Genomic DNA, 144,179 nt, shown 5'->3' with positions numbered 1-144,179 from the left:
CAGCCTATAATACCTTCTTTTGGCTCTATCCAAACCTTAAGGATACTCACCAGTTTGTAATAAATGGGCCATATCTTGCACCCAACTTGTAGAAGAAAGAGGCACAACAGTTTGTTCTTCATCCTAGAGTACTAGGACAACTTCTTCTTCATCATCTTGACTGCTATTTGTGCTCCCAACAATATATTCACACAAGCCTTTGCCTCTAACCAACTTAGTGACCTTAATTTCTACATCATACTCCATTACCTTGGTCACCCAACTAGCTCTCTTATCACTTAAATCCTTGCTCAATAGAATCTCTTTCACACTTGGTTGAGCAACCATCAACATAATCTTGTTATTAGAAAGCATGTGCCTAAATTTTTCAAACTTCTTATAATAGCAAGAACATGTTTTTCTATAAAAGTATACCTAAGCTCATAGTCTTCGAGTCCTTGACTAAAAAAAGCCAAAGGTTGCTCCAACCCTTCATCATTCTGTTGTACCAACATTGCTGAGATGGAACCAATGTTTCCATAAGCATATATAATGAAGGCCTTTGAAAAATATGGGTTTAATAGTGTAGGTGTTGCTGCTAAAGCCTCTTTAATAAGTTCAAAACTCCTTTTCCCATCTTTGGTCCAGCTGAAAGGCACATTTTTCGTCAACATGGGTGTTAGTGAACTTAATAAATCAGCTATATCAGGTATAAAACTCCTAACAAAGTTGATTCTACCAATGAAACTTTGTTAAGCTTTCTTAAGTGTTGGCAAAGGAAGAGCCAAAATGACACTTACTCTTTCAGGATCAATAATAACACCATGCTTTGACACTACATAACCCAACAATTTACCCTCATGAACAACAAACACACATTTTTTGGGGTTAAGAGATATCTCCAACTCTCTACATCTTACAAAAATTGCTTCAAATGAGTAAGATGTTCTTTAGCATCTTTAGAAAAATTAACAATGATATCATCTAAATATAGTAGCACTATTTTATACATCAAACCTTGAAATGCCATATACATGTCTCTTTGAAAAGTAGCCCCATCATTGGATAAACCAAATGCCATCTTCTTGCAGGCCATGGTACCCCATTTCGTTGTAAAGGCGGTTTTAAATTGGTCCTCCTCTTTTACCAAAATCTTATTATAACTAGAATATCCTTCAAGCAAGGAAAACCTCTTTGAACGTGAAACCACTTGGATGATTTATTCTATAGAGGGAAGTGGGTAATGGTATTTTAGGGAGGCTTGATTAAGGTCTCTAAAGTCCACACAAAGTCTGATTTATCCATTCTTTTTCCTTAATGGTACTAAGTTGGACACCCAAGAAGTATTTTTAATAGGAAATATAATATTGCTTTCAATGAGTTTATTCAATTCTTTGACCATAAAGGGGCTCAAGTTTAGGATTGAGGGGCCTTTCTTTTTGTCTTACAGGCTTCACATTAGGCTCCAGTCAAATAGTATGTTGGGCAAGTTGGGTATCAAACCCTTTTAGATCACTATACTCCCATGCAAAGATATCATTAAAATCTTGACAAAGCTGAATTAAAGCACTCTTTTCTTCATTTGAATATACCATACCCAATTTGAGCAATTTACCCTTGAAAACCTCCACCTCTTCATAATGATCTTACTAAATTTGCATGCTGGCTTTTGGCCTTTTGGCTTGGTCATCAGAGTTAAAAATAGACTCTAAATTAACCAAACCTTTTGGCACTTTGTTAGTTTTTAGTTGAATAACTTTCTCACCATACTGCTGTTGAAATTTCTCTTGGTTTGCATGTGAAAACTTAGCCTCTTCCCTCAAAAAATTTACCATCTATTGATCACTATCAAACACTTGCTAATGAATGTTATTATTAGGGACTACAAACCTAACAACAACCTTAACATACAATTGTTTTCTATTCTTGCTAATTTCATTAGGTATATCATATTGAGCACCTACTGCAGCTAATCTATCAACATGTTTATTTTCACTTCTAGGTATGGACAACAAATTAAAGGCTTCAAAATCCTCTATGAGGTCCCATACTCTATGCTTATATGACTTTAAAATATTATTCTTTGTGGTATACATACCTCTTACCTGATTGACAATGAGTTCGTTGTCTCTGAACACTTGCAAATAGCTAATACCTTTCTTTATTGTCCATTCGAAACCATGGATTGGAACCTCATACTCTAATGTATTGTTTGTGTAGCTGAAAGTGAACCCAAATGAATAGTAATACTGGTCAGCCTTGGGAGATATAAGCATACATCCTCCACCAGCACCATTCTTGCTCTTTGATCCATCAAAGAACATCTTCCATACTTCATTTTCATGTTGTTTGCATTGTTGTTCATCACTCTTTTCAAGGTTAGGTACAAAAGAATCAGGTTCATGCATGAAATAAACTCCCAAGCTTACCTCCTCTTGTTGTTCATTTGTGATACTTTGAGAATTCTCAGATGCCCACTCATCTATAAGTATATCAGGTGTGTGCTCAACATGAGTACCCAATTCCTTGGCTACAAAATTGTCTTCTAGATTTGAAATGGTACAATTTGCATTTATAGTAGCAGTGACATATTGCTCAAGATGGTCTTTAGCAAATGGTTCTAAATTTATGGTGACTTTGGTACCATATCTAGTCCTAAAGAGAATGTGTGACCAATCAAAGGACAAGTATCCACCAATTTTAGCAGTGAAATCCCTAGATAAGCATATGGCAAAGAATGCAGGTAACTCTATTAAATAGATATCTTAGGTAATGGAGAAGTTTGGACATGCATGCAATGTAAGGCTTAATTTTTTTGACTCCCACTGCATTAACAACTGTACCATCCAACTGTACTACCCCTTTTTCTAGTGGTTCATACTCAATTCCTAGCTTATCAATAATTTGTTTAGGCATAACTAAACTATTAGCCTCAGAGTCTATCATACAATTATGAACTAGATGGTCACCTATGATCAAGGAAACATAAAATGGTGGGGGTTTAACTTTTGAAACTTGTTGTTTCTTATTATTTTCAGTAGTATTTGTCAACACAATCTTGGACTAATCTATATTAGATTCACTAGATATGCTCAAATTTGATAAGGCTAATTGGAGAAGGTCCTTTTGGCTAGGAATACTCAAGGAGTCCCACATATACATAGACACATTTTATTTCCTCATATGCTCTAGAATATTAAAAGGAGACACACTAACCTTTGTTTGCCCCCTTAGAGCAACAATTTCAACTTGCATGGAAGTTGGTTGCAATATATTTGTGGGTTGTTCCTTACTTGCCACAAACTGATCTCTTTGCACTATGTGAATATTGTTGGATATTGTTGAGAAGTTTGTTGGAATGATGTGTTGTCATTGATGTCAAAATATTTCTCTATGTTGTTTAGTGTTGCAGTTAGATTAAATGAGTTGGTTCGGCCAATACGTTGCAGATGAGTTGTGAATTAAAGGGTTTTGAGATAAGTATCTCTAGTTGATTTAGCTAAAGTTTCAATGGTCTACATGGTAATTTGATTGAGTTATAAGATCCAGTATTGCGGTTGGTTTCTTAGTTGTTCGATGTTGATCAGTGTTCTAGATTTTTCTCCGCATTGCTCTACATTGAAATATCTTGATTTACGGGTTTGGCAGAGTGTTTGGGATGTTCATATGTGTCCTCAATTCAGATGGTTCATGATTTGGAGGTCTGCAAGTGAATCTTTCAGTTTGACAGTCAGTTTAGTTGGTGTTCTTGAAGTTCGTTATAATGATGATGAAGATTCTAGTAAGTGGTGAGGTTACGGTTGTTGTGGTAATTCATGATGCTTGTGGATGCTTCTAGATCATGTCATATTGATGTTGATGGTCTACATTGATCAATGTGTGCGTTATTGATGATTTTCCTTATCCGGCGGTGTTCATCACATTCCTGGCTAACACAATGATTGTAGCGTGTTGTGGATGTTCGAGGCATAATTCTTGGAGGTATTTCATGTTCGAGGTGTTGATTTAGGTCCATACTATGTCTTAGCCAACATTATTTTGGTCTACATGTTATATTGCCACATGTGTGGTTATATTCTTGTAATTTGTGATGTGTGTTGAGCCGACCTTGAAATATAGGTTGATGATCTGTATAAATATATGTAATAATCATATGAGAGATGTATCTACGAGTATATCTGAATGTGTGTGATCGGATAAGTGTGTGAACAAATGTTTTGATCTTTCAAAAGTGTGAAGAAGTATGACAAAGTAGATTAGATTGTGTGCTTAACCAGAACTATAACCAGACATGAGGAGATGCTATTTTCTTAGTTCATGATCTTCCAGATGTAATCCAAATGTTTTTGTAAGACAATGAATCTTCCCAAGGGTTATAGCCCTTCTTGTTATGTGTTTTGAGCAGTGAGCTCTAGGTAGCGTGCCTAAATGCATGTGCATTCCCCATTGTAATATTTCATATAATTCTAACAAGGTATCATCATATTGTGGGTAGGTGGTTTTCCCCTTAACCAGGTTTTCCACATCAAAAATATTGGTGTTATGTGTGTTATTAATGTGGTGTTAATTTTTTCTTTCATTGTTAATTATCAGATTTGATTTGTGTGAGTTGAATAAAACTAATTCACCAACCCCCCCTCCGCCTCTCAGTTTGTTGCCTTCTTGCCAACAATTGGTATTGGAGCTAGATCCTCTGAAAGAAGCTTGACCACTTGAGGTGATCCAAGATGGCAACTCATGCTTATAAGAAGGATAGTTTGAGATTTGATGGAATGAATTACACTCTTTGGAAAAAATGGATGGAGCGTCACTTGAGATGCTTAGTGAAGAATGTGTATAATGTTCCTCTGAATGGTCCTACAACTCTAGATGAGATAACAAAAGCTAAATTCAATATTAGAGCTAAGGAAGCATTGTTGAGTGCCTTGACTGATTCTTAGATGACTAATGTGATGGACTTGCAGACTGCTCATGAGATCTAGAAGAAGCTAGAAACTTTGTATGAAGGTGATAGCCATGTGAAAGTTGCTAAGTTGCAGAGCTTGAAGGGAAATCATGAGATGCCGAAGATTGACGAAGATGAGAATATTACCTCTTTTATACAGAAAGTGAATGAGTTTGTGTTGAATATTAGATGTGTCGGTGGTGTATTGGAAGAATCAAAGATTGTAGCTGAAGTGTTGAGATCCTTGCCTCCTGCTTACAAGCACAAAGTTGTAGCTATTGAGGAGATTTAGATGGTGACAAATATGACTAGAGAAATGTTGATTGGAAAGCTTGCTGCCTTTGAGTTGAGCGAATTTGGTGAAAATCTTCCTAAGTCAAAATTTGCATTCAAAGCTACTATTTTCGGGAAGCAGAAATATGATTTGGGAGAAAGTTCTACAAGGGTGTCTAGATATGAGAAGGAGATGAGAGAACTTGAAGAAGAAGAAAGAGAGCTTGAGAAGATTGAAGCCCTGATTTCCAAAAGATTGCCTAAAGGAGCCAATAAGTATGAAGGAAAATTGCCTCTTAAGTGCTTTTCATGTAATAAGATAGGACATTTTACCTCAAGGTGTCCAGAAAGAGTTCCTAAGTCCAAGCCATACAAGCCTAAATATCAGAAGAAATGTTATTATGTTATTGATGAAGGTGTGACAGATGATGAATCTGATAAGGGAAATTTAGGAGATGAATGGGTGTTTATTGCTATCAAGGAAGATGCTCCGGTGACTACTGATTCTACTAGTTGCATTAATGAAGAGAAAGCTTTGGCTACTAAAGTTGAAGAGAAAGATGAATGGGTTATTGACAGTAGCTACTCTCATCATATGAAAGGTGATAAGAGTAAGTTTGTGAGTATGGAAAAGTATGATGGCAGTGTAGTAAGATTTGGTGATGACAAAGCTGGTATAATTTGTGGTAGAGGTTCCATTTATCTTGATGGTAAGCACAATATTGATGGTGTCTTGTATGTAGAAGGTCTAAAGCATAATATTTTGAGTGTTGGATAGATGGTTGACACAGGATATGATTTATAATTCAAGAATGGCAAATGTAAGATCTTAAATGGTTTCAGAATTGAGATTGCATCAAGTACAAAGACAAAAGGTAATATCTTTCACTTGAATGTTGGTGGTAAAAGTTGTTTGATTGCTCAGATTGATGAAAGTTGATTATGGCATAGAAGGATGTGTCATGTAAATTTTGATTGCATGGTTAAGATAAGTTCTACTCAAGCAGTGAGAGATCTTCCTAAGTTGGTAAAGCCTACTAATCCGGTATTCAAGGAATGTCAATTAGGGAAGAAAACAAAAGTTAATTTTAAAAGAAAATAGTATAGTTCTAATGGATTATTGGATCTTTGTCCATACTGATCTATGTGGTCCTTATAGAGTAAGAAGCTTGCAGGGAGACAAGTATTTCATGTTGTTGATTGATGACTATTCAAGGATGATGTGGGTTACTTTATTAAGGGAGAAATCTGAAGCCTCAGAGAAGTTCAATATTTTCAAAGCCATGGTTGAGACTGAGAATAGACTGAAGTTGAAGTGTCTGAGATCTTACAAAGGTGGTGAATTCACTTCCGGTGAGTTCAATACATTTTGTGAAGAACATGGAGTAAAGAGACAATTATCTTCTCTGTGGACCCCTCAGTAGAATGGTGTTGTGGAGAGGAAGAACATAATAATTCAGGAAGCTGCTAGATCCATGATGTTGGAAGGAAATGTTTTGCATATCAATTGGAGAGAAGTTGTGAGTGTTGTTGTATATACTCTTAATCGGGTGCATATCAAAGGTGATACTTGTAAGACTCCTTATGAGTTGTGGTTTGGTCATATTCCTACAGTTAGATATTTCAAAAAATTTAGAAGTAAATGCTATATTAGAAGAGATGAAGATTTAGGAAAGTTTGATGCTAGAGGTGATGAAGGAATTTTTCTTGGTTATTCTACTAAGAGCTACCGATGTTATAATAAGAGATCGAGGAAGATAGTTCAGAGTGCTAAAGTGAAAGTTGATGAAAGCAATGTGAGACAGATTAGATCCTGTAGGTATGATTCAGATGATTGAGATGTCAGTTTAGATAAAGGAAAACAAGTGCAGACCCAGAATCAAAATTAGATTGTTCCGGAAAATTATGAGAATGAAGGAGAAGGTAAAAGTGCTAGTGCAAAAAGAGAGCTCAAGAGTTTGAAAATCAAGTAAATCCTAAGACTCTCAGGTATGTGAAATTGAATCATTAAGAAAATCAAATCATAGGTGATAAGAATAAAGGTGTGATGACTAGGAGAAGAATTGTTGAAGAATATTGCTTGATTTCTAAGAGTGAACCTAAAGATGTTAGTGAAGCATGCAAAGATGAAAGTTGGGTTAAAGCAATAGAAGAAGAATTGAACTAGATTGAAAAGAATAATACATGGATTCTTGTTACAAGACCTAAGGATAAGAATGTGATTGGAACTAAATGGGTCTTCCGAAATAAATTGGATGAAAAAGGTGAAGTTGTTAGGAATAAAGCAAGACTTTTTTGTAAGGGTTATTCTAAGATGGAAGGAATTAATTTTGAGGAGACTTTTGCTTTGGTGGCAAGAATTAAAGTTGTTAGATTATATCTTGCTTATGTTGCTTACAAAGATTTCAAGGTTTATCAGATGGATGTCAAGTCAGCCATTCTTAATGGTAAGCTGGAAGAGGAAGTTTATATTGAGCAACCAGATGGATTTTAGTTGACATATCAGAGATATGGTTTGCAGATTGAAGAAAGCACTGTATGGATTGATGCAAGCCTCAAGAGCTTGGTATGCTAGTTTGGATAAGTATTTGATGAAGCTAGAATTCAATAAAGGTACTCCTGATAGTAATTTGTATTTCAAGATTGATAATGATAACATTCTGATTGTTGAAGTTTTTGTTGATGATATTATTTTTGGTGGAGATGATGGTTTGTGCAAGAAGTTTGTTGATGATATGCAAAATGAGTTTGAGATGTCTATGATACGTGAAATGGAATTATTTTTGGGATTGCAAATTACTCAATTGGGTAAAGGTATTTTTATATCTTCGTCTAAGTATGTGAAGGAATTATTGAAGAAGTTTGGTTTAGATGATTCAAAGCCAGTTGGTACTCCTATGGTGACTGAATGTAAGTTGACAAAGGATGATGATTCTCTGAAAGCAAATCAGACTAGATATAGATCTATGATTGGCGGATTGTTATATTTGACTTAGACTAAACCTAATATTATGAATGTTGTTTGTCTTGTTGCTAGATTTCAAGTTGATCCAAAGGAATCTCATGTTGTAGCTATGAAAATAATTTTCAGATATTTGAAAGGGACAGTTGATTTTGATTTGTGGTTTTCTAAAGATGATGATTTTACTTTGAGTTCTTTTACTGATGCTGATTGAGAAGGTGATGTTGATGATCAAAAAAGTACTAGTGGTGGTGCATTTTTATTGGGAAAGAGATCAGTTTCTTGGATGAGTAAGAAGCAGAATATTATTTCTTTATCTACTGTAGAGGCTGAATACTTTGTTTCTTCTAGCAATTGTACTCAAGTGATGTGAATGAAGTAGATGTTGTAGGATATCGGAGTTATTTTTGATGAACCTACTACTATATATTGTGATAACTCAAGTGATATCAACATTTATAAGAATCTGGTGTTTCATTCTAAGACTAAGCATATATCAATCAAGTTTCATTTCTTGAGAGAAAAGTTGAATGAGAAGGAAGTCAGATTGGAGTATGTATCTACAAAGGAACAAATTGCAGATATCTTCATGAAGCCTTTGCCTAAGGATATATTTGACTATTTTAGAGAGAAGCTAGGGGTGATTGCCCCTCCTGATGAGAACTAAGATGCATGGATTTGCATCAGTACGGTGGACTTCATAGAGATAACAAAATAGTCAAATTTTAGTGGTGGCTGCTAATTAGGGGGAGTAGTCAGTGATGTGGTTCAAATTTGTGAGTTTGGCTAAAAGGGGGAGATAATCATGATTTGCATCTATGCCTTTTGCATTGATGTCAAAGGGGGAGAGAACCATGTGAAAAACTGCCATATCATGTGCTAGATCTCACGGGGAGATTGTTGAGAGTTATGGTGAGAATGTTGGTAGTTGAATTCTTTCTTTGCATTGATTGTTTTTCAAATTCATATGTTGCCATCAATGTCAAAGGGGGAGATTGTTGGATACTGTTGAGAAGTTTGTTGGAATGATGTGTTGTCATTGATGTCAACATATTCCTTTGTGTTGTGCAATGTTGCAATCAGATAAAAATGAGTTGGTTTAGCTAGTATGTTGCAGATGAGTTGTTGTGGATTAAAGGGTTTTGAGATAAGTATCTTTAGTTGATTCAGTTAAAATTTCAGTGGTTCGTATGGTAATTTGATTGAGTTATGAGATTCAGTATTGCAGTTTGTTTCTTAGTTGTTCAGTGTTGATCGGTATTCTGGATTTTGATCCACATTGAAATATCTTGATTTGCATATTTGGCAGTGTTTGGGATGTTCATATGTGTCCTCAATTCAGATGGTTCATGATTTGGAGGTCTGCAAGTGAATCTTTTATTTTGACAGTTAGTTCAGTTAGTGTTCTTGAAGTTTGGTATAATGATGATGAATATTCTAGTAAGTGGTGATGTTGCGGTTGTTGTTGTGGTAATTCATGATGCTTGTGGATGTTTCTATATCATGTCATATCCATGTTGATGTCTACATTGATCGATGTGTGTGTTATTGATGATTTTCCTTATCTGGTGGTGTTCTTAATGTTCTTGGCTAACACGATGATTGTAGCGTGTTGCGGATGTTCAAGGCATAATTCTTGGAGGTGTTTCATGTTCGAAGTGTTGATTTAGGTCCTACTATGTCTTAGCTAACATTGTTTTGGTTTGCACGTTATATTGTAGCGTGTGTGGTTATTTCTTGTAATTTGTGATGTTTGTTGAGCCAACCTTGAAATATTTGTTGATGATTTGTATAAATATATGTAATAATCATATTCAAGAGTTGTATCTGCGAGTATATCTGAATGTGTGTGATCAGATAAGTGTGCGAACAAATGTTTTGATCTTTAGGAAGTGTGAAGAAGTGTGGCAGAGCAAATTATATTACATGCTTAATCGAAACTGTAACCAGACATGAGGAGATGCTCTTTTCTCAATTCATGATCTTCTGGATGTTATTTGAATGTTTTTGTAAGACGGTGAGTCTTCCCAAGGGTTGTAGTCCTTCTTGTTATGTGTTTTGAGTAGTGAGCTCTAGGTAGTGTGCCTGAATGCATGTGCATTCCCCATTGTAATATTTCATATACTTCTAACAGGTATCATCATATTGTGGGTAGGTTCCCACCATGGTTTTTTCCCTAACTAGATTTTCCATGTCAAAAATATTGGTGTTATGTGTGTTATTGATGTGGTGTTGATTTGTGCTTTCATTGTTAATTATCAGATCTGAGATTGTGTTTGAGTTGAATAAATTTTTGTGAGCAAACTGATTCACCACCCCCCCCCCTCTTAGTTTGTTGCCTTGTTGCCAATAAATATTAGCATCCTTTGACAAGTTGGCACCACCAGTTGAAGGACCAACACTAGTAGAAGGACTGGGAGCACTTTGTTTTCTATTTAACACTTGGTTTGTTGATGTAAAAGTATTCACAAACTATTGTCCTCCAACCATAGCTCTTTTTTTGCTTCTAGTGTTGTCTGCAATAGATGAACTGGCTTGGTTCAAACCACAAAAATCCTCACCTTGCCAATTAAGAAGAGTTGTTTCATGTGTTTGCTCCTTTTATTGTTGTATGGAGGCTTTAGGAGGCACATTATACTGCATACTAGGACTATTTTGAACCACAAGTGCTTGATTAATCACCCCATTTGTATAAGTACTCTGGTTATGGAGTTGATTGCATGGGAAGAACCATTCAAAATCCTGAGCTAGATTATTTTGAATGGGAACAAGCTCTTTTGAAGAGTTGACAGTATTGGGATTATAAGCTTGATAAGGCCTTGAGTTAAGAGTCGGTCTTTGGCCTTGATTATTAGGTTGGTAAGGGGGTCTACTTGATTGATTTTGTTGGTATGAGGACTGGTATGAAGGCTAAAAAGTTCTGTAATTATGATTTTGTTGCCTATTAAGGTTCATAATCTCATTACCAAAAGACTGTAAGAGCCCCTTAAATTCTTGTAACTCGAAAGATTGAGTTGAAGGATCATTTTCTTAGTTATTGGGCTGAGTATTGGGTGTTGGTAATGTTGGTGCAGTTGGGATGATAGCTATAGGAGGTACTTGTAGAGGTGTTGGTGGCTGAACTGTAGGGAATATTGGCAAAGGAGGTCTTGGGGAAATTTTACCAACCTGTATGAGGCTGTTCTCAGCTCTTATAGCTATAGCATAAGCAGTTGGAAGTGTGTTTTCTCCCATAGATTGACCATTATTGAAATATCACTATTTAGAGCCCTTAAATAATAAATAAATTCATGATCAACAGTAGGTCTTATTGTTTGTGGAATCCTATCCCATGTCTTTTGAAAATGGAAGTTGAAGTCTGCCATGAGCTCATGAGAAGCTCTCTTGATAGTGTTTAGCTGCTCCACCAAAGATGAGTGATTAAACTTATCTTCAAAAAAATTGCAAAGTTCCTCACCTAGATGATCCCATGAATGTATGGAATTCACTGCCAAACTTTTAAACCACTACAAAGCCTTTCCTTTGAAGGAAGCTACTAACAATATAATTGCAACATTTTCCTCTATGACATAGTGAACAACACAAAGGTTGGCCACATCCTTGATGTGCTCAATAGGAGTGGTCTAGTCTTCACCGATAAAGAATGGAATGCTCTTCAAGGTAGCCATCGAGATGTCATCATGCTAAGTCAAATTTAATGGGCTGCCTTGGTTGAATGGAACAAAAGGCTGATTTCTTGATCCAGGAATCATTGTAGCTTGAACTCTTGGTGGAACAAAATACAGGGCAACAGTATGGAATCTTGCAGAAGGAGGGGTAGACTTGGTTCTTCTAGAATAAAACAAAGTTTCCTTTTTTCTATGAGAAGTTCTCCCTTTCCTCCTAGGTAGGGACAACTACAAATACTCAAAAGATAATGAACTACTTCTTGTTTGTATTCTTCTCATAAGTTGCAATGCACTAAATCTTCTCTACTAGAGCTCAGAGTTGCCAGGTATGTAACTTGTTTACCTCTTAAAGGATGGAAATACAACTGCACACACCAAGCAACAGTAGATAAATTCTTATAATGAACTAAGAATCAGTTCTCTGTCTCACCGTGTATGCTAAAAACTTGCACCCTGTTGAACTTAGAGTTCAACGATCTCTTGAAACATTCGAGGACCTCTAAAGCTATGTGTAACCTGTAATCAAAGGCCAACCTCCAGAGAACGCTAGCTCCTTTACTAAAAACACCAAATCTAAACTAAACTAACGACTTTGATGAGAAAAGGGTAAGAGCTTGCTTGAAGATGAAAAAGCTAACTATGTGAGGTGATACACTTGAATAATATAAACTTATACTTGTCGTTCAATTTCACAATGACTCAAGAAAACCCATGTTGGATGCACAACTTATGGGTTTTGACATCACTTACATAAATGCTTCATAAAAAGGGTCTATCACAATGCTATTTTAAAGGAAAATGAAGAGTTTTCACAATAGGACAACCTTGAAAATATTAAACCATATTTTATAACTTGCTTATGATTATCTTAGAACTGTTTATGTATATGCATGAAAACACTAAAACATATCTTCCATATGGAAGGCAAATACTCGAACTTTATTGAGTATAGGAGCTTTACAACAGTATAAATCTAAAAATGTCTTACTTTGTCTTTTGAAAATATGAGCTTACAATGCTGTAATAGTCACCAAATGACTGAAAATGAGTTACAAGTCTTATTATTCTGCTTAAAAGAGCTGAATAAAGCTACAATGTCTGCAAAATAGAAGCAAGAACTACAGAAATAAGACTACAACTGAGTACTTAAGTACAAGAAAGATTATTAATGCTTGCATTATGTGTCATCATCTTGCCTTGAATGCTTGAAGAAGTCTCCAACTGTTGCTGGGCGGATACAACTGAATTTGCCTCCAAAAAGGTCTTCAAACTGCTCCAAAAAGTGTCTTAAATGCTTGAAACTGCCTTTTGACCATATCCACATCCTTGAGTAGCCTTAAAGAAGCCCTAGATATCTGGAAGTGGCTAGAAAAGTCTATAACTGCCCCTATATTTCCTCCATCATCTTGACAACTCAATAACTTACTCCTAGATTCCTTCCTTCTACCGTACATCTCATCAAACCACTCCAAAAAATTCTCTTCATGATGCATCTACTTGATTCAGCTGCTCTGGGTCAAATTCAACTAATTAAGGGTAAAAAATACACCTCAAACTGTTTGTAACTGAGTCATAAAAACTTCAAACTACCTCCTATATGTGAACCCAACCATTGAGCACACTCTCACATGCCCAACATGACACGTATGAATCATAAATCTTTTTCTTTTGCTCATTAATTACTGGTTACCACTATCTTGCTTTTATCATTATATCTTTGAGCCTATTTCCATTATAAACCTTGATTTGTGTCATTCTCATTCCTCACTTATCTCTGCAAAACACAAATCTTTATCTACTCTTTATAACTTAAAATTGCACTCTTATAGTAATGACCAGTACTTCTTTTCAATTCACTATCTTGAAGTGATGTAGACTGTCTTAGGATGAGTTTTTCCCTACTTCTAAGTCTTGTTCCAATCACCATTCTTACTATTCTAAACCTCCATTCACTGTTATCTGGCTGCATTTCCTTTTTTAATAACAATGAATAGGATCAATGTACTTCATACATTGAACTGCATCTTTGACAATGATGCCCTCATAACTTTTGTGTTGACTGTTATTCTTATAAACCCCTATGCCCTTATTACTTTTATAACAGTCATCTGGACTAATTTGATGCCAAATATTCTTATCTTTGCTTAATACTGTGTATGACTTCTTAAAGTGGTTGTGTCCTTTTGTCATCTTTTTAGTGCCATTTGCTCCGAGTCTGTTCTTGGCATGATCTGTTCTATGTTTGGTAGCATTATGACTATCTCTGTTTTCACAGTCCTTGACTGTTATTGAACTTCAAAAAATGTTCCTTCGATGGACCTATTCTAAGGTACTAGTAATGCAAGATGGTTGTCCCCAACTTCCCTGACAGTAAATGAATCCTTGTAATGCTTTAGCTATGACATTGTGGTGTCTCTGTCTCTGCTTGTTGCGTGTGACTGAGGTTTTTCCGCCATTTATTCCTTTTGACTGCAAATCTTTGCCCAAAACCATAAGACTACTGTCTTTTTATGGATCATTGCCCTATCACGAAACTTAACTCTTGACTTATGATATTTCTATGATCATGATCGAATCTTGAATCAAACATTGTCATTGTGTTTGCTTCTTTCACTATCATATTGACAGAAACTTCTCTTGATACTGTGATGACTGTATCTTATCATTCCATAAGCTGTACTGTCTTATTCATCCACTACTTTATATTTTCAATGGATGCCTCTGTCATTTTTGTATTGCACATGACTTTGGTGGCATATCCCAATCCTACTATGTATCCTTCTTTTACTTTCATTTCCATATGACTGGTTCTAATGACTATGAGGCTGCTTTGATTTCATTCTCCTTTACAATATGATTGCATAATATGACTGTTGTAAAGGTGAACAATAGTCATATTTGGACTATTCCTATCCTACCATTATGCTTTGCCCAAGACAGTCTTGAGGTGCCAACGTGGCTTCTTTTATTGATGCTGTATTCGTAGGACAGTGATAAATTCTTTTCATCTATTTGACTGCAATATAACCCTCCTTTTGGATCACCATTTTGGGAAGTTTATGTACATTTCACTGTCTTGGAGATGTATTTATCTGCATTCACATCAATCCTTCTGGACTGTACCCTCTCATCTGACAACAACAATGAATGCTGCTCATTGCCTGTGAAGCTTGCTTTTTATTTATTATCACTGTGACATCTTACTTTGTCCATTGTTGCACATAATATCTTTTGAAGGCTCTCATACTCATGCAAAGGGTTGTTGCCCTTAATGGTGACTAATACTGCCTTTTTAATCTCAAGGTTGTCTTGGTTGGGACTATCATTACTCTTGACAATATGCTTCCATTATGACCATGATACGAGAAAGGATCGCCTTTAATCTTCACTGTCACCTTGTATCCCTAGGAGTCTTCACTATCTCTTTGGGAGATGAATTGTGTGTATAGATACATGACTACACTTCAATGCTATCATAGGGGTACCGCCAACCTGAGACCTTAATAGGTTTATATTTTACTCTTTTGACTTCAAGAAATTCTACAAGTTTTTCCTTGTCTAGCCAACACCATTGTATCTTTATTGGTCTTGCACTGTCTTTGATGAGTCATGACACTTTAGTTGCACATTACTTTGATATCCTTTTCTATGAATTTGAACTATTCTTCACTATCTAATTATGAAGCTCGAAGGCTGTATTTTTGTTGCAATCTCGGACCTGAGGTTAATTTTTCACAGCCTTCTTGGCATTATTTCTGTATTTTTATCACCATGGCACTTCTGTCAATCATACTTCATGTCTGCTGCTCATTCATTAGCAACCTCTTTTCTTTTTTGCATTGTGCATTGACCCCTCTTTTGATGGAAATCCCATCAAAATATGATTGCTAAATGTTATCTTTTAACCCATACAAGAGCTGTCATTCCTTGACTCAGCCTGTAAGGCCTTCCTATGCCACATAGAACATGATTTATCAAATGTGCTCAGCTAAAAAGGCTATCATTGTGTCATTAATTGAATGCTACCATTTGACTGATCTTATCAATAAAAAGGCGATCTTTAATAAGTCCCTTGAATAATAATTCCATCAATCAAGAACCAAATGCCAAACTCCAACATAAGTGCAACACAAACTTAATGAAATGAAGGATATAAGTTCATGTGTGCCCAAAAAACAAAAACTTAAATGGTCTTAACCTCTACACACTTCACAAACTCTTCTTACTCCTTTGATGCCTATTTTTCCCATGTGCAACGTATGCTTCATAACCAGAAAATAAAGACTTAAGTGGGAATGGAGTAGAACCACGATGCATACCTGGAATCAGGTCTGGAATTTGACAGGTTATATGGTCGTACTTTTAGACCGTATATTACAACTAATACAATTAATGGACCATACTTTTAGACCGTATATTACAACTAATACAATTAATGAACTGTATGTATGTATCGACATGCTATTTTTTTCAAAAACTGTATATGTGACACTTAAAGTTATTAATAAGATGTAAAAAATTATAATAGGTAATATATATTTATATATATTACTTTACAATGTTTATTATAAATATATGAATTTATTTAGAATATTTTAAAATGGTAGGATTAAGATATAATTGTCTCTAATTTTATATTATTTTTATATGAATTTTTAGTATGTTTTTTCTTATATAAATTTAGAAACTTTGTCAATTTATTTTTTAATATTTTTTATAAGATTGTCTTAAATATGAATATAGAAACTTCTAACAATTGAAATGATAAGATATTATCATTTCTATTTTTAAAATATTGTAATAAAAAAATCTAAAATAGTTTCTATTTTTATAATAAACAAGATTTTTGGGTATGAATTTAGAAACTTACAAGTAAATTTAAGATTTTTTAGTGCATTACTAATTTATCATTGTTTATTAAATTATTACATTTTTTTCCATGGAATTATTTCTTTTCACTGCAATTGAATTTTACTCGAACTTCAATTCTGTAAAGCTTAAAGAATTTATATATTACTATTCACAAATTTTAAAAAAATTGACACTTTAACATTTTTTTAAAAACGTAAAACAAAAGGCATTAGAATGACTAAACCGTCATAAAAAATTCATATAACACGCAGGGGTGACCGTCAAATTCCAGGCCTGCCTCGAATCCTTAAAACTAGAAATAAAAGAGTGGAGAACTCCACATTGAAGCTACACATGAGAGATTCAAGGGCACATGGGCACTACTATGCTTGATCTCCCTCCTTATCAAACTCCTACAATGTGTCATCTCCATGCATAACAACGGGTACCCTATTTAGTGACTAGAAGTGAAGGGAAGACTCTATCAATTAAACCCTAGACCTTAGGCTATGTAGATGCAAATACTTTATGAGAAAAAGAGGAGTCTCAAAAATCCACTTTCCCTCCTATTTTCTTTCACTAGACCCACAAGGAAAAAAATCTCTCTTTTCACATCATATCTTTAAAAAAAAAAAAAAACCACCCCCTCAAAGAATGTTGCACATTTACATGCTAAGTCAACATTGTGAAAAGAGAAAATAAATGGGTAACAATATTTTATTGCATTTTATACTATGTTAGGAGTCTTACTAATTTTTTTTAATAGTTTCCTCCTTGAAACACTTCTAAAACAATCTCTCTCTGCAAGTAGACAGTGTCATGGGTCTCTACCTAGAAGTGCATTGTTATTGGGAAACTTGTACTTGAGACTTTTGATATTTTATATGATGTTATGGATTTGATTTTTGTTGCTATTAGGACTGTTATAACAACCTTTGCAATTCGGACCACGAGTAATACATATTTTGGAAACAAATATTTCATGCACATTGTTGAAATTCATATTATAGAAATGAATAACAATAGATCCATACATTACCTCAACCTATGATAAGTCTTTTCAACGTCATGAACTTGTCTACAAGTTCCATGAAATCCATCAAGGAGACATTAGGTTAGTGATAATATCAACTATATGACACTTAAAGAGACATTTTGATATGTATAAAGACTTCTTAAACGTATTAATGCATTCAAGGGGTAGTCTCAAGTAGTAATGACTGATTTTAGAGCAATTTGAAAGGTCTTAAATGACCCTTTTCTCTTTCCATTTGACCCCATCACTTTTAAACTCCGAAAACTCTAAAAAATGTGTCCTATGATCATGGAAAGGAGTTGCAGTAGTTGAGAGAATATAGGGCAATTTGGTGACTTTTTCAAGTTGTTGAGAGGATTTTGAAATATATTTGACCAAGTTGGAGCTAGTTGAGAGCATCTAGGAGTTGTACGAAGATCCTCATCAATAAATGGGTCAAATTATGAGACTTTATACATTTTCCCACCACTTTGGATAATTTTAATGGCCTCAAAAGTAGTAGCGAATTAGTTGTACACTTAGAGGAGTTTGACTCAATAACTTATTTAACAAATGCCATTTATTTTTCAGCACATGCCTTATTGTTTAGAAAGTTGTTGCTCAGCATAAAGCACAACCTTGGGCTCATTTTTGTGTTAGTTCTTGCTATTCAAACCATGAATTGTAACTTGAAACAGGGATATTTTTTGTTTGATTATGTATTGTAACTCATTTTTGGTACTTGTAGTAGTTGTAAACATCTTTTCATCAATAAAATCAAGCTCTTTTACCTTCTCAAAGTTGTTTCAATGTGAAAGTTTGTTTGAGATGATTAATGTAGTCTTGTGGTGATTCTTTCTCCTTGATTTCTGTCTCATTTTCATTGATTTTATGTAGAAAGATGCTTATTTTGTAGGTTATAACTTGTGTTAACCAGGGATAGATATTAGGCTTTGATCTGGCTCCTTCTTAACGCTATCCTTAGTGTCTTCAACTTAGTTATGAAATATTTATGCAAAGTGCATCTAAAATCTTAAGTTGTGTAGTTTTTGGCTTGAGAAAGTTGGTCATACTATGTGTTTAAAACATATAGGTTTTGAAATTAACTCTTTTTGGTGCATCACATTAGTAGTTTTTAGGTTTCATTTTATGTTTTCAATTTTCCCTTTTATCAACAAGTCAAGTTAGATTAGGTAAGCTCCATGGGAACCGACCCTATTTGGAGGTTGACCTCTATTTATCAAAGCCCACACTTTGAGAATATCAAAGCCCACACTTTGAGAAGTATTCCCATGCTTGAACATGTAGTTGAGTTGGTAACTTAACGAGGGTGCATACTTAGTTGATAGCAGGTTGTGGTACTTCCAATAGCCATTACCAGGTGGTCCCAAAAGTTTGATAAAGAGCATAACAAAAGCATGCAATGATGCTCATCCTCAATATTCACACCAACAAAACACAATTGAGCAAAAATCATGTTTGAACACATTTAGATGATTTGCAATGGATCCTCCTTCCTCCATTTTCAAAGAATACAACTTCTAAGTTCTTGGGAACAACTTATTTACCAAGGATTTCCCTTGATAGTTGTCTCCATGTTTCTTCCAAAGTTTAGCTACAATCTTCTCTTCATGGACATTTGAGAGTACTGAATCAACTAATTTGTAGTCTCATCAAACCCTTAGCTTTCTGATCCATAACATCCTAATTGGCTTGTGGTGTAGCATTAGGTTTTGTTGTAGATATGGCAACCCATAGATCTTTATCCATGATCATATGTTCCTTTTTCAACTTTCAAAGTTTGAAGTTGCTTCCATTAAATTTCTTCATCTCAAATATATTGGATATGCTTGCCATTTTATTATTGGAATAATGTTATGCATAAAACTTTACAAAAATCCCACTCAAAAGAGATTAGCACAAAAATACATCCTACCCAACAAAGATAGGAATGTTGGCAAGGATCTGATACCAACTCAAAGGAAGTTTAGGTGGGAAAAATGCTTCCAACACTAATCAAATCAAGAGAGTGAATGCAAAAATTCTTACAAGCCTTAATCATTACAGTTTAGATGCACATAAACACATTAAAAAATAATGCAAACCATAACACTAGGTTTATGTGGGAAAAACACACACTCCAAAACATGGAGCTCAATTATATTACCAAAAAAAGGAGTTACAATACAATGCACAAAGCCAATTCTCTACAAGAGTAATAACAACAACAAAATTATGGAGTAATTCCATCAATGTAACGACATCTCAGAAAAAATATCAACTTGTCATATAAAATACTCTAAGGCACCAAGTATTTATAGAGCTCACACATGAAGAGTAGGTGCCCATGGTTTCAAAAACCACCTCCAATGCCTAGGTGGTTAACTAGTGTCCAAAATAGCAAGTTGTCATAAATAAGACATGTTGCACATAACAATTTCCAAAACCAACACCTACCTCTTCAGCAATGATCAACTTGCTACATGCAAGGTACCTTCTACATAGTAATTGCTAAATCCATTGAGAACAAGTGTTTCCCTTTGCACATAGTAATCTGCCAAATATGAACTCTTACACATTCCTAGCATTAATTAGAAACTTTCACAATTAACTTGTATAGCCCATAAAATTGTCAAGTTGTCACAATTTGTCATAGAATTGACATAGAGACTTATGACACTTGCCACCTAAAATATTGATCCTCCAAGGTGGGTGCTAACTTCCTAGAATATAGGAACTTTGTCATAGTCATCACCTGCCACATAGGATGCCACCTCACTAAGATGTCCCACAAAGTGATATGACAAAATAGAAGTTAGCAACTTAGAATATAATATATGCACCAAATAATTAAATAAATCATCGTTAGGACTCTAAGTTCTAGACACCTTAATCCCAACATATAACACTTTCTATGCAAGGGTTGACCAAAATAATAGAGAAATAAAATGACTCTTCAAAATATTTAGAGCTAATAAAATTAACTTGAAATGAAAACCTTATAATATGAGAGCCAAGTCTAATAGTATGATTGAAGTAAGCTCATAGATTGTAATTGAGCATGTTGTGAAATGTAAATGAGATGGTTAGGGTTATGTACCTTTCTATATGAATTTTGATCGACATAATATTGTGCTTGAAGAGGGGAAAAACTAGGAGGAAGGTTAATTGCATAAATCAAAACACGAAATACAAATGAGCATTCAAAACATACAAAATAACCTTGTTATACCTTGTCTTCTCTTCTTCCTCCGATTGAGCTAAAAGTGGAAATGTGCCCAATGCTCCACTTGATTTGCTCCTATGATGAGAGATTATGGATTGCTCTCCACTACACAAACAAGAGTGATTTTGGATGATAAAATTGGATTGGGACAAGATTTGGGCATTATAATGGTATGATGGATGGATTTTGAATTCAAATGGACAACATAAGAATACTCAAATGTTGGATGATTTGTGAGGAGTGGAGACTCTAATTTATAGATTGGAGGGGCCCAAAATGGAGGGTCAAGACTGAAGATGGATGAAGGGCTAAGATTGAAAGAAGGTGGGAGAAGATTGAGAGGACAAAGTGGGAGATCCAAGAGATTTGCCATAAAGACATTTCTTGTCTCCACACTTCTCAAGTACATGGGGAAGAGCTGCCAAAGTACCTTGGGAAGAGAAAATGAATATAAATTCCTTGGGAGAGGACAAAAGGAATTAAAAATTCCAAGATAATAGAATGTGTGAGGAGAATAAATGGATAAAGAAATTAAAAATTCCTTGGGAAGAGGGGGCATGGGGAGATTCAAGGAATTTGAAATTCCTTGGAAGAGCCAAAGTTGGTGCATTTAAAGTTTGGAAGGTGGGATGGGAAAGCCATTTATGGCAAAGAGTTGACCCATCCCTAATCATTAGGGATGTGCAAATGATTAAGGAGAGTGATTAGGGGGGTTGATGAAGGATCATAGTGCAAGTGAGTGAATTAGGAGGATGGGACATGAGGAGAGAGAATGAGTGGATGAATATAAAATTGGAGGAAATGATAAGTATGATCAAGATAGGATTAATTAGGCTAGATGATAGGATTAAGAAGGGTGATTTGTAGGAATTAGGAGATCAATATGATAACTCAATGATGAACGAATAGTACCTGATGCTCTGCAAAAAGGATTAGAAAATCTGTTTGATGGCAACACACACAAGAGCACAAGAAACAAACGTTAGTGTTAGCAACAAAAGATTATCCTAAACAGGCATATCAAGAGAGATATTAAGCATGAAATAGAAAGCATATAAACATAAAATGAAATAGCTAATCAAGATGCTCATAGTTGCTCCTCCCTTGTTCCTCTCCTCTCCAAGTCCCAAATGAGTGTAGCTCTCAGCAGCTTTTTGCACTATGGATGCTTATGGAGGATTGAGATTTAATACTAAGCTTCAAATATGAAATGAAAAGCTAAATACTATGCTAGAGTAGATAGTGATGCTATGAAAAAGCTCTATGCTAATGCCAGTATAACAACAATACTCTAAAATGCTTCTTTTTTTTGCTTGAGGAGAAGGGTTCTATTTATAGAAGAAATAGGGAAATGAAGGGTTAAGATTGAATGGTTTAATCAAGGGCCAAGTTTGAAAGTTGGGGATCCATGTGCACAATTGGCACCAATAAAATGGTGACAAGTGTCAACATAGGATTGGGTTGAGAGAAGAGGTTGGAGGCATTAAAGGCCTGAGAAGACCTCATGGTTATCTAGAAGGTAAGGGTCAAGTCTAAATTAAGATTACCCATTGGATTAAGAGTTAATCCAAGGATAAACCTTTGTGCAAATGTTTAAGAGATAATCATGGTCAAAGCATTAATGGCCTGATGAGACCTTTGGGTTGGGTAGAGGTTGAGTCAAAACAAATGTTTTAACCATGTGGGAGGGTTGAATTAACCATTAATGGTTATTGGAGACTTTGGGGATTAAGTGGTTGAAGGTTGGAAGCTTTCAAAGGTTATCCAAGACTTTGAGGGTTAATTTGTTGAACACACAAAGCATTAATTGCTTTTCAAAGACTTTGGAGTCTTTGAGAAGTGACTCCAATTTGCTTAGGAATGTGACAATATTTAGGGGATGGATTAGGCTAATTATGAAGGGTTTAGAAGAATTTAGAAGGGGTTTAGGCATGCAAGTGGATTTTGTAGGAAAATGCAAGTGGGAGAAATTTTGGTATTTTCAATTAAAATAAAATCATTTATTTCAATTAAATGGTGTAATTTGCATTTGGATAAATATTCAAATAAATATTAATCTATTTAAATGAGAAAAATGAAGATAAAGCATTTAAAATGCTTGAAGACTTTGAGGGAAACCATTAAAGGCTTGAAGACTTTAAGGAAAACCATTAAAGTCTTAAGAAGACTATAGAAGGAAGCCATCAAGTTTGAAGACTTTAAAGCCATCAAGTTTGAATACTTTAAGGGAAACCATTAAATGTTTCAAGTGGGTGAGGATAAATAGGATTTTAAATAAATAATTTATTTAAAATAGTTGTGCAACTTGCTTTTGTAGGAAAATACAAGTGGGTAGAGGATAAAGGTGATTTAAATAAATGTTAATTTATTTAAATGTGAGAGGTGGGATTTTGGGGGATTTAAATAAATATTAATTTATTTAAATGTGAGAGGTGGGATTTTGGGGGATTTAAATAAATATTAATTTATTTAAATGTGAGAGAAGATTTAATTAAATAAATATGATTTATTTATTTAATTAATGGTCTGAATTTGGTTAAGTGAATTAAATCAAATAAATTGAATAATTTATTTAATTAATAGGAGAATAGGGTTAAGATGAATTAATTAAATATTAATTTAATTAATTATTAATTGATGGTTAAATAATCAAATAAATACTAAGTATTCATTTAATTAAGTGGACAGATTTATGTGACTACAGTACCAAACCGGTACTGAGAGGGGGGAGGTGAATCAGTACAAGCAAAAATACAGTCCAAAATCGGTTTGACAACAAACACTTCAAATGACTGGCAGACAGTGATACCAGTTTGAAACAGAGTGCAACTGGTAAATCTAAGAATGTCTAAGTCAAGCATTAACCAGTTACTCACTTAGCTTTTCACTCAACTTGAGACTACACTACCATTTCACCCTTATGCATAAACAGGTAATCTATCATCAGACCATAATAACAACTAGTTCAACATGTTTTTATTGACAGGCATAAAACACATAACCATCATATGCTTGACAGACAATAGCAAAGTATCACAAGATAAAAGCATCACACATGACACACATATTTTTCACGTGGAAACCCAACTGGGAAAAACCACAGTGGGGATGAATACCCACAAATTGTTTTTGAACTCTTTAGAAGTCTGCTCTGTTAGAAGCCTTGTCTGGTTAGAGACATTACAATAGGTTCTGCTAGGAACTGATACTGTTAGGGATCACCCGGTTAAGGGATGGCTACAATACCCGGTTAAGGGTTAAACCCTGTTAAAGGTTACCTTGTTAGAGGATTTCAAGAACTCAATAGCTAAAGGATTCCGAACTTAGTAGCTTTGAATTACCCTGTTAAAAGATTTTCAACAAGCCGGTTAAGGCTACCCTGTTAAGGGATTTTCCAGCTGTTGAGGTGGTTAGAGATCAATAGGTATTACAATGATTTGGTAACAACACTCAATGCTAATGCAGATCCGCTTAAGCTCCTCTTCACCTTCTGCACTTACACTTTGCAGGTATCACTTCTCTCCTTTTGGTCTGGCAAGAATCACGTATCCCTTCTCTTGGATACAAACACACAACTTTTGCCAATAACCTCAGAAAGAGACACAACATCAACCTTATAGGAAAACAGATAGGTCGGTAGCATAAACCCTAAACCCTAAACATGTTAGGTTAAGGAATTTAAACGGTTCAATCCTGACCGTTGAGCACACTCCATTAAATGCAGTAGATCTTGATCCAAACTCAAGACATTCTCCATCGTCCATTTCCACCGATTTTATGGTGGCTGATAACCCATCACATGTTATCACCGTTTTACAGACTTCGCACATTCCTGAGGTAGATAGGAACAATCTCCCTCATGCAAGATCCTTCACGCACATAGGCTTACATGGCAACACGATTTGTTCTTCTTTACAATGCTAACTCATCACACAATATCATCGATTGAGCCACACAAGCTTGAAGCACCTCAACTGGAAACCCTAAAGTTGAGACTACCAACCGGTAGTCATACAATACTTCCATATGCCGGTTCCCATAACTATATGCTGGTTCATCATGAACAAGCACATCGCTTCACTTTGGCACAAATGCCAGTTCACAGTGTTATACCGGTTCTCACATATGTTGGTTCACACCTCTTCAACATATTGACATCAATGACAACATACAATGTCATTATGTCCTCATACTGGTTCACATAATGCCAACACAATCAATTAATTGGAATTAATTAGCTAATTAGGATTTAGAAGGAATATTGGAATAAATATTTTTAGAAGAACAAGAAATATAATTAATTTTGATAAATTAATTATAAAGGCTATAGTAATAAAATTAATTAATTAAAATATAATTTAATTAATTTTAAGAGAAAAAGGACTAACATAATTAATTTAATTAATAATGTGAAAAAGGATAAATTAATTAAATATTAATTTAATTAATTTTAGACGTCTATAGTGCCAAATAGCTATGAGTTGAGAGCTATGACAATAAATTAGATTAGAAGGTAAACATGAATAGTATTTGAGAAGTTGAGTTCGAGATAGAATAACGATCCTATCTAGTGGTATGATCTTTGTCTTAGGAAGTATGATTTTATCTATCACAAAATTAGGTCTTTGGTACTAACAACATCTATTCACTTGAAAATATTTGAAGTGAGGAAACAATTGTGGTGGTAATGAGCAACATGGGGCTTGGTATGCAATGGTTGAAGTTCACAACTTTTGTGTGCCTTAGTCAATCCCTAATACTAAGTTAACAACATAATCAAAATAGATTGTGCGATTGGATATTAATGTTGATGTAGAGAGAGGTTGTTGTGAACTTACAAACTATTAGAGAAGTGCAAATGTATTGTCTTAAAACATGCTTTTAATGCGACTTTTTTTGATGATCAAAATGACACAAGGGCGATTCTTTTAAATACAAGCCCTATATACACAATTCTAATAATTTGCTACATACACCCATGAAGGACAATTATATTTGAGATTGACAATTGACAGTTATGAAATATTAAAAAATTAAAATTTACAAATGAGAGACGAGATCACAACCCTAAAGCTTAACCAAGATAATAAAAATATTTCAAATGAAAATTTTAAAAATAAAATCAACTAGTGACCTAAAAGGTCAAAAGAAAATGTTAAAATCATATAATTAAAATATATAACTAACATACCTATCTTTAGATGAATATATGTAAAGTATGTTGAAATATATCATAATAGTTCATTATTTCACTTAAACAATTATTATATTATTATATTGTAACTACAATTAAATTATTATTATGTTATGATATTGTAATTAATATTAAATTATTATTAAGATATTATATAATAATTTTTTAATATTTATATTAAACACTTTATCAAAGAAAAAATCTATTACAACTACTTTATTATTATTATATTAAATATCATCATATTATTACTATTATAATAATAGATTGGGAGAATTAGAAGTTAATTACTGCATGACAGAGAGAATAAATTTTTTTTTTACTTTTCATGTCTATAATTGTCACAAACATGTCAAATTAAATGTTTCTAATTTTTATTATTGAACTTCTTGCATCTATTAAATGTAATACACCTTCAAGATAATTAATATAATTAAAAAATAATAATATGAAAGGGAAGTTTTGGAAGGGGCACTTTTCCCTCTATACCAATGAATGCCAATGTAGCCCAAAGATTCTGCCTAATGAGCAAACCTACCATAGGACAAATATTAAGGATCTTCACGAATGGTGTACAATGAAGCTGCTCCCTTCAACAATAATTTTTCGCCCATGCATTTCAACTTGGATAAGGCGTGTTGAATGTTTTTCTCTGAACGTTGTGAGGTGAAAGAGTGAAATGCGCGGATTTTGAGAAAAAATGATGCTAAATTCCTCCAACTTATTGGGATTGCACAGGAATTCTGTGCCGCTCCTGTAAGTCCTTAAACCATTTTAACAATCAATTTTGGCATTCGTTAAAGTACGTTACAAATCGATCTGTTTTCACTGCTGGATGCCTATTTCAGTGAGTTCAATTATTTTTTGTTGTTAACAAATAGTTGAGCCTTAAGTTCAGCACTGCCGGTCTAAAAAAACCCTTATAATTATCAAAGTTAAATTTTTGAAACTGTGTTTGATTGTACTGGATTAATGTTTTATGTCTTAGAGATTTCAAGCTTTCCCAACACATTAAAGCAAAGCAAATTCCAAGACAAATATGTAGAAAAGTTATAGAAAACGAGACTCAAAATTCTGTAGAAGTTCTAAGTGAAATTGGGAACACAAGATTCTGAAAAAAGTGTATTGTTTAATTTTTTGATCGAAGATTCTTAATATCGAAGAAATTTTTTACCCAGTTTTTCGTTAAAACTTGTTTTCTTAGTCTTAAATGTTATTCTTCATAGACTGTTTAGGATTTGAATTCAAGATATCACATTTTTGTGCTAAGATGCTCTTCTACAGAAGTACACGGTACTATGTGGTTTGGGGTATTTATTATTCTCCCACCGACCCCTCAATCCATTTTCTAACTTAGCTCCAATACAATGCTAGTTTCCATGGACCAGACAAGACCAAAATATAAAACCTTCCTTTAGCATGCTGGGCTGTTTTGATGCTGGGTTACTTATCTTTTGTGTTCCAAAGTTTAGATTGTTCTTCGAACATTACGTTCTACGAATGAATCTGCCTTCATGGGACTTGAGCCTTTTTGAAGACTATGCCAGTCCTTTATTATCTCTTACATAATGAGTATGTAGACTTTGGAAGCCTATTTCTTTACCTTGCGCCTGATTTAGGCCATGTCACTATTTACAAGGCATAGTTGATTTTAGCAGAACTGAAATGGCAAAAAATGCAAAAGGTTGCACAAAGCTTTTTTTTTTGGTAACATTATTATGCCTCTGTTCTTTCTTTTGTTAGATGGCTTTTATTCAAACTTTTTACAGTAAAATCATGAAGTTGCAGATTTATTATTTATAAAATTCTAGACCCTACTTGATAGCACTTTTGTTGTTTTCTTTTTGGTAGCATCTTTTCTATTTTTAAGCTCAATGGGTTGTAGTTCAGTTGTGAAGTGGAGAAATGGCCATGCTTTTTAAAATTTAAAGCTGGGGAGCGTCAAGGATAAAACACTAAGTTGCGCTTATTAGCTGAACTTTTTAGAGAGTATTCTGGACACACCTTTCTATATGATATGGAATTGGGTACAGATGTACTGCAATGTGGTTTGAGTGAATCTACATCATTCTGTACATCTGAAATGCTGTATAGACAGTGTCTTTATTAGCTTCCCAAGATCTGGTTTGTTTGTTTGAGAAATTTTTCAACAGAGACACACACTGTTGAATATTGACTGGTGATTCCAAAGAAATTGCCACGGCCCCGTAAATGGTAAATGCCTAATAGTTTTGCCTTTGTGTGCTGGCAGGAGGGTTTTCCTTACCCAATATGGCACATGGTCGAAGCTTGTCTGAATATGCTTTTTTGGGTTAATGAGGCCACAATAATACTGACCATGCTAGAGAAGGCTGGGTGTGAGTCCCCTGCTGAACTCTGATAGAACAAATATTAGATAACCCTCTGGGTGCAAAGATAACTCATTCCATTATTCTCTGGAAATTGACAAATAGTCGTTCTTATTTTAATAGCTATAAGACTGCGGATTCTTGGGTTAACGTCTGAGTTCAATACAGTCCACACACATAGAGGCTCTATGCTTTCTGGGGTTTGAACCTGGTTCATTTGCATGCTGAAATCTTGTCTTAAATAGTACGTTGCCTTGTGCATTAAATAAGATGTTGGGTTTTAGTGTTCCAAGAAAAAAAAAATACTAGTTAAGTTGCACGACAAAGTTTATGCATTAGACAAGGGATGTTATTCTTTGACAATTTTTGGCCCAGAACCAAAACTTATAGTTTTGTTTCTGCAAATCATGTTAGTATTAGGATGAAACAATGGTATTGCTATTAAATGCAATTCCTTTAATATCATGGTCATCAAACAGTTTTTTGGTTATTTTTTGATGCCAGGAATTTGAACATCTGTTTTCTGTGGAAAACTTCAGAATTTTGCAACCATTTTAGATGCATTCCCAAAATATTGGCTTTCTGTTGTTTCTTGGAGAAACTCATTCTGTGATGTATGGATGATGGTAATTATTGATGCCTTTTGCTTTTCGTTAGATAAAGGAGGCTCAATTTAAGGGGCATCTGCCCAGAACTTTACAAAATATATAACAAATTTGACATTGTAGTTCTCTATAAAATTTGTACTGTGATGGTAATAAAATTCTGTTTTTAGTAGTTTAATTCACTTTTGACCCAAAAAAACTCTTTAGTCTAAAACTAACAGGGACCTTTATAGATACATAGTGAACGGATATCGACACTCAGAGATAAACATAAGTAGGCTGGTGAATATTAGAGGTTAACATAAGCAGATTGATATAACTGAGATATTAGCTATATCCTACAAGTGAAATGTATATGCCCAAAGTATAGTAGTAATTTCCAGGCTGAATCAGAGATACTTGGTTTGATGCTGCTAAAGACTGCCACCTAACAGATCCCACAACACTAAAAGAACCATCAGGGGTAAGAGAGAAGGACTCGAGCAAACTGTATCTGATTACTTTCTACAAAGTAAAAACCTCTTTTTATTATTAAAACATATCCAAAATATTAATAAGAAAATGAATGCCCTGTAAGGCTACAATAATATGGACGTTGAGAAAACAAAAGATAAATTCCTTGGAATTATAAGGGGTTACTAGAGTCAAGTGCTCTTTATGATTGAAATGGTTTCTCTTATAAATAATTATAAATTGATATCAGCTGGCACGAGTAGCGGAGTTGGCTTGGGCTGTGGGTTTGTTGCTCCCTATTGGTCTTGGTTTTGACTTTGAGGCTTGGGTTCACCTGATGCACGTGGCTTGCGGGTGTCTGTGTACATCCCTGGAGGACTAGTCTCGCCTCAGCTCACCCCTTCCTGGCCCCAACCTAGCAGTAAGTAAGACCAAGGTAAGGCAAGTTGGGTGCTGGGCTGGGTTGTGGGGATACCTCTAGAATAAAAAAGAAATAAAATTATAAATTGATATCTTCTTAACTTCATATGGAGCTGTAGTTGACCTGGATATTCCAATGTCCAATTCTTCAACACGGGTTTGACTTGCATGCTGATCTAGTACAATTTGCTAATGAAATGAACAGTGTAAGGGGGAAAACCGTTATCTCATACAGCTATGACTGCTACCTACATTTTTCATTCAAAATTTGTAATTTGTACCTGTATTTTTTTTTATCTGTACCGATATAATAAATTCAATGGTAATGACTACTTATCTTTTGTTTGCTTTTGTAAATAGAGAACTATGCTTAAAGTCAGTTTATTATAGAATTTGAACACTAATCAAGTACTGTAATGGAAATCAGCATGTAAGGAATGAATAGTTGAGCATGTGAAGAATGTTGCCTTCTTTGCCTGCGCGCGAGTGATCGCCAATACTTCTTTGTTTTTGCCCGTCTTCTCAATATTGAGCAGATTCACCCCCGGCTTAGGACATTTTGTGTCATTGTGATCACTGGGGCCGCACCATCTACATAGGCTCTGGGGGGTTTCAGTATTCTGGCACTCCTGAGTGAAGTGCCCCCATTGGTTGCAGGTCCGACATTGAATTGTTGGCCGCCCCTTAGCGTCATACTGCATTCTGCTCTGATTGTTGTTGTTGTTGTTGCCTCTCCCTCCTCTTCGGTTACTTCTATAACCACCGGATGATGCAGTGGCGTCGGCTTGCGGCTGGGCGGAGCTCGCTGCTGCGGACAGTGAGGGTTGCTCTTGCGTGAAGAATACTTGGTTCCCTTTTTTTTTCATGTTGTAGGGACACTCTTTGACGGCGTGTCCCAACATTTGGCAAATTTCGCAGAATGCCTTCTTCGGGCAGGTGCCTTTTATGTGACCTTCTTCCTTACATTCCGTGCACCACACGTCTTCGTTTTTACTCGTGCTTCCTTTCGTGTTCTTAAATTCCTTCATCATACGGTGCATAACCTTTGGAAGAGCTTGCACCTTCTTACTTGATGATTCATCACTGCTGCTTTCTCCCGAGGACTCCTCTTCTGCAGAGGACTTGTCCTTTTTCTTCCGCGATGTTTTGCCCTCACTTTCCAAATCCATCGCGCGGTTGTATGCGTCATCATATGAGGTGGGGGTACAATTTTCTCTATTTTGTACCAGAGACGACTCTATTTTGTATTAAGTCGTCCGGAGACGACTTCTTTTCTTTGGGGGGATGATGTTGCCGAGAATAATCATTATGTTATGTTGTCATATTATGTTTATGTTGTCGTCGGTAATAATGAGTTACGGCAGTTAGTTAGTTAGTCGTCCCGAAGGGCAGTTGGACGCGACGTTTGGTCACACCCCTTCGGGTATTATATATTGCATACCGTTCCTTCGTAGTGGCATCATGATAGTTGTATCTGGGTTTAATGTTATAAGCACTTGATGTACATGGACTGTTGAATTAATACAGAGACTGGTTATTTAATATATTTCCATTATGTTCTGTGCATTTACTTTCTGCATTTAATCGTTTACCCGTATGTGGCAAACAAAGAACACAAAACAATATTGAACAGACACAAGATATATCGTGGAGGATGCTAGAAAATTCTAGCATGAAAATGGGGCCATGCCTCCTTATAAATACTGGAATTAACAAGATTACTAGCCAGTTTCTCTCATGGAGCCTCCAGGACATTGTGGAACCAATTTATGTATCTAACATTGTAATGTCCCCTTGTTGAAATAGGATTTATTAATAAATAATAATAATAAATTAAAATATAAAAGAATAAAAATAAAAATAAAAATTAATATAATTAAAATTTAGTTAAGTTTAATGAATGGTCAAAAGGCATGAAATGAAAAGTTGTGACTCCCTCAAACATGAGATATAAAAGGGAGAGAAGAGAACTTCATTCGGGAAAAAAGGGAAAAAAGGAAGAAAGAAGGGAGCAAAGTTATTAAGGAAGCATTAATGGGAAGATGATAAGGAAGTGATTCTTTCAGAGGGGCTGCAATGATGAAAGGTTGTGACCCTTTCGAAGGGTGGTACTTGTGAAAGGTTATGACCATTAAGAAGAGGTGTGACTCTCCCTCACATTGGAGGATATAAAGTGGAGAAGTTTTCATTTGAGAAGAAAGGATGTATGGAATAAAACAATATATCTGACTCATTAAAAGCAGATTTAGGAGCAGACCTAAATCAGAATTATAAGAAAATCTGGAAGAATGATATGAACATTTATCAAAGAGATCAGAACACAATACAAATCTGCAAACAATAATAAAGCAGGCGTCACAGGAAAAGTAGAGGAAACATTAAATCAATAACCAGAGAATCAGACCTGATGGAATAGAAAAGGTTCTCACACACACACACACACACACACATATCTGAGTATAGGCAGCAGATCAGATTGATATAAACAGCAGACTTGTGCATTTAAAGAGGGAAACAACATCTAATATAATCTGTCCAAATTACCACAGCAGACTGAAAATACATAACCTGCAATAATTCTACAAGTATAGTGTCCTCCCAAAAGGGACATTACAAGTGGTATCAGAGCATGTTCTTGCCAGCCTGAGGGAATTTAGTTAATGCAATTAAGTCAACGAGCTTTAAGGGCTATCAAAAGAGAAAGGAAGAAAGCTAATTATGTAATATAGAGGCAATGTTCAATGGTGAAACAAAAGGAAATCCAAGTAAGAAAACAAGGCACGATGAGGAAGATCTCAAAAGCATCCAGGTAGGAGAAGAAAGGACAATAAACAAATGAAGCTTTGTGGAGGAGCCAATCTAGTAATAATGGCACCCTTACATCCCCAGGATCTATGGGACATATTAAGCAAATGTTTGAAGCTTATTGGAGAAAGTTTGCGACACATCAGTGAGCATACAAGAGCAGAAAGATTGGGGTGAGGACCAATTTCTGTCTCTAAGTGGATTAGGAGATTGGGGTTAGGTCCACTTTCTAATTCGAAATCGATTAGAAGCAAAATGAAACGGGTTAGGTCCACTTTTTGACTCAAAATGGATTAGGAGCAGAAGGATTGGGGTTAGGCCCACTTTCTGGCTCAAATGGAAAGATAGGGTTAGGTCCATTGAAGGGATCTAACAACATGTGTATTTGTTTGTATGCTCCGTGTTTGTGTATGTTCATGTGTATACTTCGTGTTTTTATGTGTATGCTCTGTGTTTGTGTATATTTATGTGTATACTTCGTGTTTTTATGTGTATGCTCTGTGTTTGGTTCATACTTTATATGTTCTAGAGATGTGAATAACTAGAAAGATATAAGTTGCATTTGAGGTCATAGATGTGTGTCATGCTTCTAATTTTCATCTTAATAAATGTTAAGATCACCCAAGATTTAACACAAAGAGATATCCATGGTATGGTGCAAGCCTTGGGTCAACCAAATTAAAGAAGAAATACCAATCTCCAAGGGTTGATTTATTCAGTTCTTAGAAACCTACATTGCTTGAGGGCAAGCAATTTTGGGAAGGGCTGACTGTAATGTCCCCTTGTTGAAATAGGATTTATTAATAAATAATAATAATAAATTAAAATATAAAAGAATAAAAATAAAAATTTATATAATTAAAATTTAGTTAAGTTTAATGAATGGTCAAAAGGCATGAAATGAAAAGTTGTGACTCCCTCAAACATGAGATATAAAAGGGAGAGAAGGGAACTTCATTTAGGAAAAAAGGTAGAAAGAAGGGAGCAAAGTTATTAAGGAAGCATTAATGGGAAGATGATAAGGAAGTAACTCTTTCAAAGGGGCAGTGATGATGAAAGTTTGTTACCCTTTTGAAGGGTGGCACTTGTGAAAGGTTATGACCATTAAGAAGAGATGTGACTCTCCCTCGCATTGGAGGATATAAAGTGGAGAAGTTTTCATTTAAGAAGGAAGGTTTGATGGAATAGAACAAATATCTGAAGCATTAAAAGCAGATTTAGGAGCAGACCTAAATCAGAATTATAAGAAAATCTGGAAGAATGATATGAACATTTATCAAAGAGATCAGAACACAATCTGCAAACAATAATAAAGCAGGCATCAAAGGAAAAGAAGAGGGAACATTAAATCAATAACCAGAGAATCAGACCTGATGGAATAGAAAGGATTCTCAGAGAGAGAGAGAGAGAGAGATCTGAGTATAGGCAGCAGATCAGATTGATATAAACAGAAGACTTTTGCATTTAAAGAGGGTAACAACATCGAATTGAATTTGTCCAAATTACCATAGCAGACTGAAAATACATAACCTGCAATAATTCAAGTATATTGGGCAAGATTTAGTGTCCTCCCAAAAGGGGACATTACAAACATGCTCTCATAAGCTTGCCCAGCTTTGACAATCTCTTAGACAGCTTCATGCTCAGCTGGAATGTAGTGTTTCCATAATTCGCTCTAGGTGAAGATCTGCTGCTATTTAATTCCCTTTTTTATTATGGAAAGAGCCTAATAAACATATATCTGTGTGCGTTGGGCACATAAAGTTACAAACTAATGTAAAAGAACCCAATAAACATGACATCTCAATGACCTGAAGGGAAAATGCACCATCTTTCATTCTCCTATTGGGACATGCATTAGATCATGCTCAAATTCATTACTGATGTTTAAGTGACATGTTCGTGCTGGCTTTATGTGTTACTCTGCAGTTTTGTATCATTACCGTCTTCAGCTGTGACCAAATCTGTCATTGATGCATAGGTGAGAGTTTCAGCCAGGATTTATGCTTCTGGTCAGGTCTGAATCCTTCATTGATGCCATGGATTTGGCGAAGATTACAAAAGTAAACTTCTGGAGGCATGACATTGTCATATGGGTTTCATTTTCCATTCTTTTTGAAGTGTTGGAAAGCTATGGAAGAGCTCTATCCTTGGTGTAGGCTGTATCTGGATTTGAGAATAATTTTATGTTTAGAAGAGTAGCAGAAATAGTTTTTTCTATTGAAAACTCCAAGCTAAATTTTGTTTGTTATGAGGATTCAATCGAGTGTTGCTGTGGTTTTATAGATCCTGTTTCTGAATAGGATGAGTTTTGTTGTTAAATTACTGATTATTTATGCTCCTTATGATCAAAATTTAAACCACGTATGCTACATTGGTACTCATTTTAAATTCTATGAAGCCTATTTCTTTTTGTAATTATGATGAATTAAATGAAATTGGCTGAAAGTGTCATGACCCTGTCCAGAATACAAGAGATCGCGACTTTATAAAAATCCAGATCGCAGCTTTAACTTAGGCAAATGAAATAAAATGGTTGTGATCCTATTAAAAGGTTGATTAAGATTGACTACAAAATATCATTTGACAGTGATTCATAGCATACAATTAAAATTAAATCTAGTGTTTCATGGGCAGCCATTCCTTAAGAAATTTAATTAAAAATTAAAAGGGCTCAAAACCAGCAATTAAGGATGAATAGTTTTGACTCTTTCAAAAGGCAGAAATTATGAAGTGTTGTAACTCATTCAAAAAGCAGAAATTGTGAAGGGTTGTCCTCTTTCAAAGGGTGTAAATTGTGAAAGGTTATGACTTTTGCAAAGAGCAGACATGATGGAGAGGTGTGACTTCCCCCTCACATTGGAATATATGAAGGGGATAAGATTTCATTTGAGATGATCATCTAAGGGAGATCAATTTGGAAGATAATTTGTTTTTTCTCAAAACGCAGCAAAGAAGGGTGGTGACTCAATTCTTATGAAGGATGGTGACTCAATTCTTATGAAAGGTGGTGACTCTTTCACCAATGAAGTATAAAGGAGAAATCATTCCAAGCATTCAAGGAGCACTTATTAATCATCATTCACCAATAAATGAAATCAGCACTCATTCAATTTTCACTCATGAATCCATCAAAGCAATCATCAATTATCAAATGAAGCAAACAATCAATCAATAAATCATCATCATAAATTGTCAATCCATTCAATCATTAAACCAGCAGGCATCAATGATAAATCAATTCTTCCATCAACTCAAACAATTTAATATCAATCATTCAAACATCAACTATTCAAGCCTCAACCATTCTAGCCTCAAATCATTCAAATATCAATCATTTAACAGCAATCCATCAATCGATCAATCATCCAAAACATCAAGTCAGAATATAGATTGAAAGCAGCAATAAATGATATTCAGAAAATAATTTGTTGCAGCCATTTGAGGATAAATTTATTAATTCATCAAGAGGTACTTAGTTGGCAATCATCTAACAAATTCGTTGAGAAATCAGTTTTGAATTTGTGGAAGTGTCTTTCAAATAGGAAGGACGGCCAGCCTTCCAAGTTCACGAGAGATGGATGGCCCACCTTAATACTGTTATCAAGTTGAACAGGAGATAGAATGGATGGCCAGCTTTTCATGCTCTTGGGCTTGATCAAGGAGGACGACAAACCTCCAAGGTGGACTGAGAGGTGGAAGGGCGGCCCACCTTCCATGCTCTCGGCAATTCAAGGACAACCAACCTTTATATTGCCATTTGTAAGCGTTTCCAAGGAATTCATGATGTGATTTTCTATGAGGAATATGCTATGATCCAAATATTAATGATGTTATTGATCTGAAAATTGATGACGCTTTGATGCATTGATCTGACTATTATCATAAATTCGTGATACTTAATATTACTAGTATCAGCTTTTAGTGATTAGTATTTGTTTGCAGGTATAAAACTAGGAGTAACCTGATGGATATTACAGAAAGTAGAAGCATAAATAGGAAGATTGAAAGATGAATTAAATGAAAATTTCTATAGGAGATTCAGAAGTATAGAACAACAGTTGGAAACATAGAATATATAGTGGTCTATTCTTCTTTATGGTCTATTCTTCTTTATTCATTGTGGCACATATACTTGTGAGTGATATTTAGTTTGTATGGGGAATCCATGGAAACACTTCCTATTGCATTTTGAAGTAAACATTTATTAAATCTTAATGCTTGATTAATTTTTGCTTTCCTTTTATTAAAGCTGAATATATTTGAGACTTTTTTCAATGTCTTGATGATAAAACCTAAGAACAATGCAGAGTAGAGGTATCTAACCTATTGAACAGACATTGTTCAGTTAGAATGATGTGGGCGCTCTCACTATGAAGATTTTGTGGCCTCAGTTCTTTTGATATTGCCACAGATGTATCAATCATATGTTTGTGCTCAACTATACAATGTGTTTCTTTGATTGAGTGGTTGGTGCTTACATGATTATTCTGTATTCCTTCTGATTAGTTTATGCATTGGCTGGAAAGACAACATGGCTTATGTACATTGCTTGTGGATTTGGAAATATGTTGGATTGTCAAAGTTTTTCTGAAGACATACACTTGCTTTAGTGTTTCTGATCAGTCATTATTTTAATCGTAATTTAATTCATTCATCTTAAAAAAGGCTATGACATGTCATTTCCATTTTCTTTGTTGAGCGTCACAAGAAAATTTAAAGCTATCTAGTTTTACAAACTGTTTTAATAATTAATTGTTGCTGTTGCCACAAATGACTAATTCATTACTTTTGTATTATTGAATTGCAGGTCTCAGACAACACCACCACCATTCCTCTCTCAAAGTCGAGCATTGACCCCATGCATGTTCCTGTCCTATCCCAACTGTTACTCCACCTTAGGTTGGGAAATGGCACTTAATATTTTAACAGTATTAAACAGCTCAACAGTAGTATTACTTTAAGAAATATATATTTGTGGACATTTTTTCTGCTTTCCCTTGTGTTGTTGTTTATCATTCACTTCTTTACTTAATGAAATGCATATTATACATTGTTACCAAGCAGCATTATATTGCTACTGAGCAGCATTTCATGTTGCATTAGTGTGCAATAAAATGAGAGTTTGCTGACTTATTGTAACCTCCTTCCTAGTATATCTCATAAATTTGCTTCTGCACTAACTTGACTTTAATGGAACACCAGATTGTTTTGCTTCTTAATCATGCGCACTTCTTGGATGGTAACACATTTACAAAATTGTGAATTTTAGAAGAAAATGGAAATTCCCATTTTTATATTCTAGACTAAGGATGTTTGTTAAGTTCTAACCATACCATCCTGCAATGGGCAGGGATGCAAAGGCGACGTTTTACTAGCCTGAAGGCTAACTTTTGGGACTCAATTAAATCTGGGTGAGAACAAATATCCAAGGAATTAAATGAGATATTTTCTAGATACTTTTCATCATTATTCTGTTGCCATATAGATCTATGTTTGGGAGTATGTATTCGTGATCAAACAACTTTTGTACCAACCACGTTAACTACATTAGTTAAGGAAAAGAAAATAGGAATTAAATAGTATTTATCCTAGCATCATCTTACAAGATGTTTTAACTGTTTTAGTATATATACTCCATAGACAAGGAACAGAATGAAGCTAATCATTACTGGCATTTATTTTGATAGATCTTATATCTGTGTTTAGGATATAATATACACATCGAAAAGTGAATTTTTCTTCTTCACATAACTGTAGGAAGTATGCCCTGTTTAAGCTAGTTAAAATTTAAATCAAGTATTCAAGATAGCATTTTTGTTTTTGGTGCATTGTCTTGCTCCTTGCAAGCATTATACTGTTGTATTTGTATGCAGTATATATAGATCAACGTTCTATTAGATGTGTGGGCTGGTGGTCACTAGGAGCTTAAAGGGGATTTTCAGCACTGATAAAAAACCAACAAATTATTGATATAGAAGTTTAGAGCACAGGCGAATGTCATAGAGTTGGTTGTTTACCAGCTCCTGAAAAATAGCATTTTGATATATTATCTTCTTTTACTCATGTACAAACTCCATTTGATAATGGATTGTTGCTAGTTTCAAAACTAAAACAAATGATGGAGAGACATCTGATTCAGTTGAATACCATATCTACAGTTCTAAATTATTTGTGTGAACTCTGGTATCCATGAAATCTTTTTTAAAATTGTAGTATGTACTGTTTAGCTCATGTTATCCTAAAGTTAGATTGTGGTAAGGTTTATGAACATTTTTTTGGTTTTAACCTGTCAGGTTTGATGATCTTCCAGTTCCATCTACAGTGAGTTTGTGTACTTGAAAACACACAAACATGCACACATCATAGTTACGAGACCTTGACTGAGCAAGCTGATTTTTGACTCTAGCTTGGACTTGTTGATGTGTTTTTTAGGACACCTTGCACACAGAATAAAATACTAAGTATTCTATCCTCTCTTGAACAAAGAAACCTCGCATGCTAAATAATATGATCAAGTGAGATGACTCCAAGGTTTACAATGCGGACAATTGACTTAATACTCGGGATAGACTCAGTGATGTATGATGTGATATTGCTAGAATCATAAGGGGACTTACGTTTATGAACACAGTTGGATTGTGGAATCTATACTAACTAGCTTGGAAAATAAAAGATAAAAGTAGATACGGGTTAAGAAAGTCTATGCTACTCCTAACAATGTAAGAAATGATTGTTGACTTTGTGCAACCAAACCAAGCTTTGCTTCGTCATGCAAAAACAACTACATAAAGATGATTTTCATATCGCCTATGCACACCAACATTACGAACAACGAGTATATAGCAATTGAAGTTAAGCTTATAATCAAGTTCAGTCTAACCACACATTGCAATTTGCAATCAACAAACTCCAAGTGGTATGAACATTAGGTTTCACCATTCATCAACAATAATGTCTTCCATTCACCTAACACATCTAAACTATGAGAAGTAGAGGCCATGCAACAAGTTGAAACAAAACACAAAATCCACCATAACTTCAATGAAGATGTATGTTTATTACAACAAGCCTTGGCAACAATCTCCATTCCTCCTACTCTACTACTACCAACTATCATCTATTCTTTGACTACTAACTATTCACTATTAACCTTTACAAATGAGAGGTTTGAGCCTTATATAGAGGTCTCATTACAATTTAATGGCTTAGATTGATTCAAGATCAATGGCTGAGATTACATGACAAAACCCTAATTAGGATTAGTTACAACTAATTCCATTCGACCAATGAGATAATTTCAATAAATAGGACATATGTCCTTCTTTGGATTCGAACCAATAAGAAATGAGGTTAGGTGTGTAGAACAATATTTGATGCAGTGCCATGTGTCACTTGCTCCATCATTGGATGAGTCTGACACATTGAACCTGGATGTTTTGACTTGTCACAACTAGAGTGGTTGGTTATGACTGGATGCCACCTTAGCTTGCACCTTGTAGATTACCACAAAGAAGTTGCTTTGTGTTGGGGCAATATCTCTTGATACTCAACATTTCCAAGCTGGGTGTGATGAAAATGGGACATTTTTCCAAATTGCATCATCTTAAATGATCGAGTATCTAACTTTGCTTGACTCTTTTATTCACTCCTTGACCATATTCACTCTTCATCTTCCTGTTTGGGAATTTCATCCTTGTTCTCTCTTTGATGGTGTTTGATTACTTTCAACCTTGGAATATTGAATTACTTCCTTAGGCATTCTTCATGTTGCAATGTCCATTCATCCTTAGGATTCCTCTTCTTGAATATCATCTTGCCTTGAGTATGGGAATCTTGACGTCATTTTGAAAGGTGGAATGTCCTTGATGTAGTTCCTGAATTGTGGAACGTGTCTTTGAGATCTCCATCCCCTTTGATCATGAAAATTCATAATTTCCTTGGCTTAGAGCAATCTCCCATGTTGAACTTAGGATCTTGGATTTCCGAAAGAAATTCAAGATGTTGTAATAGTATCCCTCCTTGTGTTGCAATATTGTCTTGATCTCCCCTTCACGCCTTTGAAGTGTTCTTGGTTGAGTTCTTCATTTGATTCGCCTCCTTGGATCACTTGATCTCTAACTCCAGTTGTGAAATCTTTCCTTGCTATCTCCTTGAATGTCTTGATGTTGAAAGTCCTTTGCATTTGCATCTTCATTCCTTTGAATGTGTTGATCTTCCCTCTTGATGTTGAAAATTCCCTCTCATAGCTGAATTCTTCATTCCTCCTTGAACGTTCATCTTTCCTACCCTTCCATCCTTGCATCAAAACCTGAAAGGAGACACAATGAATCAAGAATCATGATAATAAAGCAACCTTTCACACCCCTAATGCATCACTGATCATGTTTTTAAAAATCAATTCAAATCTGGAAATGACAATCTGCTGATGAAATTTGTTTGCAATCAGATCTGATCTGAATTTTTTGCTCCTCAAAACCACTCAGGTCTGAATTGAATTGATGTTATTGAAATGAAATCAACCTCCACCCTCTAGCTGGAAGTTAACTTGCTTTAGGTCTGATTTTTATTGTTTAGGTGTCATGTCCCCGCCTATCAACCACTTCTTACCCCCCTTCTAGCACGAAAGAAAACAGAAATAAATAATAAGAAAATTAAATATTGAAGGCCAACTCCTACACCCTTGCTAACCGACCATAGGGAGCATTAATTAATTTACTAAGAGCAGAAATGATATTAACAACAGCAACGATTATGATTATTAAAAGTAGAAATTAATATGAAGTCAATGATTTCATTAATATACAAAGACAACAGTTATTAATAATAAAAGAATATCAGTATACAATGATAAAGATGATTATTGTGGATACTTTAATGGCAAGGAAGAGAGCGATTTGTTTTGTGAGGACGTGACTCCAAGTATAGTCACGACTCTCCCAATAATCGTGGCCCTTACCCCATGTTAAATAGTGGGGTCTTCCCTTGCAAAAAGGCATTGAAAGATAGGAAAGAGGAAAAGGCTGAGTCAGTGGATGTCGGCGATTTATATCTGGCTGCCAATGGTATGCTGATAATATTTGTTATACTGTTTATCATGGTTGAAAAACTCAGACTCAGCAATGACTTGGCAAGCCCAAATGTTTTTAAAAACTCGGGACTCGGAAAGACTTGGCAATAACTCAGCAATAACTCGGCAACTTTATTGAACATTTGAAAATACTTTTTTAAAAAAAATATTTTTTAAAAACACACATTTACACCAAATTTGTATAACATATACTGATTTCCATGATATATGAATCAAAGTTTGAGTTAAATACATAGCATAACCAAAAAACAAGTGCAACATGTGAATAAGAGTTAAATACATATCAATGTATCATAGTGACATAGACCACAAAACAACTACAACCTCTGAATTTTTGATTACATATCAAGTTCAAGTTTTGGTATCAATGAAAACGAGAAATCATAAATAGCACCTATGACTAAAGCTCAAAACAGATTGTTGCTGCTGGGGGGGTGGTGCTGAAGTAGTGGCAACATCCTCAATAGGTGCCTCGACCATAGTGATAGGTTCCTCAATAGGTGCCTCTACTGCATGATCAACCTTGTGCTCCTCCTCCTCACATGCTGCCACTTCCGCATCCCATTCCTCTCCTGCCCTCTTCAACTCACTTAGCTGCTCATCAGTAAGGAATGGATCCAAATCATTATCAACATCATTAGGAGCAGCAACCCATTTTGGTTAATATGGATCAATGTCATCCAAGTCAAGTGCTTCATGTAAATCTTGTCTTGCACTTTCGTCTCGTGCAATCAAAGGTTGTACCACACATAGACAAGATCATTCAAGTGTTGTTGAGTCAACCTATTGTGCTTTTTTGTGTGGATGTCCAGAAAAACACTCCAGTTGCACTCACAACCAGAAGCACTACAAGGCTGCGATAATATATGGATGGCAAGCTTTTGAAGATTAGGCGCTGTGGCACCATAATCTTCCCACCACAAATCTGCAAGGATAAAAAATGTCATTTATAACTTGTAAAGATTTTAATAATCTTAAAGAGAAATAAATGGTAAAATAAAATTAAACATATGTTTTTCTTACTTGGTTGTTGGCTGTCTCTCCTACGTTTGCAATTAGGTGAAGAAAACAATGGCCTCATGGCCTTCTTATAGCTTTGCAACTCATCAAGTATCAGGTCTAAAAGGTTCTCACCATCAACTAATCTTCTAATGCATGTGTTGAGGCCAACTTTAGCCTCTGCATCTGCTCTGAAACTCGGGGAGTAGAAAAACTTGGGATTCAAGTAGTAGGCAGCAGCATGAATATGTTGGTGGAGTTGATGGTTCCACCTCCGATCAATTATGCGCCATATGGGTTCATACTTGGTCTTGTTTGACCCATACAAGTGTTGAATCGCCTCTTTGGCCTTATCCATGGCCTCATATAGATACCCCATGGAGTTATGATCCCCATCCACCATTCGTAGCACCCTCACCAACGATTCCGACACCTAGATATAAAAAATTTAACAAAATCAGCAGATTGTAATATTATAAATTTAAATAATAAATCATTAATTAAAGTTTCAAAACTTACATTGATGATCTCCTCCACCATCTTGGCAAAATTAGAATAAAAAATTGGCAACCACAACCTTCTCTGCTTCGGGCTTCGTAGCATAAGGACTCCCCAACCATCTTTCACTCTCAAACATCCACTTTAGGTTGGGCAATGTAGCTAGGATGCTTTGCAAGGTGAAGAAATTGGTAGCAAAGCATGTGACACCCAATCACATAAGACCCTTACCATTAGTGTGCTCTCTCATAAGTTTCAAGACCCATGTGTGATTGTAGATGTATTTGGTGATATTCCTTCCATCTTCAACCACTTTCTTCACCCAACTTAGTTTCCCTATGTCCTCAAGGAGCAAGTCAATGTTTTCCCCCTGTGGGGTGTGTGTGCATTCCGTGCATAACAGTACAAAAATGTAGGAAATGTGACAGTATACAAAAATGCAAGTAAACAGAAGAACTCATATGTTTGTATTCACTAATGCCAAATGCCAGTGCATTCAAAACATAGCTTTCTTCGACAATATCTACACACTGAAATAGGAAACCAAGTACATATATATAGGTGTCGGTGCAGGTTGTTCGGTGCCAATTGCCAACAATCGTCACGTAACCACCGACCCTTGACACACGCAACATTCTAATTACACTATGACATAATTACCCGACAACATCATCCCCCCCCCCAAAAAAGGTCGTCTCTTGATGACGTACAAACAAAATGGGAAATGACACCAAGACCAAACATGAAAATCAAAGCTGAGGGGGTACAGAGGGCATACTTGATGAAGAAGGGGCTGGTGGTGGTGGTGCTGCCAACTACTCCCTCAGTTGGTGAACCTGTTGTGTCCGATGCTAGAGATCTCGCTCAGCTACCAACTGGCTCTCCCTAGATCGTTTCACCATAAAAACTGCTTCCATAAGCTCCTTCTGCTTCATATCCAACTCCTCTAAGGTAGATGTGAGACGGGTCTCAAGGGCTGCCCATTCTGCTACCTCGTGTGCACGCCCCGCCGTCTCCTGGGCCAATTATGCATTGGCACGAGCCAACTCCTCCTCTAGGCTGGTTGCTTGGGCCTTCTGTTGTGCCAACTCCATCTCCATCGTATGCAAGCGAGTGGCTAGCTCCTCCCGAGTTGTGATGGCTGCCACTTGCTTTGTTTCTGCTGTTGAGGCACCATGTTGGGTACGTTTGAGCTGGTAGTACCCGTCCCGGAAGGCTTTCTCTACTCGTTGTAGCAGCAAGTGTACTCCACTAACCCCAGCCGTCTCCTCCTCCAATCTGCCAACATCTTGGGAGTCTCCACAACAGGCCAACCCCTGGCCTCAAAACATCTTCCAAACTCCTCAGCACACCCTCCAGTGGCAAAGGTGATGAGTCCCTCAACGACAGACTACCCAACAGTTCGCTCTTGAATAGAGGCTGCCAATCTCCGTGCACTGGCCTCAACCTCTGTTGCCATCCTCTACGCACTGGCTCCCATCTTTGCCAAAAATATCTCTATGCCCTCCGACTGGCTCTCGGTAGTGGCCTGCTCCTGTTGCTGCATCTCTGACATCTCCTCCTCAAACCCAACGGTGTCCTACAGGAAGTCCATCGCCAACTCCTGCTGTCTCGCCTCTTGATGATAACTACCCTCATCGAGGTCCACAATCTTAGGAAAAGGACGTGGATGGGGTGAGGCAGGCGGAGGTCCTAGTGGTGTCATAGGAGGCATCTCATAGCTACCCAACCACGCATCCATGGTGGCATCATCTCTGGTCACCGTGCCCTCTACTACTGTGACCTCTGTATGTACCAGTTCCCTCTGTATGGTAGACCCAATGCAAGGAGGTTCGCTGGGAACCAATGATAGTGCTAGAACCTCCTCTGCCGAAATTGCTGTGGCGATCCTAGAGGGTGTAGGCAATGAAGGTCGTGGTCTCAACTGCCCAAATCCTGGGATGGGTATGGCTGGTATTGCTCCCACTGTCACCCCCGAAGTCGGGAGAGGTGTCGGTCCTCCATCCTGAGTCAATACTACTGGTGCATACACCAGTCGGCCTGCTCCCGCGGGTCGCACTCCACTCGCCAGTAATCCACGGATTCATCTCGTGACGTGCCCAAAAGACACTGCACGACCACTACTCTCCTCTGTACTAGGGGTTTTCTCTACTTCTTTCCAGCTATCAAGGCGGAATGTGTCGTGACTGTGGCTACTCCTAGAAGAAGTGTCCTCATAATCTTCCCCTTCCTCTGCACTACTATCGTCCTCTTCTTCTGCATCCTAGTCAATTGTCTCTGTCTCCTGCTCATGTTTTGACACTACTACAAGTGGTGGTCTCCTTTGTTTCCTGTTGGAATGGGTTTCCCCGCTACCAGCCATGGTATCTAGGTGGGTCCAATAGAAAATGGTTGGCTGTGAAGGGTCCAACGTCTCATGAGGTTCCCAGACATGCTTCTCTGGCGATACTTGTGTGGGTACAACGTTGAGGAACAACCCTATGGTGTGAAACGACATGTAAAAAGCCTTGTGTCGCTAGATCAAGAATTCATGAATTCTGTCGGACAAAATTGTTGCCCAGTTGTACATTGTCCCATTCCTCAAGCCATTCATAAGTGCAATTATGGGTACCGCCGTGTCTGATGCCCTGCTGTCCTGTAAGTCTGCTTTTTATAACATCCAACAGACACTACCAATCCCCTGGAATGATGTACGACTTTTTCAACCCTCTGCCCTTAGGTGCCTTGATCACAGCCCATTCCTGTTTTGAGAGATCACTTCGACAAATCAATCATAGCAGTTGCTCTTTCCTCTCTAGCGACATCTTAGTGGCATTCTTGTCTATTTTCTGTCCCTCATCTGGTATGCCAAATACCCTAGCAAAATCGTTGGGTGCAAAGGAGACGGTCACAGTGCTTTGCTGGTAAGAGAAAGTTGATGCCCTCGTCGCACTGTCATATGTAGCCACTATCATTCGCAGACATGATTCGAAATCCTTGATGGCAAAGATGGGCATTTGAATTGCCCAGTGCACCCATGCTTTCCTGAGAGATTCCTTAATTACATAATTATCTGGGGTCTCCAGCCACCAGGTCCTGCATACATTTCCACTCACTCTGGTGCAGGGCACTTTGACTTGTCTTTGTGGCATTTTGTTTTCTTTTTCATGTTTTGCTTGTAATAAGGATGTATGATGACCATCCATGCCTTGGTGATCCTTTTTGTGTGGTCAAGGGACTCTTAGGTCATTCTATAAACCTAGAGTTGCCTTAGTCCACTTGGATCCTATTAGGTCTAGTAGGCATTTTTTTCTTGTAGTGATTAGTTTTGGCATTAGGAGGTTGATTTTGATGTGTGGTAGACCATATGATCATGTTAGAACCATTTTGGAATGGTTAGGGGTCATAAATGTCGAAATTGCAAAAAATGCAAAAACTGTCAAAATGGAGTTGACAACTTTCGACAGTTTTGTGCAACTTTTGAAATTTAGTTAAACAAAGGCTCCAACGGTTCCCAACCACCTTGGTTCGGTTGAGCCTGTTAGGGGAAGCCTATTTAGGCTTTGAATTCGACTTCCAAAGGGTTGGAAGTGATGGAGATGTAAAATTGCACAAAATTCTGATAAAAAAACCAGTTTTTCTGAGCAAACTCGTGACTGTACGGTTCTGTACGGAATTGAAAGTTTGAAACAGGCCCATGGTTGGGTGAACATGTGAAAGACCTTTCATTTGGTTCCAGTTTGATAGATTTTGGTGTTGAGTTGAGGAAGTTATCGATTTTTTTCTCTAAACTACTACAAACCCTAGGGCTTTGGGGTTTTACTGCTAAATGGCACATATCTTGCAATTCTAGGGGTGTCAATTCAAGTCCCTTTGGAATTTGCAAGGTTTGATGGTGTACTATAACATCCTAAACACTCAGGACCTGGTGAAGAAGATTGCTTGGTGTTTGTGCAAGCCATAGGCTAAATATCCTCATGTATTTAGCCTGCACTTTGATGTTTGAAGGGTGCCGATCAGTAGAAGGACCAAGGGGCTGGTGAAAGCTGTTGAGAGGCAAGCAAACAAGTTGAACAAACTTCCCAAGACTCTGTCCAAGCCTTATGAACCCATCTTCAAGTGCTTGCTGGTGTTCCAAGCCTGAATTGGCCAATTAGAACTGTGAACCAAGTGAGAGTTTTGATAGTGCAGGAGTAAGGTGAGGCTCTGTCCTCTTGGGGAATGTTTAACCATATGTTGGAGGTTCCAAATCAACAAAAACAGTACTATGTCCTTTGTAAAGTTTATCTTGTATTGATCGGTTCCTTGCTGACAGACCTAGTAGCCGAGTAAGCCCAAAAGGTGAAGTTGGCATAGTAAGGTTTGGGGCAGTCACTTAGTGGTTGGATTTTGGGTTGGTTAGGGTCATAGAAGGTGTCCCTACTGCTGTTTAGCATCAGACAACAGATTTGAGGCATTTTCCTTGTTTGAGCCTCATTGAGGGATTGAGTCCCTGAAGCTACTTTTGTGTCAAAGTTGAGTAACCCTTAAGGGATTGGGTTTGGCCTTGGATAGGTCTTAAGGTTGTGTGAGGGTGGTCTTACACTTCCTTACCAAGTGTGGGTAAGGTAGACTAAGTTGGAATAGTCACCTTTTGAGTCTGAGAGACTGTGAGTCCATTTGACACTTCCTGTTGTGTGCACTCTGCACCACACTCCTTCAAATGTAACAGTGTCAGGTGTGATTTTCTCTGGCATTGCCTTCTTTTTGGCCTTACCTATATCTACTGGCCCTGCAACTTTTACTACAGACTGCAACACTCGCTTACCCTTTTCCTTGGCTGCCGTGCTTTCTTCTGCTATTTTCCTTGACTTAGACGGTTGGTCTAACTGCTGCAACCGTTTTCACCATTCCAGCGTCCCTAATCTTGGTTTTCCTAACTCCATCAACTGGTTGCAATTGCCTGTATCCACACTTAAATGTTTTCAATTACCGTTATTTTCCTATTTGTAGGCTCAAATGATATTTTCCTGTTATGCGGAACGCTTCAATCACTGTACCATACAGTCGGCTTTGTTTAGCGTGTACGACAGTTGTACGTAATAGCTCTTATCAAACCGTACAAATTTTTGTTGTACGTGGTTGTACGGTCCTTTGCATCCTTCGACTGATGTCCTCCTCCAACGGCCGTACGACCTGCAATTTGCTCCATCGTACGATCTCTTCACACGACTGTACGGTCTTCTACCTGTTTTGTGGCCGTACGATCTGCTTCCTTCGTGGCTGTACGAACTTCGTTCTTCATGGTTGTACGGACTTCTATCTATCGTACAGATTAGCTTTGGTCTGTTTTTATGCTGCCTTTGTATGGATGTTTTATGACGTGACCGTATGCTATCGTCCTCCCTTTTTCGTACGGATTTAAGGAATATATCGTACGATCAACCTTTATTGTGTTTATTTGCCTCCTTGGGTTTTTTTTTTCTTTTTCTTCAGACAAAAATTTAGTTACCTTTTCAATTTGTCCGATTGGGCCCCGCCTTCGGACAAACTGGGTCATTTCGTTGCTACCTGTGATGGTAAATTTTCAATTTCGACCCCTTTACCGTCTCCTTTATCGGTTGGTCACCCAATGTGGACAACTTAATTGCTCCATTCGCAGCTACCTCGTAGATTTTATATGGCCCCAGCCATCGGACTTTAAATTTCCCAGGCTTAATCTCATTCTGCCCATTATACTTCAGCATCCATTGACCTGGACGAAATTTCCGTCGTTGTTGGGTGGCTTTGGTGGCCCATTGGGCCATCATTCTATGTTCATCCAACTTGCCTAACGCGTACAACGCTCCTGCAGGCTTTCCATATCTCCTAGGCGATTCTCGATTGCAATCCTTAAACTCGGAACCATGAATTTTGTCGGCACAATGGCCTCTTGGCCGTACATTAATTGAAAGGGTGTCTGGCCTGTCGTGACTTGTTAGTTAGTCCTGTATGCCCATAGTACGGATGGCAACTTCTCTTCCCAATCTTCCTATTCAACTCCGCAGGACTTATAGATCACATACACCAATATTTTATTAGTGGCCTCGGCTTGCCCGTTGGCCCTCAAGTAGTACAGGCTTGACAAGGAATGAAAAATCTTAAATTCTGTCATGAGCAGCTTGACTATATGGTTCACAAAGTGCCCACCGCGATCACTCGTCAGTTGGATTGGGATGCTGTACCTTGTGATAATCTGTTCATGAATGAACTTGGCTATACTCAAAGCTGAGTTATCCGACAATGCTCGCACCTCAGTCCACTTGGTAAGGTATTCTGTGGCCACCACAATGTAATGACATCTCCGTGTTCTGTTGGCCTTCAAGGGTCCGATGAAATCCAGACCCCAACATTCAAATAACTCCTGGGCATGGGATGGATTGAGGGGCATAAAATCCCGCTTCAATGGTTTTGTTGCCCTCTAGCAAGTATCACAACCCACCACCCATTCCCGTGCATCATTATACAGGGTGGGCCGCCATAGTCCAGCAAAGCCACCATAGTCCAACCAACAATACTTTGCCCGCAATGGTGTCTGGACCCATGTGGCCTCTTGCGGGCCCTTTGTGTGCTTCCCGGAGCACTCCCGAAGTCTCTTCTTCCATCACACACCTTCTGAGGACTTGGTCGGGTCCCATTTTATACAACAACCCATTAATTAGTGGGAATGTCCTGCTTCTCAAGTCCAACTTCCTTCTCTCACTCGGTAACATCTCGATTGGGAACCGAGAGGTGGACAAGTATTCCCCAATGTTTGCATACCACGAAGGTAGTGCCGTAATTTGGAACAAATGTGCGTTAGAAAAATTATCATTGACTCCCTCCAGTGGCTCTCTCGACCTAACCCGGATAACTAATTAGTGATCACATGGCTTTTGCCTGGCCATACAATTATTGTGAATGTGAACTCTTGAAGGAGCAGTAGCCACCTGCTTATTTTGCCTTGGATAATAGGTTTATTTACCAGGTACATCAATGCCTGGTGATCCACATAGAAAGTGAAAGGTGTCGCCAACAAGTAGTGCCAAAATTTTTGTACGGTATAGACCATTCCAAGGGCTTCCCTCTTGGTGGTACTGCAATTCTTCTCGACTTTCGACATCAAGCGACTGACAAAGTAGATGGGATGGTCCAACCCACGTCCCCTTTCCTGTGCTAGCGTAGCCCCAATGGCATAGTTCGAGGCATCCACGTGTACGTGGAATTCTCGGTCCCAGTTTGGATAGACCAGAATGGGTGTGGCCACTAGTCTCCTCTTGAGTTCCTCAAACGCTTCCCCCTGTGCCGGTCCCCATATGTACGGTTCGCCCTTCCGTGCTAGTTTGTCCAATGGGAATGAAAGTTGAGCAAAGTTCTTAATGAACTTCTGATAGTATCCTATATGTCTCAAGAAGGACTTTGCTTCCATTACATCAATGGGTGACTCCATCTCCACAGTTACCCGTACCTTATCCGGGCCAGTTTTTAATCCATCTTTACAAACAATATGGGCCAGCAACTTTCCTTGCGGTACCATAAATCTGCATTTCTTCGGATTTGAGGCCAGCTTGGTCCTTCGACATCTCTCCATGCATTCTTGCAGTGCCACCAAGTGAGTGTCTTCGCTACTAAAAATCGACCAGTCATCCAAAAAGGCCTTAAAATTTCCCACAGACATCTTATCGAAGATGTGAAGGACTATCCTCTGAAATGTTGCCGGAGCATTGCACAAACCGAACGACATTCGGCTGTACGCATAGACTCCGTCCTCCACCACAAAGGTGGTCTTCAACTTGTCCTCCTCAGCTATCGAAATCTGATTGTATCCGAAAAAGCCGTCCAGAAATGAGTACATTTCATGGCCAGCCACCTCCTCCAAGATGCTGTCTGTGAAAGGTATAGGTGTTGTGACCATTTCACACATCGCCCCATTAAAATGGGGACCCCCTCTTTTTCGCTTTTTTTTTGCCTGTTCTTCTCTCTGCTTTTAGGGTTTTTGAGTGAGTGAGTGGTCTGTTTGGGCTAGGGCTAAGCCTTAAGGGTTTCTTTTGGATATTTTTCAAGATGAGTCCAGTCAAATTTTGTAAGTTATTAAGCATCCTCCCGAAGATTGAGATTTTTTGAAATAAGGTGAGTCTGTCAGGAAGGTCAGATAAGTCTCAGGTTAAGTCTAGATTCGGGAATCTTTTGGGGTAAAATTCAAATTTTGTCTAAGTGTTAGCATTTTGAAGATGAAATTGTATATTCTTGCCTAGGTAAATTTTGATCAAATTTCGGAGGCAAGATGATGCCTGAAACAGAGAAAGTGCTCCTGTCCTTCATTGGAGGCTCAGGGCGAATTTCATTCTAAGTGCAATTTCTTGTTTTGTGAGGGCTTGCTAACTGATTCCTGGCCTTGAAGATGACCTAATTCTGCCTTGTGAAATGATTGGAGACCTAAATTTTGAATATTTTAGCCAGAAAGGACAAAAGTGCTCCCGTCCCTCTCCAAGGGACTAGGGCGCCAATGTTATTTAAAGCATATTTGTCACTGACTTTTCTATTTTGTTTTGTGCAGGGTCTCCCGGAGTGATGATCGAACATGATTTGATACTTTTGAAGATTTTGAAGGCACAAAAATGATGAATTTTGAAGGTTAAAAGAAAAAGTGCTCCTGTCCCTCACCAAGGGACCATAGCGAAAAGACTTATCTGAGTCATTCCTGGCCTTGTTGGGTCGAATTGAAACATCAAAGGCATGGTGGACGGCAAAATGAACATGATAAAGCATTCAGACTTGATTGAAAACAATGAAATGATGGAGTTTTTGCCTAGAAGGTCAAAAGTGCTCCTGTCCCTCACTGAAGGACCAGAGTGCTTTTCTTTATATGCACAATTTTAGACCTTTCTTGGACATCAACTTTTATTCATAGCATGAAGTAAGATGAAATCTTCCCTAGCAAAGGAATTTCGAGGTGAAAAGTGAGACAATTTGGCTTAGAGGACAAAAAGTGCTCCTGTCCCTCACTGAAGGACGGGGGCTTGATTTTCAAATTTGCACTGTTCTTGCAGGATCGAGACAATTTTATGATTTGAAGAGGTCAAGGGACACATGTTTTGTCTATTGAATATAATTTAAGTGGTCTACAAAGGAGTAAATCAACTCAAATGACAAAAAGTGCTCCTGTCCCTCTCTGAAGGACCATGGCACTTTTTCAAGTTTCTCTTCTTTGTTTGAGATTTTATGGCAAAACTTGACTTGGATGGGAAGGACGAATGATGTTTTATGCCTTAGATGCGATTGAAGGTTTAAAAGACAAGGAAATATACCATGAAGGCAAAAAGTGCTCCTGTCCCTCTCCAAGGGACCAGAGCGATTTTCCAAAAAGTGCTCCTGTCCCTCTCCAAGGGTCCAGAGCGATTTTTTAAAAAAGTGTAAATTTCTTGCAAGGCCAAGGCAATTTTGTGATTGAAATGAATGGAAAAAGACATGATTACCCCATTGAAGATAATTTGGAAAGCTAGCAAAGGACGGATAAGCTTGATGTTGAAAAAGTGCTCCTGTCCCTCACTGAAGGACCAGAGCGCTTAACATGTTATCTAGCCCTTCTCACCAATTTTGGACAAATTGAGGCCAAGGCGTAAGTTTGAAAAAGTGTTTAAAATGCCTTGAAGTGGAATTGAGATGCGAGAGTTGCAAATTTTGACGACAACTGGCAAAAGTGCTCCCGTCCCTCACCAAGGGACCAGGGCGCAATTTCCAAATATGACCATTTACCTTGCATTTTGAAATGATATTTTTATTACCAAGGCTCAAGATGGAGTGAAATGTGATATTCTACGCCTGGAGGATAATTTGAAGTTGATATGATCAAGAATTCATGCAATGGACTCAAAAGTGCTCTTGTCCCTCACTGAAGGACCAGGGCGCTTTTTATGAAACAACAAATTCCCTCTGAGATTATGCTAAGGCAAAGTTGTTTGAGATGGGAAGGATCTTCTAAAGCATGGTGAACAAAGGTTTGACTTCAAAAAATTGAGGATCCTAGCCTAAAAATGAAAAAGTGCTCCTGTCCCTCTCCAAGGGACCAGAGCGAAGTGATTGGCCTTCTTTATTTTTGCCATATCCCAATGTTGACATCCTCCAAATCGCATGAAATGCCAAAATCATCAACTTCGAAATAAAAAAAAAGAATTAATTAAATTGGCATTTAATAAAGGCGCATAGCATTTAATAAATTAATTTTGAGCCTCAAAAAATCGATTTTTTTTTATTATTAAGGCATTTAAAATTAGTTTTTGTGAAATTAAAATTAAAAATAGAGCGCTTGAGGTATTATTTTTATTTATTTTATTAAAGTCGACCTCTTGTTTTTGCAAATTTATTTATTTTTTGGCCTATTTTTATCAAGTCGGCCTATGGGGAGGTGAAGTGGTGAGCGCCCTATATAATAGGGGTGTTTTGAGCAATTTTAAATAATCATTCATTCATGATTTCAAGTGCGAACTTGGAGAGCAAGAGGAAGGTGCGAAATCTGGTCTAGTTGGAGCGAATTACCTCAAGTGTTGAAGACTAAAGGAGGCACCTTTTGGCTAAAGGAAGGACTTCGATCTACATTTTGCCTAGCCAAAATTCACCTTATTTTTGCATCATTTTTTAGAATTAATTCTCAAGGAGAGGTATGGCGAGATCATCCTAGGCCCATTATTGAAGTTTTGAATTTTGAACTTTAAGTTTTTTGAAAATTGCGTAGTCAATTAGGAAATGATAACTCAAGATTTGTCATGAAGTTTCCTAATTAGTGTCTTTTATCATCCTTGCTACTATCTTAAATATATTACTCATTATGAAATGTTGTGTAGGTGTTAAGATGGCGACCCCAAAGGCAGGAGCATCCACTAGTTGTCCAGCTGTCATGAAGGAAGATCAGAGGAATGAAGAATTGGAGACCAAGATCGTGTCAAAGTGGAGCAACATTGGAGATACCAACTTGGGAATCTTCAGTGTCAAGAAGTTTTGAGAGGTCCCTTACATTGGCAAGCCATCACCTGTTGCAAAGAAAATAATTGAAAGCGGCATCATCAAGGCGGTCGGTTTCCCTCCAGCAGTCCAGTGCCATGAGCTGATGATCGAATGTGCTCGCCATTATGACCCACAATCAAGATCGATCGTATCCAAGGAAGGGAACACTTTGGCATACCTTTCGGAGGAGGCTATAAGTGAACCTCTGCATCTCCCAGAACATAAAGATATGATTTACAAAAGCCTAGAGGAGCCAGGTCGATGTATGAAGATGATCCAGACTCTTGCTTGAGCATCATCAATAAGAATTGGTTACTCAAAAGTCGTCCTCGCCTGAGCAAGATTCCCAACACACCACACAGGATCGACTTCCAGGGGGAGTACAGAGATTTGATGACTTTTCTCAATCGAGTTACAGGGGCTTCTCAAGCCTTCTATTTTGAGAAGTGGATGTTCTACTTCATCCAAGTGATAGTTCAAGGAAAAGGAACGATTCATTGGGCTAGAATTATTAGCCATTGCTTGGATGTGCAGTTAAGAAGACTAAAGCCTACCAAGTCATTTCACATGAGCTCATACATCATATATGCCTTGATCAGGAGTTTCGAATATGCAGGACTACCTCACAGAGGAGTGATCGGAAGAGGACCCGGAGAGGTCAGAGTTTGTGACTCTTATGTTCATTTGCATCATCCACCAGGAAGTGACTACAAGTTAGTCAATGATACCTTCACGATGAACATCACTAGGATATTGCAAGGCGGGATTCACAATCGACTATCTCCAGATGCACAGGAGCTTGTAAAGAGGTATGGTGCTTGGTTCATCCAGTTTCCAAAGTTTACATATATCAGAGTTCATGGGTGTCCTTCACCTCCCTACATGTTGCCGAGGTATCCGACAGACAAGATAGTGCTACTCGAGGTGACTAGGCAGTTGGCAGACTATGCGAAGGCATTCAGACACAGGCATAGAAATGGAGTTCCCGTGCCCATCATATTGGGGAATTCAGTTGAGGTATGTCCTAATGCTCTAGCCTTGGATGATGCAGAGAGGGAGTTGGCCTCATATTCATTCACGTTCTTTGCCTCAAGGGAGAATTTTGATCCTTATGGGTATATAGAAGAGACATATGGTAGGAAGTACAATCACGAATTTCAGGTAGAAGACTTTTGGATGAATCTCTCAAGTGATTTAGAAGTGAAAAGAAAGATGCATTCCAAATTACCTTTAGATTTCATCAGGAAATGCAAAATTTACAAAGTGGCCGATCAAGCTCAGGACAGTGGCAGACATCTCCAGTCATCCTATGACAGAGAAGACAAAGCAGTGAAGATAGATTGGAACGAGCCTGAGATTACAGACTTGAGAGCTTTGATGGCTCCAGTTTTGTCATGTACTCGCAGATGGGTGGATGTACAACATCAAAAGTTAAGAGAACAAAATGTACCAATGACTTATACTTTGGAGGAAAGACCAGAAGAAGGAGGGGCAAGCGCAAGTGAAGACAATTCTCATCCTAGAGGCGCAAAGAGGAAAGAAAGACCCAAGAAAAGGGAGCCCTCCAAGAAGAAGCAAGAGGCTAATTGAGATCGCTCATCAGGTACATCATCTCGACATGAGAAAAGGACAAGTCAAGTTGAAGGACAAGAGATGACGATGCCTGAGGTTGATGAATCTATGGAGTCAATAGTACAAAATGATAAACCTGAAAAAGGGAAGGCACCTCAGCATTCGTCAAGTCGATCTCCCCAAGTCAATGAGCTACATGAAGACAAGAATGATGATGAAGTGACATCTCCTCTCCGAGAAGACGAACCATTGCCTAAAGAGATACAAGTTAGAGAGACAAGATCCGCCATTCCCGATTGGTTGAAGGAGAGGTTGACAAGGGTAATTGTGATTGAAGATGAAGATAATGTAATTGACTTAGAGAGCCTTGTAGGAAATTCTCAGGAAGTAACGGAGAAGAAGAAGGCCACCAAGATGTCCAAGATGATCAGAGATGAGACAGAGTCCAGGAAGTTGCAGATAGCTACACCAACAGTGGACAAGTATGAAGGTGAAATTCTCGCAGAAGAGTATGATGTAGAAACATTTGAGCTTGGTCCACTCACTGCTGAGCAGGCACTGGATGAGGCAACTGATTCATTTGAAGTACTTAAAGACAAGCTTAAGGAAGAAATGGAAAAGAATAGAAAGCTTGAGAGAGAGGTCGGTGCTTGGAGAGGCTACTTTAGCCATCTCAATCAGCCCTTGGGACGTCAGGATCCAGCAGTGTCTCCTGTGCAAGCACTTCCCCTTGAATCAGTTGGCGAGGCAGAGAGAGTCAAGAGCTTGGTTCAGCTTATGAGCTCTTGGATTGACAAATCCCATATAGTTGCCATTGAATTCGCAACAAGAATGATGCAGACAATCCACCGAGCTATCCAGGTCCTTGAGATCGTCCACAACCTAATGATAATAGTAGCCGCTTTCGCTCACACTAGAGATGTTATCATTCCTGTTCTGCAAGTGATTAGGCAAACACCAAGGAAGATCCTAGCACAAGAAAAGATAATGGATGGAGGAGCTCATAATTTACTTCAGTGGTCAACTCTACTCCAGATGAAAGAGGTTCTTTTTGAGGACATCAACACCAAATGCAATAAAGTTGAAGGCGTCATCCATCCAATTCAGGACAAGGTGTTTGAGGTGTTATGTACCATTCTTGGCAGGAGGATCGAAGTTGAGACAGATGTGGACCTTCAAGAGTTGGAAGAAAGAGTCAAGGTCATCTTTTGCAAAGATGAGAATGTCATCATAGATGGGCAACGAGATCAAATGTTCACTACTATGCTCCTGATTGAGAAGATCAAAGAACTCGAACCTGGATGGGATGCGACTCTTCTCAAGGCCTTTGATCAGGTTATTCACTTGGAGGAACGAATGAGGAATCTTCCCGAGATTCCTATTGCTGAGATGGAGGGAATTGTGTCCAGATTCATTGCATATGCTAAGAAGAAACATTGGAAGGCGAATAAGATTCTAGAAGAGAGGTTGTTGTAGATGATGTGGCATCTTAATTATCATTGGTCTATGTTTCCTAGATTTTTGTGCCAATTAAATATTTGGCCATGCATTTAATTTTGTTCAACTAAAATGGGAACTTTTTGTAATAAACCCTAATTAGGGTTTAGGTGTCAAAATCTCAGCCGTTGATCTTCTTTTGATCTGGGCCATTCCTTGTAATTGAGGATGCTAGATATACCCTCACTCATTTTCATTTTGTCATTAGATATTAGAAGAGATATTATAGAGAAATAGTCAGATAATTAGCAATTAGATATTAGAGAGAAGAAAGTTATTTTGTAGCAAGATTGAGCATTGAAGAAAGAATTTCAAACAATTGTTGTCTATTTTGGCTTTGAGATCAATAAAATATTGAAGTTATGGTGTTTTATTGCAATTCTTGTGGCTATTTTCATGGTTGTTTACTTTCTTGAATCATTCTCGGTCGAAGTAGCATTTTAGTTTGAAGGACAAAGTGTTGGGCTTGATCTTTGGTGAGATTCATGTTCCAAACCACTAGCTTCTTACTAATTGTAAGAACGCCTTGTGTGGTCAACTGGAGATATTTGAATTGCTTAAACCTTCAATCATTATTGAACTATTGATATGTACCTTCATGGTAGTGTCTATAATTCTTGATGATTTGAAAATTACTAATCACCTTAGAAGATCGCATCAATTCCAGTAGAGTTGTAATTCCTTAGCAATACTGAAATTGGTAGAATCTTGCCAAGTCTAGCCTACATTGAGTCATTCTTAGGATTAGATTAGAATTCATCTCTTGCGAACCCTATCTTTTGATCTTTTTGAGAACTTGTTAGTTTTAGGAAATTCTGTTCCTGCAATTCGGAAACGTAAGGCCCCTTGATGAAACAACATTTACAACGACCACTGGTGCTTATCCACACGTAGAGACCCTACATCGAAAGAACCTTGGAGTTATCCTGATTGATCCTTTTTCGCGACATCTTCAGCAATCAGAGGCTTTACTCAAGAGAGGATAAGGTACCCTCGGGTATTTTATTCTATGTTTGATAGTGTACAAAATACACGTCAACAATAGGGAACGGATCCTTGATGATGACTGTGTTGAGGCACTGAAAATCTACGCAGATGCGGATCTGGTTGGCCTCCTTCATCGAGATCACGATCGGCGAGACCCACTCACTTGTCTCTACCTGAAATATGATGCCGGCCATCCGTTCGATTTCTTCGTTCACCTTAGCCGCATAGTTCTTATTCATTCGGTACAGCCTCTTCCGTACCGTCTGGGCTCTAGGGACCAATGGTATCCGATGGATGCATCGGGCTCCAATCGTCTCCTACCCAGATATTTCGATGGGTGGCAGTGTCTCCCAAGTTCATCTCCTTCATGGTGGGGTCTTCGTACCGCATTGGTTTGTCCTTTGAAAACTCGTATGCCGGAACATCATACACTTTGGCGTCTCCCTCCTTATACTCTTTGTATTCTGGCGGGAACTCATCTTCTCACCTGGCTCTTCTTCAATTTGCAGCACGTGGCACGCAAGATGGAATACTTCATAATCTTCCATCTACCAATGGAAGAGTCCATTCAATGAGCAGATGTCGTCTTGTGAGCAGCCATCGAGTTCAAGCACTCCTTCATTATTTGGTTCCATCTCATCCCTGGCTTCGTAGGAATCCCACTCCCATCTGTTTGAGTCTTTTGAGTCGGAGTCAGATGATGCAAGTTCCTCGTTGATGGCTTGGGTCCTCAGATCAATAACGTACTTCCGCCCCCCTTTCTCCATGGAAAGGGTTTTCTTCTTCCAATTGTGATTCACTTTTGCTGTGACCAACCACCTTCTCCCTAAAATGGCGTCATAGCCCTTCTTTTTATGTGGGATTACCACAAAATCCAATAAGAAGGCTTGTGTGCCAATGGTCACGGGTTGGGCCATCAGTGTGCCGAGTGGCTTGATACCGTGTTGGTCTGCTCCCAACAAATTGAATGTGGGTGGCCATAGTGTCAGCTTCCCTAGCTTCTTCCATGTATCCTCCGACAACACATTCACCCCAGATCCTCCGTCCATGATGGTGTCCTTGAGGATAGCCCCGAGGATTCCCATTTCCACTACTGCAGGATGCCGACCACTATTTAAGGTCAACAACATTGGATCAGCCGAAGGGTTGACCGGGACTTCCGTCGGGGTCATACCTGAAGGTGTGTGTGCGGTGCTTTGTACGGTATTGAGAATGGCGGTCCTCAGCTGTGGCATTGCGTCCAGAAGGTCCTTCACCCTTATCAGCACCTCCATCTGCAAGACTTGCCCAATAATGTTCTTTTCTGCTTCAGTACGGGATGAGGTACTCACCACCCCTGCATTTTTTCGTCGTTCTGCCATCATCTCCTGCTCAATGTTGGCCTTTGCCTCTCGTAATCTCTCCTTCTCCGTACGGGGGTCGGGATAAGTCGCCTTCTTGGCCTGAGCATGGGTGATTGCCAACACTTCTTTATCATCCCCTGTTTTCTCAATATTGAGAAGATTAATCCCTGGCTTGGGGCAATTTGTGTCGTCTTGGTCTCTAGGACCACACCATCTACACAAGTTTTGGGGTGTTTCCTCTTTCTGGCAATCCCGTGCAAAGTGTCCCCACTGGTTGCAGGCTCAACACTGAATCATTGGCCGTCCTTTGGCACCATACTGCATTTGACTCCAGTTATTGTTATTATTATCGTTGCCTTTCCCTCCCCTTCGGTTACCTTTGTAACTGCTAGATGATGTCGTGGTGTTGGCTTGAGGTTGGGATGTGCCCGCTATAGTGGAGGGTGATGACTGCTCCTAGGTGAAGAGCCCTTGATTCCCTCGTGTCTTCATGTTGTAGGGACATTCTTTGGTGGAGTGTCCCAACACTTGGTAAATGTCGCAGAAGGCCTTTTTAGGACAGGTACCTTTTGTATGACCTTCCTCCTTACACTCCGTGCACCACACTTGCTCATTCTTATTGGTGCTTCCCTTCATACTTTTGAATTCCTTCATCATCCGACGCATGTCCTTCTGGAGAACTTGCACCTTCTTGCTCGACTCCTCGTCGTTGCTACTTCCCTCGGAGGAGTCCTCCCTAAAGGATTTGTCTTTCTTCTTCTTGGATGTCTTGCCTTCACATTCCAGGTCCATTGCCTGGTTATAGGCATCTTCGTAGGAGGTGGGTGGTACAATTTTCATTTTCCTCCTGAGGGATGATTTCAAACCCTCCTCAAACCACCTTTTCTTTAATCCATCACTGGGCTGGTTGTCCATTTTTCCAAGCAATTCCTTTAGGCGCCGACTATACGCTCAGACGGTCTCGTTTTTCCCTTGCTTGGTACTCAGGATTTCCGCCACGATTTCATTGTCGTCTCTGAGAAGTCGAAACTCTGTTTCGAAGGCTTTATGTAATTCATCCCAAGTTGCCAGCTTCGTTTTATCAGCATCGGAGTACCAATCGATGGCTACCCCTCATAGGGTGGTGGGGAATTGCACCACCCATTCCGCCCTATCGGTCATGCCATTGGCCGACTAGATTGTTTCACATGTACGTCAATGCTGTATCGGGTCTTCTTTCCTGTCTCCATTGAACTTAGGCAATTTTTGCCGATTCGCCATCACGCTCCTTGGCGGCAGCCCAGTCTGTCCTCCAGAACTCGAACTCAACCCTCCAGGAACTCCTCCAGACACTGGTCCTCTAGAAGGTACTCCGCCAAGATTTGGTACGTTGTGTCCCACCGAGTTACTTTGATTACTAGGGTGTGATGAGCCTGAACCGAACAAATTGCTTCTACTACTGTGACCTTGTGTCCTCCCGACACCTTCGGTTGCACTGGTATCCTCCACCTCTTTGTTCTCTGTCTCGGTCTCCTCTTCTCTCCTGGTCTTGACACCTCTGTAAGGCGTGTACGACTCTATCGTACTCCCATCACCAATCTCTTCCAATGTTAGGGAAAGGTCCTATTGTGACGTATTCACACATCGCCCCATTGCAAATGGGGACCCCTACTTTTTTGCTTTCTGGGGTTTGTTTCTAGGTCTTTTAGGGTTTTGTCTGTTAGCCTTTGCATGGTGAGTGTTGCCAGAGGGATTATTAAGAGAGCAGGCTCTGTTTTAGCTATAGGTGAGTCAGTGGATGCTCCGGGTTAGGTTTCTTTGAAAGTCTTCCTTAGGGCCTGGGTTTTGCTCTTGTTGCTAATTGTGTCTTGCTTGGTGAGTGAATATCCTCTTTGAAGGTCTGAGTTAGGTCAAGTTGGTGAGTGATGAAGTCTGGAATGTTATCCTAATCTTCAAATGTCCTGAAATTTGGCTAAGTCTGGAACGTCATCCTGATCCTGAAATTTGGCTAAGTCTTTAAAATTGAAGAATCCTCCAAAAACTAGATTTTGCATTATAACTCTTGGAGGTCCGAAACCACTCTCAAACATCCTGACAGTATATATGGAATATAACTTTCTTTCTTCTTTCTTATACTTAAATGTTATATTCCATAAATGAATCTTGACGGAGAGGCTAAAATGTCAAATTTCGCTCCTGACCCTTCCAAAGGGTCTAGAGCGAATTTCAATTTCGCTCCTGACCCTTCCAAAGGGTCCAGAGCGAAAATTCACCAAGGACTCAGGATCTCACCTAAGTCAAAGAGTGGTTGAGCAAATTTGCAAGGATATGGAAGGAAACAGATCTAGGATCAAGTCTAAGACAAAGTCAAGTTAGTTTGAAGGTGAATTGAGCCAAATCAAGAATTTCGCTCCTGACCCTTCCAAAGGGTCCAAGGTGAAATTCTTGCAAACACCTATTTTTCCCTTGGAGGAGGTCAAGTCCTTGGTTTTTTATGGTGTGGATGGAAGTGAGATAACATGTCTTTGCCTCTTGAGGTGGTTTGGAGTTGGAGAAATGAAGAATCAAGCCTAAAACATGATTTTCGCTCCTGACCCTTCCAAAGGGTCCAGAGCGAAAATCTTCATGGACCTCATTTTCTTCCTTGTTTGGCCAAGTTCTTAGTGTCCAAGGCATGTTTGAAGAAGGATAGACATGTTCTTGCCTTGGGGAATGATGGAAAGTAATAAAAGATGAAATATCAAGCCTAGAATGGGAATTTCGCTCCTGACCCTTCCAAAGGGTCTAGAGCGAAATTCTCCAAGCCTCTCTTTTCTCTCAAGTTTATGCTAATTCAAGTGTGGATCGGAGTGAGTTGAGATTGGAGATGTCCTCAGGAATGACTTTGAGTTGCTGGTAATCAATGAATTGGAAGGAATTAAGCAAAAACAAGAATTTCGCTCCTGACCCTTCCAAAGGGTCTAGAGTGAAATTCTTCAAATCCATCATTTTCTCCTTGGATCAAATCAAACTTTTGGTTTTTATGGCGTGGATGGGAGTGAGAAGGTGTGTCCTTGCCTTTTGAAGCTGATTGAGGTTGAAAGAACGAAGAAATAAGCTCAAAACAAGATTTTCGCTCCTAACCCTTCCAAAGGGTCCAGAGCGAAAATCCTAAAACCCATCCTATCTTCCAAAATTTGTGCCAAGCCAAGCCTAGAGCTAGGTAAGATAAGCCCTTAAGATTTCCCTTGAATGGATTTTGGCCACCAAAAATTTAGATTTTGAGCTAGGACAAGGATTTCGCTCCTAACCCTTCCGAAGGGTCCATAGCGAAATTCTAGATAGGTCCTGTCCTTGGCTAGGATTTTGAGCGAATTTTCCTTTTCAAGCCTTTTTAGGGTCAAACAAGTGTTGTCAAGTTGAGAGAAGGATCCAGAGGTGAGAAGCAAGGTGGAGAGAAATGGATTTGAGTGAAGGAAAACAAGCAAAACAAGAAATTCGCTCTTGACCCTTCCAAAGGGTCCAGAGCGAAATTCTTCAAACCACCCTTTTCCTCCTTGAGTGAGGCTAAAACTTTGATACCTATGGCATGGTTGAAGGTGGAATGATGTTATTTAGCCTTGCAAGATAGATTGGAGTGAAGAAGATGAAGGATCAAGCTTAAAACTTGAGTTTCGCTCTTGACCCTTCCAAAGGGTCCAGAGCAAAATTCTCAAAATGTCATTTTTCCTTCAAAGTTGTGCTAGGCAAGGACGGTGATCAAGGCAAATTGGACTTAAAGATGGCCATAGGCATGTGTTTCAATAGGTTTTGAGTCCAAGAGGTAAGGATTTTGAGCTAAAGAGTGAATTTCGCTCTTGACCCTTCCAGAGGGTCCAGGGCGAAAATCCCAAATAGGTCTTGTCCTTGGCCAGGGTCTAGGGCGAAATTTTATGGGGCTTGTCCCTGTGAAGGATTTCAAGAGAGCTTCATTTTGATGTCTTCTTGTTGATGATTTAAGGTGGAAAACGCTTTGTTGAAATGAACATGTCATATGTACTTGATCACCTTTTGGTTTATTTTGTAGATAGAAGAAGACCAGGCCCGAGCAAGGACGACTTCTTCTAGTCCAGCATCATCAAGGACGACCACTTCCAGTCCAGCATCATCAAGGACGACCACTTCCAGTCCATCATCGTCAAGGACGTTCCACAGGCAAAAGGGAAGACTCAAGATGTTCAAGGAATTGCCAGCTACCTCCAGAATCTTCACTAAGGAACCACAAGATGACAATGAAAGGCATTGCCAGCATTTCAAGGAGAGGTACTCCATTCATCAAACACATCAAAGACAAAGAAGAATCAACCAAGGTCGGTACCTGGGTCCGTTTAAGAAGCAAATAGTTTCAGAAGAGTTAATTAAAGTTAGCTTCTCCGCATCATCAGATTCAACATCAACCAAGTTACACGTGTCAGACAAGGTGGCATCCCAGTCATCATTCCTCCAGTCGGATTGGTCCACCTCAACGTGTCCAGATTCAATGTACCTGACTCATCGGGGACGACACAAACTTCGAGGCACCTACCCCTGCTTCCTATTGGTTCTCACCCGTGGAATGTAATTTTCTAATTGGCTAAGGAAGTTTGTTGTAACAAACCCTAATTAGGGTTTCTATCTTGTGATCCTAGCCATTGATTCTAAATCAATCAAAGCCGTCTATTTGTAAAGGGTTTCTCTATATAAGCCTTGGCTCCTCATTTGTAAAGGTTAATAGCTAGCTAATAGTTAATAGTTGGTTGATAGAGAATAGATAATAGTGAATAGTCAGAGAATAGGAAATAGTTAGAGTAGAGTAGAAAGAGAAGGCAAAGATTGTTGCCAAGATGTTGTTGTAAAGGACTTGTAAACTTCATTGAAGAAATGGTGAATTCTATGGGTCGACTCAACAATTTGCATGGTCTCTATACTTCTCAAATTTGATTTCATGTTATTAGATGAGTGGAAGAAATGTGTCTGATAGATGGTGAAATAAGTATATCCATACTACTAGCAGTTTGTTGATTGCAGACTTGCCTTGTGTAGTCAACTGGAATCATTCAGCTTAAGCTTAACTTCAATTGTCGCTTCTTCATTGATATGCATCAGCCTGATGCTGTCCATGCTTGTAGAGGTGATCTGAACATCATAAAGCTTTCCTCAGAAGATCGCACTAACCTTGTGGAGATGGTCCTGGGATGTCAAAGCAAGACTTAGTTAGAATTTCATCAAAGGTCATTCGTTGCTCTTACATTCTTAGTATTAGAAATAGATCCCGTTTCAACCTTTCTCCTTTTTCCTTTTTTTTTTTCAAAATCAACGGCCATTAAAATCTCACGTTCCAGCAATATCCAAAGCAAATGAGACGTTCAGGCAGTCAAATGTAAGTCCCCTTGTGATTCCAGCAAAATCACATCATACCACGAGAAGCTTATCCACACGTAGAGACCCTACATACAAGAACCTTGGAGTTATTCCGATTGATCCTTCGGCGAGATCTTCAGCAGTCAGGAAACTTTGTTCAAGAGAGGATAAGATACCTTGGTATTTTATTCTGTATTCGCATGTGTACAAAAACACATCAACAGGTCCCCCAACTGCTTTCTGGTGGTTTCTATTAGTACGGACACTTGGCCCTCAGAACCCGAGCCATCATTGCCAGTTGCGCTTTCTTCACCAAGTTTCTTTAGTTGTCATCGATGTTTTGCTTGTTGTTCTAACCTCAGCGTCCTTGTGACTGCCTCGTGTGCGTCTTCTTCCTGCCCCTTCAACACATGGTTTCTATCCTTGTTCAGTGTCACGGGCATCGATTCCTTCTTGCCGTGGGGTTGAAGGTTTGTTGACGACTTTTGTCACGTTCCTCCTCTCGTCGACTCCTTTCTTCAAATTGCTGCAAAATTTGTCGTCGATGGGTCTCGTGGTAGGTTTCTTCTCGACGAGTTTGGAGAGCAAGGAACGCTTGTGCCAACAAGCTAGGCAAGTTGTTCATCAACCGGTTTACGACCGGACTTATGCCAAGGGCATCCACACTGCGCTCTTAGGGACGACCTCGGCCGTGGCCTCCCTCCGTACGTAAGTTTCGATTGATGCCTGTAGGATGCAGGTGAAATCCCTTGTTAGTGCTCTCTCCTTCGAACAACTCTGTTGGCTCTTCCTCGGGATTGCTACTTGTCTCCTTGCTCACTGGTTGTCCCATTATCGCTGTGCCATGTAGTATGTTCCCATCATTCCAAGTTTAATTGGGCAACGAAGCCAGATGTTTTCCCCCTGTGGGGTGTGTGTGCATTCAGTGCATAACAGTACAAAAATGTAGGAAATGTGATAGTATACAAAAATGCAAGTAAACAAAAGAACTCATATGTCTATATTCATTAATGCCAAATGCTAGTACATTCAAAACATAGCTTTCTTCGACAATATCTACACACTGAAATAGGAAACCAAGTACATATATATAGGTGTTGGTGCAGGTTGTCCGGTGTGTTGTGACCTTTTTCAGACATCGCCCCATTGCAAATAGGGACCCTCTCTTTTCCTGCTTTCTAGGGTTCTTGTTAGTGTCCCGTGGCCTTCCGCTTCAGTTTTGCCAAGCCTTGCCTAGTTTTGAGCGTTCAGGTCCTAAGGATTGAAAGTTAGTTTTTGTAAACCATGTGATTCCAGACTCTAAACACCGCCAAAGTGCTTAGATTAGTTTTTGTAAACCATGTGATTCCAGACTCTAAACACCGCCAAAGTGCTTAGAAAAGCCAAAGGACGGAGATCGCAATTGATTTGGACAAATTTGGACAACTTTCTATTTTTAGAATGTTTGCTTTTTTGCTTTTTTCCTATTTTTTAGGAAGTTTCGTTTTTGGTATTTTTAGCCCGATCCTTGATATGGCTATTTTTAGAAAGTTTTTCCTATTTTTTAGGGATGTCTGCTTTTTGCTTTTTCAGAATGGGAATCTAGGGTTTGCACTGATACCACTGACCTGCTTTGATCGGGATCCAAAATTTCCAAGTTTTGACCTAAAAAGCTAGTTCCCTACATTCTAGGGGTCATAATGCTTTAGATGATTTACCTGAGTATGGGTTTCAAATTTCAAGTTAATTTGGTTAAAATTGGTTAAATTGTGAAATTTTGAAATTTTCCAAATTTTTTCGAAGTCTGGCTAATGGATGATGTTGAGTGTTATGGTAGGTGTTCAAAAGGTCCGCCATGTTGGAAGATGATCAAGATGGTAGCAATGTTGGAGGTGCATCAAAGTCCGCCCAAGATGCTAGCAATGGAGAGGTCCGCCTTGAAAAGGGAGTATCAAAGTCCGCCATGGTGAAGGGAGTCAAAAGTCCGGCCTAGGGGAACACTCTAAACTCCGCCATGTCTTGGTGTCCTCCAAAGTCCGCCTTGGGAGTGGTTTCAAAACTCCGCCCTATGCTTTAGGTAGGGTCACCTCCAAACTTTGCCATGCCTAGAGAGATGTTTGAAGTCCGCCATAGGAGATGAATCTAAACTCCACAATGCTTTGGTGTCCTCCAAAGTCCGCCTTCAGAGTGGTTTCAAAACTCCACCCTATGTTGAGAGAGGCCTAAAGTCCGCTTTGATGTCTCATGAAAGCCCGCCTTGAAGAGGGATGGAGGAGGCCTTCTAAAGTCCACCCTCCATGTTGAAGGAGATGCCTTAAAACTCTGCCCTTGGTAACCATGTCTAAAAGTCCACCCTATGGTGGAGATGTCATAGAAGTCCACCATGGTGAAGGGAGTCAAAAGTCCGCCCTAGGGGAACACTCTAAACTCCGCCATGCCTTGAAAGTCCGCCTTGGTAGCCATAGCTCCACCCATGTTGAGTATAGGAGGTGTTCAAAAGGTCCACCTTATGCCTTGAAGAGGTAGACCAAAAGTCCGCCCAAGTGTGATGTCAAAGGAGATGGTGGAGTCATAAAAGTCCGCCCAAGCATGAGATTAAAGACAAGTAAACATGTTAGAGAGCCTCCAAAAGTCCGCCCAAACTTGAAAGTCAAGCAAAGTCAATAAAATTTTGAGTGATGTCATCAAATCTTCCAAGAAAATCAGAAAGTTGGAAAAAGAGATTTTCAAAGATCATTGAGCTGGGAAATTAAAATGGAAACTCAAAATTAAAATGGGAAAGACGATATTTTGCAAAATCAAGAGGATTTTCGAACTGAGTTCTAAATTAGAAACTTTGGAAGATATTCTTTTATGAGCCTAGTTCGAATTAATCAACTGAAAACAAATTAGAAACTTGCATAATTGAAGGATTTTCGAACTAAAGGAGATGACAACACTTTACCAAAATACGAGTTAGATTTAGAAATATGAGTTGGAGGATTTTGCGTGTTTCTAATTGGGAATTCAACTTTATTCACAAATACTTCATTTGTAACTTCATTTTTACACACCAAGAAGTTCGAAGTTCTTGAGGAGAGCATAGTAAAGTGTTGGCAGATTGGAGTTCATTTGGAGAAAATTTTGATATTGCTTGTAGTTGGGCAAACTTCGTGATGAAGGATTCACAGATTTTGTGTGTGAAGCCAGCTGGTATAAGAAAGAATAGCTAATCCTTTCTGAGTTTTCTAAAGAATTTATTAGCCTTACTTCAATCTATTCGAAGGTGAAGTTGAATTTACGATACAGATTTCTGTATTTTCTGAGTTTTTTCAGAGTTGTGAAAAATGATTTTTAGTGGATTTATTCGAATTTCTAGTGAAGAAAAATCATTTTTTTTGACCAAGTTTAGGAGAGTTTTGAGTTATAGCACGTAGTATGGTATTGTGATCACAACCATCCTTGAGATTGAAGAGTTTACAGATGAAATTCAGTTTTTATGGCTAAGTATGAAAAAAATAAAAATGAAATCTTCAAACACTTAGCCATTCGCAGCCCCCTTTATTTTCTTCAATTTACGAATCAATTCCTAACTTAGGTTTCATTGTCTGATTGCAGATTCTAGGCACTATGAAATTTCAAGTGGATAAAGACACTCCTCCTGAGTCAAGGATGACTTCGAAGTGGATAAATGTTAGCGACACCAACCTCAGACATATCAATCTGAGGCAATTTAAGAAGCGGATGTTTGGTTTGGACAACCTTGTGCCTACCACAACCGCACGAAAGATGATGAAGAGTGGCATCGTGCATGCTGCTGGTTTTCTCCCCACCATGCAATGCACTCAATTAGTAGTTGAATGTGCTAAGCATTACAACCCCACTAGTAAAGACATTGTTGCACCTGATGGAAGAGTGCTGGCGAACATCAGTGATGAGGCCATCAGAGAGGCCTTCAGGATCCCAGAGTATCACAACACGGTGTATGTGACAAAGGACGAAGCTGATAGCATGTATCAGGACCACTTGGAGGAGTATGACACCATCGTCAACCATTCCTGGCTGGACAAGCCAAGGAAAGGCGCCTCCAAACTTCAAAGGAAGCGCTTAGTGAGAGCATACTTCAAGGAAGACATTGGAGACATGATCGTTCTGCTGAATAGGATAATGGGAAATCCTCAAGGTGCTTCATTCGAGCCCTGGATGTATTATTTCATTAATGAAATAATGAACGGAATAAAAATGATAGACTGGGCCCGGATGATAAGTGACAACTTGGATGGTTAGCTGAGGATCCTAGAAGCAAATAGGACCTTCTTCATGAGCTCGTATCTGTTTTATTCCTTGGTTAGAACTTACAGATACAAAGGTCTCACTTGCAGAGGAGAAGTAGGGAACAAAGAGAACCAGTTTCCAGTCTATGATTGCTATCCCTAGCTCCACATGGAAGAAAAGTTCCATTTTAAAAGAGTGAATGATACCTTCCTCATGCACATCACGCGGATGTTGCAAGGTGGACTGTAGCTCTCTCAAGAGTCTATGGACTTCATCAGTCGATTCGGGTATTGGTATATCCAATATCCAAAGTTCACTTACCTTAGAATTCAGGGATTCTGTGGGTCTCCCTATAAGCTTCCAGCTTACCCTACCAACCGAGTTGTGTTACTCGAGGTTGTGAGGCAACTAGAGGGGTACATGGCGATTCAAAGAGATAAACAGAAGAAGGCCGAAACTTCCTCTCTCACCATTGGTAATGGGTTGGAAACATGCCCATCGTCACAAGCTGCTTCGACTGCTGAGAAGGAGCTGGCTTGGTATCCCTTTTATCAGTACAAGGCGAGGAAGAATTTTGATCCGTTTCGCAAAATAAAAAGGGTTGAAGGGATGACATTTGAGCACAGAGTTGATCTAGAAGATTATTGGGCTAACGCAGCCGATAGTTTCGAGATCAGGAAGAGATTTTGGTCGAGGATCCCTTTGAGCATGGTAAGAGCAACGAAGGTGTTTAGAGTTGCTCACCAAGTAGAGGACAACCTTGAGCTTCAGCAGTCGGGCTTTGAAAAGATGAAGAATGAACCACTAGCTTTGATAGATTGGGCAGAGGGAGAGAAATCAGATCTAGCAAGACCTCATGAGGTCGGTGGTTGAGTATTTTAGGTGGTGGACATTTGAAAGGACAAGGCAATTAAAGTCCAAAGGTGTGGCCTTGGCCTATGAATTGATGGGAGTAGATGACTCTTTGTCCTCCAATCCTTATACCTCTGCAGGTAATGCCCGAAATCCAGAAAGTGTTGGGTCTTGAAAGAGGAAGGAGTTAGTTGGAAGCTCTGTAAAGTTCATAGGAAAAAAGATTGTAGGGGAAAGACAAGAGTCCAGCGAAGGCCAGTCCATCCTAAGTACCACTTCTATCGTACCTGATCAGAATGCAGTTGAGGAGCAGGAGATGGACATATGCATGGTTAATGATGAAGTAAGAGTGCCTTCTCCTTCAATTGAGGAAGTAATGAAAGAAGTTGTCCAAAGTCCGGACAAAGAGCAAATTGAAACGCCTACATCTCCTGTAGTCTTCTTGGATGGTATAGCTGCAAACCCAGGAGGGACAGATGATGCATTTGACTAGAATACTGTAGAGCAATCAACTATCCCTGATTGGTTAAGGGAAAGAATAAAGGCTAAGGTCCCCAAGGAGATCCGTTTTGAAGAAATCACAGCAGCATTTCTGGAGAAGGTGAATGAGCCAGCTATAGCTAAACCACCCAAGTCCGCCAGAATGTTTTCTTTGATTCAGAGAGACAGTGCAAGATTCAGGACAGTCCAGATAGAGGTGCCTAAAGAAGGAAAAACTAGGGACAATGTCGCCGTAGATGATTACAAGATCACCACCATAGAGTTGGGTAAGCCCACCCAAGACCAAGAGGTCCAGTATTTCGATGACTCTTGTAATGCCCTGAAGGCAAGTTTAGCTCAGGAGAGAGAGAAGAGAAAGAAGGTTGAAGAAGAAAACCAGCAATGGAGAAAGTATGTCCTCCATCTTACCAGGCCACTTAACCATGAGATCTCGGTTACCCCTCCACAATCTCTTCATCAGGAATCGATGAAGGATTATGAGGATATGAAGGGCACGTTCACACAGGCCAAGGAGTGGATTTCAGACGCTTCAGCACGTGCTGATATATTGGTAGAAAATTTAGTGTCAGCACATGAGTCAACCTCTTCGTTGGTCAGCCGTATCCAGGATCTAGCTACCAATTGGGATGACGTGGAGGAAATTCAAGATGAAATACTTCCGCATCTGAAGGTTATCCGAGGCTTGTCGAAGAGAAGTCTAGTGGATGCAAGTGTCATACAGGCCGGAGATAGGTATGACTTCAACACCTGGTATTATGCCTTGGTCACTCGGATTTAAGTTTTGAAGAAATCCGAGACCAAGTGCTTTGAGACGAGGAGAGTGTTAGGGAGATTTTGAGCAAGGTGTTTCATGTAGCGTCTGAGATCTGGAAGAAAGAGAGTATAAGGGAGAAGCATTTGCAAGCAGAGAACCTGAGAGCCAGGATTCAGTCAAGCTTCTTCAAGGATTCAGGGATGATTGACAAGGGCGATCTTTCGAAGATTGCAAACTTTCTCTTCATTGATGAAAACTTTCTCGCCTAGGCAGTTGAGTGGGAGAACGTTCTTGCCACATGTATCGATGATGTGGACATCATCGACTTCCAAATTAGCAGTTTGCCAAGTGTCACTATGGAGGAGGTCAAGCATATTGTGTCCAGGTACATCGAATCTGCGAAGGAGGAAAGTGGACGCTCACCTCAGTGAGATTAGCAGCTGTACCACATGTCACTTTCTTATTCATGCATGTTGATAGTGTTTTGGGAAACCCTAATTAGGGTTTATAGCTTTCAATCTTGGCCCTTGATCACTGTTTGATCTCGACAGTTCATTTATTTTTTGAAAAACTATATAAGGCTACCTCCTCTCATTTGGAGAGTGTGAGGTTTTTGATGTATTGTTGCGTAAGGTCATTTCCAGATAATATATTGCATGTGCGCTTTCTCTTAAAGCTTTGTAATCCCTATTGTTTGAATGATTTGCATGGTTTCAATTTCCTCAACACCTAGTTAAAGTTAATTTAGATTTGCTTTCATTGTTGTTAATTTGAATGAAGGATTTGATAAGTGTCAATCAATGGTGTATCTCCGCTCATACTTTTGGTGAATGGATGATTTCCATTTCACCGTGCAAAATTAGTCTGAGCCCATCCTCTGTGCATCCCAACATCTTAATCATAAGCACAATCCATTGAAGATTGCACCGGCTTTGTGTAGTTGTCCCTAGTGTAGCGAAGCAAAGTTTGGTTTCCCGAGAGCACCCAATTGATACCGTCTCCAGAGTTCGTAGGATTAGATTAGCTTTCTCAAACCCTATCTCTTTTCTCCTTTTTGAAAGTCTAAATCCCCGAAAATCCCCCCCAAAAAAAGAGCCTAAAATTGCTAAATCCATCTAAGTCCAACAGTTCAAGACATTTTTAAACGTAAGTCCCCCTTGAGATTTTCAGCATACACTACCCAAGAAGCTATTTCACTAAAGTCGCTTGTTCGCACATATAAACCTTGGAATTAGTAGTGATTTTTCAAGAGAGGATAGAATGCCTTTGGGTATCCTATTCTAATGTTTGGTAGATGATAAAACAGACACCAACATGGTGCCAATTGCCGACAATCGTCACATAAACACCGATCCTTAACACACGTAACATTCTAATTTCACTATGACATAATTACCCGACAACAGTCAAGACAATGGGCAGCACAAAGGCTCCAAAATAATGTCGGATGCCTAGCCATTAGAAGTTTGTCGGCTGCCACATATGCAGCTGCATTATTAGTCACAATCTGGATGACATTCCGCACTCCCACGTCCATCACCACCTCATGCAACATGTTGCACAAGGTCTCTGCATTCTTCACTTCATTGGAGGCATCAATTGATTTTAAAAATGCTAACCGCCCCCTTGAAGCAGGTAGAAAGTTGATGAGTGTCCTATTCCTACCATCCGTCGACCCATCAGAAAGAATGGCTCGCAGATACTCCTTTGCTCTTTTACTAATGCGTGAGTGTTTTGGACTTCATCCTACAATAACGGCCCACTCATCTCATAACAACTTGGGGACTTGAACCCCTTACCTGCCACAGTCAATGCGGTGACCAAATGGTTCCAATATGGACTAGAAACAACATTGAACGGAATATTGTTGTAGATCCAAAATCTAGCACACGCCACCTTTGCCTATTGGTGAGCCTCTTTATTCCATGCAGTGCCTTGCAATCCAGGTTGTGCACCAGGAGTGTTATGTGGAACAAAGTAGTTTTCTATATGGCTGCCCACACTTCCCGTTCCTCGTATCCGTGGCCCAAGGGAAGAACTAGATGCCCCAACATCTGTATGTGACCCTATAGAACTTAAATTTGCCCTTGGGGCTGCCATTGCCTCGGCTGTTCTCTTTTTTTTTGCCTTCCTTTGATCATAAAGCTTCAAGCATTGCTATTGCATCCCTCGTAGCCTCTTTAGGACATGACAAACATTTTCTGGTATCCCGGCATTCAATCTGTGCAAGGTGATATTTGAACCTATTAGTGCCACCTTTTATAATCTTAGTGCAATGGTTACAAATGGCATCTCCTCGTTTTGGACCTGGTACTTCATGTTTCCATCAAAGGTCTCTCTTTCTGCACCACCTTTACCTGTAGAACTAGAAGCCATTTTCTTTCAAAAAAATTGGAAGAGAACCTAGCAAAAGAGAGAGACGACATTCAGAGAACAATCACACTATTATTAACTTATTACATTTCTAATCCTATCTATATCACAGTAACACTGTTATTCAATTACAGTGAATAACAGTGTTACTGTTAATAAGTTAATAACAATTAAAATTTAAAATAACAGCGAGTCAAGGTCAGATAGAACTGAATGATAAAGGAATTTTGGAGTTACATTCATGCTTGAAGGATGAAATAAATTCTCTCTGTTGCCTATTTCATTGGCAAATGGAGGACTATGAGGTATTTTCATGAACGTGTAATTTTCTTGAATCTTCTACAACTCTTAGTGAAGAACAATCGATGAAAAATGATTTTACGAAGTTGGACAGTTCATGTGTGGGATTGTGGGTTGCAAAAGACAATAGTTACAACATTCAAAACTGGGACAACTTTAATGTATTAATTGTTTGTATTAAGTTGCTTGTCATTCTTGGGTAGTTATAAGTGTCGGTTGTGTTTCCTGTAATGCCCCTGATATGGAGCCAAGGAATTAAGAAGGGAATAAGGTGAAAATTAAATATAAGAAGCAAAAAGCTAAAGTGAAATTCAATTACATTTAATTATTCATTGGGGCCACTTTAAGTCATAACTTGTTATCTACCGAGGCCAACGTTATGCATGAAGGGGGTGCTTTTTCCTAGGTGATCTCATTATAAGAAGTCAAGGCAATTATTAATGAAGGAGGGCGAATTAATTAAAAAGGATGTCTTCATATTTAATGTGCAATATTAAATATTAATGATTCAAGTCGATGAAGGGAAAAAAGCAAATGAAAGGTTATTAAGGAGAATTCGTGGCGTTTGAGGATTCATTCACAATTCACTCTGATTTTATTCTCTCTACCGAGCTATGAAGAAAGTCTTCTCCAGGACGAAACCCCTGGTCTTGAGATGTGTGGGATGAAAACCCCAGATCATCTGATGATTGTAGCATTCAAATTGCAGAATATAGATTGAAGGAATCAGTCGGATTCAGTCAAGGAAATCTCAGAGATTACTAGGCAAGGCTGGCTTTTGTTAGCTGGCTTCTTTAATGGTTGAAGGGTGCATTATACAAGAAGTCGTGCCTTCTACATACAAATTGCAGGCACTTATATTGAGCTGGTCCATTGAATTAAGAGCTGTACTGTCAAATTCGTAGCCACAGCAAAGTCTGGAGAGGCGCCATACATGCAAGTCGTGGGACTGTTCTACGAGGGCAATCTACTGTCAAAATCACAGCCAGTGCTGAATTTAATGGTTTAATATAACTGAATCTGGTATGTGGTCTACAGCATTATTGTATTCCTAAATTAATCACAGCATTACAAATGAACTTGTATTGAGAGTCAAATATCTGGTTTCAATAAATTATCTGAAGTTCTACAGTTTCATTGGAAATATTGTTTCTGGAATTCATTATAAATCTATATTGTTACATGCTTCAAATTACCCATGCTCTGAAATAAACCTCATGAAACGTTCAAACAATATGCTCTCATGCAAACATTCAAACAATATGCATTGAATATGAGCTAAGGATATTTCATTCCTCTTGGAAATCGTTGGGTCATTTAAATACATTGTGTATCGTCGAGGAATCTAGTATGATGTAGTGGTATCAACTGTAACCCTTTGCCGACCAGCTCTGGTCTTCTTCTCTGTAATAATTTCATCTGCGAATAAAGATATATGTTACTCCTGTATCTGGTATACATTGTCGTCTCTGTTATTAGTATTACTTCCTATATTTAATTTATTGGATATAGCGGTAAACAATGGAAAAATAACCTTGTACCTATAACCACTCCACACATGTCAAGGGTACCTACTCAATGTATATATAGCCAAAGCACAACATATCACCCAACAGGGTACAACACGGGGCATAAAATTTAACATCCATACATCCATGATAATAAATTCATTGAAATCAAACCACAGATACATCATATAGCTCAATGCATCAAAACATCATATTAAGCATGATAACATTTAATCATAGAATAATTATTCATGAAATTAGCCATAACCAAATTATTACGATACATCAAGCATATAGGTCTCACATAAGCATACAGAACACCAACATCTGATATAGCAAGGAACCACAGCTCAAACATGCAGGTGGTCCAAACACTGCACTCAGCAAGAACAGAGACACAACCAAAACCCATAAAGAAAACGGTGAAGCTGAACCACTGATCACATATCTCAAACCTGCAAACACGTAGTCATTACACTTGTGGTTGGATAGTTAGGTTTGTAGTGGATTGGGATAAGGTGGTTAGTTAACTGTTTGGTTTCTGCATCGATGTAGGAGTGGCTTTGACAGTTGATTTTTAAGATACTACTATCAATTGAGAACTGCTCAGTTATGTGCCGAAACACAGGAAATGACTACTTAGTTAAGTGTTGAATCGAGGAAAGGACTAATAAGTTAAGTGTGGACTGACTTCCCATGATTGAATATCACTAGGAACAAGGTCTATGAAACAGAGCATAAGGCAGAAGAGAAGGCATCTTTTACAAATTAACAAACGTTCAACTCTCATTTCAATGTAATGGCACTTCTACAGCAGCTGGGTGCATTGGAGATGAAACCCTTGAGGTGTGAACCTGTTATCTTGGGATGGAAACCCTTAGGAGCAGTACATATCAGTTAGTATAGAATTTGTAAGCTAGGAGTACCTAATAAGTGTATTAGATTGGTAGACTTCCATATTAATGTATGTTGTCAGCAGAAAATAAAAAAGTATAAACATGTATAATTGTTGTTGGAGTATTTTGTAGTCTGTTGATACTTATTTGTGCATTTAGTAAGGGTTACTACAGGTCTCTTGTAGGCACCATAACTATCAATAGTATCTGAATACCAAACATTAAAACAATAACTGTGGGATGAACCATTGCTTTTGATAGAAGTCAATTACAGACTCCAAAACTAGCTCGTATCTTTCCTAATCAAAACATGTTTGCAGTAAAAGGTCAAAGCAAAAGTGTTTCATTTGTATCTATGATGACAGATGACAAAATAGTATCCACCCTAGTATCACCCAAAGTCATAGATTACTGTTCAATTAGACATGTGATGATTGTGGTTCTTTTTGGGATTTGGCAATAGAAAGTTGAGCAACTTGATGTCACCAAGACAAAGCATGATTGCATTTGAAGAATAGATGCTCAGTTGCTTCAACATCTTGCTGGCAGTGCCGAACTTGACAGACTTTTGAACCAATCCACTCTCTCTTTTGCAAATGATTTTTGGTAAGCATTTTAGCATACAGAATGATACAAATAAAAGTTCTGATTTTAGGCTATGTTGTGGTGACCCACAATTTGTTCCAGTGGTTAACCAGACTTTGAGTATTTTTATGAATGAGAGCATATGCCAAGGCTACTAGATATCACCCAAATCTGTGTGGTGCCATCCAATCCAGTCAATGGTCTGAGAAGCATAATCACCTTGGATGCCACCTCTTGGAGCAACTGCTGTCCTTGGTTAGAGAGCATGACTGGATGCTTTTGTATTAGGGTCTCATTCAATTGGTTTCCACATTGTGACTATCATACAGCTTTTCATATTTGTATGCTTTTCCTGTGGTAGAGAGTCTTTGACTGATCCAGCCCAAGATTTGTGAGAGAAGTGTGACCATCCTAGCTGTCCTCCTAGAAAGGAACTTGTTTTTCTTGTACCAAACTTGTCAAGTGGTTCATTGCTGAAATAACTTCATGCCCTTTTTGATGTTTTGTATTACAAATGAAAAGGACATGTTCTGTGGGGCAGCAACTAATTCAGGACTGGGGAGAGCAAAGTAATTCTGAGAGAAGAGACCGCCCTTCATATCCATAACATTTAGATTAAAAATTTATTTAATGAGATCAGAGTTACTCAAGTAGATGTGCTCCCAGCACAGAGATTATCTTTGCGTTGAAACCATTACAGGTAGATTTTCTGGTGATTAAAATGGAAAGTGGTTTGCAGCAGTATGATGCAATATTAGAATGGATAGAGTTGGAGCAAGTTGAAGTCATACATGATTGGAAATTAAAAATGTTGGTTTTAAGATATGAAAATAGGAATGTGATGAAATGAAACTCCCAATTAAATGGAAACTTCCAAAGGCATCATTGTTGAATTCCCATAGTGGCGACTCTCCAAAGCTATTTTAACTTATTAAAAAATAATAGTCTTTTCAAATGTCTTGAAACTCCTCTACAACAGACAAGCAAAATAATACTAACTATTTATAAAAGTATTACTAAATTTAATGTGAATTTAAAATTTCCTTTTCAATAATTTGAATGCTTCTAGGAAAAAAATATTCACATAAAAACTACTCTAAATTCTAAACAATACTGATGATTATTTGAGTCTTTTGAATTGAACTTAAATTACCAAGGTAACCTTGTTAAAATATCTGGAGAGCATCCCTACTAGAGGTTCACCCTTTTCAATGAATACCAATGACCATATGGAGTCGTTAGTTTTTCTATTAAAACTGGTGGAAATGTCTATCTTTTTTTGTATCAATTTCAATGTTTACCACATATTAAGGATTGCATATAATATTTTGGCAACTTCCTTTCTGACCTGAAGATAAGGAAGTTAGCATATGCTTAAATTGTTTGCATTAGTGCCGGTATGATTAACGAGTGTACTAAATTACTTTCCTAGAACATTTGTAAAATTAACAACAGATGTAATGGGACAAACTCGTCTATTGATTCCATTTTACATCTAAACTCTAGAAGGATTCACAGCCTCTTTTCTATTTGTCATGCCCTCAAACAAATAATCTTAATCAGCGAATCAATCCATGAAATTGTATTACAAAGTAAGATGTCACAATTTCATGAAATTGAAACCCATGGTCAAATCACCCTGCTCCTATTGGCTAGTCATCTCCTAATGCATATCGGGTTGTTTAGCATTCAAGAGTGCAACAATTTTGTTAAACAAGTTATTAATCCTCAAAGATTAAGTGAATCGATCCAATAAGGATAAAACGTGGATTATGAAGGGGCAACAATTAGTTATAGAAAGGTGCCTCTTCACAAATGACATGACCAAAGGGAAAAGGCACGATCCTCCAGCATGAAGGAAGCGTATTTTAAACCACTCTAACATCCAAGAGAGATAATTTTTTGGGATTGAGGATCTGATACATCTTAAAACATCATCTCAGGCAGCTGTCTGACTACTGCTGTGTGGTATGGCCATTCTGTATAAACTCCTAAATGCTGTAACAATATTATATTTGTCTGTTTCTGTGCATCACTGTCTACATAACTACTTCAGCATCTTTATGATTATTTGTGTACTGTGACATGACTGTTTATATCATAGCAAATATAAGTCAGACCATTATTTTCTGCAGTGGCTTCATATTATATATATTTTCTCATACATTCTGTGTGTTTTCCATTCTGTGATAGAAGGAAGAGGGTCCGCAAGACGGGTACGGTGATGAGGCATTCCTCTATGGTACGCCACCTCTATGAGGGGACCAGATAGTCCCCATGAGGCCAAGGGGGTACAGTGGGTACTGCCCTTGGGCCTAGAGGAGATGGTTTTCAGGGCACCCTTTTGCAACTTCTCTCTCATGTCATGATGCATAAGTACAGAGGGACCAATCATAAAGAGAAGGAGAAGGTTGGCAAGATGAGGGGATAACGGAAAGGGGATACCTCACTGGGTAGGCCACCTCATCTGGATGGCATGGGCCACATGAGGCCAAGAGGGATGGTAGGGCCCAGGGTAGAGGGTGCAAGACACCCCATCAAGGCCACTTTCCCCTATGCTTTCCTATGGTTGAGCCTCCAAGGCATTTAGGATATTTAATAGATGGATCATTAATTCTGTTACTAATTATGTAGACATTATTAATTCTTAATAATATTGCTGTGAATTTAGTAATATGTTAATCTGATTACTGTTCTGATTTCTGAGATTATTATTGTAAGAAGTATCTAATCTGCTGCAAGTGCAGGGTGAAAGGTATTCCTTAAATCCACTCATCCACTTGGAAATTAGAAAATCAGGGCAATCTTAGGGCATACCCAATTAGGGGACATTACACTATTTGTTGCTCTGCTGCCCATCTTCCACAAACCCATTATAAATAGTTATTAGAAGCATATTTCTCAAAAGTATCTTTTCCTTAATATTACAGTTTACTCTTGGTCTTTTTGATTGGTTAATGAGGGATTATTAGCTCTTCAGCCCATGCGACACAACTGAGGGCCCAGCCCCAGTATGTAGACACACAAAGCATGCACTTGTTGATGCGTTAGAGCTTACCTAGTAGTTTCATGGTGCGGGGGTGGGGGTGAAGCCAGGTCTTCATTGTGGTAATGCTCTATTGTTACCAATCATGGTTTTTAGATACGCATATATTTGATATATAAATTGCTGTCTTTGGGACAGCTCCCATTTTATTAATTATGAAAAATATTTACATCATGGTTCTTTAATGGAGCACCAGATGTAGAGATTAGATCCTAATATGGATCTATGGCATGCAGGCAGGCCCACAAAAATCAAGGCATGCAGGCCCCATAATATCTTCAAAAAGGTGGTATGCAATTCATCCAAGAAGCATTTGATCAGCCCCTCTTGCTCTTTTCATTGCTGCAGATTCAACTAGCCTTGATGGGGAATACACCACCCATGTCCGAATTTGCCTGAACATTATACTCTTCCATGCTTCAAGTGCCTCACGTCTGTTTTTTCTCTGAACATGGTTGTCTGCAATGGATTTGGATATTCCTTTGTCCCTTGTAATGGCAATAACGTTGGACAGAAAGATTCCTGGTGATGGCATAGATAATATTAGTAGTGTGTGAAGAGCCAATGCAAAAAATCTACCTCATTTGCTTTGACTTGGAATTCTCAGTGCGTACAAAATCTCCAGCTGGTAGAGAGATATTAGGTGGCATCTTTCCATTTGGTGTGTGAGAGAAATTATTCCATTGTTATTAGGGTTGCAAATTTGTACTCTTAATCCCAATTTGAATCTGATTTAGATCTTCATCATGTGAAGTGCTTCTTCTGGTGCTTCGAAAGGATATTTCATGTGCTCAATATAGTACCTTGTTAATCCTACGAGCATACCTCATTCCATGTGGTGATATTGCGCATGATAATTATCTCTTAAGTTTGTTTGATGATTTAATTTGCTAGTTTGTCCATTGATTTATTGCCTCCCTATAGCAATGTCGTATGGAGTAATTATCAAGCTTGTTCATTATTGGCCACATTTCTTCTAATATGTTTCTTAGCTTCCAACTAGGGGCGTTCTTGCTCTGAATGGAATTTACCATGATCATTGAATCACCTTCTATCTGAATATCAGTTATAATTTTACTATCACACACCTTTAATCCTAGCAGTATGCTTACAAATTGGCTTCATTACTTGTTTTAAGAGAGCTTTTTGGAGCCTGCAACATATAGTTCATCTTGAATGATACATCCAGCCCTGAAGGTACTTGAGTTGCCTTGGGAAGCACCGTCAAAATTCATTATAGTTTGCCACTTTATTTTTGCCCTGTTGACCTTGTCATTGCAGTTGATCCTAAAGACCCCATATATATATACACACACATATACATATACATATACATATATATACACATATACATATACATATACATATATATATGTATATGTATATGCATATATAACATATATATATATATATATGTATACATATGTATATATACATATGTACATATACATATATATGTATATATATACATTATACATATATATATATATGTATACATATATATGTACATGTATACATACATATATATATATGTATATGTGTATGTATGTATGTGTATGTATGTATATATACATATACATACATACACATACATACATACACATATACATATATATATACATACACATATACATATATATATACATATATACATATGTATATGTATATATGTACATGTATACATACATATATATGTATATGTTATACATATATATATATGTATGTGTATTTATGTATATGTATATATGTGTGTGTATATATGTTTATATGTATATATGTATCATGTATGTATATATATATATGTATATGTTATACATATATATGTATGTGCACATATACATATGTGTGTGTATATATGTATATATGTATCATGTATATATATATATATGTATCATGTATAAGGTATACATATATATATATGTGTATGTATGTATATGTGTGTATACATATATATGTATTTATGTACATATATACACATATACATATATACATACATATATGTATGTGTGCACACACACACACACACACACACATATATATAACTTATACATATATATATACATACATATATACATATGTATATGTATACATACATATATATATGTTGTACACATATATATGTGTGTGTATATATGTATGTATACATATATATATGTATATGATATATATGTGTGTGTATATATGTATATGTACATATGTATGTATACATATATACATATATATTTATACATACATATATATGTACATACACACACACATATATATATATGTATATGTATTTATGTATGCATATATGTATATGTATTTATGTATGTATACATACATATGTACATATACATATATATATATATATATATATATATATATATATGTATTTATGTACATATATATATGTATATGCATTTATGTATGTATGTATACATATAAATACATATATATGTGTGTGTGTGTGTGTGTGTGTATTTGTACACACACACATATATATATGTATATATATATATATATATATATAGAGAGAGAGAGAGAGAGAGAGAGAGAGAGAGAGAGAGAGAGAGAGAGAGAGAGAGGGGGGGGGTAATGCGCTATCCCTTTCATGCCCCAGGCAAGATAATTCCCAAAGAATTCATGATTTGGTTGGTTTTGAGGATTGTGCTATGATTTGTTGGTCTGATTATTACCTTAAATTTTTGATGTACTGATTTAAATATTATCATTAATTCTTGATACTTAATATAACTAATATCAGTTTTTAGTGATTAATATTGTTTACAGGTGTAAAACCAAGAGTATCCAATAAGGGACATTACAAGACACTCAATGAAATAGATATGTGCATGGGCACTGTTTAAAATTCTAACCATGCACATAAACTCACTTAAATCCAATTAAGTGCAAAATAATGTTAGCAGACATCATGCCCTTAAACTACCAACTTGTGGAATAGAGTTAGATTGCATTGGACTATCTAGCTATATTGAAGTTTTTTCTTCTAGGGCTGTAAGATTATTTAATGTCAATGCATATTTTCTTCTTGAAGTCAAATAGTCTTTGCTGCATTTCTTTGTTTTAAAAGAAGAAAAATATCAACTCCAGGAGGTTTATGGTTTAGTGCTCACCTTTTGGCACCATCTTCCTGGCAGTTTGCTGAAGAACAATCCAACCCAAGTTATGGATCCTCTTTTAGATCTTCCAGAGGAGAAGCAGGAGGAGGAATCCGAGCCTGAAGAAATTGTATTGATTGAAAAGGAACAACCAGATGGAACAATTGTAAAGATTTTATTTGCATCTGGTGGCGATGTTGATGTGCATGATCTACAGAAATTATGTGACAAGGTACTCTTGCTGATTCAATTCAATACAAAGAATTTTCTTCCTTCTAGTAATTTATATGATTGTGCTTATTCAATTTTCTGTGTTAAAAATTAAATAATAGGTGGTCAATTTAGATTTTCAGCTCAATTGTTTTTATTTTTTAACCTTTTTGTTGTGTCTTGTGCTGTTGTTGCTCATACATTGTGTGTTTTGCGGTTTTACTTTACATGACAAACCCTCAGAAGTTTTTGAAGGTCGCATGGAATGTAGAGTGATGAACTTAACATAGCACACAGAGGTGCAATGGCAAAGGAAAAAAAATATGGAGTAAAATATATTGTATCAGGGTTATTTTTCCTACAAGTTTAATATATTTGGATTATATTAACTTTGGGCAAAAGCCCTGCAAAACATATCACTGAGGAAATTTATAAAATTTTACTGAATCTTGTTACTGTTAAAATATATTGGTCTGATAACATATACTAATTTCTCCTTTAGTTAGATAGATAGACCTGGATTGTATTCAAGGAGCCAAACACAGAAAAATGGCTCATAGCAGAAGTAACCAACATATAGGATGTCAAATAGACATCATAAGGAACTAGAGAAAGCATACTAAGAGAAATTAGTATATAGGATCAGAGATATTAGCTTATTTACTGGCGCAGCATGGGCAGTTACAACTGTATTTTAGTTTCCATGATAGGGATGGTAACACATTGCTTCGATTGAATGCTCCATCAATTCCACAATCCTTTCCACAATGATTGAGGAACCTCTTAAATGAGGGGGATGGCATAGGTTCCTATGTCCTTGATCACCATAGGCCTGTGCCAAAAGCTTTCCTGTGTGGCCATTGTCTAAACTCTCCATATTTATGAGCATGTAATTGACACTTTTGGAGCTCTCAGCATGTGGGTCTCGAATAGTCTCATGTCCTTAGATCAATTTCTCACCTTATTCCTACAAATTGTTGCAGCTCTTATGATTTATCTTCGGTGACTCAAGTACCATTCCCACTATTTCTAGTTAACAAGTGGCTGTGTCAAGCCAAGAATTAAAGAGCTCTTCTGGAAAGAATCCTATTGGGAAATTGAAGTTGAATCCTGTGCCAACCACGATAAACAAATGAAACCTGGAAGATTAGACCCATGGTTTTGTGTCTGTAATTTCAGGGTGGAGGACATAATTTATGGATTGTTGAAAGTTATACAACTTTTTAGAAGGCATTCCATTAACTTTCATCAAGTCACATTATTAGTAATAGCAAACAAATGAATCTAATTTTGTCTTGTCTGACATGTATTGAGATTCTGTAGACTATCTTGCTCTATGTTTGTTCCAATGCAAGTGGATGGCCCCTTAGTGTGTTGTCCAAACCAAATTTGCTTCTCAACCTCCTTGAGTGGAGAGCATGTTCAAGCTCATCTTCCAGTTCCATTGACTTAGATTCATGGGCAATTTTGCCCTAGGATGAGAGAGATACTTGTATTTAGCCCTTTGTTCTTCAGATATGGTTGCTTCCTCAACTCTGCATGGACAACAGGAGTGTTGCTATGCAAAGACTATTCTGCTTGTCCAGTCTATTGGCATTTTCATGAATCAGCTTCCACCTTTCAAGTAAGTTTTAAATGCCTCTTCCAGAAAAGAGGGTCAATAAAGCTTTTAGGAAGGACACGCAAACAATATACTGAGGATACTTGGATCTCTCTCACACAAGCACCCTATGAATCAACACTAAGTTGGCTGCCCATATGGATCATTTCCTTATTGTTCATGGTATTATTCAGTCCATTGGTCTCATGATTCTGCTTGGGCAGCTGAGGGTTATCTCTCATCATTTGCAGATTGAGGCTGACCACTAAATCGCCAGAGTGGATAGAATCCATCTCCTTTTCATTCTTAAGGAGGTGGAGATGGAGGGGAACTTTATTTTTAGATGTTCTATCTACTGCAAGATCCAAGGGAGATATTATTGCTTGTACAGAGATTTAGGAGTAGTGCTTGCTACCTTCTTGTGCTATCTTGATAAGAAGTGGGTAGGTCTTTACCTTCTGGGAAGTGTTCACCTTTAGGCATCAACCTTTGAAGGGGACTCTAAGGACTGCTAGGTTAGTTGCCTCATTTGTCCAACCTTTTCCAATAATTGGTGGTGTTAAATGTCCTTTAGATGCTTTTATTGCCTACATGCACTGTGATAGATTGGCAAGACCACGTCTTCTTCCAGAAGTAGTTATAAGGGTATCTACTTCCTCCCACATGCTGTTCATGGTAAATTCTTTTCTCAGCATAGATGATCTACTGCTTCTCACCTACATTCTAGAAGATCTAGTCAAATGTGTATTACAGTATTACTAGATTCCTATCCACTGTTAGAGGACCACTGAGCATGAATGTGAGGAGAACCACTGAGAGATGTTCTTTGTGCTCCCAAGATCACCTAGCCCAGGTCATTCTTTTGTGGACATTGTTGGATCTAATGTTTGCTATTTCATGGTAATTGATGGAGATGTTGGTACTTCATTTTAATACAGATTAGAACCAGCCTTTGTCCCTTGTCCAGGTTTTCATTGGTTTTACCTTTTTTGTTGGTGATGGGTCTTGTTCACTTATGATTGTATGGAATACATGGCATTATTATTATTTGAGTTTTTTAAGTGTTACTGATTTTGGGTCTACAAGCTGGAGTTGGTTTGAATCATTCTTTGAGTTTTTATCTTGTAGTTTGTTGTGAGGGTTGGAGCTCTTTTTGTTTCCCACATAGAATTGTTATTGGTTGTACGTTTGTGTCTAATCAACCTTCTTTGGTTGCTTATGGGCATTAATATGAATTTATAACCCTTTTATAGCAAGTTAGTTTTAAATTTGCTCATCTTTTAGAAGATATAAAGCATTAAGAAATGGCCAAAGTACCTACATGTACATTGGCTTCTTGTTAAATTACATTAAATCTTGTGTTTTGTTTGCTGCTACAAAAATTCTTCTTGTAATCTTCATATCATTAGATTAGACCTTGTGTCGTTTTGTCATCCTATTTTATAATAATAGCATAGTAGCTCCTTGCTGCCTATTTATGTTATTTCCTTGGTGGGCTCATTAAATTTTGAAATGGATATCCGATAAAATTACTATTTCAAGAAATTTAGAACCTCTTTATAACAAGTTAGTTTTAAATTTCTCATCTTTTAGAATATATGAAGCATTGAGAAATGCTGAAGTGCCTACATGCACAGAGAAATCTTATGTTTTGTTTGCTGCTACAGAAATTCCGCTTGTAATCATCATATCATTAGATAAGACCTTGTGTCATTTCGTCATCCTATTTTATGATAATAGCAATAGTAGCTCCATACTTTGGACTTTAATTAATTTTGATCTATAGTCATGTGATCACAATTTTACATCTAAACTGTGTACCTATGGTGTGTTGTCAATGCTCTGGGTGGGATTAGGGCAGGTAGGTTGGCCAAGGAGACCCCCTACAAAAGTAGCAGCAGCGTTGAAAAACAGCTACATGGTGGCCTCCTTGCATTTGCTTACACAACCATCAAATCCAGGTGCCTAGATATTTGTTCTCTCTAATATATACATTTTCTATATGTGCCAACTGCCATATTGATTAATGTACATAGTTATCAAAAATTTCTATGTAATGCTTATCTTGGTTGTACTTTACCTGTTGGCTGTTTTTATTGGTTGTTGATATTCAATTAATTATGTAGACAAAGATTAGTACCTAAATAAGTTCTTATCTAACAGATGGTGAGGAACAACGGGAACTAATAGGCATGGCTCGTGCTACTTCAGATCATGTATTCAATGCTACAATTTGGGATGTTTTAGTAGATCCTTCCTATCAGGTAAATATTATCATCCATCTTTCTAAACTAAAAGAAACTGGTTACACTAGAAGCAATGTTCAATGTATCTTGATCTATAGTAAAGCAAAGAAAGTAGCTAAGATCATTTTTATACAGAATATGATCCCATTTAAAGGATAGTTCCTATGCGCTTAAAGCACATGATTGACATCATAAGCCTGAAATTTGTAACAGTTAAATCATTTTGTATTTTCTATATGTACATTGTTATGCTTTGCTATATGTGTTTTGTCCTTTGTCAATTAGACCTTATCATTTTGGCTCGCCAATTATTTATGTAGTAACTTTATATCTAGCAACCAAAGAAGAATGTTGTTACAATGCAAATGTGATTAATGGAAGACCAGGGCTTATGACATTGAAGCATCGACAACAAGATCCTTCTTTTTCTACAACATGGTCACAAGTTTGGAAAGTCTTACCTATTGTAACTTGATCCTTCTTAATTTTCTTTTGTCATCTGGAAGACAACTTTTTCTTTTAGGGGGAATGATGTAGTTAGTATATATACCTTTATTATGTTTTGTTAATATGGTTGTACTCGACTATGTATTAATTGTTTGTTGACTTCAGGTAGTTATAGGAGTTGGTTGGTAGATGGTTGTGTTCTTGTGGCAACTTTTGAGTCTTTAAAATAGCCTTTGCATGGTCAGGGAAAGGAGTCTGATTCTTGGCTGATCATCTTTGGTCTACTTTTGTAATAACTTTGTGTGAATAAAGATGTACATTTTCTCCTTGCCTTGTATGCATTGTTATTTTTGTTATTAATTTTATTAGAAAGAAGAACAAATACCTTCACTTCCTCTATCACTATGTTAGGGATTTCCAGTCAATTTTGTGAACCGTATCATTAGGAACATCCTTTTGAATTTCATGAAAGGGCTCAATATCACTGCCATTGAGATCAAACTTGAACTTGACCTTTAGATTTGGCAAAGAAGACCATTTTCCTATGTGTCAATTGAAGATGTTAAGAACGATGTGAATTGCATTTTTGGAAAAAATTAAGGCTTTGGCTCCATGTCATTTTTTGTAAAAGATATGCCATAAAAGCAGATAGTAGGTAACCACCGTAGAGAGTGGGTGTTAGAGATGCTTCGTTGAAATTTGATCCTTTTCCAAACAAACTAGGCTTTGATGGATCCCTAGGCCTTCCAAATGATATTGCTTATGAAAATTCCGATGATTTTAATGGGCGTAGTAGCAACAAAAAGGGTATGAAAACCAAGCTACTTCCTAGTTGTGGGGCTATAAAGATTTCTTGAAGATATTTAATGTCTAAGTAGAATTTTCCAGGCCTTTTTCCTTTAAATGGTTTGACAAATCTACTCAGCAATTTATTAATATCAATGAGGACCATTCCACTCACATTGTTATGACAACAACAAAGCTCCTAATCAACTTTGTAAATTCCCTTTTTATTCAATGATAGCCTTTAAAAATGAGGAGCTTTTCTAACCTATTGTAGGTAGACTTAGAGGGAGCTCAATAGGAAGAATAGTAATCTACTAAGAGATCTTCTCCATATTAAATAGTTTGGGATCATCAAAGTAGAAGCCCAGAAGACAAAGCAAATACTCAAAAAATCAAACATCTCCTGATAGGGGAGCCGCTTCCAAGACTTTTCCAACTATATAGGCTTGGGGCCATGTAATATCCCACTAATTTTTTTTTTGTTTTTTCAGGCCAATAGCAATTCATCCACAACAATTAACCTGTTAAGGTTAGAGTAATAAGCAAAACAACTAAAAGGGAACCCTTCCACCTTTTGTTCACCGAGAGCCCAGACTGGGAGGGTGAGAGCATACGGTGTTCCGGGGATCGTCAGCATCAATAAACAAATTGAACATTACAACTGCATGGGCGGCAAGCCATCCCCTTCTGCTTATCCAGCAGGATAGAAACTAAACTTCTTGGCGGTGAACCGACCAAGGGAAAGATTACAAGAAATAGAAGTTCAATCACTCTACCGCGTATTTCAGCGGGAGGACATTACATTAACAATCACTCTACCGCATATTTCAGCGGGAGGACCAAAACATTGAATTTATCACTCGACCACTTATTCAGTGGGAGGACATTACATTAAACCATCACTCTACCGCATATTTCAGCGGGAGGACTATTTATCAAAGAAAACTGAATTACAAAACTGAGAAGGCGGCAAGCCAGTCTCTTCCACTTATGCAATGGGAATTACAAATAAAAGCAGATAGAATGGGATGCTCAGTACTACTGAAACAACCTTACAATATGGAGATGAGATGAGAAGATTAACTGCAGATTTCTACACAATACTGTAATTTTCTGTTACGCTGCTTTGCAGGCTGAAAGTATAGTTCCAGCAGCCCATGAAAACATGAAAATACTCATAACTCACTCAATTTTTACCCGAATTGATTCAAATCAAGCCCAATCCCACCGTACATCCAATACAATGATAACCAATCACAGCCACACCCCAAACAACCCTTTTTTTATTTTGCACGCATCCCAATTCAACCCAAAAAAACCACGCCTAGACTAGGAATTTCGATTTTGCATAATTAAATCAATACTCAAACAAATGTGCTAAAAACTTACAAACTTATTTGCCAGTGCTGGGAAGGAAGATAGGAATAATAGCCATAACTATCAGACGCTCAAGCAGAGAGATGTGAGCAAAAATGTGTTTCAGCCACAAGCAAAACCAGCAAGTCCAGAATCGTTGCAACACCAAGATGTCTATGGCAAAGCTCTGAAAACGATAGAAGAATACAAGGCACAACTAGGTACTGTATTTCAAGTATGAAACCGGGTAGCACTAGGGAGACGCACTCCGAAGCCTCAAGTTCTGTCGCCAATCCGGCAGCATAACATTACAGATTTTCAAGATGATCCAAATGGGAACCCAAGCCTCATATTTATAACTTCATTCTTCAAATTCAAATGACATCCCTCCAAATTCCACGCTTGCATTTGAATTTCATTCCACTTTCATGTGGACCCAAGTGTAGCGCCCAACTTCCTAAGTCAAAAGTCACGCCCAAGAAAGGGGAGGACCCACGTTGGGCACTTAGGCACAAAATGGCGATGTAAAGTGAAATAATATCCCTTTTTAAAAAATATTTCACATCCCATAAAATAACTGAATTTCGCTCAAACTTAGGATTAAACAGGCATTAATCCCAAATTTAATAAACCAGTAGCCAATAAATAGATTAATTAAATATTAACCTTAGGAAAGGAAATAATATTTAATTATGTTGCAAATGTCTCCCGCACTGATTATTATCACCTCCAAGATGAAACTGAGCCCAGACGACCACAAACTGCTGCAGAATTCAGACCCTTGTCTACTGCCAAAAATAGAAATGTACCACCTAGCCACTTACTAAAAATAGTAAGTCAAGAATTAATGCTCAGAAAAATATGATCATCGCGTCCAGAGGCAAAGCAAGGAGTGCTCAGTCGGACAATGGCACTAGAACGGTCATCCCCTGACTTACTAAAAATAGTAAGTCCTCGTTTCATCGATGCTAGACCCTGATTACTCATTCCACCTAGCCTACGGGTCTCAGGAATAGGCTAATGGACCTCTGAAAGAACATCAGTGAGAAGGGGACATTACAGGCCAAAAGAGTGTGCTTGAAGCAAGGTAGAAAATTCAAGTCACACAGTAGAATTATTTGGAATTCGTCCTCTAAAAGGGTAAGAAATGAATCATCTGCAAAATGTTGATCAATAAGTTGGGTGTTGCAAGTCCTAGGGAGCTAGATGCTTTTGAGACAAGATGCGTATTTGATAATATCTGCAAAACCCTCAGTAGAAAGCACATACATAGGAGCAAGAGGGCGTCTTGGCCACATGGACCAAATAGGCTATATTGTTCAAATTGATGGCCATTATTGGTGAGGCAAGCTTGGTTATTAATGAAAAGAGTTTGCAGATAGCTATAGATATCGACCCAAAATTTAAAGCTTCCAACATGACCAAAATGAAGGGTCATTCAATGCAATCATAGGCATCTAGAAAGTCAAGTTGACAAACATGGCCTTTTGCTAAGTGGAATAAGTCAACTCCATCCCCTCCTAAAACAATAATGACAATGACATTTCCATAGCCCATGAAGATGTATTTGAGTACTTCTTGTATCAACACCTAGCTTGGTTAACCAATATGACCATCAATTTGAACAATCTAGCCTAGTTTGGTCTGCGCAACAAAGATGCCCTCTTGCACCTCTTTATGTGATTTCGATTAAGGGTTCTTATTAGGGACTTCTTCTCATGGTCTTCTCAAAAGCATCTACCTCCTGAGGCCTAGCAATACCTAGCTTATCAATTTACATCTTTTATATCCCATAAAATATGCATAATTTGTTTACCTCACTGGGTAAACAGGAAGAATACAGAAATCGAACAGCAATGCACAATGCAAATACAAAAGAAGTACCAGAACAAGCTTGCCATTAATGTCAAAAGATGTTCATATTATAATCTGTCGTCACTATTACCTGTCCCCCAACACCCGGAGGTGGTACAATATATGACAGCCGAAGGGGTGCGACACAACCGTCGCGACTCCAACTACCTACCCGTCGGCTAACTAACTGACCGCCGTAACTCATTATTACCGACGACAACATAAACATAACAACATAACATAATGATTATTCCCGACAACATCATCCCCCCCAAGAAAAGAAGTCGACTCCGACGACTTAATACAAAATAGAGATGAATGGCAGGAACTACTGACGCCAGTCGGGCTCGGATCTTATACACTTGCTGCGTCCTCGCTTGAAAACCTTTTTCTGCTACCATCCGATGCTGAAGTGCGGATTTCACCAATATTGCTTCCTTTGCCATCACAGTCCTCCTGTGCCTAACCCAAACTTGTTTGTAAAACATGTTTTTCAGTCTCAGCTTCCACCAACTACTACTCAAATGATACTGTCTCCCTAGCCAATTTGTCCTCGATAGCCACCCGTGTTGCTCTCCTGGGTACGCTGAACTAAGTCTCACGCGACTATTGCCTCCAACCTGGTGGTCAGCTCCTCCCGAGCCCTCTATGCATCCACCACGGCAACCTCACGTCCAACCGAGACATCCTCCGAGTTCCTCAAAGCGTACCAGTCATGCCTGGAGGTGGCCACAATCCGCTGGCACAAATGCTAGGAGACACCTTAAATCCTCCATCACACTCCCCAAAGGCTAAAAACTGAACTGAATAACTCCCTGGTGTCATACAACTGCGCGGACCTGCAATGCCTTACCTCAAACTCTGTTTGTTCCCAACCTCCAAATCCGTCTCCCTCTACGGCTTATGGCTTCCCCGCCAATGCTTAGCTGCAAGCTTCTTTCTCACAAGACGGACAACCACAACACTTCCCGTGGTCTTCTGTAGCTCAAAATAAATTGGGGGTCTGGGGGCAACGCCCCCAGCAGGGTCGAGGGGCAGTGCCCCTCGCGGGGTCCGGGGCAATGCCCCAGCAGGGTCGAGGGGCAGCGCCCCTCGCGGGGTCCTGGGGCAGCTCGGGCATACAACCTCTCTGTACGTTCAACAACAGCACTGGCACCTTCGATCGTGCGGTCAACACTCTCCACCGTACGACTGTGTTTGTTTGTGCGGGGGCTGCGTTTATGTCTTCGTGCTCCGTGACAGCAGTGGTTTCCACCGCACGGTGGTGGACGTGCTACCGTACGATGGTTCCACCGCACGGTGGTCCCACTGCCGGTGTTGCCACCGCACGGTGGTCCCACTGCCGGTGTTGCCACCGCACGGTGGTTCCACCGTCGGTGTTGCCATCGCACGGTGGTGCTACCGTATGGTGGTTACACCGCCGGTGGCCCCATCGTCGGTGTTGCCACCGCACGGTGGTGCTACCGTACGGTGGTTACACCGCCGGTGGCCCCACCGTCGGTGTTGCCACCGCACGGTGGTGCTACCGTACGGTGGTTCCACCGTGGCTTTTTTTTTCGTACGGTCAGCTGACCCGTACGGCCATACGTTTTTTTCTTTTTTTTTTTTTTCTTTTTTCTCTTTGTTTTTTTTCTTTTTTTTTTTCTGCTAGAGAGTCTTCTGCTGGAGTCCCTTGTCTCTGAGATCGCCCTTCATCCTTCTCAGTTTTCCTTGCCCAAGGGTCTCCTGTTGTGCTCCTGTGCCTCTTGAGTCGCCTGCCTCGCCTCTCAGGTCCCCTTCCATCTGCTCAGGTCCCCCTTTGGGCTCTCGGGTGTCCGTTCGGCCTCTCAGGACCCCTGCGCGCTTCGCGTGGTAGGGTTTCAATTTGTACCCATTGGTGGCCAATCTATTTCCAATGGCCATCGGAAGACCTGGAACCACAAATTCTACAGGGACCACGACCTCCTTCCCGTACATAAGAAGAAGAAGGATAATAAAGATTTTGAAGGCTGCGGCCTTCCACACAAGGTTCCAATTGTTGCCAACACTCTTCGGATTATCTACGTCGCAAGGGTTTGGGGCGTCTCCCTTCCAATATTCTTTGTATTCCGGCAGGTACACCTCTGTTGGTTGCTCTGGTTCCTCTACTTCTAGCCTGTAGCTTTGGAACATTTCATAATCCCCCATTTGCCAGTGGAAGAGCCCATTAAGTGAGCATACCTCATCTTCAGAACATCCCTCCAATTCGAGCACCCCTTCACTGTTCGGCTCCATCGCGTTCTTGCCCTTACTTTCATCGGGACCCCCTTCCCCTTTATTAGAGTCCTCTGAGTCCGAGTCGGAAGAGGCGAGCTCTTCGCCGACATCTTGGGTGTGTAGGTCAATGGTATATTTCCGCCCTCCCTTCTCCATGGAAAGTGTATTTTTCTTCCAGTTGTGGTTTACCCTCGCATTGATCAACCACACTGTCCCCAGGATGGCGTCATAGCCTTTCTTCTTCGAGGGAATGACCACGAAATCTAACAAGAATGGTTGCGTACCAATTGTCACTTGCTGGGCCATCAACAGGCCGAGTGGCTTAATGCCGTGTTGGTCCGCTCCCACCAGGTTGAATGTGGGTGGCCACAGGGTGGGCTTCCCCAGCCACTTCCATGTTTCTTCTGGTAGTACATTCACCCCAGATCCACCGTCCACAATGGTGTCCTTCAGAATGGTCCCACGGATACCCATTTCTACCACAGTTGGGTGTCTACCACTGCTCACGGCTAGTAACATCGGGTCAGTCGAAGGGCTAACGGAAACCTCCACCTGTGGTGTACTCTTCGTAGCGGTGGCGGGAACCCCTACCTGTGGTGCACTCGATGATGCGGTGGCGGGAACCCCTACCTGTGGTGCACTCGACGATGCAGTGCTTTGCACATTGGTGAGGATGGCAGTCCTCAATTGTGGCATAGAGTCTAGAAGGTCTTTTACCTTTATCGGCACCTCCATCTGCAATATTTGCCCAATGATGTTATTTTCCGCTTCTGTACGGAATGATGTACTTGCCACCTCGTTGTCCCGTTGTTCGGTCGTCATCTCACGTTCAATATTGGCCTTTGCCTCCCGTAATCTCTCCTTCTCCGTACGGGGGTCGGGATAAGTGGCTTTTTTCGTCTGGGCGCGGGTGATCGCCAGTACTTCTTTCTCACGAGTCTTCTCAGCCTTCTCAATGTTGAGGAGATTAACCCCTGCCTGCGGGCAATTTGCGTCCTCATGGTCGCCTGGCCCACACCAACGGCAGAGGTGCTGAGGGGTGGCTTCCTTCGTGCAATCACGGGCGAAGTGCCCCCACTGATTATAGGCCCTACATTGGATAATTGGCCGGCCCTTGGCGTCATACTGGATACGGCTTCCGTTATTGTTATTGTTGCTATTCCTTCCGCCGCCGCGTCTGTTGTCCCGATATCCTCCAGATGATGCCGTTGTGTTAGTATGTTGGCCGGTACCCGCTGGTGCGGATGTTGTGGCCTGCTCTGTGAACAGCACTTGGTTCATTTGCGTACCTCAGGTTTTCATGTTGTATGGGCACTCCTTGGTGGAGTGTCCCATCACTTGGCAAATCTCGCAGAATGCCTTCTTTTGGCAAGTACCCTTTGTGTGCCCTTCCTCTTTGCACTCAGTGCACCATATGTCCCCTTCGTTCTGACCAGTGCTTCTCATTATTTTGAATTCCTTTCTCATTCGCTCCATGTCTTTCTGGAGCGCTTGCACCTGTTTGCCAGCCTCGTCGTCGCTGCTGCTTTCCTCTAAAGAGTCATCGTCCTCGGATGAGGATTTATTACTTTTCTTCTTCTTTGATGTTTTGTGTTCGCTCTCCAGGTCCATCGCCCTATTATAAGCGTCGTCATATGACGTCAGGGGTACAATTTTCATCTTCCTCTAGGGAGGATTTCAACCCTTCAACGAACCATCGTTTCTTCAATCCATCTGTGGGTTGGCTTTCCATTTTACCCAAGAGTTCTTTCAGCCTCCGATTGTATGCCCGTACTGTCTCCTTAGTACCTTGCTTGGTACTATATATCTCTGTCACAATTTCGTTGTCATCACGAAGCAACCGGAACTCCTCCGTGAATTCCTTCTGTAGGGTAGCCCATGTGGCCACTTTTTGCTTATCTATATCGGAGTACCAATCTATGGCGACTCCTTGTAACGTGGCTGGGAACTGTTGTACCCAGTCATCATGGTCTGTTACTCCGTTGGCAGACCAAATGGTCTCACATGTACGGCAGTGCCGTAAGGGGTCTTCCTTGCCGTCCCCTGTGAACTTTGGTAACTTTTGTTTGCTCGCCATCCCTGGTCGTCTTCCTGGAGGCGGTTGTGTCTGTGTCTGTGGCCCTGCGTTGCTACCTCCGGTAGTGTTGGTGGTGTGTCCTGGAGGTACGGTGTTTTGCCTGTCGCGTGTGGCACCTACACCCGTACTATTGCCCTCCCCTTCGCTCGGACACCCTCCTACTCCTGCCTCCCGTTGGTGATCTTCACTCCATGGTGTGAGGGATAAGTTCCTAAACTGATCCCGCGTCTCCTCGACTAGATTTCGCCTTAACCTTGTTTCTTCTAGAAATTCTTCGTGGCTCTGCGTCCTACGATGATCTAGCGACGGGTAGAAATTTCCGTCGGCCTCTGCACCTTCCGTGACACCTCCTTGGTTCCCCTCGGGCCCCCCTTCGGCAGGTCGTCCTTCGGCAAGTTGCCTCAGCCTCCGTCTACGTTCTACTTGCTGTTCCAGAATCAAAGCCCTCTGCGCGGCCTCCCACTCGTTCGTTTCCGGTTTTCTATTTCTATCTTTATTCAACAAGTTTGGCATTAATTGTAACACATCTCCTTCACTCTCAATTCTTTAAATCAAAACATGTCTTTATTAATTCATTTGCTCAAGTACAACTCGTGTCAATGACACTTTTATTTGAAAATAAGAGGTTCACATTTCAATTCCCTCCTGGCCTGTCGCCATCTCTTTCCGTGTCCTGTCGGTTGTTCTCTTCGTATCGTTGCAGGATTTGTTGTCGTCGCTCTTCCTGGGCAATCTCCTCCAGGCGGGCCTGTTGCGCTAGCGATGCCTGTGCAAGCAACCGGGGGAGGTGGTTCATTAACCGGTTCACTGTCGGGCTAACCTCCAGCGCTGTCCACACGGCACTTGGTGGGATCTTTGCCTCCGCTGCTTCTCGTCGAACGTATGTCTGAATGGCCACCTGGAGCAAAATTGAAAATTCTCGCGTTGCGCGTCTTCCCCTGTGTACAGTTCTGTTCGGGCGTCGTCGGCCTCCGGGTTTACTTCACCAACGGGTAGGCCCATTGTGCTCCATCCGTGTCTTCCGTTCCCGAGTTCGTCTAGGCAACGGCGCCAAATGTTTACCTCACTGGGTAAACAGGAAGAATACAGAAATTGAACAGCAATGCACAATGCAAATACAAAAGAAGTACCAGAACAAGCTTGCCATTAATGTCAAAAGATGTTCATATTATAATCTGTCGTCACTATTACCTGTCCCCCAACACCCGGAGGTGGTACAATATATGACAGCCGAAGGGGTGCGACACAACCGTCGCGACTCCAACTACCTACCCGTCGGCTAACTAACTGACCGCCGTAACTCATTATTACCGACGACAACATAAACATAACAACATAACATAATGATTATTCCCGACAACATAGTTGAATCCAGACGTACTCAAACACAACAATGATGTGGTCAAGAGTACACATACTACAGATAAGATTGATTTGTTCAAGGAAAACGATATGTAAAAGTGTATTTTTACTAGAAGAGATGCTAAGAAAAGTGATGGGTCTCTAGTTGATGATGAACCTAAGGTCACTAGCCTTGGGGATGAACACAATGTTTCCATTGTCGATTAGCTTGCTCAATGTGTTTTTATGTAGAGCTTCCAAGTACATGTTATGAAGATCTAGGCTGAGTGTTTCCCAAAGAATTTGATAAACTTTGTATAGGAAACCATCTATACCTAGGTCGAGGATGTCATTTGATTAGTGGTATCTTGAAGCTTATCAATGGAGAGCTTGCAAGGCACTGCGCTAAGACATGTTCAACGACATCCTCTTTGCTAAGTGTGGAAGCTTGAGCTTGGCACACTTATAATGGGCCACAAAATATTAAAAGATGACAAGAGATGAGTAAATTGTTCCCTAGCATCTTTCACAACTTTTATTTCGTTAGATGAATATCTCAGTTGGAAATGTTGAAATAATATTTTGAAACCTTATCTCTAACTTTGAGCCAAACCATAAGGGTCCAATTTTTAAATTCTTAGGCTTGAAAGGCTTTAGCCACTTTGACCTTGTGGTAGTGCCTTGTTTTGTAAAGTATTGTCAAACCAACAAGCTCTAGTTGGTGAGAAGTTAATTATTTGGTGACATCTTCATTGATCGATTTCCTTTAGAAAGCCATGTGCATTCCAGTTGGAAAACTTGATGAGTACTCGCAAGTTAACTCGTCGAGTTTTTGGCAAGTACTCATCAAAATTTTACAAGAAAACTTGCCACATTCATTAAAAATGCAAAACACAAAAAAATTAGCAAAAAAGGTTGAAAAATAGTGAAATCATGATTTCACTCTATAAATGCGTGAATGCCCCTCACACTTACTTGGAGAGCAAATATTTTTCACAAAATTGTGCCTAATACCTAATTTCTCCCGTAAGTGATAAAATAGTGAAAATGGTGTGACATGAAATTTTGTGTGGTTTCAAAGGCCTTAATTTGGGTTTGGTGGTGGGGGCGTTGCCCCTTGACTCCATTGGGAGCAATGCCCCAAGACCCCCACGAGAGGCATTGCCCTAGACCAGCATGAGGGTTGTTTCCCGAAAACGCCCACAAGAGGCGTTGCCGCTTGGCCCTGCTAGGGGTGTTGCCCCTAGACCCCCATGAGGGATGCTACTCCTCAACCCCATTGGAGTCTCCACTTCTAGACCCCCACTAGTTATTGGGATCTCTTCTTAGATAAAAAATTTGATTACAATGAGGGGATTTTGGAGTGGAGACTAGAATCAACAACTTGGACAGTTATCTTTATCACTATCATAATATCATTGATCAATGATGAAGTATCAGTATCAAAGATTCAAATGTCATTATTATTATACAATACAACATGACCTTCAGCTTTGCACAAGAAAGGTAGACAACAAATCAGAGGAGGTCATTGACTTGGTTGAGTCAGAACCACAAACACAGCCTTCAACGTCAAGCAAGGAGTTGCAACAGAGTGCAAGGATTAGAACCGATCCCCAAGATTTCACTTGACTAAGGAAGAGGAAGATTTAAAATTTGTAATATGCAATTTATGAATTATAATGATGATTTTCAAAGGCAATCATCATCAATTCATAATAGTTTTCATCTAAGTATTGTATCAGGATTTTGCATGATGATGCAATTTTGTACTCAATTTGTATTCAAGTGAATCAAATTTAATAGAAAGCACCTTTGTACTCATTGGATATATTGTCATTAAATTTTGCAAAAAATAATGTTTTTAAAGAAATTTAAGCAATTTTTTAAGTTGCCGAGTTGCAAATTTTGGGTCTGTCAAGTTTTTTTCAAGTCTGAGTCTACCATGTTCCAAAAATTCTAAGGAAGTTAGTGGTGCAGTTAATGGCTTACTCCTGGCTTCCATTTTTCTATCCAGCCTTTCTCTCTACATGAGGAAACAAGTTTCAAACTATTTAACTTAGGGACACGTCCCTAGCCAAAACAGGGATGTCCATAGTAGGGGACATTCCGAGGATGCGGGGGTGATAAACATCCGTGTCATCCCCAAAAAATTTTTGAAACCGAAAACGTCTTTGGGGATGCTTGTAAAATTCTAGGAAGCTGTAGGAGACAACTAGCCGTACCCTATGGCCCAATAAGTTTTCATATAATTTTAAAAAACACAAAAGGTAAAAGAAATAAAGGGTTGTGCGCCCCCCCCCTTAACGTGAAACCTAAACCTTAAGCAAGCATTATAACATTCAAAACCAAAAAAAGAGCTTATTTATGTCATTTTGCAAGTTGTGAAGAGAAGAAAAAAGAAGAGCACATTTATGAGAAACCATGTCAAAGAAGGGAAGAGAAGTGAGGAGAAGGCAAAAGAAGATAAAGTCTCTATCATTTGAGGAAATTCTTTTGCATTTTTTTTTGCTCTTGTCAAAATTTGAAATACTAAGGAGGGTTTTTTTGTTTGTTTGTGCTCTATGTTCACACTTGCAGCAGCTATTTACATTTTAAACAAAAAAACCAATGAGCACTAGCAGCAGTGAGGGTCAAGAAATTGAAATTAAATAAGCATGCCATGAAAGTTTTTCAAGGAGTGTGAGTGTTTCAGGGATACTTAGCTCAGACAATCCATTTTCTAGCCTCTTGAAAAATTATGCGAAGGGTCCATTTAACCCAAAAAAACCTCTTTTACAATTTGCAACAGCTAGACATTAAGAAAAATAAATCATGGGGAGTAGAGTATGGCTGTGACATATTTGCAAGGAGGACTATAGGGGCAGCTACACAAGAGTTTACTCTCATCTTTTATGCATACCTTGCCAAGTGTAAAAGCATGTAAAATCATAATATTAGTTGAGAAGGCCTGGGTGACTAGGTTGCACATGGAGGGTGGATAAAAAAAAAGGAATGTCAATTTAGTGTTTGCAGCCTAGTGGGTCATTGTCTAGTGCTACTGCTACTGAACCTAGAAGTGTTGAGCGTGAGAGTCAAACAGGAAAGAAAAGATCCACTAGTGTTGCATGAATGTTTAATATGAAATCATGAGATGTAGCCAATAGTTTTGTTGCCAAATTTTTCTATGCTAATGCCATACCATTTCATGTTTTAAACAAATGTTGAAAGATGCACTTCCAGTTGGTCCTTCATATGTGCCCCCTATAGATCATAAGCTATGCGCTTCCCTCTTGATAAGGAGTATTCCAAGGTGAGTATAATCATAGATGAAAGACTCTGCGGGTTTTTCAAAAACTCGCGAGTACTCGCAGGTCAAAATCCTAGCCAGGTCACTTGCCATTAAACTTGGCTCCGAGTTTCTATAAAAACACACAGCGTTTTTTGAGGAAATACTAGCGAAATCTCGCAGGTTAAAACCCTATTTCTCGAGAAAAACTCGTCAGGAATTACAAATTTGATTCGCAACTTCTAGTTTTTGGCCATGAGACAGGATGCACCAAGGTTTCCATTTGGTTTTTGAGTGCAAATAAAAATGTAATATGATTATGACTAAATAACTAGTTAAAATGTAATATGATTATATGACTGTATTTTCAATTGTTCGATAAAGTTAATGAGTTATTGCCGAGTTTTTAAAATTTTTTGGGTTTGCCGAGTCATTGCCGAGTCTGAGTTTTTCAACTATGAGTATAATGATGGAGTTGAGACAAGTTTGGTTAAGGGATGGTTGCTCTATAATCATGGAAAATGACACTATGCCGGATGGTTACTCAATCCATATTAGGTACCTGCTAGCAATTATAATTTGGATAATATTTACTTTATTTTTTGTAGTATAGTTAGAAGGGCCCAGTTTACATTTTGAGGGCTGGAAGTCACATGAATCTGTTTCAAGTCTGCTCCATCAGCCTTAATAGAATACAATAGCATGAAACATGCTGAATCCAGGAGCTGGCCACCGAACTTTCACAGCGAATGATTGAGGAAGGCTTCGCTTTATATTTGACCAGATTATGAAAGTTACAATAGAATTGCTAACAAGCGCTGGAATTAAAGAGTCATTTATTTAAAGATGGGATGGTCAATACTAATATAATATTTGCCTACCCAAGCCCATTGTACAGTTTGCAATTGTTGGATCAAACATACATGTGAATATCTTTCAAGGTGTAGAAGTACAGCTGAAAATGTTTGGAGCCTCTTTCCTTATTATGGCTTCCTCCAAGAGAAACTTTTTAGTCTCTCAAACAGCCTTTCAACCATTAAGAAGATTATCTTCAGTTCTTTGTGAATCTGAACAAACATATTTTATTTTTCCAAACCCTTAAGTTCAATTTCCTGTTCCATTTGAAGCATTGCATGTTGATGTATCTTCCTTGCTTACTATGACTTGATATATTCTCTTCATCATATTAGGATAACAGAGTGAGAGTTTGAGCTCATTTGGTGTTTGCTGATGCATCATTATGTGATATCTTTTTTTGGAATCAGCTGACTGTTAATATTGAGACAATTTCAATGTCAAATCTTCCATAAGGGTTCAGAAGAACCCATTTCTTTATGTTATTTTGTGAAAAGTTGCTTTTTTTTTCGCTTGATAGCCTCTCACAAGTTTTGTCTTATTGGGCTTCCAAATGTAGTCTCCTTTTTCATTATCAAGCACCTATATGGACTTGACCTTTGTATTTCCAAACCCTAATGTCTGTTCGTAACATGATGCATCCAAGAGAGTATTATCATAATTTTTAAACTGTAAGACCTATTCTGCAAAAGTCACAGATTCTTCTGAAATTAATTTGCTATCTGGAGATATGCAGTGTGTAATTGCTTTGACCAATCAGAAGATTTTGATATCACTCAGGGCCAAGGACTTGGGAAGGCTTTGGTTGAGCAAATGATACGTGCTTTGCTCAGAAGGGATATTGCCAATATCACCTTATTTGCAGATGCACAAGGTATAATTATGAACGTGTAGATTACTTGCAATTCATTTACACTGCAGTTAGTACTAACAAAAAGCATCATTCTTTGGATGAAATATGTGTTTTTTGGCATGCATCATGGTGTACCGGGGCGATAATTTTGTCAAGGATAAATTCAAAATTGATATCTGTTACTTTTGTACAATGCTAGGCATGCCTTTGATTTCCTTTGGCACTGAAAATAATTTATTTTAAATGATTCCATTAAGGCTAAAATAATAACAAAAATGCATGAACACAAAATGATGCGTCAGACTGACATAGGAAGCAAAGAAATACAAAACTCAATCTCTGGCTAGTATTTCAAAGGGAAGGTTCAATAAAATATTTAAGGAGTTTACAACAATTTGAGTCGCATTGAGGTTTTTCTTTAGAATATTTTCAAATTTTAGCTTGACATGATAGGTTGGTCACTTTGTCAAAAAGATGGTCTGTGCCTAGAAGCTGATCACACTACAACTGGCCAACCATGCAGCTACTAAAACCGTGAACTTTCCTGATTGCTATGTTGGAATCTGACTGGTTTCTTGTTGTTAGTAACTAATAACCGCTGGCTGACTTGATGAAGCTACTTCACAAACTGGTTTATTTGCTGTAACATGATAGCTGTAAGCCTCTTTCACACTTAGTTTTTCATAGTTTCTATTCCTTGTATCCATGCCACAATGACCACTTAAAAATAGAAGTTCTGGAGCCATTGCATGTTTTTCATCTCACAAGACTTTTTTTTGCTCTTCCATTGTTTCTTTTTGAATTTAATTGTAAATTTAGAAGTTTTAGGCTAAGTTACCGGTTCGGGTTCAGATTCGGGTACAGATTCACGGATTCGGCAAAAAAAAAAATTCTTGGGTACGGGTACGGGTTCGTCCGTACACACACACACACACACATATATATATACACATATATTATATGTATGTTCAATATATACAATCCATACAAAAATAAAATATACAATGTGTCTTTCCATACATAAATGATAAATGATAAATCCATAATTGCCAATGCCAATAAATATTCATATATCGCAAATGTAATCTGTAAACTAATAACTAAAGTCTAATATCATATTCATAATTTGCAAAAAAGATAATATTCAAGTTTCAGTTTCAACTCTTTTTTTATTGTTTTTTATTCAAGTTTTTAATTGTTTTTGCATTTTTATTGTTTTTTATTCAAAAAAGATAATTTACAAAAAAGATAATATTCAAGTTTCAAGTCTTCTTTTATTGCTTTTTATTGTTTTTTTGACCTGTGGGCCTTGTTTTTGGGAACCCACAGGCCTGGGTTCACGCGGGTCCTCCTGGGTTCGACCTGGGTTCCACCCGGGTCCTTCCCAGGTGGTCGGGTTCCCTGTGGGTCCTGCGTACCAGGATCCACAGGGAACCTAGCCCCCTGGGAAGGACCCGGGTGGAACCCAAGTTGAACCCGGGCCGAACCAGGACCGGGCACGAACCAGGACCTGGACCTAGGCCAAAAAGGGAAGAACCGGTAATTTAGGTTTTAGGCATAAGGTTGAGAAACTTGATGGATTAGATCAGTGCTCTATAGTTTTGACCTTTAGGTTGAGGAGGACATTTACGCTCAACCACGTAGAGGGTGGGATCTATTTATTTATCTGTAAGGCCCGTGAATTGCGTTTTGGATATAATAGTTTGGTAAGTTTGCATTTTCATTCATGCCTTAAGCTTGTGTTCATAAATTATGCCTCCATATGCTCTATTTAATATGTATAGGGCATGCTGCTATTTTTTATACATACTGCCATTACTTGTTAGGTTTTTTAAAAGGAAATTGAGTGGTCATCTTCTAATATATGCTTGCTATTCTCTGCAGTTGTAGATTTCTATCGTAATTTAGGTTTTGAAGCTGATCCAGAAGGCATAAAGGGCATGTTTTGGTACCCAAGGTTTTAGCTTTTGTTGTATAAAAATAGCTTACAACGATGCTAAATTTTGAGCATTAGTTGTACTTGTGTATCAAGACTGTATTTTTTAATTTAATTTAATTGTTTTGTTTTATGCAACAAAATATTTGTACTGTAATTCCAAATCCTTGAATCCTTTAGAACACTGTCACATGTGATGGTTTCTAAGCCAATTTTAATTTAACAAATTTTTTCCTGCGTCATCTTTCCCTGGGCCTCTATGTGGATACATTTTGGGCACAAAATCTGGTGTTACACTTACTAGCAAAAAAATAATTTTTAAGTTAGGTGGGTTATGTGTAAACTAAACATTTTTTTGGAATTCCAATCTTCTGTTATTCATTTGATCTTTATTTGCTAACATCCATGCAAATGCCATTTTTAGCTTGTACCAATTGTTATGTATCAACACCAAAAATGCAAGCTAATGTCACAATATGAAAATTTTAATGGCATGCTTGCCTCGTGATGTAGGATTTATTGGCTTATCCAATAAACTCTATTATGTGGCATTTAAAGCATTAGGGTGCTTTGCTTGAAACGAGGATTAATCAATTTTAAGGAGAATGGACTAATCAATATCTAAAGGCAACAAACCCAAAACCAGAATGAATAGATTAACATTGCTCGATGAAGAAAGATTCCCATTCCACATATTTACATATGACTACTTGGTTTTCATTTACCTCTCACCCAATGCATTTAAAATAATTAGAGCACCTACTTGTTTTACGCTTATTTTAACATTGATACATGTCAACATGCATTTTATGTTTCATTTGAATTTCATAATGTGTCATTTTTCTTCCTTAATAACATGGCTTATGGAGCAGCTCTTTATCTACCACATCACATTAATGTGTTTTTGCATATGCATTTATTTAAAGAATTCAAACGGAAAGCTGATTCTATGATTGGATCCAGCACGTTTAGGAGACATTTGAAACTGCAAATAATGTCAACCATATGTTGGGCTACATAATTTATAGTTTGGTGAGTAGAGGTTCATTTACATCTTAGGAATTACTTGATATGGCTCAACAATCAGATCTGTCAATTAGGAAAGAGGTTAAAGGGTTGAAAGCTCATAAATGTGGATCACTCACCATTCTTAGCCCATAGTAATGAATGCTTAGAGTTGTTCGTTCTTTGTGGGTGCCTTTGTCTTATGGTTATCACCAAGATACATGAAAAAAATTTGTGTCTCTATTTGCATGTGCGTGTGCGTGTGCATGTGTGAAATGTGCCCCTTAATTTTTTTTTCATTTTTTGCCAAATTGCAATCAACACATACATCTGTTAGGGTAAGATAATGAAAATCAAACACTGCTAAAAGTAACCCTTTCACTTTCTGATCACCAAGAGCCCAATGTGGGAGGGTGAGAGCATACGGTGTTAAGGGGATCGTTAGCTCAATAAGCTATTGGAAATGATAATTCAATATAATCCTGGGCGGCAAGCCAACCCCTTCCGCTTATCCTGTGGGTAAAAGAAACTTCTACAACAGCTAGGTGGTGCAACAACCAATTAGAAGATTACAAGAACTGAGAGTAACATCAATCACTTGAACACTTATCCAGTGGGAGGACTGAAAATGAAATTACATTCAACTCAACCACTTATTCAGTGGGAGGATTGTGTTATGATAAATAAGAAATGTGGCAAACCAACTTCTTTCACTTATATAGTAAGACTAAGAGCAACAATCCAAAATAGATAGCTCTTAGTACTACTAACCAGCTTTACAATGCACAATATGGATTTTTCTAGAATTAATAGAAATCATTGTCCATGATAGGCGGCAAAGCGAGCCTCTTCCACTTATGTAGTGGGACTAAGAATAAACATGAAACTTGCTGTTAGTACTACTAACCAGCATTACAAAGTGCATAAAATGGTAATCTAGTGCTGATAACAAGTCCAACAGCTGCAACAATAATAGACATTCACTCCCAAACCAACAAAGACCAAACACACCAAGAATGCACTCTACACTAACAACTATGAAATGCTAAACATAGTGGGAAAATGCAGACCAACAAGTTAAGAACTCACTAATTCACTCATAACTCTTTCCACACACGACAAAATCACCCCCAGACAGGTGCAAATGAGAGATACAATGAAGGCGATAAGGATAGAATTGATAAACATCAACTAACAATGCCCAAACCCATGGCATGCAACCCAAAGCACTCCCAACATAGGGCGTTTACAATAGAAAATTCGACTTGCATAAAAAAATTTAATACTCCAAGATAATCAATGAAAACTTACATGATGAATCGCCCAAGGCATAGGAAATGAACAAGCAAATACCCAGAATGAGTTGACACACACAAGAAGCTACGAACAAAAACACGCTTCAGCCACACCAATCCAGGAACCTGAAAATACACACTGCAACACTCCAAAATTAGAACACCACAAAAATCTTTATCTTCAATGAGCTCAATCTGCTCCTCTGGATGAGAAACAACCACAAACTTAGCTAGGCGCTATCTCACAAGCACGAAATTGAAGGCACTAGGAGGTATGCATTCCTCGAAGCAAGAGTCTGACATAAATTCAACAACACTTCGTTATCAAAGAAAAATGGATGATCCAAATGAGAGCCCAAGGCCTCTATTTATAACTTTTCAGCAGCCAAATTCAAATTCAAATTCCATTCAAATGGTGCTCAAATTCCATTAACATTTCATTTCACCTCCTTAGGCGTTGCATTTCATATTTTTCCATTAGCATATGGCATCTAAACATGACCCCCTTAAGTCGAAGTTTTGGAGATAACTTAAAGTGTATAAAATAATAATAATGCATTTGTACTTTGGTGTCCAACAATAGGGTGAAATCATTCGCCCAAGTAGACTTAGGATAAAATTATTATTTCCTCATTTCCTAAGTCGTCCATCCATAAAATAATCAAATATTAAAACCTTATGCCTAAGGTATTAATATATTAAAAATACCTTCTCCTCAAATACTGATTATTGCCAAATTGAGCCGAAGACTGAAGTGCTGGAAATCATCAAAATTGAATTGAGTTGGAGCTCTGAACTGAATTGCAAAAAATAGTACTGCCAAATATAGTACTTACTAAAAATAGTAAGTCTTGAAAACATCACCAAAAGATTGCTCTTCGAATCTCGTGGGTGAACTCAGAAAACCTAGAAAAATCCTGACAGCTGCCTCCAACTTACTAAAAATAGTAAGTTCGAAAGACTTCTCTAAATTGAATGTATGTCACACCTTGCGAAGCTCTCAGAAAACCTAGAAGGAATCTACAATCTAAATTGTAGAATTCCAACTTGTCAATCATCAAACAAATCTTGTAAACCTCCACAAAAGTTGGAAACCCTAATTTCTGCTTTCAGTTAGCCTACGGGTATCCGGAATAGGCTAATGGCCAACTCAACTTCTCACCATTGAGAAGGGGACATTACAGTCCGCCCTCCCCAATATTACTTGTCCTCAATCAGCCGCAAGTCTGGATGCTACAAAATCTCCTCACTCTCCCAAATGGCATCCTCCATAGGCAAATTCTTCCACTTCACCAAATACTCTTTGATTGTCCTCCTCAAAGAGTGTTCTCGTGAATCAATGATCTCCTCTGGGATCAAAACCAATTGTCCTTTCTCATTCAAGGGAGGTAAATTTGAAGAGACCACAACATTTTGTCCAAGCGCCTTCTTGAGGCGTGACTTGTGGAAGACATTGTGCACCTTGCTACTCGTTGGTAGCTCCAACTCATAAGCCACTACACCAACTCTCCTGGTGACTCTGAATGACCCATAGAAACATGGCTTGAGTTTCTCTGCTTTGCTTTTCTTGAGAGTAGACTGTCTGAAAGGTTGAAGTCTAAGATAGACCATGTCTCCAACCTCAAATGAATGCTCTACACGTTGTTGATGAGCCTACATTTTCTGTTGATTCTGCGCAATTTGGAGGTTGTTCTTCAGAGCCTTCAGAATACCCTGACACTGCTGCACGATGTCCCTAGCTTGAGGGGCTTTGCTATCACCAAACATCAAATCAGCAAAGCTGGGAGCCTCATAACCATACAGTGCCATGAAAGGAGACATCCTAATGGACATGTGATATGAAGAGTTGTAGCAATATTCCCCCAAATGTAGCCATCTCACCTATGCTTTTTGCTGCTCCGAGACATAGTTTCTGAAATAGCCTTCCAACCATTTTTTCACAATCTCCATTTGCCCATCAGTTTGTGGGTGATAACTTGTGCTTGGGGTAAGCATCGTGCCACACAATCTGAAAACTTCTTGCCAAAAAGTGTTTAGGAACTTGTTGTCCCTATCACTTACAATGTTCTTGGGCAACCCATGCAATCTAAACACCTCATGAAAGAACACATCGGCAACCCGAGCTGCTATAAATGAGCTGGTAATGGCAAAAAAATGAGCAAACTTAGTCAATCTATCCATCACCACATAGATACAATCTTTGCCATTAGCTCTGGGCAACTCGGTGATGAAATCCATTGAAATGCTTTCCCATCTTTTATTGGGAATAGGTAGAGGTTGCAATAAACCAACATGGTGAGTATGCTCATTTTTGTTCATCTAGCAAGTGTGACACTCCTTTATGTTGCTCAACACTTCATTTTTCAAGCCCTTCCAAGAGAACCTCTGACGGATTTGCTTATAGGTCTTGAAATATCCTTGATGGGCAGCAAGAGGAATGCCATGGAAAGTCTATAGAATCTTCTTTTTGTGTTGAGATTTGGGTAATAGAAAGATTCTACCCTTGTAAGTATCAACCCATCAACTACCTTGTACCTTTCATCATGAAAAGTACCCTCAATAATGTTGGTTGCAAATTGATTTTTTGCATAATCAACAAGCAACAAGTCCTTCCAATCAGCAGTAAGCTCGCACCTGAGCTCAAATGGGGTGTTCTTGATAGTGCATTAGCTACAATATTGTTCTTGCCTTTGACATACTTAATGTTAAAATCATAAGCCTGTAGCTTACTTACCCACTTCTGTTGTCTTTCATTTAAATCTTCCTGATGCATAAAGTGTTTGAGACTGTTATGATTTGTCTTGACAACAAATTTGCTCCCCACCAAGTATTGCCTGAACTTGGCTAATGCATGCATGATTGCAAGCATCTGTTTGTCATAGATGGAATAAGTTCTTTTAGCTCCTCTTAATTTTCTGCTCTCAAACACAATTGGGTGTTTCTCTTGCATCAAAACAACACCAACACCCTCTCCAGATGCATCACATTGTAGCTCAAAAGGCTTGGAGAAATCAGGTAAAGCCAAAATTGGGCACGAGCTCATAATCTCCTTGAATTTGTCAAACACCGCTTGTGCCTTTTCTGACCATGCAAAAACTCTTTTCTTAGTGAGATCCGTGAGGGTGGTAGCCATCTAAGAGTAACCCTTCACAAACCTCTTGTAGAAGCCACATAGATCCAAGAACCCCTTCCGGTGCATCAAGTTCTCAGGTAGAGGCTAGTCAACTATTGCCTTGATCTTCGTAGGATCAACTTTAACTCCTACACTGATGATATGACCATGGTAAAGCGACTCCTTCATCCCAAAATCACACTTAGACTCCTTAGCAAACAATGACTCGGACTCCAAAATACTAAGTACTTCATCCAAGTGTTGCAGATGCTCCTTCCGTGACTTACTAAAAATGAGGATGTCATCAAAGAAGATTAACATGAACTTCCTCAACTGCTTCTGAAAGATCCTGTTCATGCAGGATTGAAAGGTAGAAAATGCATTAGTCAAGCCAAAGGGCATGACTAAAAACTCAAAATGCCCAAAGTGGCATCTGAAGGCTGTCTTCTCAATATCAAATTCTCTCATCCTAATCTGATGATAGCCGGATCTGAGATCAATCTTTGAAAAGTAAACAACACCATGCAGCTCATCAATGAGTTCATCAATCCTAGGAATATGATACTGATTCTTGATGGTCTTCTGATTGAGAGCCCGGTAATCCACACACATGTGCATGGTCCCATCCTTCTTCTTTACTAACACCACTGCTGGAGCAAAGGGGCTCTTACTCAGCCTAATGTATCCCATATCCAAAAGCTCCTTTTATCACTTTCTCTATCTCATCCTTCTGCTTCTTTGGGTATCAGTATGGAGTGATGATGATCGGCTTAGCTCCTTCTTCTAACACAATGATATGCTCGGTCCCTCTCTCTCAGGAGGTGGATTTTCAAAGACCTTACTCCTTTTGGTGATCAATGCTTGATTGTCAGGAGGATAGTTTCTCTTTTCATTGAGTGGATTGGATGGCATGATCATGCATTATGTTACCCACTCCACTTGGTCATGACGGTTCAACCGCTCCATCCTCTTCAATGATACAATTCGAGGGCCTCCATTAGACATCCCTCGTAACAGCACTCTCTTCCCTTCAGACATAAACTTCAACTCCATTGTTTATAGATTGAGAGTGATCTCACCAAGAGATCGCATCCACTAAATGTCAAGAACTGTATTATCAGTACCTTCGATGCTCACCACAAAGAAGTCATCCTTAACTTCATAATTTCTCAACTTCAGAGACATGTTGGAAACCATTTGGTTGCAAGATAGTAGAACCATCAACTACCATAACTTTGAATCCATCAACCTCCTCAGTTATCAAGCCTCTCTTTGCAACAATCCTTTCATCAATAAAATTGTGAGTTGCTCCAGTATCAATAAGGGCCATAACTCGATGCTCTCCAAGCACTCTCCAAACTCTGAATGACTCATTTTGATGAATGCTAGATAGTTGAGCAACTACACCCCTATCTTCTTGATCACTTTTAGGCCCTTCTGGAACCTCTTCATACTCACTCTCCTCCATGTCCATTTGCTGTTCTGAAATTTCAGAATCTGATCTATCAGCTAAATAGGCTTCCATTTGACGTGCATTGCCCCTTCCATGACACCTATGAACCGAGGCCCAAGGTTCCCTGCAAGAGTAACATAAATTCTTCTTTCGGAGCTCTTGGCAGAGCTCATCATCCATCCAAGAAGGGAACTTCTTGGTCTGATTTGTAAATTTCTTTTTATCCTTCCGATAGGAGAAAGAATTGGACTGAAATTTAGACTTAGGGGCAGCCAACTCCATACTCTTTGAGTTCTTGACAACTTCATTAAGTGTTGGAGGATCAAATGCTTTCACCCACCCCTTCAATGGCTCCTCCAATCCTTCAATAAAGAGGACCACAAGTCTCTTCACTGTAATGTTTGGCACCATCACAACTAATCTCTGAAAATCAACAATGTAGGTATCTAATGACCCTTGTTGTTTCAGTTGTGCAAGCTCACGAAACTTCACCTCTGGGTCCTTAGTATTGAACATTTCAATGAGCTTATTGGTGAACTCATTGTAGGTGACAAGCGAGCTATGGCCAAGGGTGACCAACCCATGATACCGCCACTCATGAGCAGCTCCATCCAAGTGCAAGGTAGTGAACTTGATGGCATCTTGCTCTGACATGGGTCTCAAAGACAAGTAATTATCCAACTTCTGCACCCAAGCTTTAGCGGAACACTTATCACTTCCATCAAAATGAGCTAGAGTCACTTTCCCAAGAGCTTGTTGGTAGTCTCTCGGAGCATGAGGGTAGTTGTCATATCTTCTACCTCTCTTCATCTTTTGATTCATGAAGTGGTCCAAAGTGAGGATATTCTGGATCTCAGTTGGAAGGGAAGCATACTCCAAGTAACTATTCCTTATCTCATGAGTTGTTGGGACCTCAACTTCAGGCTGTGGCACTTCTCTAGGTAGGAAGACAGGTTGTAAAGGTCTCGAAACTGATCCTCCATTGTTGCTCCCATTGTTACTCTCATTTTCATTTCCTCTAGGGTTATTGGAAGTGATGGCTTCATGGCCATTATTGGGTTGGTTAGGAGTTCCAACCACATTCTTATCAAGTTTCGCCAATAACTGTGACATCATATCCATCATGGAGTTAAATTGTCTTTCTTCTCTAACATCAGGAGCCTCATTCTATTCAGTTGTTCTCTCTGTCGTAGAATTAGCTGAATCAACTTCTTTCTCTTTGTTTCTCAAAACCTCTGAAAAGGTCTCTTCAATTGGCACTGTAGGAATCTGATACCGTTGTCTTCTTTGTTCTATGTTGTAGTAACATATGTCTCTGTCACTCATGGAGAACTCTAATCACTCTGAATACACAAGTTGGTAGGAAAACCAACTCTGAGACCACTAAAATATGCCCCTTAATTTTTTTTTCAATTTTTACCAAATTACAATCAACACAAACACCCTTTAGGGTTAGATAATGAAAATCAAACACTGAAGAAAGTAACCCTTTCACTTTATGATCATCGAGAGCCCAATGTGGGAGGGTGAGAGCATACGGTGTTAAGGGGATCGCTAGCTCAATAAACTACTAGAAATGATAATTCAAATATAATACCAGGCGACAAGCCAACCTCTTCCGCTTATACAACGAGTGAAAGAAACTTCTACAACAACTTGGTGGTGCAACCATCCAATTAGAAAATTACAAGAACTGAGAGTAACAACAACCACTCGACCACTTATCCAATGGGAGGACTTAAAATGAAATTACAATCAACTCAACAACTTATTCAACAGGAGGACAATGTTACAATAAATAAGAAAGGCGACAAGCCAACCTCTTCCAATGGGACTAAGAATAAACATGAAACTTGTTGTTAGTACTACTAACCAGCATTACAAAGTGTATAGAATGATAATCCAGTGCTGATTAACAAGCCCAACAACTGCAACAGTAATAGATATTCACTCCCAAACCAACAAAGACCGAACACACCAAGAATGCTCTCCACGCTAACAACTCTGAATTTTGAAAATGCTAATAAACACACATTGGGAAAACGCAGACCAACAAGCTAAGAACTCACTAATTCGCTCATAACTCTTTCTACATAGGACAAAATCACCCCCAAACAGGTGTAAATGAGAGGTACAATGAAGGCGACAAGGATAGAACTGATAAACATCAACTAACAATGCCCAAACCCATGGCATGCAAACCCAAGCACTCCCAGCATAGGGCGTTTACAACAAAAATTTCAACTTGCATAATAAAATTCAATACTCCAAGATAATTAATAGAAATTTACACGATGAATCGCCTAAGGCATAGGAAATGAACAAGTAAATACTCAGAATGAGCTGACACACACAAAAGGAGCTACGAACAAAAACACACTTTAGCCACACCAATCCAGCAACCTAAAAACACACACTACAACACTCCAAAATCATAACACCACACAAATTTTCATCTTCAATGAGCTCAATTTGCTCCTTTGGATGAGAAACAACCACAAACTCAGGTAGGCACTATCTGTCAATCACGAAATTGAAGCCACTAGGAGGTATGCATTCCTTGAAGCAAGACTCTGACAGAAATTCAACCACACTTCGTTATCAAAGAAAAATGGATGATCCAAATGAGAGCCCAAGGCCTCTATTTATAAATTTTCGCCAGCCATATTCAAATTCAAAATCCACTCAAATGGTGCCCAAATTCCATTAACATTTCATTTCGCCTCCTTAGGCGTTGCATTTCATACCTTAGCATATGGTGTCCAAACATGACCCCCTTAAGTCGAACTTTTGGAGATAACTTAAAGTCTATAAAATAATAATAATGCATTTGTACTTTGGTGTCCAACAAGAGGGTGAAATAATTCGTCCAAGTAGACTTAGGATAAAATTACTATTTCCTCCTTTCCTAAGTCGTCCATCCATAAAATAATTCAATATTAAAATCTTATGCCTAAGGTATTAGTATATTAAAAATACCTTCTCCTCAAATACTGATTATTGCCAAAATGAGTCGAAGATTGAAGTGCTAGAAATCACCGAAACTGAACTGAGTTGGAGATCTGAACTAAACTGCAAAAAATTGTACTGCCAAATATAGTACTTTCTAAAAATAGTAAGTCCGGAAAACATCACCAAAATGATTTCTCTTCGAACCCCGTGGGTGAACTCAGAAAACCTAGAAAAACCCAGGAAATCTTGATAGCTGCCTCCAACTTACTAAAAATAGTAAGTTCGGAAATCTTCTCTGAACTGAATGCATGTCAGACCCCACAAAGCTCTCGGAAAACCGAGAAGGAATCCACAATCTAAATTGTAGAATTCCAACTTGTCAATCATCAAACAACTCTTGCAAACCTCCGCAAAAGTTGGAAACCCTAATTTCTGCTTCCAATTAGCCTACGAGTTTCTGGAATAGGCTAATGGCCAACTGGACTTCTCACCACTGAGAAATGGGACATTATAGTGTGTGTGTGTGTGTGTGTGTGTGCGCGCGCGTGTGTGTGTCTATGTATGTGTGTGTGCATGTGCGTGCATGTGTTATTAATCCAAATTCCCTTGTTAATAGGATCCTTGGTTGACCCAACCACCCACTTGAAGGGATCAAATCTATTGGGTTCCACTCACAATGGCATGTTCAACCTAAATTTCAGTGGCGCTTAAATTAGTAACCCAATACCATTAGGTGTAGGTCATCAAAGACTCTAGGAAAGATGATAAAAGTGACCTCCAAGAAGCCATAGCCCAATCAAAACAATGGAGTTGAAATTGAAGCCTCCATACTCAGTCTCTAGTTGGTGAAATATTACAATCTTTGTTTGATCAAGATTGAAGGCAATTGTAATGCAATTATACTATGTATCTTTAAGAGAGAATCACCCGATTAGAGAATTACCATCTTAAGTGAGGCATGGTTAATATTGAATAACCTATCATTATTCTTCATAGTTAGCCATTACTATTTGCAAAGGGGATTAGAGTTGTACATTGCTTATCAAATCAAGATACTGACAATGACAAGGAAATGATAGCAATGAACTAAATTGTTGGCTGATCCCATGACATGCCCAAGTAAACTTCGACATCATGAGCATCTTTCCTTATGTGGACATATTGGCATATGCACTACTCTTAATATTATTTGTAAATGAGAGTCATTCTTAGATGTTATAATACACTTCCATGAATTGTTGCGTATGCCATATGTAGTGAAGGGGAAATATTCAAAAAAAATCTTGTTAAGGGTAGTATTATGTAATCCACATTTTTTTTAAGAAAAATCCAAGTATGATGGTCTTAGTTGAAAGCCTAGCTAGATATGTATGATCTCAATTAAGTCACATCTTATTCTTCACAACATAGCATTTCTAAAATTGTCACACCTTAAGAAATGGATGCCCCACACATATTCGGTAGAAATGATGTTGATCTTAATGAGGAACATATTAAAGAATGGGAGATATATGTTGTCAAAATAGTTGGCATGACAATATAATTTGAGTTTTTAAGCCAACACAAGCCAACACATATTGGTTTATAAAGCCCACTTAATCGCTCAGGTTCGGAGTTCAATTTGACACTACTGTGTTAGACATACATTTGCATGATGAAATTAACACTCACACATGAACTATATGACAAAATGCCTTTGTCATGTTGGCTAACGTACCCCACTTACTATTGAAAGTGAAATATCAAAGATTTAGCTGGCTTATTATTCCAACATGGGTAGCCTTTCCTACCATTCCTTGAACATACACAAGTATGAGATCTTAGAAATAGGTAATGTAAATCAATTGAAATTATTAAATATAATTTAATAATTTTTTTATTATTATGATTGGTATTATTGAATGTTTGTAAAATGCTTATTCATAAAAGTGATGCAAATTGATCGACAAATTGCTCATGCCAAACTGGTATTAATATAATGCTAGCTATGGTAAGAGCCTTGTTGAAGCATTGAACATATTTGTGCTAAAATTGTAGTCAAAAGCAAGTTTGGAAATTCTAGTTACATGAAGGAAGTTAGAGTTTGGAGGTCTCCAATCTATCCCAACTTATCTTTTTGTATATTGATGGGTGGAATTTTAATGGTTAAACCAATGTTTTTTTGAGTGTTAGGCCTTCACAATAGGCAAGAAGGAAAATATTGAGCCTTCTTACCAATAAGATTAGTGCATACTTAGCTTGAGACTCTATGTGGAATAGGACTTGCCATAGAGTTTAGTGCAAATCTATAGCCTTAGGAATTTCCTTATAGTGTGAATTAGACACGAATTACACTAAAATTTTAATTAATAAGAGCTCCAACATACTATAACACAACAATGGTTTTTTCAAGATACGTGTTGCATAATATAAAGGGGACTAGTATTGTAAAAGCAAGTATTCATGTTATGATGGATGTCTTCTTAATCGATGTCTAGTAGTAATAGGAGTTGTGTGCAAGACAAGATTTGTATAAACATAATTTATTATTTGATTGTATCTTGTTGAATATTTATGCATAAATATGGATAAATTGAAACCAGAAATCAATGTAGTTTATTGAAAGTGTAACAGGGCTTTTATAGGCAATTACAAGGCGGTTGTCCAAATTGGTACTAATTGTTCACAAAAGTCAAATTAACTCTAAAAATAGAAAACTCCCAGTTACTCCCAGTTCAATCATGAAGTCTCTAAAAATATAACTAACTCTAAAAATATAACTAAATGACCATTAATAACACAACTAAAAATAATAATTAAATATTCTAATACCCTCCCTTAATGGTTATTCTAACTACCTAGTCGATGACAAAATATGCTTATCAAAAAGAATAGAAGGCTGAATCCTTCTCTTTAAAACGGTTTGCAACATGAGTTTTCTCTTGCTCCTGAGACACTCCCTGGTTGGACTTCTGATCAGCCAACCTCTTTCTGCAAAACCTCTGGATATGTCTAGGTCCACCACAATAGTGACAAGTGATTTTCTTCTTGAACCCCTCCTTGGGGTTGCAGTATCCTTTCTGTTGAGCGGACTCACCTTTTCCTTTGTCCTTGGTAGTAAACACCTATTCCCAACTAGCCATGTCAATGCTGCTACCAAACTATTGTCTCCCCCTGACTTGCTACAATAGCTTATCGCACAACTCATCAAACTTCAAGTCAACATTAGTGGAGGTAACGTTGAGTGTCTCAATAAAATGCTTGTAAGATATGGACAGGCTCTTCAGTGTGATCATGACCATATCCTCTTCCTCCATCTTGCGACCAATAGCCTCCAACCAATCACATATTTCCTTGATCTTTGTAAAATGTTCCTATAGGGACATCTTCTCATCTATCATAATTGAGAACATGTTCTTTAGAAAGAATGCTCGGTTGTTGTCGGAGGTTTCATGAAGATTCTTCAAGTGATCTCAAATCTCATTAACTTTCTTACCCGATGGCACTTCTAGAAGCATATCGTCAATGACTGATAACTTCAGCAACATAACCGCTTGTTGGCTATGCTCATCAAACTTGGTTTAGTTGTCGCCCGCTACTACAGGGCATGATTTTTTACCCATAACAATCTGCTCAAGACATTGATACTCAAAAATAGAGAGCCCCTGCTGCTTCCAAGTATTGTAGTTCTCATCGTTGAAGTGTCAACTACTTTCCAACATGATGTTGGTCAACGATGCCATCCATCCCGTTTTCTTATGCATGAAAAATGAAGTAAAACCTTCAACAATAGTTGGTACAAACTTCAAAAAATCTGATTTTAAGGTCAAACCAGTCAAACCACTCTGTTACGAATTCCAAGTCATAGATTTTTGAAAACGCATAAATATTTTCTGAAAACCAAAAAATTATGCTAAAAAGCCTAGCTCAGAAGCAGCAAACTCAGAAACCCACACAAAAATCTGCAAAAAAAAATGACGCCCAGATCACAGAAAAACCTATGTGCTGAAAAGCTTGGTTGCAGAAGACGGAAATCCATGTGGCAGAAAAAATCTTGAAGACCAGAAAATCGTGGCACCTAGAAAAATATTGGGTTGTGACAACTTAAAAAACCATCAGAAAACCTACTGAAAAATTGCGAAAAGCTGCAAAAAATGAACACAAATCTATCGCACTGATGAAAAAAATGAAAAAAACGTGCGATGAAAATCCGTTGCAACCAACGCAGATAAAAAAATGGACTAAAAATTGTCTGCGGAAAGAAAAAAAATCACGCTACCCTAAAAAAATCGTGCGCAAAAAAATAGTTGCAACGCCCAGAAACTAGAAAAAAGCACGCGAGGTCATTGGGAAAAATACCAGTCGTGGCCACAAAAAGAAAACGTCGCTGATAGAGGCTTGTCACCCGCTTTGATACCATGGAGCCAAAATTCATTGTACATATTGAAAGAATAATAAGAATTTTATAGGCAATTACAAGGCGGTTGTCCAAATTGGGACTAACCGTTCACAAAAGTCAAGCTGATCTAAAACGAACTCTAAAATAGAAAACTCCCAGTTACTCTCAGTTCTATCACAAAGTCTCTTAAAATATAACCAACTATAAAAATATAACTAAATGACCATTAATAAACACAACTAAAAATAACGATTAAATATTCCAATATTAATGCATTTTTGCTTAGTTAGTAAACCTAACTAATGTAACTCAAAGGATTATGAGGTAACAAGATAATTGTTTTAGTGGTTTATGGTCCAATTGACCTACTTAGGGTGTGAAAATTAAGGAATAACTTGGTTTTGTTTCTTTTGCTAACCTATCTAGGTGGTTGAAAAAGTACCCACTATCATGATTAAAATAAAACCCAAGATCTTCGATCTTTATTTGACTATAACAACTTCTTTAATGCTAAATTCGAGTTTGATATAGGAGCCAACTTCAATTGCAACACACATAGGGTGGAGATAAGGTTATTTGAGGGCATAGGTAGAGGGCTACAACACCATTGAGATACAAGTTGTCCTTCCCTTAGAGTGATCACCAAATTAGTATATCCTACTAAGTGCCCATAGAGTTTATCGATGTTCCAACATGATTGAAATCAATGAGCATGATTTGCCAATGGAACTAATTGGTTGCATCTTAGGTTTATCTAGCTTTCATAGAATTTATTGATGTCCCAATATGATTGAAATCAGTGAGCATGATTTGCCAATGGAACAAGTCTACTTGTTACCAAGACTACGACTACCCTATTCCCTTGGTTAATGGCCTTGATAACCTCATCCTCCATAGAAAACCATAGATCTCTTGGATGGGGTGGATAAGGATTGCTTATCTACATGGTTAGGATGATAGTGCAACCTAACATTCAAACCAAGGAGTGTGTGCAAACTTACTAAGGGGAAATGCACCAACTCTATTGATCAATCAAACCTAAGGTATTTATGATGGTTTTAATATTTGTGTTCATTGTTGGGATGGAAGAAAATAATTAGTTGATAACTAATTGTTTTTTAATGTGATTAAAATGGTTAATATTAAATTATAGTAGCCAAATGGGTTTATTACACATTACTCATTAGAGCTTTGCACAATGACAATGACTTTCTCACTCTAAGGGCTTTTTAACATATCAAGATAACAAAGGCAATTAGATTCCTATAGAAACCTACATTTCCAATTTCATCAATATTGATAATATGTGATGTTTCATGACAATTCTATATTTATAGACTGTAGACAAGGTTATGGTCTATTGTTGTCCACATTCTTTTTTGTATGTGGTCCTCTTGGCTTTCTCTAGTTATTTTGTCTCAAGATGAATTTTGTATCTATCTACACATATTCAAGAGATAAAATTATATGTAAAATCTTTCAAATGCTAATATAATGGGAGAGGACTGTTGCCCTTCGCTTGATTTAACAAGAAAAAAATATTAATCTAAATCAATCTGTATGTAATGAAACTGAAATAACAAGAAATATATGAGAACTTAAAATATAAAATAGAGATTAAATCCTAAATATAGTGACTTCAATGATGTTGTGACTTAACAATATAACATTGTATTTAGTTGATAATTGATTTCAATAGAGTTGACTTGCATTAAGACTTGAATATATGGAAATGGCCAGAGGATGGGGGTATTTATAGATTTATTTTGAAAAAAATCAATGAATGAGGAAAATATTAAAGACTTGAGTTGATTGCATATGGATTCAATTCAACTGAAGCTGGAAATTTTGCATTTCAAACTCATAAGAAGGTAATGACAAATTACTTAATTTATTAAATAGATAAATGAGAGGAAGAGTTTTCTAATTCGACGATGGAGTTAATTGGTGAGAGAAGAAGTTTTGTAATTCCAAGACTTAATTAACTATTGAGAATATATAATGAATTTATTAATTTATATAATGATATTTTTTATTAAGAAGTTGTTAATTTGAAGAATGAGCTTATCGATAAGATGAAAATAGAATTTTTTTGTTTAAAATGGATAATTTTCTATCAATGAAACATATAAATGAATAAATGGAAAATAATAATAATGATGTAATAAATAATAAATGATATGTAATGGATAATAAAGAATAATTACGAGTGACAACTATTTAATAAATAATATAGTATAGTGATTAATTAATGATAACGTCGGTGGTTTTTTTTAGTGGCTATATTTTGTCCCTTTTTGAGACAATGTTTGAAATGACATTGTTTTAAAGAAAAGAAAGGTAGTTAAGAAACATATTTAGAAGAGATGAAGAAAATGATGATATGCCCCAATCGAGTAAGAAAGGACTTATAAAAGTGAAATGATTGATGATGGATGGGCAAGCTCTCAAAAGAAGAGATGTGAAGAAAATATCAAATGAAAAATGGAAAATGGAAAAAGCAAGATATGCAAGAAACATTATTATGGATGAAATGTTGATGATGAATGTGTTATGTTGACTTGAGTTTAGCAACCTTTATTTGATATAGCAATGTATGTTATACATCAATGTATATAAGATCGAGGTGATTAGGTATCCAAATCATGGTTTGAATCTTAAACAAACAACAAACAAGAAGATGTCCTAACACTCACAAGGCATCTAATGCTCTTGGTCGATCCATGATGAGACAACCAACATACATAAGGAGTTTTGTACTCATCACAATATACTTGACCTCAATGGGTCAACTAAGAGAAAAACTATTAAACATGCCACACAAATATACCATTAAAAAAACACCATGATATGAAATGATCATGATGACCTTATGTAGGCATAGTATGGTTAAAAAAGATAAATCAAAATAGATATCAAAGGATAAAAAAAATAAAAAATGCAAGCAACTGCCAATTGACACACAATAGTGTTACCTCATGCTAAAGTGTGAAGAAAGACAAAGTGATAATTTTGAATCATGTCTGGCTTATTAGGGAAGGAAACATCCCCTTCAAGATAAGTGATAGATGGTAGAGAATTTCAAAATAACAATAGATTTTTTTGACCATATGCTATGAAGGTTAATACAAATTTATGAAGTTTTAAAATGAGAGTGTATGTTTCAAGTGTGTTGTTTGAAAATTTGAAATTGCATGTTGATGTTTTATTGAGGGGGAAAAAGTTTTGAAAGGGCCCCAAAACCCTTTACACAATAAAACTACAACTAAGTTACAACAAAACAAAAACAAGGGACTTGAAGTCCACAAATCACAAAACAACAAAAATAATAAGTAGCTAAATAATACTTGAAAATTTCATATCAATTCTCATCCCCTTGGCCTTGGGAAGAGAATTCAAAATAGATTAAGGAAAATCTCTCTTCCTTCTTTGGACAATTATTGAAGAAATTATTCATTTAAATAAACTAAATGAGGAGATGGGATGTTGTTCTTCCCCACCACCACCTCTAAGGAAACCTCTTGCAAAGAGGACAAATGAATATCGAATGGAGTAGAAAGTTCTATCAAATGTGCGACATCACACCTGACCTTCCAAAGTCTCTTGATTAGGTTGATAGAATAGAAGAAGTCCTATTAGTGGAAATATCCACATCAATTTGAGGAGAAGACTCAAAAGGAGAAATAACAAGATTTGTCAAGTGGGAAGTGGAATCCTTGACCACCAATTGAGTAGCAACAATGGAATTCATAGTCAAATGGTTAGAAGGGGCATCATGTCACCAAGTAAAATAATTCACACTCCTACATCGAGCATAAGGATACTTGGAAGCCATATTATTGGTGGCAAAGCACCATCTAAGATGAAATTAAAGGTTCTTGTAATAAAGTGGTTGAACCCACTTCCTGTCTTCCACCATCAAAACGACCTCTCCACGAAGATGCTTGGAGATGTTTATGTCCATTGCATAGGTTGAATGCCCAATATTTGTTGAGGTAGCAACCACCTTCAAAAAATGACCAAAAGCATTACTTATATACTTAAAATAACAATTCCCCTGATAATGGAAAGCAAGGTAAGAGGAACTTATCCAAACATTAACAACCTTGACAGATTTAGTTTGTAGGTTGAAAGAGGGAAACCATGGTTTGAGATAGAGGGAATGTGCTCCCCAAAACCACAACTCACCGTTCAACACAACCTCCTTGTCTTCAACACAAATAAAGCCTACAATAAAGAAACCCCTTGCACAGGGGTAAAGTTTAATAACATCCTCGGTGAGGGGCCTCCATAATTTTGAAGGCCATTAATGTGAATTAGGGGGGAAGGCCACAACCTATTGAATATTCAAACGAGACTATGGAAAGAATGAAAATTTTCATTTTCAACTACCTCTTTACCACATACCACAATTGGTAAAGCAAGAGAACAAGGTGATGGATGAGCCTTCCTATATAGACCAGTAGAGAGCACATTCAAACCTAGCCAACAACAAAGGAAGTACTAGACAAATCACTATTTAGTGCTAAGAAGAGCACCCTTGAGCCATGGACATAACATCATAGTCATTCTATCTAGGATTACATCTTCCAATAAAACTAGGGAGAACTAGGGGTCGACTTACAAACCATGCAAAGGGTTTGTATAATAAATGCCACCAGAGCCATATATGCCACCAAATTCTATATTGAGTAGCTCTAAGGAGACATTTTTTGAACATTGTAGGGTTTTAGTGAAGGGTGGGAGAGATGTTACTATCTTTGTTATTCTCCATGGATGTGATGTTTGGTGTTTGGTGATAATATGGTGGTTGATATATTGAGGGTGGTATATATTGCAAGGATTGTGAAAAATATATTTTAATAAAAAATATACACAAGAAAGTGAGCAAGCATGCATAACGATGCAATACAAATATAATCTTGCTCCTAGTCAAGCTACAAACAAGGTTTGATAATATGACTAAAATGGATCAAGGTTTATAGCAAGGTTGCAAACAAAACCAAGGGATGTTTTGGATAATCTACTACATTGTATAGTACGATTGTATGGATTGTGATTTTTGCAATTGGATGGATTTATTTTGGGATTGACTAGATTATGGAGGGTACTTGGATTGCTTAGGATCAGAAGCTTGGAATTGATTGCAAGCAAGAATTGAGTTTTGTGACAAGAATGCTAAACAAAAATTCTTAGGTGCCGCATGAAAGGATGATTAGGATGTGATCTCAAAGGACTATTTCACATAAGAATATCTCATTTCTCCAAGTTTCAAGGTTAGATAATGTCATGTAGACAATGGTGTGACAATAAATAGTGTGTGATTGATGGATAGACATGTCAAGAGCTTGCAAAGCATGTTTAAGTTTGTGCCCTAGTCTTTGTTAAGAACAGGATGGGTGAGGAAGATGGAAGTAAATGATATGAGATGAATGGATGGAAATTTCACGACAAAAAATGTGATGGATGAGACATTTTTTCCCTGAAGTGTATTGGTAAACAAAGATAATTTATTTTATGCATGATGCTTGTTTTGCTAGTTTTTCATCATGGTACTTGTCCAAAACACTATGAAAATGGTTTTCACTATTGAAAAAATTGTTTCTCTACTTTTTTTTTAATTATTATCAAACTTGATGACTATTTGCCAAGTTTTCATCATGATGACTACTCTAAGATGCCATAGAAATGGTTTTCACCAAGGAACTTTTTTTGTTTGTTTTGTATTATTTTGAATGGCATTGATCTTTAGATGATCATTAACTTTTTTAGTCCACTTAGTGATATTTATGGATATATTTGTGTCATGATATGTCAATAGTGACCTGTACAAAGGAGTTGTCTTGTTATCGTCACAATGCTTGTATACAACCCATGTATGATTGTGATCCAGCTTGTTGATACTAGGGTTGACTTTATCCAAATGTGTACATTGTGATAGAGTGCTATGAGAGCTCTTATGATAAAGTGTTTTTGTTAGAATGTGATGGATTTGTGAGTTAATATTTTAAAGTGGACTTTAAACAAGATGTTGGATTATGATCAGTGATGGTATGTGGATGGATTATTTGGTATTGTAGATGTAGAATTTTTTATTTTCCAAACTTGTGATGGTGGATGATTGAGTTTATATTTTGGATTTTGATTATGTTTGGAATGAACAATTTATATGTCTCGTGTGATGGGATCAACTAGCATTTTGAATGAGGTGGACAATTGTTATATGTAAGAGGTATTTTCTTCCTCTTATGGATCCATATTTTGATTGACTATTGGGTTTGGATTCTTTTCTTTGCTTGATCTAGTTTGCATTAAGATCCACTTTAACTTCATGTGTCTAATTTGATTTGTGATTTAATGAATTTGGATATTTGACTTTGAACCTTTTGTTTGTAATATTTTTGTTCTTACTGGTTTCAATTGGGTGGTTTACGTAATTTAGAATGATAGTTTATGGTGGAGATGGGAGAAGTGTTGGCATCAACCTTATGGTAAGGAGTACACATGTCCCTTATTTCGATGTTTGTATTGGATGGGTTTTCCCTTGATAAGTGAGATACCACTAACATCATTAGATTTATTGATTGATAAGTAGCCAAGACCTTGATATCTCAATTTCACACAAACTTGTATTGGTTCTAAAATGTCTTATTCATACAAGCCCAATCCTTGACATTACTTTATTTGATAGATTTTTTTTGTGATTGGTTTTTCTAAGGAGGATGCTAAATGATCATTGTGTAGAATGAATCTCATCATGGGAAATGAAGGTTATTGGAGTATGAATAGGATCAAATTCAATTTTATGATCATTTATGATATAAAAGTAGATGAGGGGATCATCTTGGGTTTCTTGTTCATAGATAAGATCTTGGTCAAAGATTTGATCATCTTGGATGTCATGTTTAGAGATATGATCTTGGTCAAAGCTTGGATTATCATGGATTTCATAGTTAGAGATAATATCTTTGATTAAATATTAGATTATCATGAATGTCATATCTATGGGGGATTCTTGCATGGACTCAATATTTTGGAATTGCAATAATGTTTTTTGGAGAGAAAGCTCTTGAGGGGTCATGATTAGTGATGCATTTAATGATGATGTTTGATATAATGTCTCTTGGTCATGGCCAAGATCTTCATTTAGGATAAGACATAGTTGGGTCTAGTTTTGAGAAAGTTCGTGACACATGGATTTTCTTGGATGATATCAAGGAGGATTGACATTTTGTTGTGCTAGTGATTAGTGTGTGAAAGGACTTTTTAAGTTGTGTACACAGATTGAATGAGGATTTTTTATTCTTATGAATGTTGGACTTAATGGATTTGAGGTATGTAAGGGGTCTGGGATTAAGGACTACATATTTAATGAGGTGTTTGGATGGTATAGGATTAGTGATGTGATGTGATGACAAAGCTTTATTTTTGTATTGGATCTTAAGATCCTTTGTTGTTAATCCTTGGAGAAAATCCCTAAACTTGTCATTATTGGATGATTTTTCAAATGGAGATAAATTGGATTTCAATGGTTTAAATATTAAAGGATTGGGATAGGAGGTGGATGCTACAAGGCTTTCTTGGTTTGGTGATGGGGATGAGGATTTTTGGTATAGATAGGTGATAGGGATTAGGGAGATGGATTGGTGTTGAAGGAAGCATTGAATGAAAGATGGATCCTTTGTCAAAGGTAGGAGAAGAAGAATTACTGAATATTTTTGTGGATTAGGGATATAGCTTGTGCTAACTAGATCTTGATATTGAGGATTGATAGATGGGTGACTAATCTTGGGGGATTCTTGACCTATTGAGGGGAGATGGATAAGGGAACAGATTATGGGTTGATGGTATCAAGGACATATGCATGGGTGATAAAGCTTGTGGACTATTGGTATTCAGGATTGATAGATGGGTGACTAGAGCTTGTCATAAACTTGCTTAAGGCAATGCACTCTAGGGTTTGATAGTATCCATCTTGATCTAGAAGACTCTCATTATCATCATAAGGGTCATATTCTAGTTAATCAGCAAGTCTAACATCATCCTCATTGCTAAAGAAGGGTTTTTAGTCTAATTAGAGAACTTTATCAAAGTAGGATGGAAGCATGCTTACGAATTTGGATTAGGATTGGTATGATTTCAATTTTGTATACAAGATTTGGCTGGATAAACTGGTAGTGTTTAGGATTTGGATGTAAATGATGCTTAATCCCAGTGTTTATAAAATGAATTTTGTGTGCTTGGTGGATAATGGTTGAATTATAAATCTTAGCAAGAGGTAAAGGCAAACAATCAAAAACTTTTTAAATTTTAGTTTTTAAAAAAAAATTGAAACTAAGAAAAAGAAATATTTTTGAAAAATTATGGGTCTAATGATAAGTTCTATTTTATTTAAAGCGGGACTTTGTGATCTAACAATGACAAACATAAAAGACATAAAACAATCTTATAGTTAATCAAAGGATTGACACCTCTTGTGAACCTTGAAGGTTTAGGCCTTTGCTAAATTGAGTCGTACCTCTACCACCTAAAAGTACATTGTAACTTCTTGGATGAATATTTATTTGATGCACTACTATAAGATGAAAATTGAAAGCCTTATCTAGGCTATATAGACATTCTAAGGGGATCCTCAATATTCCATTAGGGCACATGAGGAAAATTCTATGAATTTTAAAGTGCAAAGATGTCAAACAATTGGAAGAAGTGGGTAACCCACTCTTCTACTTTACATTCTTAAGGTATAAAGTTTTTTGGGGCTTAGCCCAAATGGAAAAATCACAACTTCTAAAGGACGTGTCTCTTGATTCACCCCCCACTTTTTATACTCTACTAGAACATCGAAGTTGAGGTTGTCCCTTTGCTGATCAAATCCAAGGTAGATTTGGAGGAAGTGGTGTTTCTAACTCTCAAAGCAATGATTTCAAAAATACGCAAAACAAGCACACTAAACAAATATACAAAATAGTCTATAAAAAGTGTCTTCTCAAGGCCATCCTACAAAACCACTAAGATAGAAGTTTTATGGTTTTTTATTCTTTGGTTTGCAAAAATGATGGTTTTTGAGTTTAACAATTTGGTTGAAGGATGTTGCATTAATAGATTAGCCAAAAATAATAAAAACTCAAACATAAAAATAAGTTGCACTATTGGGTTGTTCACAATATTCTGTAAGGGAATATGTTAGAGATAAAATTTAAATCCCCCAAACATTAATAAAAAATGTTAGCATACAAAAAAATAAATTTCATCACAACATTCCTCATGGTTTTCTATGAAATTTTAATTTTTTTCATCAATTTCTTTTTTTTTTTAATTTGGAAAATGTACGTGCATTTAAAGATTGAAAATAAGGGCTAATTTCAAACAATTATACTTGAAGATATATGAGTAAATAACAAAAAGAATACCTCACACACAACAAAATTCTTATACTACCAATTGAATACATGAGCACAAAGTTATGCTATTTCAAAGTAATGATGTTGTTTTGTAGACTAAAAGAAGGTGAGGGACTTAGCAAAGTAGTTAATATTTGTGAATGAAATATTATATTAATAAATAAAATAAAATAAATTATTAATAGAGTTTAACATATGTAGCATTTAAAATACAGTTTTAAAAATACAATCCATACAAATGTATGGATTATAAAAGAAAGTGTCTAAAAAACACATTTTTGGTTTAAAATTCAATCCTTCACCAACATATAAAGTCTTATACATCAAAATCCATTTCTTGGCTCTTCCAAACTCAACAATACAATATACTAAATTTAGTTGATAATTTATTTCAACATGGTTGATTTGGATTAACACTTCAATAAATGAAAATAATGAGAGGGTGAGGGAATTTATAGATTGATTTGGGAAAAATCAAATGGGTGGATGAGGAAAATATTGATTTCTTAAATTAACTAGACTAACTATGGAGTCATCTCAATTGAAATAAAAAAATTTCCACTTGAACTCATGACATGATAATAATTAATTATTCAATTTATTAAATGAATAAATGAAAGGAATAAATTTCTAATTTTTCAAAGACGATTTTAACTAGTGAGAGAAGGAATTTCTAATTCTAAGACGAAGTTAACTTGTGAGAAGATAATAATGAATTTATTAATTTGTTTAATGTTTTTTTAATGAGGAAATTGCTAACTTGAAGAATGAGTTAACTAATGAGATGAAAATGAAAATTTTATTTACAAATGGACAATTAACTCTTATTTAAGTAGGAACCAAATACTATTTAACTACCTAAGCATAATTTGAAGTAGGCTATCCCGCTCCTACTCTCACTCGTCTGTTGTCTATCATATGGATCCATGGTTCCTCTATGTCTATTGTTAGTGCATTGGGCTTTGTTTCTTTCGCGATTAGTTTTTTTTTTTTTTGGTGGCTGTGCTTATCTCTACAATTGTTATTGCATCATTTGGCTTGGTTTTGTTTGTTGCAGGTGGACCTCCTACCTTTGGTGTAGCCATAGGTTCTTTTATTGCTATGACGAGTGTGTTCTATTGTTGCTATTATTGCATCTTTTATGATGACTTGTACTATTGATGGACACAACTTTTCTTAGGTTTCTAGTTGTAGTGTTACTCACCCTTTGAGGAAGAAATATTTTCATCTTCCTCATGCCAAATCATCCCCGATGGTGGTTTGTGGCCAAGATGTGGTGGAAAATGAGGGATTCTACCAATGTAGGGGTTTCATGTGTAGATTCTCCAATCCGTGGCCTTCTCTTCATGATGTTCACAAATAGGTGTTGAGTTCTTGGATACCTCTTATGGTAGGTAAGATTGAAATTTTCGCATATGTTGAGAGTTTTTTATTTTCTCATTTTCCTCTTTCGAGGATAGAGATTTGGTGTTGGGCAAGTTGTGGGCTTGGGGAGAGCAGTCTCTCTAGTAATTAGCCTTGGAAAACCTTCTTTAATCATCTTATTGAGCTACTAAATGTTTTTTTGGTGTGAGTTAGACTTTTGAACTTCCCACCAAAAAAACATTTAGTAGCTCAATAAGATGATTTGGACTTCACCTCTTGATTATGAGAGACTCCCTTTTAGATGTCATTGATTCTTATCCATCGCTCAAATTGTTGTAGATTTTTGTCTCGCGTAATAAGAGCTCTACTATATGGTGGAAGGATGCTACTATTGACCACTGAAATATCCATGCTTTTGATGATTTGTTGAATTACTCTTCCTAGAATGATGACATGTCTCTTGCTTTGGTGTCATTCCAATGCTCTTGTATTCTATAGTGGACCCTCTTGCCCTCACCTTTTAGAGTGATTTTTCATTGACCTTGGAACCTCCTTGCTCTTCTCAAATTGATGGACTTCCTATGGGGGAATCCCCACTTGATTCACATCATATTGCAAATGTGGATGCTCCATCTTCATGTGTTGATGGGCCCTTTGTGGGGATTTCTCTTCATGTTTCCCCTTGTAATGAGCATTTGGATGACAATATTGCTTGGGATGTTGTCCATAGAATGAGGAAAGGTCTTTTTTCTTCCTCTTCCCAATCTCATATTTGTGTTATGGATGATAGGTTAACTCCCTACTAACTTGGGATAATCTAAGTGGGGTGTTGATGACCCCCACTCTCTCTCTTTTTCTTGTCTTGTTTGACAACTTGGATATGACTATTCCTCTTTGTCTCTTTGTGTTGTTTCTTTACAATTTATGGCATATTTGAGCATATTTCATCCAACCTTTTGGAAGCCTTTGTAAAGGGTTTAAGATCCTTGTTTCTTGCTTACCTTAATTAAAAAAATAAAAATTATTTAATTAAATAGATGAATAGAAAATAGTACTAGAATGAGGCAAAAAATGATATTTATGGTAATAAATGCTAAGTAATAAATGATTAATGATTAATGTGATTAATATTTAATAAATGAAATAGAATATTTAAATTAATGTTGATGCTAAGAAGAATATTTTAAGTCAACAAGAAGAAAATAAAATAAAAAATAAAGTATTTCAAGTATGCAATATGATAATTTTCTTTTGATACCTCAAAGGTGGATCTCGTATCCTTGTAATGTTAAAGATTTTTGTGAGTAACTCATTTTCCTTTAGTAGAGAACTCTAGCATCCAATCCTTTGAGAAACCTCTTAAGTGTATCCCTCGATCCTCTAAAAACACCTCCAATAACAAATGCAAGTGTACGTAAAGTCTATAAATTCTTTTATTATTGTATATGACAATGTGGAATGCTATTAATGTGGTTGTGATCCTTAAAAGTTACCAGTTTTATATGGTTGGTTGTGTTACTAATGGCTCTAGAGAGGTATATCTATTTAAGATAAACATTTAAATTTTTTTTAGTTTTCTTGCATTTTATACCTTTTAAATGTCTACGTGATATGTTTTAATACATTTTAGGAGATCCAAAAGCTTTATTGTAGGAGAGATATTTGGAGGATCTCCTTAGATTTAGACTTGACAAAATTCTATGGTTTAAAGGTGACGTTGTGTTCATCTAAAGGACAAGAAGGGGGTATTTGTGGTACAATTGTTAAGAAAAAATAAGGGCACTATGATGAAGGATTTTAAGAAAATAATATTGAGTAACAATGCCTTAACCCTTATTTGTTAAGTAAATGGACCCATGAATCTTTGACAAAACAAAATATCATTAAGGTAATTTCTCGGTCTATACACTTTATTCATGAAAGCCTCATGTTTGTTATAAAGTTGTGGTCCTAAGCATCTGACCCAATTAAGGATATATCCACTATTATACTTGTTTAGGTTTGATTGATATTCCTTCTAAGTAAATATTGATTAATCATAATATTGAAAAAATAAGAAATACAATAGGACAACACATTGTAACATCTAAATTTATCAAATATCTAAGAAAAGTGATTTAAAGAAACCTATTCCAAACTAAATAATATAGAAAATAGGAGGAATGTAATGAGCCATCTTACAAATTATGAAAATAGTCCCTTCCCATATATATGAGAAAGGTGATCTAGAGAAACCCATTTCAAAATAAAGAATATTGTTGATTGGGGGAATGAAATGGGACCATCTCATAAATTAATCAAGTTTATAGAATATATAATTATCTCATAAAATTTATAGAAAATCTAATCACACTAAACTTTATCTTCCTACATCACATCATCATCCTATCTAGAATTTGATATTTATCAAGACACTTGTGATAATATGTTTTCAAAAATGTGATGGGGATCATATTGAATAAGACATTTCTCACCTATTGTGGAGTTTTTAGGATTGATGAGGACATTCATAAATAATATTTAAGAGTAGTGCAACAAGCTATATTATGAATTTATAAACATTGCAATGAAAATTAATTATTGAGAACCTTTGTTGCTTTCCTTTCTTACATCAAAGGCTTGTCCAATAAGATTTTGAAAATCCTTAAAAGGAAGGGTATACTAATAATTTTTAAACCTAAGAGAAAGTTGAGATTCTTGATTAGGATTTGAGAATATGAAGTAGATATTAAGCATGATTACATTAAAAAATTAACCCTAGGCGAGAATTTTATAAAGATTTATTAGGATTAACTTCCCACTTACCTTGCAATACTGTTTATTATTCATATATCTTTAATGCTTTTATAAAGTGTTCCTAGGATACTTAGAGTGGGATTGAAAATTATTTTAATGTTTAGATTCCCTTAAAATATTGATTGTAGTTTTGATTAAGGTAAACATGGAAAAGGGCTCAAACCCATATATACAAAGAACAATTTGAGCTAAAAGCCAAAATACAATAGCCTAAATTGAAAACAAAACATATCTCACAAGAGGAGAGATATGGGCCAATGAAAAAATAGAAAATGTTTCTGGCCATAGCATGTAATTGAAAGAAGCCCTCAAAAGACTAATGGGACAACAAGTACCAACAATAGAATATCAATATGGTTTGAAGCCCATATTCACACAACTCCTTTTGATTGCGGGAGGGAAAGAATTACAAGTATTTACAAACTTAGTTGGAGCACTCTCAAAGATATTTACAAGTTTTTTCTTCACCTTACAAGGGGATTCTTTGCTCACATTAGCCTTATCAAAGTGGGTTGTCCCATTAGATTCCAAGTCCTTCCCATTAAAAGTAAAATAAGGACATTTTGAAAGAAGGTTCTCAATAGAAGGTCTTTTGAGTACAGCATGTTCCTTACATGAGGAACCTAAAGCCTTCACCACATTCCAAATCTGGAAAACACCATCTTAGACTTCATGATAACATTTGAAAGAACCTTCCCATGAACAACTTGGCACAAAAAGGAGAAGTTCCTAGTAGTTTGGAAGTGATGCAACTAAGAGAGTTCATAATGGAGACTCATCTCCTAGACACGAAGCTTGGAGAGTAATTTAACCCTATTGGGCAACTCCAAATTAACTTCAATGCAAACACAAAATCTTGCATATAGGTTTTGTGACAATATCTATGGAAACAAATTGACCAACATAAAATAATCTATGAGTAATACCTTCATCACAAAACTTGAATGGGAGATCTAGGAGATGAACCTAGATAGAAGCCAAGTTAATCTTTGTAGCTTCAAAACCAATAGACCATCCTTTTAGATAACAAAAAGTGTTGCCTTGAAACTAGGGATCTCCTCTTGAATAATGTTATAGCTATCCTTAAAAGACTGAAAGGAGAATAAAATAAAACTATTCATCAAGGTACTTGTAGGCGTCTAAAATTAAATAAATTAAATATTTAATTAATTTAAGCCTTCCCACATAATTGATTTATTTAATTATGTCCATACCATTCTTAAAATTAATTAAAACAAATTTAATTAATTTGTCAATAAATTAATTATTCCTCTATTCTTCTAAAGTCACCTCATTCATCATTTCTTCTAATTTCCACTTAGTTAATTAATTTAAATTAATTAACCTAATCATGTGGTTCCTACAAATCACTTCTTTGAATCCTCACTTAACCTAATTAATTCTTCTACAATCATGTTTATCATTATCCTCCAATTTTATATTCCTCCACTCATTCTCTTTCCTCATGTCACATCCTCCTAACTTTCCCACTTGCATTATAATCCCTCATTAACTCACCTAGTCACTCCTCTTAACCACTTGCACATTCCTAATCACCTTGATTAGGAATGAGTCAACCATTTGTCATAAATGGTTTGTCCCCCTCACCTTCCAAACCTTAAATGCACCAACTTTGGTCATGTCAAAGGATTTCAAATCCCTTGCACATCCCGATGCCCTCCCTTCCCAAGGAATTTTTAATTCCTTTATCCTTTTATTCTTCCCACACAATCCATTATTCAGGAATTTCTAATTCCTTTGTCCTCCCCCAAAGAATTTTTAATTCCTTTTTATTCTTCCAATGTACTTGGGGACCTCTTACCCATGTACTTGAGGTTTTTGGAGACAAGAAATGCCTTTATAACAAATCTCTTGAATCCCACACCTTGTCCTCTCAATCCTCTCCCACTTTCTTTCAATCTCCACCCTCCATTCCAAATCAATCTTGGCCCTTCATTTGGAACTTCTCCAATCTATAAATTGGGGTCTCCTCCCCTCATTTCCATATCAATCATCTAAGTAAGCTAATGTTGTCCATTTTCACTCTAGAATACATCCATTGCATCCTTATCATTCCCAAATCATCCCACACAACCTAATTTCACTATCCATCCATCCAATCCCTATTGTTTTGTAGTGGCGAGAAATCCATAATCCTATCAAAGAGCCAATCCAATCAAGTGAGGAAGGGGCGCATTCTTCACTTCATCAAAGGCTCAATTCGAAGGAGAAGAAAATAGGTATAAAGGTTTTGTTTGCATACTTAATGATTTATTTGTATTTTGTGTTTATTATATGCAAGTGAACACCCTAACCATTTTATTTTCTTCAGTACTCACATGAACATGACCAAGAGCAAGAAATTATTTGGAAGCCTAGCTATGAGTAAACTCAATATTTAGTCTAAGGACAAAGAACCTCCTAATAAGAGAAGAACCAAAGTCCTCAAAATATCTTTTCACACACACATTAGGGATATTAAAAAAAAGAAATCCCCTTCCTTGCACACCTGCAACACATCCGAGTGAGGGGAGGTCTCTCGGGGGAGTAGATCATTAACAAAAACCTTATTAACATTTGGATGATGCTCCAACGAATGCAAGTCATAAGTTTATACTTGGACTAATAAAAAGGGAAAATCCTTGGAACCCCTACCCCAAACAACATTGGAATAAGACACAAAACCCTTCTTAATTGGACCAACTACATGAATGAGAAACTCATCTATAGCTTCATTACAACTAGATGTGGTAAGGTCACAAAATTCCTTACATGAACCATTGTATAACCAAAAATAACAGTGGACAAGATAGTTTGAGGGGAAAAAAGAACATTCTCCTACACCAGCATCAAACCTTTGGGAGAGGGAAGTAGAAACCCCTTCCTAAGAGGGAATCCTTAATTACCTGAGTGAGGATAGACGAGTGGATCTATTAGAGGAGACACACATGTGACATTTCAAAAGCATATTCCTCCAAGAGAAGTTCATCATTACCAATAGAATCATATAGGTCAACCCTTTTGAGGATGATCTACTATGCCTTCAACCATAGATCCATGAGAGTTATGTAAAAATCATCCTCAAAAGGTAAGAGTAACCAAGTAGTATCAATCTCAATGCTATCAACCCCTACCTCATCTATGACTTTGGTCCATGTACTACCTCTTCTACTCTTGCGATGAGCTTCTAGTAGAGTTTTGATGAGATTTTCATCGACCTCCTCTGAACAATGTTTATCCCTCCCAAATAGATCTAGTCTTCATCACTTACAATTTACTTTTTGATCACTAAATAAACTTTCCCAATTCTAGGTGCTAATATTAAGGAGTGACAATCCTATATGCCAAGAAGATACTTGCATGACTTGGACATTCAATTTTGGGGTGATATACTTGAGGATATGAGTTTTCAAAGGTTATGATGTCTAAGATAATTTGTGTTATGTTTTCCATTTTGAGTCCAATTAGTTGTGCTCATGTGATGTCCATGTGAAGTTATTTATGCCTTTAATATTTTAAGAAGATGATATTTAAGATTGTGTAACATAAAAATTTGCACATCCTTGAAATTTTATCCTATGTTTTGCATTTAGTATGGCGTCGATACCCTTATCATGTTTTGAGGTCCATGTCAACCCTTGTTTTAGCCTTCCCCCCATGGTCCCAAGGCCTTTCTTTCACTTTATTAAATATATTTCCCCAATATTATATTGAATACTTTTCCCATGTGAAGCCTCACATTAAATATTTACCAAAGTTACATACAACAAATAAAGTGGACCCAATAATGTTAAACCCATGTGATGCGCATATACTTGGGTTCTTTAGGTGAACCAAAAATAATAATAATAAATTAAACATTATAAAAATCATGCAAGGTGTATAATGCCCAATATCCTTATGTTCTCCCACTTTTTGTATACATTGTATAAGGGGTAACAAGAAACCTCAAACATGAACAATGGAACAAGCCCTATAGTCACATATACTATCAAGGGATCAAATTTCTCCATGCGATCCATTATAGATACCTATAACAAGAAACAAGGTGACCACCATCTCAAACACAAATACTCTCATCCTCCATCATTACAATGTATAAAGATAAAAAGCCATCCAAAGATGTTACACTAACTATCACAAAGAAGCACAAGTCTTACCTCAATTGATATTTGAAACACAAACCACTCAATCCAAAGATAAAAATATGCATCAATAAGTGCGAAGAAAAAATCTCCAAAGATAAAATAATACCCACAATAAGTGCTAACACATCCAACTATTCATACCTCACAGGTATACCAGTCATAACAAGTGACTCTTATACCATGAACTTATACAACCCATTACATGCAATTACAAGCTCCAAATGCCAAACTTGATAATGAAGAACATACATACCTAGGAACTCTTGTTGTATAGGTAAGGTCAAATATTGAAATGATCAAAGACATCCAAATATCCACTAATAGAATCACATAGAAAGTGCAATCATGATCATGTAGTACCAAGGAACATCCACAATGATATGAAAAACATACAAATTGATAAGTTGCAAATACAACTCTCACAAGTTCTTCACACTCAAAAAATGGAAAGAGACAAAGGAAACTCCATGTCATCACCAAAAAAAAATGAAGTTCAACAAACAACACATGACCACAAACCTAGTGATCAACATAGTTCCACACAAGACCTCAACCCCAATGTCATGTGAATCCAAACATCCAAAAAGATAACAAAGACCAAAGGGAACCTAGAAATCAAAACCTGTAACATGTCCTTCTACAGACACCTCTAAATGAAAACATGTGATATCTATGATCCCCTCCATAAAACCCCAAAGAGAATAACATTAACAACACACATCAAGTCAATCCCATAGATCAAATAAAACATATATCATGTAACCAAATTGGATGTGAGCCTATCATACCAAAGAAGATCAAACATAAAACATTCCCAATCCAAGGGAATAAGCTCAATACCATCTCCTAAACTCAACATCAATTAAAGAACTCACAATCATATGGAGATAAACATATTAACAACTACTTGAATGAACTCTCTAGAGCTAGATAATTGTAGCTCAAGATCTATAATATGCATGAGAAGACAAAGCATTAGACATAATGCATCTAAAAGAAATAATGGGCAATACCGCTCAAATGGTAAACCACCAAGTAAACCAAGAGTAGGGAATGATAATGTTGTTCTAAGATATCTAAGTCATCATGACTCATCCAAGAACAATCTACTCACAGGTCCTTGTTGAACTCAAGTCCAACCAAGGTATAGACTCCTTAGACTTTCTTGTTGAGACCTCAACAAGAGCAATCATCTTAATACATGTCTCTAATCATAAGAGAACTCCAAGCATCATCTATGTGTCCAAGACTCCAAGTATTCATGAGCACCTAAAACTAAGGATGGAAATGATATTCACTACAAAGTGGGGTACCTTCGCCTACTACAGAATGTCATTTGGGTTGGATCAATTCATGCCAAACTCTAAAATGCAACATAACATTATCATGAAGCAATCAAGAAAGTGATAATGTACTCAATACCAAGAGAACCAAACAAGATCAATGTCACATCTCAAACTATGCAAACAAGAGTATGCCATGACATAAAATAAAACATCCTTTAATGCTATCAGATTTACACAATCCATGCTATAATTTTTTTTTATGCTTCTAGATTTGATTGTGTGAAAATTTGTTATCATCAATGTTTCGAATCACATTTTGTGATTCATCATCGGGTTGAGAGTTCAAAGGAGTTGAAAGATGGTAAGTTGCAGATCTAGGACGAATATAAAGATGAGAGAGGGGGGAGAGAGAAATAGAGCACACGAATTAAGGAAGGGAATAAAATAAAAATAGAAAGATTCAAAATAGGAGAAAACTAAGAACAAACACACAAAAAAGACAGAAAAAGAACCCACAAAAACAACATAACAAAAAGATATATATATACACACACATATACACATATACATACATACATATACATACGTACAGATATATATATATATATATATATATATATATATATATATATATATATATATATATATATACATATACACATATACATATACATACGTATACACACACACACACACACACACGCACACACAGATATATATACACTATATATACACACATAAAATGTTAACTAGGGCGTTGACCCTAAACAAAGAGACCTCAATCCCTCTACAATTAGCATTAATTATGCTAATTGTCTTTTTTGTGTGTTTTGTTCTTTTTTTTCTCCAGTTTTGAGTCTTTCTGTTTTAATTTTATTCCCTTCATCAATTTGCGTGCTCTCTTTCTCTCTCTCCCCTCTCTCATCTTTATATTCGACCTAAATTTGCAACTTACAATCTTTCAAATCCTTTGAAATCTCATCCTGATGATGAATCACAGAGTGTGATTTGAAATGTTGATGATAATTTTTTTTCACACAATCGAATCCATAAGCATCAAAAGAATTAGAAAACATCCTATCAAACAAGGATAACACGTCAAAGGCCAAAACATAAAAAATGCCTCAACCAAAGACTCAAAGAGTTCTCCATGGCTCCAAGATGTCAAAATTTGTGAATCACATGAGGATAATCGTCTCCTATTAATAAAACCTAAGATGTCAAACATTGCACAGAAGAATTAGAATGCAATAGTTAATCCATTACACTAACATTGTAGAAGATCATCTACCATTAAATGGTGAATCCAAAATCATTGCCACAAACCTGACTAAATCGTGATACCAAGCTCTCCACAATATCATGACAAACCATCCTCTAAATGAAGATCAATTGTGACTCCAACATGATCAAATAATTCAACACCTAGAGCTCCAAAATGTAAGAGTCAAACCATGATCTCCAAACCAAGAAGATACAACACCGCCAAACACCATTATCACAAGCTCCCACTGAAATATGTATCAAGATATCTAAGACATTGTTATAATAATCTCTTGATTGAAGATCAACCAAGGCCCTGACACAATTAAAAAATGGAATTGCAACATCATGATTTTGGTAGAACTTTCAAAATTTTGCATAAAGTTAGCCTAAAATTACAAAAACCTAAATCCTAAACCCAAGAACCAGTCTTATTTTTCCTTTACAAGATTAGACAACATCATGTCTTTGAGCCCATGTTTATAAATCTTTCCTTCTAAAATTATCATTTATATCCTATCCTTATTACTATTTCCCGCAGTACTGCGAGAGTCAATGATTAAGCCAAAAGGTTGTTGGTGGGGTAGCAGTGCTTCAAAGTAAGTAAACAAAGCCTTACCACAGTCTCACATGGTTGAAAATTTAAGACATGATAAGTGATGCGGGAAAACGGTGAAACCACAAGCTTGTGACGCTCACAGAGCATGAGCAAAGGAGGCTTGCAGGGTTGAGGTAAAAAAGGGAATGCCTACTCAAATAAGATGTCATTGTCCCGCAAAGGAGGAGAAGCTGGCTGAAGGGTTGTGAGCGGTAATATGATATGAGTATTTGTGGTTACCATTGGCTTGCTAGGATAAGAAGGTTTGTTCACAAGCATGCAGAGGGTTAATGGTGAGCTCATGAGACCACAACAGTTACATAGTCGTTCAAAAATAAGTCGTAGTACAATGGTAAATTAGCACAACTCTGCACGGTCTTTATCCTGAGCAATAAAGGATGTGGTGGGCAAGTGATAAAACCCGCGAAGATTATGAGACATGCCAGCAAGATGGCGGTGAGAAGATAGTACGCAATCTAATGAGTCTCATGATCTCGCAAGTAGGAAGGAGCTGGTTAGAAGGATGATTGTGGTAAGGCGGTATGTGCATTTTTTATTACCGTTACCTTGCTAGGATGGAAGAGTTGATCAACAAACATGTTGTGGTATAGCATTGACTTTGAAATATGAGTAGGTTGGTGGTAATTAGTTCTAGTTATGATAAAGATATATGGTAAATATTTAAATTTATAGCTGACCACCTTGGCACAAGCTAACATTAATGGAAAAGTGATAGGCTGCAGGCACGAATAAAATTGGATTTTGATCTCATTTTTGTCATTTTGCATTCAAGGAGATTTGGAATTAGAGCTCTGCGCAATTTGAGGAATAAACTTAGCACTAGGCCGAGGTCTTAAAACAAGTAACTTGCTTCCGTGTAGTGAAAAGGCTCATTCGCGGTGCTGAATTACAATGATTTTGTGAAGTAGAATTCAATTAGAGCTGGTTTAGAGTGAATTTTCACAATTTTCCATAAAACGAAATCTACAAAACAAAAGGGGAGTCTTCAACCCCTAAGGAAAAGAAAAGACCTTTGCAATAGTCTCTATTGGATATATTGGTAAATTCATTCTGATGACAGCCCCAAAGAAACTTTTTAGTTATGAAGCTCAGGGATGTAGGGATGCTACAATTCCCATTCCAGGTTGGGATTTGTTCTGGTATTTTTATGACAAGAGAAATGGTAAGGTTCCTATGTCAAACCCTTGGACCTTAGACTTAGCTAAGCTGATAGTGTCCAATGTTATTGTGGATGTTGATCTCATTGGATTATTAACTAGAAACTATTATCCAATCACAATGACAATAAGAATGCCTAGCGGATGTTTTTGTGGATGTTGATCTCATTGGATTATTAACTAGAAACTATTATCCAATCACAATGACAATAAGAATGCCTAGTGGGTCTCCTATGGTGATGGTAACCAAATCTGCCACCACAAAATGTTTCATGTTGAATAAGAAAGCTCTCACTAAAGTTGATTTAGAAATTTTGAGTAGGACTATAAGAGGTTAAGAAACACCTATAGGCGTGATGAGCTTCCATTGTATAGGAGAAGGGGGCCTAAACAATAGAATAGTGGCCATTGTGGACAGTGAACCCTTTTTAGTGGATGACTTTTAGATGTATTTCAAGAGTACATAGTTTGTCTTGTGTCAAGTGCTTGGAATGGATGCAACAAACAAAATGCCTATTGGCCCGATGATGATGGCCATGAGAATATAGAATTCAAAGGTGAGAATAGAATTTGATGTTGCCTTTGAAATTGAGAGAAGGATACATGAACAATTGGTGAAGTTGAAGGAAGGGAAAGGTCCATTTCTTTTCAGACATTATTCTTTGTTTCGTCATTTGATTTTGTACTAGAAAAGGAACAAGTGGAGCCCGAGGATAAATTTGAGGATACTTGATGATTAAGGTAATAGGCTGCCAGTTCAACAGTGGTGTTACAGATGGGACAAAAGGTGTTGAAGAAATAATTATGTAATTTTCCATAAGGACTTCTCAGTTACTATTATGGTTACTTTGTATTATGTTTCACCTAGGCTGCCCCAATAGATGATGGAAGCATTGAGGCCTTTGGCACTGAAGATAGAACAGGGACATACACACAATTTTGGTGATTGTTTTTTCATGCTTAGTTCCACCCTCATGAGGGTTTATGGATTACCTCATGCCCCCCACCACCTACCCAAATTTGTCTCTACAAGGGTAGCCTTTTTGGAATTCATGTGGCAGATGATGTGGATGGAAAAAAATGTTATGGAGAAGAAAAAAAGGCACTTTCTTGCCACATGTGACTGAATTTCCAAGTTTTTCAATTGGTTCTGATAATTTAAAGGAAGTGCAAAATTATTTAAAAAATATGTATTCTTTGAGGTCAGGAGTGGAAAGGGACTTTGACCCTAAAGGCCACATGAAATTTGTAAGGCAAAAGATATTGACCAAAGTGAAAATTCCACATGACATCTATTATGATGAAGATGTTATAACAAATTGTGTCAGTGCCTGAAGTATTCCAAAGAAAGAGGAAATGGAACATTCTAATAAAACTTGAAGAAGAGAAGAAGAAGAAAGACCCAAGTTTTTTAGGATTCTTTGCAAAAGAAAGTAATTCTATTAAGAGGATTGATTTGATATTGGATAATTTTGAAAGAATATATAGTAAATCAATAGCTAAGATTGAGGGGCAACCAACAAAACCCACCAGGCTCCCAATCAAAACACCAAAAGGAGTTGTGATTATAGAGCCTCCCACAGATGCAGTTTCAATGGAACAATCCTCACCAAGCCCACTTGATCACCCAGTGTCGAAAAGACAAAAAATCAATGATCTTAATCCTCTTGTGCCTTATGATGTGACTAAAGAAGTAGGGGATATAAAGGAGGTTACCAGTGCATTGAGGCAAATGAGGAATGATTTGGAAGTAGACCAGCCTTCAAATTCACCACCTAGGGTTGAGACTAAGGCTCATAAGCTTGAAGCTAGGGTGGATGTGTAGATAGAAGGAGAACATGAGCCACATGAAGATGAGAGGGTTGTAGCTTCTCTTAGATTCATGAAGGATGATGTGTTTATAAAGACGCCTGAGTTTAGATATTTTTTGATAAAAATTAAAATGCAAAGATATGAAGAGAGGGTTTAGATGAAAAAGATGGGAACAAATGAATCCCAACATGATGAGATTGCATCTCAGACCTTCATGAAGCTTAGGATATATGAGGTTGACATTACTCTGGAAGAGGCTAGGGAGATGATTTTGAAAAGTGATATGTTTATCACTCCTATATTGGCTATGTAGAAATTTTTTTTGCTTGATCAAGTGAGACACTGGGAGGATCCAATGTTAGTCTCACAGTTTGATTCAAAGAAAGGATTGAGTGGCACTGGGTATAACCCTAAAATTGAGACATTTTCTTTATGGGTAAAACGTAAAAATACAGGGAAACCTAAGTTGTTGGACACTGTCCAAGAAATGAGGGGGTCAATCATGGTAAAAAAACTTAAGGATACCTCAGTATTAGAAGCTGCCACTATGACAATGCATTCAACATTGTTCACCCAAGTTGTTGTGAAAAGTATGGAGCACAAATTAGCTGACTATGAAAAGGTCCAACTGCACATGAATGAAGAAATCAATAGAATATTCATGGAAAGTGTAAAATTGAAGTAGTAATTACAAGGAGCAGTGACATCTCATGGAAAAGAGGTTGTTATTTTCCAACGTGTAGTTCAGAAGTCTAGTACTGGTGCAGTTCATGTTGAACAAATTTACACTTTGCAGAGGAATTGAGAATTTTTTTTTAAAAAAATTAAAGAGATTGAATGAAGTTACCCAAAAGGAGGTTGGTAAGCAAGTTTTATATTGTATTTCAACAGATCTTGGAGCATAGGGTAAAATTTGTCATGAATAAGATAGAAAAGGTGCATATGAGCTATACTAGTTTGTTGCAAGCATTACAAAATTTGAAAGAGCGTGTACCTATCTTGGATCCATTGTCCAAAAGATGGAAACCTATCCACCATACCTTGATCACTTTATGTAGAGTTTTGCAAAGAAATACTAATTCTCCAACAACCTTGAATCCCACTAAGAAAGTGGTGAAGATGGTCATTGATGAAAATAAATATATATTTGAACAAGAACAAAGGATTAAAGAAAAGATTGAATCCTGTCACACTTTCAAACATTGGTCTATTCTAGAGATACTTGGAAGAGATGATCAACTCAAAGATTTTGAGCAATGGAGAGGTGAATTTATCTAAATGGTTCCCAATGTCATTACTTATTTGCAAGAGGAAAAGGACACAAGTGCTTATGGTTTTAATCTCTTTCTGGATAGGATAAATGCATTGGATTTAGGCTATTCAAGGTTCATCATAGAGGCTAGAGGGGTACTAGGCAAACAATGGATAGATCATTTGGGAAATGTGACACAAATCCAAGAATATAAATGGCCAAATGATTACACAATATTCCAGTGGGAACAAAAGTATTTGGCCCCTTTTGATGAATAGCCATACTGCATAATTCTCAGAGTTTGGTTTCATGATTTTCAATTTCTTGTTGTTACAACATCAACATAGCATTTCTATAATGGCTCATTTGAAAACATGGTATGATGTGCTCCACAGAGAATAGAATGTTACTAGGCACATATAGCCATGGGTGTCTATTTGCAAAGTGAAGATAATAAACTATCGTTCTTGTTTACCAATTCTCTTAGACATTTTCAACTTGTTTATTGCTTTTAATGCCACATCATCAAGTAACATTATATTATGTTATGTTGTAAAAAATTAATTAAATGATATGTTAATTAAGTAATAGTCATGACTTTTTATATTCAAATGGGAATGTTCCAAT

General features: G+C 37.6%; 1 protein-coding gene across 3 annotated transcripts; it reads left to right on the top strand.

Moving 5' to 3' along the window:
* The first annotated feature begins 26,640 nt into the window (after positions 1-26,640).
* On the top strand, positions 26,641-104,500 carry LOC131034329 (histone acetyltransferase TAP1). 3 transcript variants are annotated; one of them, XR_009103784.2, is made up of 8 exons: positions 26,641-26,869; positions 37,555-37,646; positions 38,098-38,158; positions 83,234-83,426; positions 86,866-86,965; positions 87,168-87,268; positions 102,206-102,343; positions 104,207-104,262. XR_009103784.2 is itself a non-coding variant. In XM_057965810.2 (8 exons), exons 1-8 carry the CDS (start codon positions 26,814-26,816, stop codon positions 104,284-104,286), a joined length of 777 nt encoding a protein of 258 aa, XP_057821793.1. In that variant the 5' UTR covers positions 26,643-26,813; the 3' UTR covers positions 104,287-104,500. The 3 variants fall into 3 exon arrangements, 2 of the variants coding, with proteins under 2 accessions (XP_057821793.1, XP_057821800.1); XM_057965810.2 differs by having other exon boundaries at positions 26,643-26,869; positions 102,250-102,343; positions 104,207-104,500; XM_057965817.2 differs by lacking the exon at positions 102,206-102,343 and having other exon boundaries at positions 26,643-26,869; positions 104,207-104,500.
* Positions 104,501-144,179: the final 39,679 nt, after the last annotated feature.

This window comes from Cryptomeria japonica, chromosome 5 (assembly GCF_030272615.1).
Source record: "Cryptomeria japonica chromosome 5, Sugi_1.0, whole genome shotgun sequence".
Lineage (NCBI taxonomy): Eukaryota > Viridiplantae > Streptophyta > Pinopsida > Cupressales > Cupressaceae > Cryptomeria > Cryptomeria japonica.
The sequence above is the reverse complement of the archived record's forward strand: the minus strand, read 5'-3'. Positions and strand labels throughout refer to the sequence as shown.

Excerpts from the sequence above, each read along its gene's own strand:
- LOC131034329 (XM_057965810.2), top strand. The coding sequence starts at position 26,814 with ATGATGCTAAATTCCTCCAACTTATTGGGATTGCACAGGAATTCTGTG. Across the intron at positions 37,647-38,097 it reads CAACTGTTACTCCACCTTAG|GGATGCAAAGGCGACGTTTT; the intron begins GTTGGGAAATGG and ends TGCAATGGGCAG. Across the intron at positions 83,427-86,865 it reads TACAGAAATTATGTGACAAG|GTAGGTTGGCCAAGGAGACC; the intron begins GTACTCTTGCTG and ends GGATTAGGGCAG.